Below are 144179 nucleotides of genomic sequence, written 5' to 3'. Positions count from 1 at the left end.
GATAAAAACAAATTTTTTGAACTGACATATTTAGGTATGTTAAGTACATCAATCAAAAATTGTTATAAACTCTTTTATACATTTATATTTAATTCAGCCGAAAGGCCAAATGAGCTTTTCTCATCTGAGCGTTCGTCGTTTTTTTGTATTTCGTCGTCGTCATTGTCGTCGTTTGTTAACGTTTACGCAAATCTTCTCCTCTAAAACTTGTTGGCAAACTTAACAAAACCTGGCCAAAACATCATTTATGTATCTAGTTTTTAAAAATGTGACCAATGACCCCGCCTGTCACACAAAATGGTTGACATGGATAAAAGTAAAACATTTAAAATCCGCAATAAATAAATTAAAAAAAATGGACAGGAGTAAAAATGTTTAAAAAATTGAAAACAACACGTTTAATAATTTCAATGCGTCCGAAGCGTATTATTGGATGTACCTTCATCAGGAACGCTCAAAGCCAAACATTTCAAATTCGAGGATGTATAAGTACCGAAACCGTGGAAGAGCTATATTACAAAAATACCTAAAATTGATAGCCAAATTCATGTAAATTCAACTTTGCCTGAGGGAGTTGACTTGAGTTTCTTAATAATTTCAAAATTTATAAATTGACAATTTTAGAAAAATTTGTTATATCATGTCAGTACATGTATCGAAGTACTGGCTACTGAGCTGATGATATCCTTGAGAACTGATAGTCCACCAGCAGAGGTGTTAACCGAATGATGTAAATCATTGAAAACAACACGTTTGAAAATTTCAATGCGTCCATGCTCTTCTCTTGATTTACCTTCATCAGGAACACTCAAAGCCAAACATTTGAAATCCGAGGATGTATAAGTACCGCAACCATTGAAGATAGATATAGACACCGACCAACAAGCTATAAAGGGCTCCAGAATTACTAGTACAAAACCATTCAAACGGGAAAACCAACGGTCTAATCTATATATAAAAAAACGAGAAACACGTATAAATTACATAAACAAACGACAACTACTGTACATCAGATTCCTGACTTAGGACAGGTGCAAACATTTGCAGCGGGATTAAACGTTTTAATGGATCCAAACCGTCTCCCTTTTTCTGAAACAATAGCATAACATCACAACATAGAAAAACACACATTAAAATAACAATTGGCAGGCTTAACTCAATCAAAAAACGTACATTAATACACTATAAACGAATAAATTCGATCTGCGATATCTGAATGCAAATGCACAGTTAATAAAATATTAGGGACAAACATTAAAGGCCAAAAAGCAAACATACAAGTCCAAACAAAGCCATGGCAAGTCACCACTGCAAAAGAGCTATATGAAAGAAATACATATCATTAATAGCCAAATTCATCTAAAGTCAAATGTTGAGCTCTAACTATTGTTTATTACAATTAAAACTGTCAGGTGACTTCTTATACGAGTTATTGCCCTAAAATGACAAATTATTCAATTTTGTATTTTTACCCTATTATCAAAAAAAATAACAAAAATCAGAACGTCAAAAAAATGACAAGACCAAAATCGAGAAGACTATTTTTTTTTAGAGTTATTACCCTGCATTGACGATTTTTACCATTATTTGTTTGTTTGGGTTTTTTTGCCTCCTAACTTAAAAAAATGTAATAGATAGATAAAAAAATCTTATTAACAAAAATAATTAGCAAGACTAACAAAATAAATCAACAAGACAAGATCTACAAAGAAGCCTTATGGTCGAAATCTAAAGTTGAATTAAAGTTATTGCCCGTTTAGAATATTTTTGTATTATTTTATTTTGTTTGCATTTTGTGACTTTTATCTTGAAAACGAAAACTCTAATATATAGATGGAAACTTTCGAAAGGAAAATTGTCAGCAGGAAAATATTTACAAAAATGACAACATGACTGAAATTGTCAATCAACTCTTAAAAGCGCTATGCATTTAATCATGATTTTTGCTACATTTAAAAAGTGGTCATATACATTTTTATTTTGTTGAAGATATAGTTGAGCGACACAGACTCATTAGAGCATCTAGTTTTTGTGTTTGTTTCTCAAATCATTACGTTTTAAATTCATTTAGATATGAATATGAGCCTCAGATTGATCAACATATACATTTTTTATAAATATTTTCGTTGCAGGTAAAAAGGAAGACAATACCTTATTATACATAATAATTACATGCGCTGTAACAGCTTTAATAATCATAATCTTCATAATACTTATCTGTGTCGTATGTTGCAAGAAGAAATCTAAAGCTCAACAAACAAAGCCGATTGATAATACATTGGAGGAGAGGCCACTTACCAGAGAAGTTAAATATAACGATTATTATACAAAATCAGACAACCAGACTTCACGGCCAGACAAAGCTGCAAAAATGATATTCAACATTGCTTTCTTTGAAAGTTTAAATAAAACGCCACCAAAATACACCTGGCAAAGACAGGAGCGAAAAATTATTCATTCAAACAATTCTGTAGTACCTACAGAAAGCATTGAACATGAAAAATCAAATCAAGTGAGAGACGATGGCAAATTTGAAACAAAAAAGAACCAAAATGATAACAATAATCAAAATGACAACACATGTATACCTGAAAAAATTGTGGAAACTGGGAATACTAAAATTGAGAATAAACCTATTTTATCAAAATCTGCTCCCTTGATATTAAATTCGGGAACCATTTCTGAGCAACCTAAGGGACAGACTACTGGTACGAGCAATCGTTTCGTTGATAACTCTCTAATAGTAACAATTCCAAATGGCGCAACAAGCAATTTTAAAAAATCTAAAGAAAGGAAGAGGTTTAGATATAATATCAAACAGTATATTCCTGAAAACAAAATAAGTCTACCAAAACTTAATCAGGAGCATTATGAACAAAGGATGAAAAACTTAAAGAATATTTATCATGCGCATTCAAAATATGGTCATAATGATCGAAACATAGCGAGAGCACGAACTCAGATCGACTTTGAAAAGCAACAAAGACCAACATCAGTTAGAGAAAACCCTTGTTAAGTTCAGCCGAAGAACAATAGTATTGAAATAATAAGCAATCAACAAGTAACTAAGGCAACAGTTTTGCGTACAATGCGTACCATGGGTGTTGATGAACTTCGAAACGAAAGTACACCTGGTCTTATACCTAGATCACAAGCATTTAGCATATTACAAATGAGAACAACAGTATGCGACGAAGATTTTGCTAAAAGTCGTCCTCATGTGCTACCTCCTTTGCGGAAAAATCAACGACATGAATCGCCTGACTTTCAAAATCTTTGTACGTCTTAACGATATGATAGTTTGAATACAGGTATAAACGTTAGCCTAAATTTGTAAGAAAACGAGTGCCGTGTAATCCTATAAAATGAATATATTAATATATTAACTTTTATGTGTTACTTTTTATATAATCTGTGGTATTACGTAATTGTTAACTGTTGTCACTACATTTTTTACATTGTTTTATTTAAAACTCTTATATGCAATTTGAAAAAAAGTGATTTTCCTTATGTGATTTTATGTACACCAAGTATGTGGTACGTTAATCTTGGTATGGTTTTATCGGATCATGCATTTCCATAGTGCACCTTTTTATTCCAATGTAAATATTACCGTACTCAGTCTCATTGTGTTTCGTAGGGTATACTGATATAAATATGAAAGACAGTTGAAAACAAAAGAATCTATGCATAAATTAAGTCTTGATCCCATTTGATTGTATCAACTCTTTACAGTTGACATGGCGATTGCATGAAGTGGTGTTTTTCTACTCTCCGCCGTTTTTATTGAAAACACAGTTAATAAGTTATGTGAGTTATGAGCTAGGTCTTAAAATAAAAACAATAGATGATCCAGAAACAACTCTGTCTGTTTTAATGACATTTATCTGATAAAAACTCTTTAATTGCCACAAACATTACAGTTATAAGATCATTCGAGTGGACCGAATTCCAGTACTCGTGTAAACAGGGGCCACTGGTCGGAATAGAAACCAATACCTGAAATACATTTTGACGGTATTATACTGAAACAGCTGATACAATGGACCCCAGGGAACAAGAAAGGTATGAGACACTAAAACAAATGTACGAATCAAAGTCTGTGTCCGAATGTTTTGCAAGTTTGCACCTTAAATTAGAGGGGGATGTTGAAACTCTGAGAACGGAGGTCAAGGTACTAAGGGACAATGTAGAAAACCTTGAATCTCACGCTAAACTCATGGAGGATAGTATAAAAGATGTCCATAACACACTCCTCCCTGATATTGAGGAAAAAATATCAACAGAAGAAAAGGAACGTCTAAAGCTGGAGTATTGGGGCCGAAAATGGAACCTGGTTATAAGTGGCGTGAGGGGATCCCCCTTGACCGAGATGCCTAAAGCGACTGATGTTTATGTCCGGGCCTTCTTTGAAAAAACTCTAGAGATACCAAAGGAGCGCATAGAAAAAATGCTATTCCAGGCCGTGCATAGGCTACCAGGAAAAGAGAGCGACAAGGAGAAGAGAAAGATCATTGTACGGTTTAATAGCCTAATAGATCGAGATGATGTTCTGGCTGCAGGAATGAAATTAAAACGTGGAAGTGGTTACAGTGTCGTTCCCGATGTGCCGCCGTCTGTTGCAAAACTTAGATTTAACCTTCTGAATGAAAGACGTGCACTGTCCTCATCTGAACAGAGGAACGTCCATCTAGTGTACATTAAAGATTATCCGTTTGTTATGCTGAAAAAAAAGAGATCATCATAGACTTTTTAGCTTACCTACTCGTGAAAAAAAAACCAATGACAACTTTTAACTGAATTAAACCAAGAATTGTAACAAAAACTCATTTGAACACTCATAGTATATCTTTTTAGTATTATTGTATGTTATAACTTTGTTTTTTGATGTTTTTTTGCCATTGTGTATTTTGAAACTCTCTCTAAATTCGGGTTTTTTTTCTATGTTGTTAATTGAGTGTCCCGGTCAATCTGCACATGGCTAATTTGCATATTAGGTATCCCAGGTAGACATGCGCAAACAAAACCGGATGTTTTGACTCGTGCAAGCTAATCAGACATAAACACTAATAGATTCATTACAGTAATATTGCCTACTCTAAACTAAATAAATACACAATATGTGCCTTTTGAGAGTAATTAGGCAAAAGGTAATCCAGTTACGTAACATGTTTGAACTTGTCCTATTGGTGAAAATAGTTTTATAAGTTTTAAGCGTGGTCACCGGCGGTAGATCATAAAATCCACATGTCAAGATACATATCACCACATGTTGCACTTTTTCTCTATTTCAAAGAGCCCTACATATAAGTAACATGTCACTAAAGAATATTTATAAAACCCTAGTATCTTTAAAAAAAACATGTCTACCTGAGAGACAAGTTACAAACAAATAGTTATCTGCTTTCCACAAAAAAAGGGGGCACCCCTGTCAAAAATAACAAATACTTCATTCAAACTTCCGAACCTTAATCAAACACTATTAAAATTAACTGGGAAATAGATTTTACACCATATTTAAGGTTAAAAAACTGTTCTTTTAGAGGCATGAAGAAAAGAGCCAAAAAAAAAAAATAATAATAATAATAAAGATTTAGACAACACTATATTTTGTTTACATAAATGGCTGGGGAAGAAGGAAACCCACTGTATCTTAGTTACTTAATTTATTTGATTTAAATTGTATTTGCTGCAATACCATGAAACGGGAGCTTTTTGGTAGTTATTGTTTAAATGGTTGGAAAAAAGCATTTTTATGTCACTTTCATTTCTCTCTATTTATTTGTACTTCATTTTTTTGTATTGCTCTGAATATGTTTATTGACTGTATAATTTTAGATCATTCATCCGTTACAATTGTAAGTGATATAAAATATGGGTAGTTTGAAAATTGGTTGCATAAATTGTAGAGGCCTGTCTTCTGATAAAATTAAAAGAAGAGATATATTTAGTAAATGTAGAGAAAACTATGATATGGTTTTCTTGGTAGATACTCACTGTAAAAAAGAACTTGAAAAGTATTGGCAAGCAGAATGGGGGTATAAAATAATATTTGGGTCGCATACCACGAGCAGTAGGGGCGTGGCTATCTTATTTAGAAGCACTTTTTCTTTTGAAATCTTTGGACAGAAAGTGGATCAAGACGGGAACTATGCAATTCTAGATATAAAAATTTTCAATCATAGAATGACAATAGCAGTAGTATATGGACCCAACGAGGACAAACCTGTTTTTTATGAAATACTCCAAAGAGATATTGAAAATTTTGGTAATACTTCAGTAATAGTGGGGGGTGATTGGAATTTACCACAAAATTATGATATGGATACTTTAAACTATTTGCACAAAAATAATCCTAAAGCCCAAAAAAAGGTTAATGAAATGATGTCAGAAATAGATTTGGTTGATGTTTATAGGGAATTATACCCAGAGAAAAAGAGGTTTTCCTGGAGAGGACCTAACAAGAAGCAGGCAAGACTGGACTACTTCCTTGTCTCATCTGATTTTCAACCACTGATAACCTCGTGTGATATTGGTGTTGCATATAGGTCTGATCACTCACCTGTATCTCTGTCCATTCAATTTAATACAAATGAAAAAGGCAAAGGGACGTGGAAATTTAACAATGCTTTATTATACGACAAAGAATTTATTGCTAATACTAAAACTTGTATTGCTGATTGTATTGATCAATATAAAATAGTTGATTCTGAAAATAGGGAAGAAATAGAATTTTCCATTTCAGACCAACTGTTTTGGGAAACATTAAAACTGATGATACGAGGAAAAACAATATCTTATTCATCTTTTAAAAAGAAAGAACGCAGTAGGGAAGAAGAAGAACTAGAAAGTCAATTGAACAATTTGAACAATAATGAAAATATCAATGATAAAAGGGAAGAAATTACACGTATTGAACTTCAGTTAAGGTCTTTAAGAGAATCTAGAATAAAAGGGGCAATAATGAGAGCAAAAGCAAAATGGCAAATTGAAGGAGAGAGAAGTACAAAATATTTCTGTAATCTAGAGAAAAGAAATTATATTGAAAAAGTAATTCAAAAATTAACTCTAGATAATGGTGAAACTATCACTGATCAAGCAAAAATTCGTGCGGAACAAAAGTTATATTATGAAAATCTATATTCATCTAAGAAAACAATTATAAATAATACACACAGAGCTAATTTCTTTTCTCTGGAAAACCCATTTATCAAAATTCTCTCTGATGAACAAAATATTAATTTAGAGGGGGAACTAAAAAGCTCAGAAATTCATAATGCATTAAAAAATATGAAAAATGGAAAATCTCCCGGTCTGGATGGTTTTACAACTGAGTTTTATAAAATTTTTTGGCACGACATTAATCCTTTCCTACTGCGTTCTTTCAAAGAAGCATTTCAAGGAGGTAAATTATCAATTTCACAAACACAAGGTGTTATTACCTGTCTACCCAAAGATGGTAAACCAAAACATTTTCTAAAAAATTGGCGACCTATCTCACTACTTAATGTAGACTATAAAATAGTATCAACATGTATTGCAAATAGAATTAAAAAAGTCCTAGATCACCTGATTAGTGAAACTCAAACTGGCTTTATGAAAGGCAGATATATTGGTGAGTGTACAAGACTTATATATGACCTCTTGAAAAAAGTAGATGAGGAAGATATTCCTGGCTTGCTTGTTTTGTTGGACTTTGAAAAAGCTTTCGACTCTCTTGAGTGGAACTTTATATGCGAAACCTTGAAATTTCTAGGTTTTGGTGACACAATAGTGAAATGGTTCACAACTCTTTACTACAACTCAAAAAGTTGCATTCAAAATAATGGCTATCTATCTGATTTTTTTGTAATAGAGAGGGGGGTACGACAAGGGGATCCGCTGTCTCCCTATCTTTTTATTTTATGTTTGGAACTGCTTAGTGCATCTATAAAATATGACAACAACATCAATGGTATAAAGATTAAAAATTCTGAATTTTTACTCAGTCAGTATGCTGATGATTCGACTTTGATCCTGGATGATAGTGAAGAATCTCTCAACAGTGCTCTAAATAAGATAGACTTGTTTTACTCATGCTCTGGTTTGAAGGCTAATTTTGAAAAAACCCAAGTTATATGGATTGGGGCAAAAAGGGGCTGTGGTGAGGAGCTAAACACAAATAAAACAATAATATGGAACCATTCAGGAAATTTCAAACTCCTAGGCATTCAATATTGTTTGTCAAAAGTTGATATATGTGTTGATAATTATTTAGAAAAAATTCAAAAAGTAAAAAATCTTTTAAGTGATTGGTCATTCAGAAATATTACTATATATGGGAAAATTGTAGTTGTGAAAACTCTCGCCCTACCAATTCTAATTCAATGTTTTACTGTTTTACCAGATCCATCCCCAGATATATTAAAGCAGTTACAAGCTATGCTATACAGATTTGTGTGGGATGGTAAAGGGGACAAAATTAAAAGAAATATACTTATCTCAAATTACGAGGATGGTGGGGTAAAAATGCCACATATTGAATCATTTATAAAATCACTTAAGTTATCCTGGGTTAAAAAAGTTTTAGACCCCACAAATTATTCCTCATGGAAAGTTCTATTGGCAGATCACCTTGAAATGAATGGTGGAGAAAATATGTGGCATCTATCAAAATCAGCACTCAATGAAATTAAAAAAGAATTTAACCCTTTTTGGCAAAATGTAATTTCATCATATGCCTCACTGTGTGAACCTCTGACCACAGCCCCAAGTGATATCTTGTCTCAACCATTGTTTTTAAATGAAAATATTATGATTGATGGAAAAACAGTTTTTTATAAAAGGTGGATACAGAATAATGTATTTTTCATAAATGATCTCATTAAGGAAAATGGAGAATTTTACAATTATGATGAATTTATTAGAAATCATAATATAAAAACAACTTTCTTAGAGTTCTATGGACTAATCTTGGCTCTTCCAAAGGAATGGAAGAATATAATTCATTCACAAGTATTTATCAAACTAAATACTGTCAGTCACAAAATTGTTACCGCCATAAAAACAGTTGATAAAGTATCAAAACATTTGTATAAATTTTTTCTAGAGAAAATAAAGGAAACCCCATCACGCATACAAGAGAAATGGAAAATAAAATTGGGAATAGATATTGTGGCCGAAGAATGGAATTATTTTTTTAGTCTTCCTTTACTTATAACTGAAGATCCCACATTAAGGGCATTTCAATACAGATTACTCCATAGAATTCTAGGAACAAATATTTTACTTATGAAGTGTAAATATAGTGAAACAGAACTGTGCACTTTTTGTACAGAAACTAAAGAAACATACATACACCTCTTTTTTGAATGTAGATACGTTCGAACATTCTGGCTTAATTTTTTTCAAAAGTTAGAAGATGTATGTAATGTAAGCTTTCTCCCAACCTTATCAAGTATAATCTTGGGTGTTAATTATCACATATTTAAAGATATTCTAAATACATGTATTCTGATATTGAAGAGATATGTTTACTTATGTAGAGTTAGATTTACAGTCCCATCTGTTGCTGAAGCAATTGAATGGCTTAACTATTATTATAGGGTTGACATGGTCTCTATGAGTTTGTGCTCTACCAGTAAAGCAAAAAGAATAAAAGAAAAATGGTCAAACATTAATAATATTATTAAAAAATAGAGCTCGATGCAGATGTATTCTGTATTCTGTTATTTGACTTTGTACAATGTATTTTATAATTTATAACAAGTATGGTAAACCATATGTTTAAGATTTATAGCAGAATAATTTGTGTGTACATCTTTATTTGTAGATGAGATTTGAAAATGATATGAAAATAATAAAATATATATTACAAAAAAAAAAAACTCTTTACAGTTGACATTATGTTTTGAATGCTCAATAGTGTTGGCATCTAGCATCACCGAAGATACATTAATCGTCAAAATGCGCTCTAATACAGTAATAATGGGGTTACCAGTTGCTTAGTACTGCGATATTTAAATGAAAGTTCCAATATTGTTTATTGAAATAACTTCAACGGAACAAATTGTTCTGCATCATATATGCATTTCGACAATAAATATATCTTCAAAAATGCTTTATACAATAAAAGAGGGGCAAAATATACCAGATGGACATTCAAACTCATAAATTGAAAATAAACTGACCTCGCCATGGCTAAAAAAGAAAAAGACAAACAGACAAACAGGGTGATCTTAGGTGCTCTAGAAAGGGTTACCAGACCCTGCTCCACAGGTGGCACCTATCGTGTTGTTCATGTTAGTATAAACCCGGTAAATAGTCGAATTTGGTAGGTCACATTCGTGAAAAGGGATTGTAGTTACGACATAAGAAACATATACGGTATTATCTGTGAAACGGATATTCAATAACCGTCAACCAACTCGTGATGGCGTCTGTAAAATTTAAGAAGGGATGATTTCAACTTCACCAATGGGAACTCTTGATTTGATAGCTTCATTGGGAGCAGCAACCCTCTATCAATATAATCATGATAGAAAATAAATGCCTTGGAATTTCGTATCAATTGGGAGATATATACTCCGTATGCAGGCGCTGTTGGAATGTTGCTACATAGAAATGGAAATTTCAATTGGGAAGCTTGAATCACATCTTTTGTCGTAAAGTTTTGTTTTCAACCGACCCTCATTGTCAATTTCTAGATGTAAGTCAACATTATAGGCATACTTAACTGTATCTGTTGTATCCTTTGTCCGTTCAACATAGTTACATAATTTTGAATTATTTAGTGAGAAAACACCATCTATTTAGTTGAAAGTAAAGTTCTTCTTTCCTTTCGCCCTAAGAAGTTCCTGTATGAAGTCAGCCTCATAGGAATAAAGATAAATGCCAGCAAGAAGAGGGGCACAGTTGGTTCCCTTGGGAATACCGATAGTTTGTTGAAAAACACGTCCTCTAAACGTAACAAGTATGTTGTCAATCAAGAATTCAAGCATCTTGTCAGTTTCAGAGAATTTTTTGTTTGAATCAGATTTATTTTTAGGTCGTAGGATTTATCCCTCCCTAAGACAAGATACATATATCTACGTTGATTGAACATTCTTTTTTATGAATCAAAGCAAAACCAACTTTTTCAATTTTTCTTTTAGTTTGAAATTGGGAATACTTGTATGAAATGTAGAAAAGTCAAATGTTTTAATACGATTGCAAGATGAAAGAGTCTTAGACTCTATGTACTCTAAAAAATCATTGGTTGTTTTTAGTATCCACCTCTGATTCCCGCCACCTCTTGAATAGGCAGTTTCACAAAAACTTTGAAGCCCGGCTTTGATTGCTGATAAACTTTATGTTAATAATTTATAAATAGGTTTCCTTGAGCACTTGGAAGATCACATAGAATTTCAATCCTGGTGTCTATGATGAGTTTATTTTCATGTGATTTGTCAATCCCACGTAATGATGCAAGTCAAATAAGAAAAAATCTTTATGCAATACACTATGATATCCACCCGAGGTCTAACTATGATAGATAAGTTTTTTTAATGACAAACATAACCTTATTTATTTCCAATAGATTATTAAATAAGAACTCTGTTTTGTGTTTGGTTCGTGTTGTTGATTTTGTTTTTGTTCACAATTCTTGGAAAGAGGAGTCTGTATTCTTTTTATTTGTAAAAATGTTAAAACTAAATATTAAATTTCCTGTCAATCATCAGAAAGTGTGTCGATGAGTATCACTATCGCCTCGTGTTTTCTGTCCATCCTAAGTTTGGTATTTGTTTCAGATATAAGATTGAATTATTTCACATTTTTTCTAGACTGATTGTCTTAGAACTTGTATTACTTGTTAAACACGATGTAGATCAAAGCTAGGCAATCGTTATAGTTGATCGTATAGTTGATATTTAACTATAAATAAGAAGATGTGGTATGATTGCCTATGAACCAACTACTCACAAGAGACAAAATGACACAGAAAGTAACAACTATTGATCACCGTACGGTCTTTAACAATGCACAAGGCCCATACCGCATAGTAAGCTATAAAAAGGCCCGCAATGACAAATGAAAACAATTCAAACGAAAAAAATAAGTGTCTAATTCATGTACAAAATAATGAACGAAACACTAATATGAAACGCAACAACAAACGACAACCACTGAATAACTGGCTCCTGTCTTGGGACTGGCACATACATAATGTGGCGGGTTTAAACATGTTCATGGGAGCACAACCCTTCCCTTATCCTTGGACAATGGGGCAACAGAACAATACACGAACTGTACATAACAATAACCAAACAACGCATATGTTCAACAGCAACAAACAACAACCACTCAATTACGGGCTCCTGACTTGGAACAGACACATACAGAACATGTTAGCAGGAGCTCAACCCTCCCCTTACCTTGGAAAGTGGTGTAATTGTACAACTGTACAACATAAAAACACACCATAAAATTCAGTTGAAAAAGGCTTAGCTCAACAGATGAATACAAATAGAAATACATCTATCAAAACACAGAGTGGACATGGCATGGTACTTGTATATCCAAATAATAAAGAGACACTTAGTACAGATCTGAAAGTACTCGTAGTTACTGACAGCTAGTTCAAAAGTACTAACAACTAATAAAAAAAATCATGCATCAAAGATTAGATCATTAATGAGTACACATCTAACATCCAATGGATTTAGTGTAAAGACGTCATGAACAGTCAGAGAAAGACATGACCTTTTGCAATGCCAAAATATAGGTATCGACATATTGTAGATCCATGAATATGCATATCTATATAACTATAATTTTTAGTATTTAGATTTTAATTTACTGATAAAGAAAAGTCATTAATAATATCAATTAAAACAATATTCAAAGATCTAATTACAGTGTTGAATTGGTAATCTTTTAAAATAAGTTTATTCAAAGGATTGATACGTTTACCAGGATCGTTTCTAAATTTCAGGACACGGTAAAAAACATTTCGTAAAAATGAGGATATGCTATTCCGTTTGAAATAAGTTTTCTACCGGTACAACCTAACTTCAAAACCGAATCTGCCTATCTATGAAAGAATTTCGTAAATGTTTTAAGTAATTTGTGGTCACGAAATCCCTGGATTAATAATTTACCAGTAATAGACAGATTATGTTCGTTAATATCAAAAACGTCACACCAGACACGTTCATAGCGAACGAATTGTGAAATATAAACACAGTAAGATGGTACCAAAGGAACATCACCATCCAAAAAGGGGAAATTAACAATAAGGAACGAAATCGTCCCTTTTGTCGTAAATTTTAATTTGAAGTATCCAGACTGAGTGTATAAAACCGAAATATATAAATCTAGGAAAAGACAGTTATTGCCGTTTACATTTGATTGATTTAAAGTAAGTTTCTTTTGGGTAAATGTCGGCAGTATAATTAGAAAATTCTTGATTATTTACCGAAATCATATCCACTAGATAACGGTAAGTGTTGTGGAATCAATTTAATGCAAATAAGACGGAACATTACAGAGTTTTGTCATAAACTGTGATTCATATTATAGTAAACAAAAAATAAAATTGAGAATGGAAATGGGGAATGTGCCAAAGAGACAACAACCCTACCATAGAAAAAAACAACAGCAGAAGGTCACCAACAGGTCTTCAATGTAGCGAGAAATTCCCGTCTGATATTAAAAAGTCTGCTATTAAAGGAACGCAGTTAGTGCCCATTGGAATACCTGCAATAACTTTGTTGCCGAAACGTTTATAAAATTATCAAGGAGAAAATTAACAGCTTCAATCGTCTCATCACACCTCCAGTAAGTATATTAAGCATAATTACCTTTCTCAATAGTGAAGAAGGATTTAAATGAGTTGCAGCAAATAAATTTGCATTCAGATTGACCAAACTACCATTTAATTAAATAGGAAAACTTTTGTTTGATAATCTTGTTAAAATGTAGTGTAAATAGTCGACAAGTCAAAACTGTCAACATCAAAAGCATGTAATTCATTTAAAATATCCAAAAATAGTTAACTCCACTTTTTTCATGTTTTTCATTACAATAGTTTATGATGATTATATATAAGTTGTGCTTGCGTCGAATGTGGGTGGTTGTTGACATCTTTTTTACGCTGAATTTGATAGTAAAATCAAATATTAGTGGCTTGGAGCCATGATACTGTTGTAAAGTATCTACATAAACTAAGTAAAGATGAATTTTTTTTATTTGCGCCAAACGCGCGTTTCGCCTACAAAAAGATGATGCTCGAATCAAATTAAGTTAAAAAGCACAATAAAGTCAAGTAAAATTATAAAGGTCAAATAAAGTAAACGTTAACATCCAGCTCATAGTTCTGGTTTTGTAAAAGCTGAACACATTCATATCACATAAACGTATAGCATTATCATTATTTACAACCTGCACACTTATGTAATAGTTGCTGCTATTTGAAGGCGTCGGCATTTTGAAAATTGAAATATTTAAAAAAAAAAAAAAAAAAAAAAAAAAAAAAAAGTTTTATCACTGATAAATGATAGTCTATTTGGGAATCCACAATGCAAATCTTTTAACTAAGGAGACACTATTGACTTGGATACTTCCATGGGAGGCTTCAATAATGGTACATTTTTCAGGTGCGGATCTATAAATTTGAAAAGGTTGAGCCTAGTCAGGGAACGACCATTTAATTTCAAAGGGGGTATGTTTTTTTCCTAAAAAAATATTCTGGTCCCCAATTTGATGGGGGCAATGATATTCTGCCCAAGCAGAGGACATAACAAAATATTCGGTATCCAGATTTTTCCCGTGCCTAATACTGTTAAAATTTTAACCAAAAAAGATTAATAGCGTTGAAAAAGTTTAAAAAAAGATGTTCGCACTTAGCGCGAAAACAAAATTCTCACATCGACAAAACAACCATACCCAACTTTTGAAGTTAAACGGTTGCTCCATTAGACAATGTTTGGACTGATGCTTGGATTTTTTTGGTATGAAGGAATAGTTCCGTATATGTTATTTGTGAATTTTTAAGGGATTGCACAACAATCAACTTTGATCAAATAAAAGAAGACAGATACGTCCAGTCAGAATGGGGCGTGTAAAGAGAGAGTCACGCTGTCTGCATGTTGTTTTTTTTTTTTTGCCATACACCATTGTTGCTCTCGAAAAACGCGGACTATGTAAAACGCTGAATTTTAAGTAAAGCATTCATCTACAGAACATTGAAAACTGAATATTTGAAAGTCAAGTAAATATAAGGTGATTGGCCATATCAAAATCCATCTATATTATATATATAGACTACTATGCTCGAGGCAGTTGAAACCTATGCTTTTTGTAATTTGTATGTAAACAACCTTTTTTGAATGATCAATTGTTGGTTGCCAGTGGCAAATATTTCATGCATGTTCAGGACGATGACAAATTAGCAATTATAAATACAACAGGGAGTTATTATGCTTGATATTTATATGATAAAGTTTTAGTTTAATTGAGGTCTTGAGCTGGCATGTCAGTCTGCTAGTAGTCCTTTGTTAACTAAGGTATCATTGTCATTTAGATTAGTTTCTTTTGTGTTCTATTCTGTCATAGAACTCGTACTTCTTAAAAGTTCGTTTTACTGTGCGTATTGCTGTGTTTAATTTTTTTCTGCATTAGCTAGAGGTATAGAAGAGGGGTTGAGATCTCACATAACATATTAACCCACACACACACACATACACACACACACACCCGCATGTGTGCGCCTGTACCAAGTCAGGAGCCTCTGGCCTTTTTAGTTTTGAATGATTTTAATTTTAGTTCATTCTTATATTTCAGAGTTAAGTATGACGCCCACAATCACTGAACTAGTACACATTTTTTTCTAGGGGCTGGCTGAGCACGCCTAGCACAACGTTTATTGCGACACCATAAATTCAGTATTCCGTCAGTATCAATTACGTCAATATATACACTGAAATAGGTCTTGAAAAATTATTAGACAGAAGGAAGAAGCATAAACTTACTACATTTTATAAAATAAAAAATGGATTTTCTCCAAGTTATATGATAGATTTATTAGAACCTTGTTTTCTCACACCGAATGATTACAATCTTAGGAGAGACTCTCAGAATTATACCATCCCAAAGTGCAGAACAGTTTCATATTATAAAAGTTTCATACCATCTGTTGTTAAACTCTGGAATGAATTAGATACTAATACTAAAAATGCTTTTTCGATTAACCAGTTCAAATCTGTACTTGATAGAATATATAAACCAGAAGTTCCTCCTAAATATTTTTGTTCAGGTATAAGAAAATTTAATATTATTCATTGTTAATTACGAAACGATGCAAGTAATTTAAATTCTCACTTGTTTCATGATTTTTTGACAGAAGAACCTTCCTGTCCTAAATGTTTATATAAATGTGAAGACAACCATCATTATTTTTTTGATTGTCCATCATACACTATTAACAGGATCACACTCCTTGATAAACTGTCTGCTTATGGAGTTGATATTGATTTAAACTTGATACTATTTGGTGATCAATCTATGAGTATTGAAGACAATGTGCAGATAGTTAAGGCTGTTAAATGAATATATAAAAAATTCAGAGAGATTTGTATAATGAAATGTATTTTATAGTCCAAAACCAAATTAACTTTTACTTCGTATGTCTGTATTTTATATTATATTAAGCTCTTAGACCCGAACCAGCTTAAAAAAAAATTAAAATTGAAACAAAGTATAATGAAACGACAGTACATTGAAATTAATATTATTAAAGCTAAAAAGCTAATAAATGCACCTTTATTTCTATATCATTCATATATTCAATTTGTATATCTTTAATTTCTTAAATCTATTTTTTTTTTCTTTTATTATTAACATTCTAAATTCTTTTTATATTATTATAATTCTTTAATGTATCAATATGGTTACTACTCGTTGTCGTTTTTCTTCAGGTGCAATAATTTAGTAAAAATAAGTACAAAAAAGTCATGATATCAAACATGTTGTTTTAAAAATGAGTTATTAAATTTATTATTTTAGATAGCTGACTGGAGAACATTTAATTTAATGTGAGACCTCTAAATCAATGTTGGAGTATATAACCTAAAATACTTAAACTTTTTTTTCATAATTTATTTTTTCATAATCTTTCTGAGTTAACATTTGAAGCATTTTAAAATAGTCATACTTTTGATCTGAGTTAACTATTTGAAATATCATTCCAGTCAGCTAAGAGGTATTTTTGAAAAAATAATTCTGTTTTGTCTTTATGTTTGTGTATGTGTTGCTTTGTTTGAATGTAATATATTGTACCTTGTTTTGTGGAGAGGGCTTACATAGGCTATGCCTGTTGCCCAATCCAATTCAATTTATTTGAATAAAATATTGTTTAAACTAATATACATGACTGTTTTTCACAAATACGACAAACAAGAACTATCTTTAAAAAAACAGATATCCGACGTATTTAAATTTGAGTATTATGTTTAAAACTATCATTTCGATAACCTTCAGAAGCACAAAGATACCATTTAAATAACGTTTTCTCTGTTTGTGTTCAGTATTCTCGGTCCTCGTATCTTTCTGTTTACATTCACCAAAACCCCGCGGAAATCTCAAATGAGTAGGTGCGTTCTAAAAGTCATGTCCGTTCGTACAACCAAGTTTTAAGTTACATTAAAAATTATATAATTGTCCCGAATAAACAGCAGTCACGGATGCAAAGAGCTATTGGAGAAACAATTATTTTGATAAAAATATAAATCTTTGTAAGATATTTATAGTTTTTCACTTGCTTTCCATCACGATATAATTAACGAGACGTTTCTTCAAACACAACCAAATCACCAACCATGACAGTATTATTTTGTCGAATCACAGAAAGGATTTTCGAGCATGCGTATTCTGTTGCCATAGTTAAGCGTCCTTAAGTTCAAAGGGCACAAACCGAAACTATACCGACTACGTCGGAAAAATACACGATTTTTGCAGTTTTCTATCTTTATTTCCGTTGTGGAAACATCGTGCGCAGCCAAGAAACAACAAAATAATTTAACAGAAGCTTTATTATGACTATTGACATAATCTCACCAAATATAAAGTTGTTCCTTGGTTACGCACATACTTTTGCAATCTAAAATATAATACTAAAAATAGGATGAAAACCAATGAAAATCACGAACTTTTACAAAATATGCAAATTAGGTCATGCTTTGTTGTCATGGTAACTTGTCCAATGTCAAATTTGTTTTGTACTCCTGAGTACCTTGAACCCTAATCAAGTTTTCAGTAATATAAGAATATGTATGATGTCTTTTAAATTTGCAGGAATTTTTTGGCCAAATAAGGGCCTAATTGCCCCTACGCCTTTAAAATAATCAAACTTCCAAAAAGCGAAATAATCAAATTGCAAGTTTAGTATAGTACTGTTAAAGTTACATGGACCAAGCAACATTTATTGTAGACAGTGTATGCTTTATTTCAAGTTCGATAAGGAAAACAATCTAATTATGATTGCTTAACACCCAGTGGCAAATATTTCATGCATGATAAAGATGCGAAGATATTGAGAAACTTAGGAAAAGTTGTGAATGATCTTAGATGAATTTGGTTGCCTAAATTCCTTGAGAAGATAAAACCGAAAGAGGCGAGTACACATGCGTCGGACAAACGTCATTTATGAATTGCAATAAAAGTTTGACATAAATTATCTGTTTTTGTTTTGCGATTGAACTAGGGTTGTCTTTCGTTCACCTAAAATTTGCTGGAATAAACAGTGATCAATTGAAACATAAGTGAGCTCGGTGATGCATTTCTCGACAAAAATGTGGAAAAGAAATAAAACTAAATTCGGTTATTGAATTTGGATACATGTACAGTAGTTTTAACAAGTTCTGAGTTTCTCTTTTTCAAACATCAGTGCCTTGCAATATGTAATCGTAGTTCATTTGATTGGATGTATGACAAGAAACTTAAACTACGTTAAAAAAAATAGGAAAATATTTTATAAGAATGTGTTAGTTAAGTAATTAATTAATAAATCAATAGAGTAATGTATTCTCGTTAATACGGTCTATTTCATAATATCTAAAGTATGTTACTTAATTCATGTAAACTATTCTAAAACTAAAAGATCCAATCAGGCATATAAAATATAATCTTTCCGGAATTTAAAGAACAAAGTAAACAACTTATTTTTACAGTCTGCATACTTATATTGTTTTCATTATTGTATATATATAACATTTAACCAACTATGTGTATATAAGCTGAATGTCTATACGGTGTGCTCATTTTTTTTTAATTTCATTTATTAAGATCATTTTTATTTATTTATTTTTAGTTTCGTTGACCATATTTGTTTTAATTTCCTTAAGTTTTAACACCATGTTATTTTTTTTTCGTTGTATGTCCTGTTGTTCTCTGTAAACCCCAACCAGACCCTCATAGCTACATGTATCGTTTTGAAAAAAAATATTCAGGTTAAGGATTTGAGGAATTTCAAATATTTTAAATGATCAAAGTGTTGAATTGCACAATGTAATAATTGACTGTTCTTTCTAAGAATTATTTATAAACTACAGATACTCATAACAAGCCGATTGTGTAAATGTGGACCATTGTGCACTAAATTTCATCTTCACAAGCCTGTATTTGCTATGGATAATATTCAATCTGAATAAATGCAATTTTAGATCTATAGTTTTTTTTTTATGGATGAATTATACGTGCGTTAGTCATTCTACCTTAAAAGCCTTTTCATTGTTTTCAAGTGTATCTAGAACTATATTTACCTTTTAATCAAATACAGAACGCAGAAATATGGAATCAATTTATTGAGTCTAAGTTTTTAAGTTAAAAACAGGTTAAATCATTGAAGTAGAGTAAATTATCTGATTTCACAGTGTAAACCAACGACAACTTAGGGAACAACTTGAAAATTTCGAAATTATTCCTATTTAAAAGAAGATAAAATTGAGAAAAGAAATGGGAAATGTATCAAAGAGACAACAACCAAACCAAAGAGCATAACACAGCACAAGGCCCGATGTTGAATTGTATTCTTTTAATTCGTTTGTTTCAATTATGGAACAGGTGAAAAAATTCATCAGAGAAGACAGGATTAATATTATGTGCGCCAGACGCGCATTTCGTCTTCAAAAGACTCTTCGGTGATGCTTCATCAAAAAAAGTTTTAAAAAACAAATACTACAGTCACGAGACGGCTACCAAATGACACAAAAACAACAGTTATTTCGAGGCCAGCATTTAAGAATAAAATGCTCCTTTTTGTAAATTCATTTGGGTATTAAAGTGTTGACCGAAGCACATTTTGTATGAAGCGCGGAAATTCTAGAAATGTGAGGACGGTCAACGCTTTTACAACCTGTGAAATTACAAAAAGAAGCGTTCAATACTTATAATTCATTTTTTTTAGCTAGGATCACAAACACACGTTATGCATCAGAAGGACGCGAAATTGCTGTCAGCCAATTAAAATAACGGTATAATAATGAAACATACAACTAATGTAAATATACGTTAATAAGAAACACATGTAGATATATGTAATATGTAGAGCACGTAATCATTTGAAAGAGTGATACACCATAGTCTATTCAATATTTGCTCTCATCGTCATCTTCTCCTAATGAAGAGCATATTTGGACATGACAAAATGCAACCACTGCTGATATTCATGAATCGGGACATTCAAGCTCATGCATATATTGTTAACTAGGTAATCAGGCTGTTGTAACATAGCTGTCGTCTTTTTCAATTGTTACCTCCAATTTGTGGTTGTCATTTTTACCTAAAAATCTAATTATTTGATGAGTAATTCAGCATCAGTAAGAAAGCAATTTTGTTGGGATTAATTACTAAGAGTTTGTTTATAAATTTGTTATTTATTATAGCTTAAAACTACACCTTCCGATGTAAGTTAAGAAATATAGCTCCTATGGTAATAGGACTTAAATCCAGAATAAAACAAATACCAATCTAATGAATTTTATATTGCAAACAAAAATAATAGTTCTAGAGCAGGATCTTATGAACGATTGTTTCCCTACTACATAAATCTTTTTCGAGATTTATTATCGTTTATAGTTTATACTTTAAATTATTCTATAGTGAGCAGTTGATATTTGATTTTTACTTTTATATATAGACATGCATGCATACTAATGGTATTTACTAAGATTGCAGTGACTGTGTGTTGGTAGTGCCGGAGAGAAAGTGTGAGTTTTAGTTAGTAGATTTTTTTCTTCTTTAATAACTATATTCTAATATAATAATGAATAAGAATTTTTTTTAAAATGGATAGTCTTGTATATAACGTTCAATGTTATATATATAATAACCTCAAAACCCATAGTCAGGTGGTGTTTGTAGGAGTATTTTTACATCCTTACTATTGAAAAACAAATAAAAGAGTTTACTAATGACTTTGGCAACAAATGACTTGGTTCTTAATCTTGTCTTGCTGGTCATTTGTGCTATAATTAACTGTGTCTATCTATCTTCAATAGTTTTCGAGATAATTGACGAAAAAAGTCGTTGAATCTAGAACAAGAACTACAATAAGGAGTCAGCTGACGATTTCAGACATATAAATTATTTTAAAAATGAGTTGCTGACAATTTTTGCTATTCAATGTTTTTATTTTTCTAGTATGAATTTGCCATATAGCACAAAATGGTAAAAGGCCTATCATGTTCTATATCTAGCCATGTCGGCCATGTTGGTTAGCAGGCAGGGTCATAGGCCATATTTATAAAGTAAATACATTAATGATAATTGTAGCAACGGTTTCTTTGTGAAATGCATCCTAGTTATTTCAGAGGCGAGGATTTTTGTACAAATTAACGGACGATAACATAAGCTGACAAGTACGGACGATAACATAAGCTGACAAGTACGGACAAAAACATAAGCTGACAAGTACGGACAAAAACGACGGACACCAAGATGAAGCGATGAGAAAAGCTGAATTGGCCCTAGCTACAAATCCGTTTAAAGAACTAATTCATGTCACCTACATTATAATATTGGTAATATTGGTAACTGTACTTAAGCTAGGCCTCACTATGACTTTGGTGTTACACAGTTGAACTCAAGAGCGAGGGTAATTAATGTTACTGTGAATAAAGCAAAAGATATCAGAAACGTTCGTTACATTCAATTTAGATAAACAGATATACGCCAATTGTGGAAAAGATCTTTAATAGGGGTTATATGTGCCAAACATTTGAACATGTCAACCAAACATAAGTAAAACATATTTTTTCCATAGTTCAAACATCCTTATTTCGTAACAGGTTAAACAATAGCAGATTATAAATATCTACCACCATTAACACAACAGATACATGTATGTAAACAACCTTTTGCTTTAGAATTACTTGCTGTAAAACTTAACATGTTGAGACTCATGGCTAGACTGACGCAACATACATGTATAGACTTTGAGGACCAAAAAAAAAAAAAAATTAAATACAGAAAACTCAATAATAAGCAAAACAATACCAAACCCTTAAATAGGGATAAAATTAGTTTTTACAACCATATATAGTCATCCATTAATTGATCCTCGATGTATTATATAATGTCTGACTAACTGATCGAATAAATTAAAATATTGGCATGAAAGGATCCCCTTATGTAACATAGTATGCAGGAGGCGGAAGTAATTTTGTCTGTTTTGTCAATAAACGTTCTCAGGAAAAACATTTTGAATATTAATTGGTAGTTCACAACAGGCAAACTTGTAAATACGTCATGAAAGTGTAACTACTGAAACAAGAGTTTTTATTGATTAGATTTGAATTTTATTTAAAACAAAAAATGAGAATAACACTTTACATAATGTTGTGCTTTCATAGTGCCTTTCTGAATTAACCTTCGTCAAGAGCACTCAAAACCACATATTGAAAAGCCATACATGTATAAGTATCGCAACCCACAAATACATCTTACTTCGAATGTGATATCTGGCACAGACATCGATAAATAACCAGAGTCGCGTAATTTGTTTTAGAAACAACACCCATTTAGATGAATAAAGCACTGACATGTTTTAATAACTTACCTAGATGCCTATAATTTTTCTAATGGTTTTGCAGTCCCGATTATTAATCTAGTCGTTGTCTATGTATCAATAAAGTAATACATGGTCATTACGCCAATGAAACAAATAGCATACCATAAACAATAAAACACGAAGAACCAACACACAGTCACAAGACATCTAATTAAAAAGTGGAAATGTTTTTATTCGTTTTTACGAATCTATCCGAGAAAATAGAATCATTTGAAAAAAAATGGTGAATTAGCTCAAGGTGTTTTTTAAGTTCAGCTCGATTACATACTAATTGATATCAATTAATGTGTTGATCACCGCAGATATCAGTTTGGAATACCATACATGTCCAATATAGATAAAACTTGTTATACTGCAACTAGTTGTGTTTATTTCCTAAATACAGCTATGTTTTGTGCAAAGTCAATGTATCATGGATCAATTTTTCTGCAATCAGAGGTTCATTAAGGGATGATAAGTTTGAAAATAAGTTTACAATTTAAATAGCTATCAAAGTATTAATTTAAGTTGCAGCATAAAAACAATATGAGGTCAACGTCAGAAAAATATATACTTTTTTGTATTCGTCACAAAACTAGGGAAGGGCTCGGTAAAACCTGGTCCTTCCCCAGTTTCTCAGCTTCATGCAAAAAAGTCTATATTTTTCTGACATTATTTTACCTAATATTGTATATGTATCATGCAACAGACAGGTACGGAAATAGATTGAAACTAAGAAAGATGGATACCAACCCTAGCGATATGAATCTTCATTAACCTGGTATTGATGGTACACTAATTGTACTGCTAATGTAAAGAAATCCTTATAGAGATTTAATGAATTTATGATATTTATAAGGCAAAGTCATCACTGAAGCTTTGATTTTGCAATTACTGAGTACTAATTGAAATAAACAACAAAACATTAGCGACACTGGATCATAAGGACGACATCATAGACATCATAGTAACATTGGGGTGCATCTAATTTCCTTGGGTTTGTAAAATGGGACTTTCGTCGGATGACTAGATTCTGGTGACCAAATCACAGAAAGCAATTTTTAATAAATGAACAGGACATACATGAGAATTAATTGAAGGTATAATTATTAAACTACCTTTGCCTAACTGATCAGTTTTTGAAAATTTAAGGTTGATAGAAACGTTATTGTCTGAAAAACTAAAATCATCTAACGACAAAGTGTGAGAATGTGCCAGTGATTTATTGACTACTAATTCCCCTATCCTGAAAAAACCAAAATACGCCAAACTAAACAACCCCGAAAACAATAAGGTCTCATATTGTGAGAGACATACAGATGGTAATAGTGAAATCAATTTATCTAAAATCTGTGGTGTAATTGGCAATCTTGAATCCACTCGTTTGTCAAGCCTTTCCATTCCAATTAACATTTTCTTAATTATAAAATTGTGAGTGTTATCAGTAATATTTAACATTTTACATTTAAAGGCTATACCAAAAATATAAGACTTGGCAGTAGACGGAGCATAACCTCGCACAGATAAATATGCTATAAAGTTACAGATAACATTAAGTGAGGGTGGCCAAACAATGGCATGTCCGTGTGAAGATCTAAATTGATCAAATGACCTGACAGCAGTTTCATAAGTGTCACTTGTGTTTGGTGAGATTGACGCCGTTAACAACTTGTTGGATTCAAATTTGAGATCACTTGAAGAAAAGACTGTGGGACCTTTTCTGGTTCTTGTAGCGCCTCTGGTGACATGCGACGAAACCGTGGCCACTGTTGACGAGAAATTGCATCCGCAATACAGTTTTTGTTTGATGTAATATGCATTGCTTTGAACTGAATATTATAAACCATAGCTTGTAAGACTAAAGGACGAAGAATATGCATTACCCTTCTTGATCTAGACGTTTTAGAATTCAGGATATGAACAAGTGCTTTATTGTCAACGTGTAATATAATTTTCTTATTCGCAAAGATCGCATACCACAAATGAAAGGCTAAAACAATAGGCAATAACTCTAAAAATGTAATGTCCTTTAATATATCGCAACCTAACCAATATGACGGCCAAGGAAAGAAAGCCCAATTAGGATGTAAATACGAAGCACATCCACCAAACGCACTCCCAGCACTATCAGTAAATAACTCCATATCAACATTTGATATCCAATCGGAATCGGGAAAATAAAATTTGCCATTAAAACAATCTAAAAATAACGACCACAACCTTATGTCTTCCTTAATTGACGCAGTGAGCCTTATATGGTGCCGAGGATTTGATATTCCTGACATTGCATCATAAAAACGTCTGTTGAATGCCCTACCCGTAGGGATCACTCTCGAACAAAAATTCAAAATGCCTGTAAAAGACTGGAGAACACGTAATGTTGTTCTTTTTTTGCCTAACAAATTTGAAATTATTGTTTTCAATTTCAGCAATTTCTCTTTGGGAATTTTTACAGACATTTCAATTGTATTAATTTCAAGCCCCAAAAAAGTAAGAACATGAGTTGGACCGACGGTCTTGTCATGTACCAAAGGAACTCCTAAACGATCACATAAACAATCAAATTCACTCATCAGGTTAAGGCAAGTTGAATCAGTCCCCGGGCCTGCAAACAAAAAATCATCTAAGTAGTGTATAACACTTTCCGATCCCGTTTTGTCCTTAAAGATACATTCTAGAAATGTTGAGAATTTCTCAAACGTTGCGCAAGACAGACTACAACCTTGAGGCAAACAGCGGTCCACGAAGTAAAAGTCCAAAAATTTTAAACCCAATAACTCGAAATCATCCGGGTTTACTGGTAAAAGCCTAAATGCCGAGCTGATATCTTTTTTTCCAATTAGGGCGAACTTTCCTTGGCTACCCACCATATCTAGTGCATGGTCAAATGGCGTATAAGTCACAGAACACAAGCCCTTATCAATATAATCATTTACGCTTAAACCGTGTGGGTATGATAAATGCTGTATAAGCCTCCAAGAACCATCCTTTTTAGGACATAAGCCAATCGGAGACAATCTTAGATTAAAAAGTGGCATATTGTGAAATGGACCAGCTATTCTTCCCAAATTAATTTCTTTCAATAATTTTTTTGCAACTTCAACTTCATTGCCAAAAACAGAAACTAGATTTCTACAATCAGTAGTCATCCTAGGTCCAGTATAATTTAGACGAAAACCTTCCAAAAATCCCAAATATAATTCTGAAGCAACTGTTTTATTACTATAATTTTCCAGAAACTTGCAAAGAACATCAAATTTAATTGGCGTATTAGCGATTGAATGAACCGTGGAAAGGTGGTCGCTGGAATCTGACAGCTGCCCTTGGATTAGCACTCGAGCCTCGTTGCGAACTGTTATTTGGTTATCCAGCAGCGAATCTAGGACCACGCCTAAAATTAAAATTTGTCTGAGCACCATATCGTGTACAGTTTACCGATGGGTGAATACCTGAACAACGTAAACAACTATGTGAATAATGACAGTTAGGCCTAGTACAGGATCCATTGTTATAATCATAACATTTATACGCATTAGTTACAGGGTTTGGATTAAGTTGTGTGCTATCATCATACATGAAGAGTAACCAAAGCTCTAAATCAACTGTTCCCCAGTTACAAGACGGCATTCTTATTTTTTTTAAACGGAATTGCTCGTCATACCTCTTCCAGCCTAAACCGGGAACCCTACTAGCTCCCAGTCGTATGTTACTCATGTATTTCAGAAGCCCTCTTGCCTCTCCCAAATGACTTGACAGGTAAATATCAATGAAAATCAGAAATGCATCAGTCCACTGACTAATACTATTAATCTTGACTGTTGATGCTTTTGGTTTAGATTGTAGAACACCATCTTTAATTATTAAAGTATTAGAATTATCATCAATAGGTACTGGGTTCGACAATAAACAACCCAGATCAATATATTCACCATTTAAGATTTTTTGTCTGATATTGCAAGAAACATTATTACCCAAATCATTGCTGATGCTAGCAATTTCATGTACAGAATTAACATTAGATTCAAAATTTTGAAATGTACCTTGTTCATTGATGGTTTGTGAATACGACTCTTCATTATTCGGTAAATCCACTGAACTGTTAAATGTGGTAGATGGTCCTGATGCATTAGATGTTGTAATTTGCGTCCGTGGCGGCACTACATCATGTTCTGTTTGAGACAGTGCAGCTGTCCTGTCATTATCAGTAACACGGGCTGTTCTCCTTCTTTTAACTCCTTTTCCCCTCGCGACAGTTTTTCCCCTAGGCATCACTAACCTTCCAATAAATAAACACAGTGTAAAATAAAAAATAGTTACCAATCCTAAAATATATGTTTAACTAAATATAAAAGTAAACATGAAATAAACAAAACGATATCTGTGACGGAAAAGAATTGATGATAAATCAATTAATCAAATGTCAATTTAAAGCATTTACTAAATATTTCTTAACGGAAGCATAGTTAAGTATAATTCTCTTAAATAATTTGCAACATCAAATAGCAATTAGGTGTACAATGTATAATTTTATTGTCTAGCCATATTAGATGACTCCCGGCGAGCATCGAATATTAAATATAAATTACATACCTCATAGGAAGTTGCCAAAATAATCTGCATAACAAAATGCAATTAGCGTGGATAGCATCAACAGTAGATGCCTCAATAAAAGACAAAGCAATAATGTGAATGAAACTAAAATTAAATTAAATTAAACATCATAATTCGTTATATAGACATATAATAAACATAAACAAATAAAATCGATTGAATGTATTAAAATTAATATCAAGTAATCATGTGTATAATAAATTAAATCAATAGTCTGACCTTAGATCAATATAAATCCTTGAAGATAGCGTTTATAGGGGGAGGGTTGAGATCTCACAAACATGTTTAACCCCGCCGCATTTTTGCACCTGTCCCAAGTCAGGAGCCTCTGGCCTTTGTTAGTCTTGTATTATTTTAATTTTAGTTTCTTGTGTACAATTTGGAAATTAGTATGGCGTTCATTATCACTGGACTAGTATATATTTTTTTAGGGGCCAGCTGAAGGACGCCTCCGGGTGCGGGAATTTCTCGCTACATTGAAGACCTGTTGGTGACCCTCTGCTGTTGTTTTTTATTTGGTCGGGTTGTTGTCTCTTTGACACATTCCCCATTTCCATTCTCAATTTTATTTGCAATATTTGTGATGAGAATGCAAGAGCAGTTAATTTATATGTAGTGTAATAAATTTAGACATGCGCGTCTGCTTTGACCTGCTAATGAACTATTGCTGGTCTTCCTCTGATAGCGCGATTTAATGGTCGAGCCCTTTAAATCGAATTATTTTTCTCGTCAGGGAATGAGAAATCACTAAATACCAGTATGTCTTTGGAAATTTATTTGGAAAAAATTGACGCAACTTGCCGTTATGGAAAAGTAAAAACAACAACCAATCCTTACTTAAGGATTCTTTATTTGCTACACCAATCGAGGGAGACGTCCTTACATTGGTAGCATTTAACTAGCACATGTCTTGTTATATGTTTCTAAATATACCCTTTTTTACAAGTATATCACTGTTTATAACAGACGACAAAAAGGTGAACAACCAGATAAAAATTTCTCAACAATTATATGATACCTATCAATTAATAATGTACATTTCAATGGGGACTATTATTTGCTTTTTTTTCATTTTCTTATTACATGTTCCTTCTGTTATGTGCTTTTATTTGTCTCTCAGCATATATATATTTCTTAGTAACTCAGTCAACGATGTTCGTCAAAGTTTCATATAATTACTCGCCAAAACGTAATACTAAAAATAAATTAAGGACAGAAAGTAGATATATATATATAATATTTATGTTATATGAATTTTAGGCGCAATTACTATATAAGTAAATAAAGGCAACAGTAGTATACCGCTGTTCAAAACTCATAAATCCATGGACAAAAAACTAAATCGGGGTAACAAACTAAAACCGAGGGAAACGCATTAAGTATAAGAGGAGAACAACGACATAACACTAAAATGTAACACACATAGACAAAATCCCACGAGACTAACAAATATAACATATATATATAACAGTAAGCCGCCTACCAATAAATATTTTACACAGGTCTTATTTGCAGCATATTTTCTCGGGAATCGACTCACAAAAGTAAAATACAAGAATTATACCACAACTTTAGAATTCACATACTGAAAACTTGTTACGGAAAAGGAGTGTGCATTGAGGATCTCATTTTTTAGCTCACCTGGCCCGTAGGGCCAAGTATGCTTTTCCTATCACTTGGCGTCCAGCGTCCGTCGTCCGTCGTCGTTAACTTTTACAAAAATCTTCTCCTCTGAAACTACTGGGCCAAATTAAACCAAACTTGGCCACAATCATCATTAGGGTATTTAGTTTAAGAAATGTGTCCGATGACCCGGCCAACAAACCAAGATGGCCGCCATGGCTAAAAATAGAACACAGGAGTAAAATGAAGTTTTTGGCTTTTAACTCAAAAAGCAAAGCATTTAGAGCAAATCTGACTGGGGTAAAATTGTTTATCAGGTATATATTTATCTATTTATAAATTTTCAGATGAATCAGACAACCCGTTGTTGGGTTGCTGTCCCTAAATTGGTAATTTTAAGGAAATTTTACTGTTTTTGGTTATTATCATAGATAGAGATAAACTATAAAAAGCAATAATGTTCAACAAAGTAAGATTTACAAATAAGTCAACATGACCAAAATGGTCAGTTGACCCCTTTAGGAGTTATTGCCCTTTATAGTCAATTTTCAACCATTTTTCGTAAATCTTAGTAATCTTTTACAAAAATCTTCTCCTCTGAAACTACTGGGCCAAATTAATCCAAACTTGACCACAATCATTATTGGGGTATCTAGTTTAAAAAATGTGTGGTGTGATCCTGCAAACCAACGAATATGGCCGAAATGGCTAAAATTAGAACATAGGGGTAAAATGTAGATTTGGGCTTATAACTCTTAAACCAAAGCATTTAGAGCATATCTGACATGGGGTAAAATAATCTTTTAGGTCAAGATTTATCTGCCCTGAAATTTTCAGACAAATCGGACAACCTGTTGTTGGGTTGCTGCCCCTGAATTAGTAATTTTAAGGAAATTTTGCAGTTTTTGCTTATTATCTTGAATATTATTATAGATACAGATAAACTGTAAATAGCAATAATGTTCAGCAAAGTAAGATCTACAAATAAGTTAACATGACCAAAATTGTCAGTTGACCAATTAAGGAGTTATTGCCCTATATAGTCAATTTTTAACCATTTTTCTAAAATTTTAGTATTCTTTAAAAAAGTTGTTTATCAGGTCAAAATCTATCTGCCCTAAAATTTTCCAGACAAAACAGACAACCTGTTGTTGGGTTGCTGCCCCAGAATTAGTAATTTAAGGAAATTTTGCAGTTTTTGGTTATAATTTTGAATATTATTATAGATAGAGATAAACTGAAAACAGCAATTATGTTCAGCAAAGTAAGATCTACAAATAAGTCAACATGACCAAAATTGTCAGTTTACCCCTTAAGAAGTTATTGCCTTTTTTAGTCATTTTTTAACAATTTTAATAAATTTTTAGAATATATTTTCCACTGTAATTACTGGGCCAAGTTCATTATAGATAGAGATAATTGTAGCAAGAAGAATGTCCAGTAAAGTAAGATCTACAAACACATCATGATCACCAAAACACAATTTTTTCATGAATTTATCTGTGTCCATTGTTTAATATGCACATAGACCAAGGTGAGCGACACAGGCTCTTGATAGCCTCTAGTATTTAAGATGGTAAGATTAATACATGGTCTTGTCTTAAAATTAAAATAGAATAGAAGCGTTAAATTGGAAAAAAAAATGCAAAGTTATACATAACGTATAGGAATAACAGCAAATGCTACAGTAATGGTAGTAATATATATAATAATCAACCAACGACACTATTTACCGAAAATCGACAGCATATCACATTGACGGTCATTTCTTCTATAAAAATAAGCTTAACACATGGACATAATGTTTATGGTGAGCACTACCTCAGGAATAGATTACCTTAGCTGATCTTGCAAACTTTTAAGGAATTTTGGTCCTCAATGCTCTTCAACTTCGTACTTTATTTGTCCTTTTATTTTATTTTTGGATTCGAGTGCACTAATGAGTCTTTTGTTGACGAAACGCGCGTCTGGCGTTATTAAAAAAAAACTAATTCTGGTTTATTTCCACCAAAAAATACTTGAAGTATCATACCATACCTACTTTATTTAAAGTGAGTTTATATCCTAATTCTGATCTCAATATACATGTATAAACATTACATATAGAACACATCACACACTTTGGACATGAATAAGAACTGTATAAATTAGAATACCTGTCACTTTGAATTTCAAATGAGTAAACCATAACAGGCAAGTTAACGAAAGTAGTTATATCAAACTCTAATTAAAAAGAAAACATACTATATCCATAGTGTTTTGCAAGGGATGCAAATATATTTATGATAAGAGGCAAAAACCATTTGCCACCCAGATAGTCAATTGTGAAGTTAAAATAAGATTTGCATGGCTGCTATCCTCTGAAATATATTTCAAATGTGGGGGAAAAATGGCCATCTTTGCCACACAAGGATTGATTAAATATTTTGACACGTATTAGTACTTCTAAAAGAAAGGAGAAAGAAAACAAAGGGACATTCAAAATCATAAGTCAAAAATACATGTCATGTCTAAAGAAATAAATGAACACAAAGTCTATGGAAGCGAATGAATTTACCGTAATGATTTATAAACTCTGTAAATTTACTCTTGAAACATAACAGGATTGTGTGTTTTGGATGCAAATAATACATAAGCAGCCAATGGTATAAATTATAAAACTCATTTTTATTATTTTTCGTAGTAAAACATCATTTTCATTTTCTCTTGAGGCACAATGAATCACAGAGATACTTCGTTCTCGGATTTTGTTAATTCACGGTTTCATTATCATTTTACATTGAATAAGAACATGATACTTATTGTGTGATGCACAAGTGAACTATCCCTTAAACAAAAAACCTTATTTTATATTATATTTATATCCAAACAGAACTGAATTTTAATGTACGTTTTGTTATGCGTTTACTTTTCTACATTGGCTAAAGGTATAGGGGGAGGGTTGAGATCTCATAAACATGTTTAACCCCGCCTCAATGTTGCAACTGTCCCAAGTTAGGAGCCTCTGGCCTTTGTTAGTCTTGTATGATTTTTTATTTAGTTTCTTGTGTATAATTCGGAATTTAGTATGACGTCCATTATCACTGTACTAGTATACATATTTTTTAAGGGGCCAGCTGAAGGACGCCTACAGACTTGGTACAGGACATTTAAATAAAAAATGGTGAGATGGTCCTGATAAACGATATCAGGAATTTTAATGTTTTAAAAGAACACATTTAGAATGACAAAAATACCTAGCTGCGAGGAAAAATCAAAACGAAATGTCTCAAACTAAATGGCAAAATGAAAAACCGACAAAGACGATTAGTGAACAAGTATACAAATTAGTCAATGTGTAAACTAACCAAGCGATTCGTTATTAGATCAACTAGATGGGAAAAAATGATTGAATCGAAAAAGAATATACCCAGTTATTCAACTTAAACCATACATGTAGGAGAAAGAAGCAAAGGCTAAAAAGATTAACAACGTCGATTGCGTTATGAAGTTATATATGTACTTTAAGCTGGGATCACACATTCACGATTTTTACTGCCAGCATTAACAGGACCATTCCCTATTAAAACTTCTAAAAATTCCGATAAAGATCCTATGTATAGTGACTGGAAATTGAAACCTTAATAAAATTGGAGAAATCATTTATCGAATCACGGCAACAATCAAATATTGTTCAGGAAGCGTCCAAATTCAGCCGGTTCTAGCTGAATTTGTCCCGATTGTCTCGTTCTAAATCCGCATGTCTTTCGCATGATACAAAAAGACCAAATTTGTCACGATAGCGTCCCGATTCTCTCTTTTTGTTATTCGACAGTGATCAGGCAGTGGGACCCTACAGTGAACTGACGCTGACAGAAGTTATCCGTTAGTTAGAAAGCTATCACCATATCCGGTATGATCAGGTACTTGCGAAACGCAATCCTATCACAGTCTGTTGTATCACATTGCACACGGCTTTATCTTGACTCAGTCGTATTGTGTTCTTTAATTGTCTTGACTCTGACGTGGGTATCATTGTCGAATTTCGTCGTTCACACATTGTATCTATTTGAGAACAGACAGCGCTAAGACACGAAAACTTAAAAGGTCGAAATACTATCCTCATTGATATGGAGTGTCCTAACATTGTCCGGACAAAGCCGTATACGTTCGTAACAAATTCCTACAGATTGTTAATGGTCTGAAGAGATTGGTCTAAAACCCTGACAGATAGATGCGTCCCGTAATTTGTCATTGCTGTTTTATTTTGCCGATTGAGAAAAGATTGCACGAGTGCGAACCATCTTTTCGACACATTTCGTAATATTAATACGAAATTCGGCAATAATACCAACGTCAGAGCTCAGACAATTACAGATCAGAATACGACTGAATCAGGAAAGAGTCGTATGCAATGCGGAACAGGAGAATGGGATAGAATTGTGTTCCGACAGTACCTGATCAGCCCGAATATGGCGGCAGTTTTCTCACGGATATTTTCAGTCAGCGTCAGTTCTTGTTCTGATCACTGTCTGATCTCTGCCACATCCCATTAGGTAAAGTCTGGACGCTGTTGGGACGGGTGGTCGTTTTGTACCATGCAAAATATACAAATCGAATTGAGAAAGGTATAATCGGGAAAAATTTCTGCTTGAAACGCCTGTATTTGGACGCTACCTGAACAATATCTAATTGTTGCCGTGATTTGATAAACGTTTTTACAAACTTAAGTTTAAGTTTCAATTTCAACCACGATCCACAAAATCTTGATCAGACTGTTGACAAATTTTAATCGTGAATGGTCCTGTCAAGAAAGGCAGTAAAAATCGTAAATCTGTCGTGGTGCTTGTCCGACCTCTCCGAACCATTCCCGGTCCATAGGAATATGTAAGAACGTATACTAGTCGCTGAGAGAATATTAAGACATTTAAGATCAATATTGAGGATATTAATTAGGACTTTTTAACTTATAGTGTCTTGTCTTGAAGAGCATTGAGGACCAAACATTAAAAAAAAAGATTTGCCAAATACATCTAAGGTAATCTATTCCTTAGGTAGAAAAGCCGTAGTATTTAAAAAAAGTTATATTTTTGTTAACAGTTAATTTATAATTATCCCCATCTCAATGATAATTCATGTCAACACAGAAGTGATGACTCCTGGGACGGTTATAATAAAAACTCTACCAGCAGTGGCATCGACCCAGTGATGTAAGTGGTTGTAAATTTGTGCTTACCTCTTTGACATCATGTCGGTTTAGTAGACAGACAGAATTAAATTTTCATTTAACAGTAACTTGTCATAGTCATTAGTATGCAAGTCACTTATAGTCCAATGAATCAACAACTCAACTGTTTTTCAAATAATTGTTATTTTAAATATAATTATATGTATATAACATTTTGCTGATGGAAATCTTTAGTTCATTTTTTAATTCAAAAATATTTGGAACGATTCTAATTTATGACAGTTAGCCATTATCCATTGTTTTGGATTATTTCATTGGTAAGTAAACTTATGAAAGAAATACTTAGAATTTATACTATACTTTTAGTGTACTGTTTGGTAAATTGCTTTGCGATATGGATTTAGTTTATTGATAAAAGTCAAGAAGGGAGAAGTGCACTAGTTGCTTAAATCCTTTAAGTATCAAAAAAATATTTAACTTCAAGGTAATTTCAAATAGGGAAAGTCAACAAAACTGACAACATCAAATGTTATCAACCAACTGAACAAGTAACATATTGACTTGGTACATGTATAGGTTTTTTCTTTAGTAAATGGTGAGTAAAAACCTAGGATTTTTTATTAGCTTAAACTCCCACTTGAATACCAGTTTGCTTCCTGATGATTAAAGAATATAATTTATGGTCATAAATAATTGAATACTTGAACCACTTAAAAATTAATATATTATTTCCCAACTTGTATATTCTCTAAAGAGAATTAATAAAAAAAAAATGTGGACCTGATTTAATAATTTACATAGGCATTTATCTCTTAATTAGTTTTATAATTAGTATATTAGAACCTTTTTTGTGGACTGATTCGGAATTTTTTACACAATATTTGTTTTATTATCACCTTTTCATATTTAGTCTTTGAAAGAGTAAAATCAAAAAACTTCCGAACGCCGAGGAACATTAAAGAAATGTGGGGAATTTTGATATTACTGATCATTTAAATTCTGATATGCGGCATAAATCCAGCAGAAATACAATGTCATTAAAGATTAAGGGTTCATCCCCAAGCTAGAATGCAAATAGAAGACGCTACGTATGGCATTGATATTTCCGTGTACAACTATTAACGATATAAAGATAGAAAGAATATACCAGAAGAAAATCAGTTATCTCGTTTCCATATTAACGGGTTTCTCATCTCATAATATAAGAAAACAAGAATGTGTCCTCAGTACACGAATGCCCCACTCGCACTATCATTTTCTATGTTCAGTGGACCGTGAAATTGGGGTAAAATCTCTAATTTGGCATTAAAATTAGAAAGATCATATCATAGGGAACATGTGTACCAAGTTTGAAGTCGATTGGACTTCAACTTCATCAAAAACTACCTCGACCAAAAACTTTAACCTGAAGCGGGACAGACGGACGAACGGACGAACGGACGAACGAACGAACGGACGGACGGACGGACGAACGGACGCACAGACCAGAAAACATAATGCCCCTCTACTATCGTAGGTGGGGCATAAAAATCAAATTTTCTGCTCTTTGGTCGGTTTTGTCTCCTTGATACATTCCCCATACCCATTCTTAAGTTTGTTATCTATACACATCTTCTGACTTCATGTCTGATGATTTTTCTGGAAGTTACAATCGGCCAACAATACACATGGTATCCTCTGACGTTGCGAAAATTAACAACTTAATTTTATAGGTTCACATTTTCCTGGATTATCATACGTATATACCAATAATGAATTTGTCTGATACAATACCAAAATTTTTCCAACAGAATGTTTCTAAATAAGATACAGGCATATTTTAATGTTACCAAAACAAATGCCTATGTTTGTTAACAATTTAATCCAGTATTAATAAAACCATTGTTTTTAAAGTCGGCAGCAGTTTCCCCATAGACACAGTTTATGTATAGATAGAACAGATGAACGTTAATAGATCGTGATTGTGAATTAATCTTTGTATTATATCATATACTGAATGTTTTGATGTAATTGCATTTTCATTTTTCTGTTTGCTGCAAAAGTAACCATAATTATGTGTTAAATTGTTCTATAAATTTCTATCATTACTAATATGCATTTGTGTATTTATGTATTTAGCTATTTCTTTTGTGTCCCTTTGATCGTTCAGGTCTTCCGCGTTATACGGTTTATTTCATACGGCTTTCATTTTGTATTTGCTTTGAACGTTCCTGATCAAGGAAAAACACGAAAAGTGTTTCATATGCATGATATTGATAGTGATACTTTTTTCATTCTATCTTCTACTATCAATTTCTAATAAAGGATACCATCAACGCTATTCAGCATTTTCTTTAAATTGTAAATCTTTCTTTGGTTCAACGTTCATTGTATCGGTTGTCGTATATTTTACAGTTCGTCGTATTGTTTAGCGCATATCGTTTCGTTCAGGCTATCTATAGCAAAGTCTTTTCAATTCTAATAAAATAATAAAAGTAAATATATAACGGTCCATAATTATTGTCTGAGGTACGTTAAAACCACCAAAAAATCTTGATATAAATAATTATGTAAATAAACACAAATGAACATGAATTGAATGACAAATCTTAATTGATTAATTAATCAGTTACATATATCAATTGTATGCATGATTCTTCATTAGCAAGACGTTCGACAGTACAGTAAATGTATTCGGAATGAGTCATTTTGGGATGGCGTTTCCTCGTACATGTACCTGTATACATGGTTGAAATTGCAACCATCCACTTTTCTGTATATATTCTTCTAAGAATTAATAGATGGTGTTTTTTTGTACATTATACGAGATGAAAAAATTGATAATCACATTTTGCATGAAGCAAAGTATGAATAAAAATTAAGAAAAAATAGCTTCCAATTCTAAAAATGAAATCGAAATTATATCATCACTTTGTGTCTTTGAAAGTAAATTGAGGCAGAACTTGTGCAACAGCACTTAGCGTTAAATGAATTGCAAATATGTTAATTTCAAAAGTAGATTATGTAGTTTATAAAATATTTATCAAATTTCTATTATACATTTTGTAGTATGCACGTTTGTTTTCAGGTAGTAATTAAGCGTTTCAAATTTCTATTAATTATTCATATGATTATATATTAGTGTATACATAATACTAGCAATCTTTTTCAAAATATTTTTTTTGTTGAAAAAACTATTTTTTAATAGACATGAACATATGGTGTTGAAAATTAGATAGATGATCCAAATAATTATGTTCTTCGATTGCTATTACACAAATTGAAAACATAATGACGAAACAATATGACTCATTTTTCATCCAAAAAAAATTCATTGTCTGTATAAATTAAAAAAATATTCTCTTTAACTGTAATGTAAGATTGTGGATGGATAATTCATGTATGCTGCTTATGGTTCAGTGGCAACTATTACATGTATATATACTCTTACGATAACATATCAATGTGATATGATTATACGGATGTATGTATGAAGATCTCAGTGGTCCACAAGAAGACTTACTCTAGGTACTCTTACTCAATGTTCCCCATTCTGTTAACAAAACCGACACGCTGAGTCGATACGCTAGCTACTCTTGCACAATATTCTGACCGATACATCTTTCCATTTCTCCAAAATGTCGCATGCTGAAGAAGAAGACTACTAAGAAAGTTACCGTTGTTTAGTTTTTTTTAATTTTGTCAAGGTCGAGAAATGCAACCTCCCGGCAGGAAGGGGATCACGCAATTAGGGTATCACCGATGCGGTTATTAAGTATAGAACGAATCCCTAGAACAAACTTTTATACTGTCCAGTTTTTTATGTTCCTCTCATTATTCGAAAGGGAGCTTGTCGATTCTCATTTTACTATTACTTTTTGTAAATTATGTTTTCGTTCTCTCATTCTGAACGAATTCATGTGAAAGTTGTATCAAAATATTTGCCACTGGTCGATAGTAATTTTATGCAATTATGTTCTCACAGAAGTTTCAGGATATGTTTATTATAACACTTCCAAAATTCGTCCATCCGAAACGCTATTCTGGATTTTTCCTCGTCAGCAACGCTCAAACCCGAACAGTTGGTAGCCAGGGATGTATGTATACGTTTAAACTTCCAGAGTTATTATAAGATGACCAAAAATGAATAGTTAAAATCAGCTGACGTCAATTAGCAGCACCTTACTACTACATAAGGTACTGAAAAAGGTTGGATGTCAGCATTACAAACCTAAACTGCTTATGGAATAATATTATCACTCACGCAAAAAACATAAAGATATTGAAACAGAATTATTATATATAGAATTATATTCGATACAAGGATGCTTCCAAACTTGCTGTGAGGTGAGGGGTTTTGTACATGCGAAGGCATCACTATGAATATAAATGAATAAAAACAATAAAAAAAAAACACTTATTCCGCTATTTTTTAATTTGTTTTGTGGTTTTGTCATCCGAAATGGTTATTGTGTGTCATCAATTACGGTATATAACTCATGGGTTCTAACAAACGATAAAACCTTTTCAGACTCACTAAAATAGTAAACACATTCTTATTTATAGGGCACTTGCTACGAGATACATAATTTTTTGTTCAATCATTAATGATTACGGCAGTGTATCCAAACCTAGAAGTTAAAAATCAACTTCTTTCAATTTATTAATAAACTCATCATGGATACCAGGATTAAAATTTTATATTTACGCCAGACGCGCGTTTCGTCTACAAAAGACTCATCAGTGACGCTGGAATCAAAAAATGTTAAAAAGGCCAAATAAATTACGAAAATTATGTTTTGTAGTATTCTGCTGGTGTACTGTGTCCTTTATAAGGGCCTTGATTTAATTCCCAAACACGGGTATATTATCCGTATTGCTTTGTCATACAAATGTAAAAACAAGTGTATGATATTGTCATTATTCGAGAAACGTTTTGGAACAGTATGGCTATGGATTGTTATATTTTGCTATGTTTTATATAGTGACATAATTTGATAAATGGCGTCAAATAGGTACGTACGTTTTATTTAAAGAAATTATCAAATATAGTTGGGGAAAATAAACCCTATGCATAATTAATGAGATGATTAAGCACGCAACACAATATTCGTTATCAAGTATGAACACTTCTGTTGTTTAAGTAAACATTCCAGTGATCATATTGTTAAGTTAATGAACATATCTTTGTTTTAAGCATCTTTAAAAATAGTTATAATTTTGTCAAAATCGTCCCTTTAAATAGCCTTGAATTAATCACTTACATTATTTCACAACGACTTCTATGTGTATTTGAAAATGCATTATTATTATCAATAATATTATCATAGATATAAAAATCCAATCAATTGCAATCTTCGTTGTAAAGTTTAATTGTCAAAGCATCAGCTTCTTCTGAGAATTTTATAGAAATGTAACTATGATGTTTCACAGCTAATTAACATTTACCGTTGCTTTGTTTAAAAACCCACATAGAATATATGAAAATATGAAAAATCCTACACGTTCAGGTAAATTGCTATCGATTCTAAGCTTCCGAAATTGATTTATATTACTGAACCTTCCACAGTTGAAGTCATTTAATACTTGATCGTGGTGCAAACATGCGCCAGTACCAAAGGAACGATAGTTATCAACAGAATCAGTAAAATATGGTTTATAAATAATAAAGCATTTTTACTTATGCTTGTTTCACTTGGATGGTATATTGCTTTGAAAAAAGTGTGAAATACATTATCTATCTATTAAGACTTGGTATCAGTGGAATTCCAAAAGTTTAAGGATACGCAGGGGATCTACTTAGGTAGTGACATGAACAAGTTTACCTTTGAACGAGGATGAAGTGTTGAACAAAATAGGATCTTTAATCATAGTCAAAAACAAAATGGAATATAAATAATGAAGTCTTACATTTACGTACTGATTGGAATATTATTGGTGTTGAAAGGTATGAAGAGAACATATAATTCGCTTTTTTTACAATTTCTCTTTCCTTAATCAATCTTCTTTTTTTACGTTTTTTCTTTCTCTGTTTATAAGACAATCAACACATTAATGTCGAAATGCAATTTACACTTATTTAGAGGCAAATCATTATATCATTATAGGTATTGTTTGCAAATTGCAAACCTTAGTATAATTTATGATATTTCAAGCATAATAGGTGCACAACGTTTCCATGCATATTATATCGTTAAGTTTGTCTACTGGTGACATGTTGGTATCTTTCTCTTTCTATGCTTAGAGTGTGTTATTCATATTTCGTCTCAACTGAGTACTGAAGTTCTGAAACTTTGTAGAATTAAAGACAAGCAAATTGAAATAGAATTCTAAAAAAGTATGGAAACCTGAGATAAAAGGAAGCAGTTCTTTTTTCATGAATGATGTATGAAGATATTAAATTAACTAAAAATTAGAATACCTTTTCTGTAGTAATTTACATAATATACATTTTCATTTTGTTTTAATAAAACATTAACCACGGTCGCTATTTTAGTACATACAAACACCAAAATGAAAAGGACGAATGTAAGAAAATGAACAATATGCATACCTCGAAGTATAAATGCTCATTTCCATTTGTTTATTAACATGGTTTTTTTTGTTTTTTTTTTTTTTTTTGTTTTTTTTTTTATTAAAAACTCGCAAAAAAGTTTACCGGCAAATATGACTCTTGTAAATAATATTATATTTTAAAGTCTTGCAAGTGTGGTAAATAATTTAATTTTTATCATTTAGTCTAATAAAATTTACTACAATGTATGTATGTACATTTTATCTCACTGCCTTACATTCCTTTTGTGGCTAATTTGTAAAGAATACGGAGAACATTTATTTATCAGCTATCGGTTGTGCTGATGAAGAAGGATTCCCCATGAACATGCTAATCTCACCATTTACATCACGTGCTTGACAACAGTCAAATGTTATAGTGTTATTCATCAGAACTGTCTGTTTTTAACCCATTAATTAGAAATGTCCCTTTGTTAATGCTCTATTTTGTCAATTTTAACACTTCACATATAAAATACTGAAACAAATCAAAACATTAGGGTAACTAAACGCCGATATTGAAAACAAATAAAAGTAATACCAATATACAGTGAGCGGAAACAAGGTTACATTTAATTCCAATCTTGTATTGTGATCAATTGGTACAATGTATAGAATTGGAATTATGGGGTTTGATACTGTTTATGGGAATTAATTGTTTATACATTTATTATTTGTTTAATTATTTTTAAGACCGGCATTAACGAAGAAGGGCACTTAATGAATTTCTATGCGAAATTATTTCGTCTTCTTTTAATTTGGTCTCGTTGCACCGACACGATTCCAGAAAATACCATAACAGATATCTGCTTTTATAGACGGTTTTGCATCATAATGCCACAGTTACTTGTTTGGAAAATAATTTTACCGAATTTTTAGCTTTTTTGTGATAATGTAAGGATGTAAAAGATTATATAGACATAAAATTACAAATAAAATTATCACTATTTACATAAGACATTTTCCATGATGTTGGTTTATCGTAAAGAATTTTTCTAAGATGTAAAACAGTCGTTTTTTTCCAATGGTTTTTAACAAAATCATAAATTGATATCAATTGTCTTAATTTTGAATAATGAATAACCTTATCGAGTGTGGTCAAGGACAATATATATTCTTTTTTATATCTGTTTTAGATGCTAGATTTTAGAATTTTGTAAAAATATGTATTTATCTTATTTGTTTTTCGGATTTAAAACATATTGTACAAAAAAGCAGATAACGTGTTAACACTTTTCTTTTGACATTCAGTTTGAAGTCTAGTGATAAAGTTTTCGACATTTAATTTCAAAAAGACAGTTAAAACAAATACTCCATTAACGGTACAATAAAGAGATAAAAGATACCAAAGGAATATTAATACTCATAAAACGTAACCTATCTTTCAACGATTTGGCAAAGAACAAACAAATACAACTAAAGAATGGGCCACACGAGCGACGCCAAAATCGTGAGTAATCTCAGGTGTTCCCGAAGGATACATGTGGCATCCGTCCTCTTGTTCGTGAAAGTACAAACCTAGTGATTACAATAATTCGGTAGTTCACATTTGCGTAAAAAAAGACGGAATTGCAGATGCATCTATTAAGTTATTTCATCAGGGCCAACTGAGCCGTAAAAGTGTGCGTACAAATCTTCGAAGAAATTATGTATGCCACATGGATCATGAAGTATATACTCAAAATACAGGCACTGCTGGAATGTTGATATATACATATATATAATAATGGAAATTTCACAATTGCTAAGCTGCAATCATAACTTTTGTTCTCAACCTACTATCATTGTCAATTTTACATATCTAAGTCCAAATAGGAGACACACTTTATTTCGACATAAATTGGATAGATGTGTTCAACGTGATAACAAAACTTTGAATAATCTAATGAAACTGGACTTCATCTGTATAGGTAACAATTCAGTTAAAAGACAATGTTTTCTTTTTTTCGCTCTTCATAAGAAGTATACTGTATGAAATTAGCCTAATGTGAATTAAGGAATAGATAGGCACCAAAAGACACTCAGCTGGTTCCTATAGGAATGCCAATTGTTTGTTGAAATACACATCATCCGAATGTGACGCATATGTTTTCATTCAATTTGATAATGTCATTGTGTCAGAAATCATATCTGATATTCTTCCTTAGTCATAATAACCTTCCATCATTACCGAACTGAACAAAGAAATAGCATGACGGGTGCCGTATACGGTGCAGGAAATGCTTACCCGTTCCGGAGCACCTGATTTGACTCCCGGTTTTTAGTGGAGTTCGTGTTGTCTCTTAATTATTATTTATAACTGTTGATGTAAATGTCCTTTGGTTTTTTGAGTCTTTGTTTACTCCTTGGTTTTGATTGATATTGTCTTCCAGATAATTTTATGTTTGATTCAGAGTGAATATTTTTACAAAAACAATTTTTCCTTCCATAGAAAAAAAATCAAGTAAGGTTAGCAAGTGATGTTGATACAAAAAGGAAACAATAAGAATATGCATTTATTTATATGACCATAAATTCTTAGAAAGTATATATATATTTATATAACATAAGTTCGTTCAGTGAAACTTGGTTTTAACTATAAAAGCAATTTGACAGATGACTGTATGGTTTGGCTTTCATGAATTGCAAGTCAAATTCATGCCTTTTTGCTAACATCTGAAAGTGAATAGGAGGTATTCGGGCTCATAACAAAACTACAATATAAATGAAATTAGATGCGGGATCGAGAATACTTCAATAAGACAGTAAGACAACTGTTTCGAAACCAACGACAGAAAAACAACGAGTTACCTTTTTGGAACAACTGTGAAAATTTTTAAAATCTTAAATAAAGGTTATACAAAATGACATTACATCAGTCTCTCAAATGAATTGTTTCGTTTTTATTTCAAATGCAACTTTTTACATCCGCAAAACTAATCGATATCAACAAAAATCCATTTTCGAACAAAAGAATTTTACAATTAGTTCCGAGAAAGAACTTAATGATTACGATTCAATGTACTTAGTCATATTTCAACTTTGATTGAACTTAGAATAAATTGCTGTTTAGTTAAAATATTGACAGTTTATCAATCCTGTTTCTTCAAATAGATTTTGAATCGGTTTAGTAGATTAAGAAATGTGTTTTAACTAATATAATCCAATATAAATTATAGCTCTCATTTTATGAGGCATGTACAATGTATGTTCACGTAGACCCACATTTGCATAACCTTCTTATTATCAATTACATAATTACTGTTTACCAATACTTTTATGTAAATGGACTAATGTTTGGTTCATTTTTCTTTTATCTTTCAAGTGTATTTCTCCCTAAAATCCTTCAGTTAACATTTATGTGTGCACATTTTTTTTTCTATCATGTCTTTTGCTTTTGTTTGAATTTTTTTTTCTGAAAAATGTTTCAAAAGACATTAGATAAGTATCATTCAACAACTTTAAATGAAACCCAAATTAAAACTGTAACATGTACCGTGCTGAAACAATCACAACCGATTTTTAATTTTAAAATCATTACCGGGAAAGTGTGTGATGCTATCAATGCTATTTTGTATGAAATAATAAAATAAATAAATGGTGAAGCATATAATTAAACGTAAAAAGTAAGATTCGTTCTTTAACAGAGAATTTGTTATATGATTTTGATATTGAAGAGGGACGAAAGATACCAAAGGGACAGTCAAACTCATAAATCTAAAACAAACTGACAACGCCATGGCTAAAAATGAAAAAGACAAACAAACAACAGCACACACGACACAACATAGAAAACTAAAAAATAAACAACACGAACCCCACCAAAAAACTAGGGGTGATCTCAGGTGCTCCGGAAGGTTAAGCAGATCCTGCTCCACATGCGGCACCCGTCGTGTTGCTTATGTGATAATAAATCCGGTAAATAGTCTAATTCGGTCACATTCAGGAAAGGGAAGGGGATTGTAGTTACGACGTAAGGAACAGATTGAATCGTTCATTTAATTCATGCTAAAACAGGATTTAGAATATCGGGTGTAAATGTTTCAGTAATAACTTTTCGAGAGTACATTTAAACTATTCGTCGCTTTTTTGATAACTAAATATTTATTCAGTCTCCAACTGTCATTTATGTTATGAAGTAATAGCTGTATATTATTGTATTTGGATAGTATTAATAATCTTATATGAAGTGGTAACCTTTTCACCTGATGATAATAATATTAAATATATGGAAGTAATGAACATGTATATAAAAATAGTCGTTATTTGTCTCTAACAATCACTTAAAATTCTTTCAATATGATTGTAAAGTTTTGAAGGTTACGAGAGACAGGCTGGTAGCAGCCAGTTCAAACTATGTACGTCACAGGTGACTCTGGTTTTAATATAAATTGACCAAACTTATTCAGAATGTGTATGATAAAACATAGGCAACCTGGCTTTAGGTATTCCACTAAGAAGCAAATTGTCTGCCCCTAACAATCAGTATGACACAAACGCTCTTGTATGAGATGGAACAGTAATAAAGACCACTACCCGCAAGTGTATGAGCTTAATGTTTGGTTTTTCACCCGTTGTAAATGTCTGTGCCATTTGATGACTTGCGGAGAGTTAACATTGGCAATCATACCTCATCTTTTTATTTTTATAAAGTCCACGAAATCAAATATTTACGAAAATATACGTTTTCCTCAATCCACAAAAACTAGCATCCACGAAAACAGATAAATCCATAGTACTTAATGTTTGTTAATTTTGAGTAAAGAGAAGTTTATATCAAAAGTGAAATATTTGTTTAAAACCATCAATTCTGTTTGCATTATAAACACTTCATAAAAACGTAACTCTCAAAACAGTGACACTGATTATTCGTACATGTATATTGGAGGAGAAATCAATGTGTATAGGCAATAAGTACATGTATACAGTTAACATTTATTATGATATACGTCATATTGTTTTCTCATATTTAGTCTTCATATTTTAGTGAAGCTACATTTTGGTAAAAATTAGAATGTTTATTGGTCACTGTTCATGATAATTAAAATTAGTCTGAAAGACAAGATATTTGTTCTTCAATCAAATCTTTTAAATTTTCATCATTATTAAGGCCTATTCTACGTTGAATAATAAGGAATCACAGATTGAAACTCTCGAATCCTACAAAATGCACTTGAGAACACCATCGCGTTGATCAGTCTTTAGTTTTCTTTGTTGTGTTTTACTGTTGTTTGACTAAATTTTTTTTCGTTTTAAGCCATGGCGTAGTCATTCCATTTTGTTTACACTCGCATTTACAAGCATGCATATTCGGATTGTGGTTTGCAAAAGTTCGAATCCAGAGAAATAGCATTGCAAATCCTCTATTGCGGTATATACGGTACATTGTACCTAAGCACTGTTGTGTATAATCGATACTGCTAGTTGGGAATGTGTAAAACAAAGGAGAGGAATTCAATTTGGAAGTTAAGCTTTCAGATCGTATTTATGTTTGTTGTTGTAAATGTATAACTTTGCAAAGAATATATAAGAAGAGAAATTAGGACAATTATTTCATGTAAATGTGCATGTAACTTGTTTGCTTCAATAGTATAGTTGACTTTTTTAAACCTCGCAATCAATCAAAATACAATGTGAACACGTTTGATTTTTTTATTTTTCTTCTCTAAGGAAGTGATTTATAATTACAAGCTATAGCCTCAGATGAATGTTTATATACATCGAAAAGAATTACAGTTGGAGACACCTTTCAAATGTTGGGCATTGATTTTAATTGTTTGACAAATAATTTTACATTTCATTTATTGTTTACCTATATCTTTAAATTGAAACTGATTTTCTGAAATTACATAAAGTCAGCCTGAAACAAATAAAGGGTTAGTTAATACACAATTAGTGTACCGATGATCTTTTGAAAAAATTTCTGATCGAACAATTATAGTTAATCCGGTGTTAATCAAAACAACAAGAACCTTTGTGGTGGCAATCTCTCTTTCAAACATAAGAATATAAAGATCATGTTTTTAAATAAACGATCCAAATAAAAAATATGTAAAAAAATATTTGAATTATTACTTTTAAAGCAACATACATTTCATGATTTATGAGAACCATTTGATCTTTTATATCTATTTTCAGACGTTAATTGTACCATCGACTTGATAGCTAATGCATACTTACAAAGATTCGTGTCACATGACTCTTATGATGGCACTGTACATTATCCAGAAGGGTAAGTTAGTGCAAATCTATTTTATAATAAACAATGGGATTTACTTAGAAAGAAGGAAAATGCATAAATCCATTGGTATTGATAGAAGGATGTATTAGAATAAACCATACAGTGTTAACAAAGTAATGAGTTGTTGGTAACAATAATCGTTTGTTTTTTCATGATATTGTGGATGAACTATCAAGACGGAAAAGATGCATCGGATAAGTTTAAAAAAAAAAGATAATATAAACGTGTAATAGACATGACAAGCCTTTTTTTACAGCCTTCATCCGATACACTCAAAACAAGAGGATTAAAAATCTATATAATATATAAGTCTCGCCCAAAATTTAGCATCACCTAAATGTTTTTGCATCTTTAGATTGTTTTATGATCAAATTTGATACGACTTTGTTTCCGTATAATTCGTTAATGTAGTGTTAATCGACAAATAAGAGTATCTCAAAAATAGGATTTTTAAAACTTCATACAACTTTTTTCAATGCACGTTTCATGCAATAGAATTTCAGGTGTGTTACGTCCTGTTTTGTCGGTTAATTTTTTTATAAGATAAATCTTGTATGTTCGAAGATGGACAGATGTAGGTTTACAATTGCACAGAAATAGCAAGTCATTGGTTGAATCTGCAAAGAATAGCAGGTTTGGTTTGTGTAAAGTGTCATTTTGAGGTTATTAAAGAGCAATAGAGATAGTACGATCGTTGCGAACGTTCTGATAGGCCATGTAATACATATGTAAGAGATGAAAAGGCCCATTGTCGTGTCCGTAGGACAGTCAAAAGACCATTGTTGACTCGTACTTATCGTCTAGATCGACATTAGTTTTCACCTGGTATCAGCAAGTGGCGATGAGTCTATTGGTCTGACGAAAGCAGATTCCTTCTACATCATATTGATTGGCACATGCGTGTATGGCGTCTTCAGAATACAGCATACATGGAATAGCACAACCTTGTAACTACAGAGTTTGGTTGTGGGAGTTTGACAGTTTGGGGATCGTTTTCATACGACTGCAAAATAGACCTGTATGTTCTGGATGGGACTATGACGGGCTTAAAATAACGCGATGGTCATCCGGGATATCGGTGTGCAGAATCTCACCAACCATGGCTGGGATGGTATTGGTTGAAAAACAACAACAGGGTTCCAGCTTGTCAGAATTAACATGAATTACGAGCAACCTTGATTAAAGAATGGCAAATAATTCTAGTTAGAACATTACGACACTTAGGCCGTGTTCACGTTGACCTAAAAAAGGTGTTGTGTTAGTGTAACTCACACGTAAACTAAACACAATTGCGTTCCCATTGATAAAACTCAATGTTTACATGTAGTTTAAATGATGTTTTATCTACACACAGTCGATAGTCAATGTAGGCCTTGTGTAGGTTAAGTGTACACAAAACTAGGCATTTAGGACATTAGTTTTACCGTGTATATATTTAAGGAGGAAACTATTTTTGAGTAAAATTGATATTTTTGATAATTATTAGTAAAGTTCTTTACAGAAATTGTTGTCTAAATTTTACAGTTTTTTTTTGTTTTTTTTTTAAATAACGTACTTCATTAACCCCTGATCAAGACTCAAAGCAGCATCATTGCCGAACCCATAAGGCAGCTACCAATTGATTTTCGGGGGGAGGCTATTATTATTGTTGAGTATAAAACATAAAGGCAAGGGGGTGGGGTGGTGAGCTATGGATTTTGTTTTGGAAACAAAAAATGTTTCCAGTTTTTGGCCCTGAAAAAAAAATTGTTTGTTTCACCCTCAGCTGCCACTATTTATAATGCTAAAATTGATTTTGACTTGTCACCAAAATTTGTTCTGAAAAAAATCAATAGCTCACGTCCCCCGTCCTCCGCTCCCCCTCCCCTCCACAAAAAATGAAGTAAATAGTTGCTGCCTAATTCATTTGAAAAGGTCTTCCCGAATCAACTTGACGTACACAGAAATATTCGCCACTGGTCTTTACTCAAACAACGATTCACGCATAAATGCATGACTAAAAAAAGTGTGAGGTAAATGATATGTTTGTCTAGTATATCAGATCCGTTAAATAACACTTAAAATAAATAAAAAAAACGTTACCCTATTCCTTTACTAAATACTCCTTGGAGAAGAAATACCATTTGAAACGAACAGAAAAGATAAAAATGTAGTGATCCCTAATATCTCAATCCTTTTTTTCGGCTGTAAGCACGCTGCTGCAGCTAACGTTTTCTAATGCGTAATCGAGACATCTCTAGTATATTCAAACTACTACAAATTATAAAAATGGCTTTTATAAAGTAGCAACCACTTAACTTAAAAAAGGGGGAGGGTTATTTTTTTTTTATCTGAGTCAGATTTTTTTCGCGCGTACGTTTTTATTCTTTTTTTTTTCGATGCTGGTGATCAAATTCTTTTTTTTTCAATATTTAACACTATAATGTATGGGGGAACTCTTGATTCATAATATTTTTTTTATCATCTGTATGACCATTTTTATTTTATCAAATTGGGGATCGGAATATCTCCATTCAACCCCCCCCCCCCCCCATCCCCAACCCCATTTTGAAGTCAAATGGTTGTTCCCTTATCGCTAGAAAAATTGTCCAAATATTTTGAATTTGGTTCTACGTAATGAACATTTAAATGACATATAGTTTACAAGTGGGAACATATCTTATGTACAGGTAGCTAAACACGGTGTATAGATGTGAACAAATGTAATGTGAAACCTGTGTACACTACACTAAAGTAATTGTAAACATGTTTACTCTACACGGCGTTTGGTGTGAACACGGCCTTAGTTTGGAGCATAAGACGACGTGTGGATGAACTTTTCCCGAAGCGCGGAGGTTACACTCGCTACTAACATAATTTGAACTTGAATGTATTCACAAATGGTCACAATTGAGTTAAGAAAAGAAAAGAATTTTGTGTATAGTGTAAAGCAAATTTGTCTAAAACTTCAGTTTAAGTTGAAACTTTATTTTGTCTTTTTTTGCCATTTTTTTTAACTTGAATGTATTCACAAATTGTCACAATTGAGTTAAGAAAAGAAAATAATTTTGTGTATAGTGTAAAGCAAATTTGTCAAAAATTTCAGTATAAGTTGAAACTTTATATTGTCTTTTTTTATCATTTGTCCAAAATGTAAAAGTCCCAAATTTAAATCATGAAAACGGTCAAAACTTTCACTTGGCAATTAACATTCTGTATGTTATCACAAGTTTGGTTAATTTTTTCGCTATTTCGATTATCTATGTTAACATTAAAATCATTTCTGACAAAATATCAGGTGTTGCTTAAATTGTGGCTAGGTGTAGTTAAGAGCGAACGTTTTTTTAGTTTCAAGTTCGATTTGTTTTATCTTTTATGGACGACAGAAAGATTTTCCATTATATATGAATATGAACTTGTAACTGTAATGTTCTTTTATGAACTAACCAATGTTTTATGTTATTTTAGCGGTTTTGTAATAGACATTTGAATATTTGCAAGTATATTGGTCCATTTTTATTACAATAAATAATGATTGTAATAAATAATGTTGTTAATAAATACTATGTTAATGATGACGCAGATGTCATTACCTCATACGCTTTCCCCGTTGTTAAGGAGTAGTTTCACAATTTAATATACATAATATATCTATGCACTTTTCCATATTTGCCTTGGTATCATCCCGAGACTCCAATATTAGCCCGAGACTTTAGGCGAGACCGATATGAGTCGATTGATGATACCAGTGCCAACATGGAAAATACATGCTTCAATATATTTATCACATATTTTATTTCTGCAGAAAAAATAGAAAAACGATTTAATTATACTATCTGATTAACCACAAAGGTTGAAATCTAAAGAGATTTATCACATTTTCCAATTTTTTTTCATTTGCTTCACAAAAATCTAGTGTTACATTTCCCTTTAATTTTTCTGATATAATAACGAAATTGGAAGCACTGTACATTGCCTTACTAATGAATATTTTGTTCATTGGACAGTTTTATATTTTTCGACTTTTATTATATTTTATGATAAATTTGAGTTTAAACGTCTGTACCGTTACCTTTGTTGACTAGTATATATATAAACACTGATTGATTGTATAATAAAAACAATAACATAATTGTGACGGTAGATCCTCCTAAAGATAGTCGAGGTAATAATTATAGGATTTCCCTTTTTGGTCACCTATGTCAGAAGGAATTGAGCTGTAATTATATATTAAGATATTACGATGGAGCTGTAGATTACATACTATACCGATGTCTTCCTCTATTGTAACAAGTTAAATTGATACAGATAATCTTAATGTACCATATTATGATCATATATATATATATATATATATATATATATATATATATATATAACAAGTTTAAAAGGGTACAACATCACCAAAAACACAATAAAAAGAACAATATGTTAGATATTTCGGATAACAGATATCCTTCCTCGGTAATTGCACCATGACAAATGAATCATGTCAATTCAAATTAAGACTCTTTCAAAATCTTGAAATCTATACAATTGGAACGAACGCTGGAACAATTTTTAAAATTTCCAAACACGGCGCAAGACTAGAAATATATGCCAAAATAAAAGAGTTATTTACGATGTGACCTGGCACAACTCTTAATTCCCAAAGGTGGTGATAGTTGAGATGTTAAACAACTGCGTGGAAATACAGTCCCAATAAAACAGTCCTGACAGATCTAAGCTGGCATAATAATTAAAATATGACAACGGTAGAAAAATTGCAACAGAGACTGCGTTTTTAAACATCCCAAAAATATAGCAATTCGATGATAAGAAAAATGAGTAATAATTTTTTACTAAGGTTAAGTAATAGAACGTGGCTGCGTATTTACACATCCCTGCCAACTGTAATTAAAACTAGTATAATTAAAAAATTCCTGAAAAGTGTAAGAATCCAGTACGGAAGCCGGAGTTACTGGACACAAGTGATGGCAGGAAATTAGTGATGGTAGGGAAAATAAGTGACTCTTATATGTTTTTTCGTTAATGCCCTCTGGGGAAACTGTCCTGAGCTTTCTTATCCAAAAACTTTCCCGAGCAAGTCTGTCTTTGACCAGTCCTCGTTGTGATCTATGATGGTGATGGTAAGTTTTTTAAGATCAGCTTGGGCGTACCTATGGGATCTTAAATGACGACTTACGGGGAGGTCGGGCTTGCAGGTGTAGTCACTACGATGACCATTCATGCGTTTGTTGAATGGCTGTTTTGTCTCGCCAACATACTGCATGCCACATCGACACTGAAGAATGTATACAACATTCTGGGTTTTGCAAGTTACATTTATTCAGTCATTTTATATATATATAAGAAAATTATTAAAAGATAATAACTGTTTCAATGCATCACTTTTTACTAGTACTTTCACTGCTTCCGCAGATCTTCAGGTAATGTGACTTGTATATAAATAAAACAATTGATTGACGTTAACAATAGTATATATATAGATTGACGTTAACAATAGTATATATATATATATATATATATATATATATATATATATATACAACTCGTCTAAACATCAACCCAACAATGTTAGATCTGTAAATTTGCTTTCACAAATTTTTGGTTCCTCCCTCGCCGGGATTCGAACCCATGCTACTGTGATATCGTGACACCAAATCGCCTGCACTGCAGCCGTCCCGCTAGACCACACGACCACCTGGGCTCTCAAAAAAAGAGCTTTCTCTGGCCGTGTGTTACCTTTCCTCGTCAGTTTTAATCTAGCGGCGTACTACAGTACATGATATATATATTTATATATATGAGTCTTGAAGTTTTTCCTGTTTGTGCAGTATTGTCAATTTTGATGATCCAATACCTATTAAGTTTACTGGTTGGTAGATTCTTATAGACTCTCTCTCTATATATATATATATGTGTATTTTTTTAATTGCAGTAATTATTCTCGAGACTGGTTGATAACCGGAGAAATAGCAAACTACACGATTACAATAGAATTCGAGGCATGTGTTATAGAGGCTGCCAAGAAAATATGTCTGTTTGATCACGTCTTTATTTACGATGGTGTGTTAACATTATAATTCTTTTTTGTGTACTTGTACATCTTCGGGTTTCAAATGTTTTGTTTTGAGCGTTCCTGATGAAGGTAAATCCAGAAAAGCGCTTCGGACGCAAAATATTATTAAAAATGTTGTTTTCAATTCTTTAAACTAACTGAAAATTACTCATAGGCAAGCAGTATCAGAAATCAAACCATACAAACAGAAAATAGTCTCATAAATGTGTAAATCACACGCCGTCTTACTTAAAATTATACAACTAAAAAATAAGAAAACTTCAGGACATTTTCCCATTGCGATACATACATGTTTGAACTCATATGTTCTTTTTAATCAATTTATAATGCAGAGCTAGAAACACTTTGAATATTTGATTGATGAAGTTGACTTTCTCGTTTGATCATTTTAAATTCCTGAATGATCGTTTAAAGATGTATGCAGTTTACAAATGTGTGTCTTCTGTGGGATGATGCATGTTGATGTTTAACCCACAAACCTGACCTAGCGCGAGAAGGTTTTCATATAATTTTTCTATTTTTGAATTCTTGAAAATTTTATTCAAATAATTCGCTAAGCTGTAGTCTGAAATTTAGCTGAACTAAAAATTGTGTCTTGGTAAACATGGTAAATTGTTTAATTGAATTTGCTTTAGAATAAGAATTTAGTAACTACGAGTACTCTTAGAAAGTTTCTTGTCGATTTTGCATTTAGATAGTTTTTGTGTTCTTATTGCATTATCGAACTAATTTTTATAGTTTGTTACTATATGGGGCATTTTCGCCACAGATCCATGTTGGTGGGAGGGTTGAGTGTTTATCCTTATCCATTTCTGTTGCTAGTCTTAAGCCAGGAAAATGTCATTCAGGTGTTATCGTTGTTCACTATCTGTCTTAATTTTTGTTTTGAATTAGACCGCTGATTTACATTTTTCTTTTGAAATCATTATTTTTCACATTTTGTCCTACTTAATATTTGGTAAAGTTTAGTTCTGGATGAGACCGTTCAATGTTCTATAATTTTTACTTCTTCGTCTTTTTTTTATGTGTCAGTTTGGTGGACTTTAAAAGTTCAATTGGATAATAGTCTCATTCGACGCTACACCACAAGTCCTATCTTCTTTATACAACTAATTATCTCTAGTATTTTTGCGTTTGGATTTTTAAAAAAATGGACCCTGAAAATTACATTCAATTGTACATCTTTGCACTGTTAACGACGTTAATGCTCAAAATGTTTCCGAAGTACAACAGCCAACATAGAGTTTAAGATTGCTCACTTTCACGTGAGCAGAGTAAGCTGGTTGGCATTTGTTAATGTCTGTTTGATATATTCAAAACGTTTCTGTTGATTTTTTTACATTGCTATATGTCGTCTTGTATTCTGTGTTGTGTTGTTTCTGTTTTAATTAAGTTTATCTCATAAATCTCCTTATTTTCAAATAAAAATAATTAATCAGATATATTTCAGGGTTGATATTTTTTTCAATTCTATTTCTGTTTTTATTTTTTCAATAGGCTCCAACTCAAGCGCAACTCTCCTCTTGCAAACGTGCTGTGGACTTCACAACCCTCCTCCATTCACATTGCAAAGTACAGATGGAACTATGTACGTTCTATTTACAACTGACGACACAATTGCAGCAGAAGGTTTTCGTGTTAGCTACATCCTACAAGGAGCACCAACAAGTACTGTTAGTAGTACAACTGTACAAGTCGCTGCAAGTATGTAAAAACGAATGAGTTTCTATAAAGCAATTGTAACAGTATTTACTGACAATAGTGTCTAAAATGACGTGTGTTCTTATCGGGACTTAATAAGAGAATAATTTATAAGACATGTTCGTTGTTTGTAATTAACTGTTTTAGGCATAATTCACTATGATTCAAACTAAGTTTATTGATGCAATCTATTATCATAATTACTAATTATCTGAGCTGACATATCTTAAATAAGGTGTTTTTAGCACATTTATCTTCTTGAAATTAAAATTATTATAAACGCTTTGTTATATATTTTTAGCTCAGCGGTAAGGCCAAGTAAGCTTTTGTCATCACTTTGCTTGCGATGTTCATCGTTATTCGTCTTCGTCTTGTCGTCGTCTGTGTCGTCGTTTATTAACTTTGACACCAATCTTATCATCTGAAATTTCTTGGCTAAATTTAACCAAACCTGTCCATAATTATCATTTAGGTACAAAAATGAATATAGTTTTTAAAATAAGACCGATAACCCGACCCCACCTGCTACACAAAACGGTTGGTATTGATAGAAATAAACATGTGAGTAAATGCATGTTTTGTCTATTATTTGGAAAAACTGCATTAAATAAAGAAATTCGGACAGTAGTAAATATGTTCATATGTTGAGCTTTTACTTTAGTCCGTTAAAATAAAAACTGTCAGGCGATTTTTATATGAGTTATTGTCCTTAAATGACGAATTTTCCATTTTATATTTTCCATTTTATCTCGAAAATAGCAAAATCATCAGCAAGAGCAGAACTTCAAATAAATCAACAAGACCAAAATCATCAGAAGACCGTTTGTAAGAGTTATCACCCTTAAATGACGTTTTTACCAACTTTTTGAATGTTTGTCTCATATCTTGAAAATTACAATAGATAGATAAAAAATCTAACTAACAAAATTCATCTTTAAGACTTATTGATCAACAAGACAATATTTACAAATAACCCTGGCTTATGGTTGAAATCTAAAGTTATCTCATTATTGCCCATTAATGATATTTTTTTTGCGTTTTGTGCCTTTTATCTTGAAAACGAAAACTATAATATATAGATAGAAACTTTAGAAAGCAAAATTGGCTGCAGGATAAAATTTACAAAAAAGTCAACATGACTGAAATTGTTAGTTACGTTTTAACGTTTTTAAGACCGTCTACTTTTTTTTTCAAATCATAACGTTTGGAATTCATTTAGATATGAATATGAGACTAGGATTTATCCACATGCAATATTCCTTGTTTACATATTTTTAAGTGTCATTTTCATAAACATTTTTGTTGCAGGTACACCAAAAGACAATACCTTATTATATATAATAATTGCATGCGCTGTAACAGCTTTACTTGTAATAATCATCTTAATACTCATCTGTGTCGTGTGCTGCAAGAAGAAATCTAAAACTAAGAAAACAAAACAAAAGGATCACAAAAAATTTGGACGATCAGCACCCAAACCTGTAGTTGTAACATCAGAGAGTGGTTCCGAGGCTGAGCTGGATGTAGACTCAGAATCGCCACGTGTAGTACAAACACAGCAAGATTCCCCACCTCCAGCGTATGCAACGGTTGTGAAAGAGCAAAATCAAAATACTATTGCCCAACAAAAAAGGGAAAATTCTAGGCAAAATCAGTCAGCTAAAAATAACAACGACAAAAAGAAAATTTCTGGAAAAAACAGTTATGTCGAGAAAGAAAATAGTATTAAAGTCGAAAAAGAAAACAATAATAAATTTCAAAAAGAAAATAGTAAAAAACAAACCAATGAATTAGACCAACCTACAAAGATAAAAGGAAAAGCTTCATCTGAATCTAAGATTAAAAAATCCACAAAAAAAGGGCAAATGTCTCAAGAAAAGGAAACATTTCCAACTGAAACTGAAACCGGAAAGAATCCGGTTCAACAAACTGAAAAAGAAGCCAAGTCAACAATAATATCAGATATTGATAATGAAAACGAACAAGCTAATACTAAATTAGAGGTAATAAATGAAAGGAATGTAAAAAATCAAATTAAAGACTTGGACACTTCACCCGATGAGAAGGATACCGAAACTATACACAATAAGAATATAGAAAGTACATCTAATAAAAAGGATATCGAAACAACACCCAATAAAAAGGATATCAAACCAAAACCCAATAAGAAGGATATCGAAACTACACCGAATAAAAATATAGAAAGTACATCTGATAAAAAGGATAATAAAACAACACCAAATAAGAAGAATATTGAAAAAATAACCGATAAGAAGGTTATAGAAACAGCACCCGATAAGAAGGATATCGAAACAACATCCGATAAGAAGGAGATAAAAACAACACCCGATAAGAAGGAGATAAAAACAACTCCCGATAAGAAGGATATCGAAACAACATCCGATAAGAAGGAGATAAAAACAACACCCGATAAGAAGATTATCGAAACAACACCAAATAAGAAGAATATTGAAACAATATCCGATAAGAAAGATATTAAAACAATACCCAATAAGAAAGATACCGAAACAATGCCCGATCAGAACGAAAAGGACAAAGAGGGAGGTAAAGTACAAAAAGGTAAAACAGAAAATAGAGTATTAGATAAACAACATGTTGATAAAGTAGAAAATGACCAACAAAATTCTGAAATATCGAAATCTGAGAAGACAATACATAAATCACATGAACATGGAATAATATATTCAGAGGCAAATACTAAGCCAGCTACAAAAACAGAACAAATGCGCGCTAAAGACAATAGACAAACTAAAAATACAATTTCCCCAATATCAAATAAACAAAATGAAGAAACTCTAAAAACGGACGAAAAGGAAGACAAAAAAGTAGAAACAAACACGAAAACGAATCAAAAAGATTTTCAATCAAACAAGACAAAAGACAAGGATAAAAATAACAATAGGGCAGAGGTACATAATAAAACATTAACATATTGTGAAAAACAAAGTGTATTGACAAAATCAGAATCACGTCACGATCTTTTTGAGAACGAAAACAGTTTCTTAATGGACAATGTACCTTCATCAAACAAGAGCCCGCAACACAACGACGATTCCATTCCAATGAATGATATGGCTATAGAATCTAAGGGCATACCGCATCAGTCGAATGTAACATCGATTGATAATTCATTGGAGGAGAAATTGGAAGATGATCAACCATATTTCCAAAAATCAAGCAATGAACAACGTGATATAAGATCAGGAAACAATGCTTCACGGCCAGACAAAGCTTCAAAAATGATATTTAACAATACCTTTTTTGAAAGTTTAAATAAAAAGCCACCAAAACAAACTAGGCGAAAACAAGAGCGAAAAGTGATTCATTCTAAAAATTCTGTAGTACCTTTAGAAAGCATCGAAAATGATATATCAGATCAAGTGAGCGAGGAAAGCAAAATGGAAACAAAAAAGAACCAAAGTGACAAAAATAATCAAAATGATGACAAACGTGTAATAAATCTTACACCTGAAAAATTGAAGGAATCTGGGGATAATGAAACTGAGAATAAACCTATTTTATCAAAATCGGCACCCTCAATATTAAATTTTGGAACCAGTTCTGAGCAAGCTAAAGGATCGACCAATAGTACGAGCGATCGTTTCGATGACAACTCTTCAATATTTACAATTTCAAGTGGCGCCACAAGCAATTTTAAAAAATCAAAAGAAAGGAAGAGGTTTAGTTTAAGCGTCAAACAGTATGTTCCTGAAAATAAAACAAGTCAACCAAAACTAAATGAGGAAAATTATGAAGAAAGGATTGAAAATTTAAAGAATATTTATCATTCACATTCGAAACATGGTCGTAATGATCGAAACATTGCTAGAGCGCGAACTCAAATCGACTTCGAAATGCACCATAAACCAACAGTTAAAGAAAATCCTTGGTTAGTTCAGCCTAAGAAAGATGGTTTTGAAATAAAAGGCAATCAACAAGTAACTAAGGCAACAGTTTTGCGTCGAATGCGTACTATGGGTGTTGAAGAACTTGAAGACGAAAGTATTCCGGACCGTATTCCTAGAACACAAGCCTTTGACATACTAAGGATGAGAACCACATTATGCGATGAAGATCTTGCTAAAAGTCGTCATCAGGTGCTTCCTCCTTTGCGGGGGATACCACGACAAGAACCTCCTGACCTTCCAAATCTTTGGAGGCCTTAGTGATATGATGGTTCGTAGACAGGTATAATAGTTAGCCTATATTTGCAAGAAAAAGATAGCAGTGTAATCCTGTAAAATGTATATCTTATATTTTTAAATGTGTTAATTTTTTTTATCAAATCTGTGATATTACGTAATTTTTAACTGTTGTAACTCTATTTGTACATTGTTCGAGTTTAAACTCTTATATGCAATTTGAATAAAGTGATTTTCCTTGTTAAGATTAAAAATTCCTAATATTTTAATGTACACACAAGGACGTCGGACATCATATTATGACATTAAGGGATGTGTGTTTTCTTCACAAAGTGCGCTTTTATACACTAAATTTATCTTACATAATGCTCGAGTCCAGAATATTTGAAAATACAAAACTTTATTTTTTTTTATTATTAAACTTATATTTAGAAATTCAAATTATTTAGAGGAACGAATCTCCTTCTGAAATTTATTATTTTCTGTTTTTCTATTTTATAGATTTTCAAATGTGTTGGTCTCGGTCGTCACTGCAGAGACATTAATTGTAAAAATACAGTAAACTTTGTACCGTTTAGCTTACTGCTACATGTTTATATAAGGAAACAGTATTTTGTTTCATGTTTTAGATATTATTTAAACATTTTAAGAATTTTGTTACTGAAAAAACTTGTCCCTTGTCAAGATATGAATGAATTATTATCTAGTGAAATAATTTGCATGTGGATGTACCAACTAAAATGTATCAGCAAAAGTCATAATTTTTTTAATAAATACAGACTGTTCTTCAGAAGCAAACCTCAAACAAATCTCAAAGAAATGAAAAAAATAAAAAAACTTTAAAAACCCAAGTAATGAATGTAAAAAAAAAAAGCGTATCGCAAAACACAATGATATCCAATAGAGATCTGATTATGATGGATGGGTGTTTTTTTTTTTTTTTTTATTACAAACATTATCATATCTATTTCTAATAGATTATTGAATGATGTTTTGGTTTTGTGTTCGTTTTTTTTTTCTCGTTGTTTTTTTTTTTCACAATTTTGTGAAAGAGGTTTGTATGTTCTTTTTTACCTGTAAACATTTTAACACTAAATTTCTTTTTTATAGTCAGAAACAGTGTCGATGAGTATCGCCGGCTACTAATGTTTTCTACCCATCCTAAATGTGGTGTTTCTGTCAGATGTTTACAACCTTTCTTTTGAAATAGTTCACAATTTTCCTAGACAGACAGGACATATAACTTGTAATACATGTTCAATACGATCTAGATGCTAGAGTAGTTGCTATATAAATAACGGCTAGTCTTGTTAACTTTCGATGACGTCTCAGAATATGAATCATTTCTAAAATGTATCATGTAAAGTAGCAAATATTTAACTTCAAAAGAGGAAGAGGGGTATGGTTAATGTCTGAGTCAGCAATATTTTTTTCGCGCCAAACACAAGTTTTTCAACGCTATCAATCGATTTTTTTTCTGCAATATTCAACTCTACAACATATGGGGATATCTCGATTCACAATAATGTTTTTGTCATCTGCTTGACCAAATTTGTTTTCTTCATCAAATTAGGGATCAGAATATTTTTTTGAAAAACAAATCCATACCCCTCCGGTTTTTTTTAAAGTTAAATTGTCGTTCCTTAAAGAAGGGCTAACGATATTATAACTTGCGCATACAAAAACTGTTATCCCAGTCATACATGCATATAAAGGTTCAAATGTGTGATGGAAGCATCATTACACTTGCAGGAATTGAAAAGATATTTACGGATTATCATTCACAACGCAACAAAAAAAATCTTATACCAGGCATCAGACCGTGTCTTTAAAAAGCGGTTACATAATATGGACTTTCATCATTGTTGAAGGCTGTGGAATGTTTTCTAGCTCTTCTAATTATTCACCTGCCTTCCTATTTGTCCCTTTAATGGCGTCCATTAACAAAGTATAATGATAACAAAATCGTTTAACATGTCGATTTTTTAATAAACAAATAGAAGCTTCTATTACTTTGTATGGAACCTATCAAATTTAATTGTTTCCATCCGAATAGGTATTTTGTCAAAAGTAACATTTTAAATGATTAATTTTAATCAACGTTAGAGATAATTGAAATTTTATCTTTTTCATCTCGAAAACTGAATAATTAGTTCAGTTTATAGCCTTACATTGACTTCTCTATACCGAAATTGATTTTGAAAATTTTAATGATAATAACGTGATTAATAACGATGCAGATTTATGAAGTTTTGATCGACTTGTCTGGTTTTTATGAACGTACGCATAATATTAAAATGAGGAAACAAGGTTTTATTTGCAAGGAGACTATTACGATGTATCAAATATACCCAAGGATAATGTTGATATAGAGATAGAGGGTTGCTACTTTCAAGTAAAGTTGTAAACAAAGACTTCTAAGTGGTAAATTTAAATTCATTCCTTCAAATAAATTAAAGACGCCATGCATCACGAGTTGGTTGACCGTTATTCTAATGGACGCAACATCAATCCTGTCCTCTTTTATTCGAATTTTATAAACTGAATTAGTCTTATCACTTGTTTGATCTTACATCAGCAACACGCGGGTTTCAATTGAAGGGCTGGATCTGCTTACCCTTCCCAAACTCATAAGAGCACCCCTAGTTTTGTTTTGAAGAGGAAAGTGTTGCTCTTGTTTTAGTTTTGGTGTTGTTATTTGTGGTTTTTAGTTTTTCAATTCTTTATTGTTATACCGGTATTAGTCTTAGCTATCCTTGTCATAAAATGTTCTTCAGTTTTGAAATTTCACATTCGGTCAGGTTTAATAGTTAGTAAATTTACATGATTAAACAAATTTGGTGTTTTAATAGGGCTAGATGGGAGTCTATTACCAATCTGCATTTTTGGTATAACTTATTACTCTTATTATTATTTTGTTCGCGTAGCACGATGGTTCATATGTGGAGCAAGATCTGCTAATACTGCAATCACTCCCGGTTTTTTGTTGGATTAGTTTCCTCGGTGTATAGTTTTCAATCTTGTGTACTGTGTAGTGTTGTTTGTATTTTGGTCGGGTTTGTCATGGCAATGCAAACTTATTTTTCAATTGATGAGGGTGAATATCCTTTTATGTCTTTCGCTTTTCTTCTGCAACTGGAAGTGTTTGTATGATTTTCAACATGGTGAACGTCTACAACGTTTACTAAGCATATAAGCCAATCTTTAACACCGAATTCGTCTTCAACTCTGGCCATTATTTTCGAAATTTATTGTACAATTAGGTATTTAAAACTGATTATTTCTATCACATAACATATATAAAAAAGAAGATGTGGTATGATTGCCAATGAGACAACTCTCCACAAGAGATCAAAATAACACAGAAATTAACAACTATAGGTCACCGTACGGCCTTAAACAATGTACAAAGCCCTTACCGCATAGTCAGCTACATGTATAAAAGGCCCCTAAATGACAATGTAAAACAATTCAAACGAGCAAACTAACTGCCTAGTGTAAGTACAAAAATTGAACGTAAAACAAATATGTAACACATACATTAACAAACGACAATCACTGAATTAAAGTCTCCTGACTTGAGACAGGAACATACAAACAGAATGTGGCGGGGTTAAACATGTAAGTGGGATCCCAACACTTCAAACCTGTGACAGTGGTATAACAGTACAACATAAGAAGGAACTATTAAATTCAGTTGAAAAAAACTTAACTCATCAGATGGACAAAAAATACAAGTGGACGTGGACGGATACATGTACATCCCAACAACAAAAAGACACTAGGTACAGATTTGAGAGTACAGTTAACTGACAGCTAGTTCAAAGCTTCTAACAACTAATAAAAAAAACATGCATCTAAGACTAAATTATCAATCCGTACACATCCAACATCCAATGGATTTCCTGTAAAGACGTCATAAACAGTCAGAGAAAATCATAGCCTTGTGCAATACCAAGATACAGGTATCGATAGATTGTAAATCCATGAATGTGTAGATGTATATAACATACCAGTAATATTTAGTTTGCTTTTAATTTATTGATAACATTATCAATAGTCATACCAATAAAAACAATATTCAATGATCGTTTAACAGTGTTGAATTGGTAACCTTTGAGAATAAATTTATTTAACGGATCGACGCGTTTTTAGCGCGTTTTTGACGTATTGAATTTTAAACCTAATGCCTTTTGTTATCTATTATTCATGTGTTTCTTAGCCTAATACGTTCTCCTATTTATTTATATTGTAGTCCTGTAATATTATGTTGTCATTTTAATGTTATATTTAACAATGCAATTAAAGTGCGAGGTTTGGCATGCTACAAAACCAGGTTCAACCCACCATTTTTTTTTATTTAAAAATGTCCTGTACCAAGTCAGACAAATGGCCATTGTTATATCATAGTTCGTTTCTGTGTGTGTAACATTTTTACGTTGTGTTTCCATTGTGTCGTTTGTTTTCTCCTACATTTGAGTGTGAATTCACATTACTATTAGACGTGTCACAGTACTTTTCTATCCCAAATTCATGTATTTGGTTTTGATGTTATATTTGTTTTTCTCATCGGATTTTGTCTAATGCTTAGTCCGTTGCTGTGTGTGTTAATTTTAATGTCTCGTCGTTGTTCTCCTCTTATATTTAATGCGTTTCCCTCAGTTTTAGTTTGTTACCCCGATTTTGTTTTTTGTCCATAGATTTACGAGTTTTGAACAGCGGTATACTACTGTTGCCTTTATTTACCAGTATCGTTTCTAAATTTTCGGGCACGGTTAACAACATTTCCGTAAAGATTAGGATGTGCTATCCCGTAAGAAATATGTTTTCTATAGGTACAACTAAACTCCAAAACCAAATCTTTATATCTGTGGAAAAATATAGTAAAGTTATATAAGTAACTATACCTCACAGAATATAAAGGTACGAGAGTTAACAATAGAAAAGTAACATATAACTCTAAAAATCAATGATTTACTTCGGACAAATACTTTCGAAACCACAAAGTTGTATCGTACATTTTTAAAATATTATCTGTTTAACATAGTTAATAGTATACATGCAAAGGTTAACAATTTAACAATGTAATTAGATCTTGGAATATTATTTTATCTATATAAATATTGATTTCATAATCAATAAATTAAAACCCAACTTAATAGCATTGTTATACACCTACATGTTTAAAATATGCAATGTCCTACAATCTGTCGATACCTTCATTTTGGCATCGCATAAGATTATGTTTTTCTCTGATCGTGAATGACGTCTTTAATGAAATCTTTTGGATGTTGGGTGTGGAGTGTTTGCCGTTTTTTTTTTTTTTTTTTTGGTGTATATCATATACCTTAATTTTATGTTTAAATCATATTGTCTGTTTTCCATTATTTATTGAGATAACTGGTTAAAATCATAAACTTTCAACATTTAGAGTTTTTTTCCGTACACACATTCGCAATGTCCCACATATTCCATAGCATAGATTTATTTACCGAAATCTACCTTTTTCACAGCTAATTTTTGTCATAGGACTTTTCAAAGTACAAAATAGAGTTTGTAAGATTATAATATCTTACGTCGTAACTACAATCCCCTTCCCTTTCATGAATGTGACCTACCGAATTAGACTATTTACCGGACTTGTTATAACATAAGCAACATGTGAAGCAGGATCTGCTTACCCTTCTGGAGCACCTAAGATCACCCCTAGTTTTTGGTGGGTTCGTGTTGCTTATTCTTTATTTTTCTATGTGTACTATCGTTTGTCTGTTTGTCTTTTTCATTTTTAGCAATGGCGTTGTCAGTTTATTTTCGATTTATGAGTTTGACTGTCCCTCTAGTATCTTTCGTCCCTCTTTTACGTAATATTATAAAGCAGTTGTCGAAGCCTAATGTCAAAAGTACAAAAATAGATGTCCTGCATTACTCTCAAAAACTTGTCAAACATTCCACCAAAAACAAAGTTTACTCAAACTGAATATTACAGATCAGTCATACTAAAATGCAAAAAATGGGCATAAATGCATGTACAAGTTTTAATAAATACTAGTATTCGCTCGTCTTGCATCATAAGGACTCAAAAATTTGGTCTCTAATAAGCATACATTTGTACACACATAAACCCTATCTACCTAGCTGATTCTGTACTTTCAACAACTATATATAATGTGTACTTCAAACTCATTTCCTATTTAGTGAGTTTAAAATCTATTTCTGAAAGATACTTTTTTTTTAAATCATTTTAAGTTTGATTAGTGCATAGATCTTTTTAATTTATTGGTCACTCAATTATTCATAACTTTTCTAAAACAGTGTATAAAGTTCTAAAGAAATTTAACATTAAGACGAGATATCACCTGTATCTTCAGAATATTAGCTGATGAATCGGCTTTTTGTACCAGTCTGTCGTACTTTCCATAGACAAGGACATACCCGTATGTGTCTACCAGAGAGTCTAGAATGATATGTTGATTGGACAAAGAAAAAATTCAAAATACTTTTTTGCTTCTACTGGTCTACATTAAAAGCTTTTTCAACCCTGCACATTGTCATTAGACTTTTAAAATTCACGTTGATAGTGCGTTTTATTTGAGTAAAACATAAACAAAATATGTTTTCGTCAATCAAAATAATGGATTTTTTAAACATTAATTTAATGTAATATTATCAAGTTATAATATTTAAGGTCCACGAAACATTTTCTCATTTACCTTAATGATTTTTGTATTTGATGAAACTTAAATACATGACATATGCACATTTATTTCAAATGATTATAAAAAAAAAAAACATGTAAGTGCGCAGTCGATAATAAATAACTTTTAAAAATTCAACATCATCCAGAGAAATCTGATAAATTCTATAACTTGTTCAAATTTTATGCACGTACCGCCTTTGTTTGACTACAATTTCTATTAAATAGATAAATAAATAATGTAAACTTTTATGAGTTAAAAGAACATTTATGTTACAACTATTTCCATTATTGTGTTGAAGACAACACGTTGCGCATTTAGAATGAGGAGCTCCCTTTTAAGCGATTGTCATTGACGTTATCATCAGTGACATGTTTGGTCTCGTCTGATTTAAATATTCCTAAACACATGAATATTTATGAACGGAAGAGAGTGTTTGGTTTGAATTATGTAGCAAATATTTGTCAGTGTAAATGACTACAACAGCAATCAAAGCAATATACTTAAGACAAATAATGGACTTACAGCTTTTAATCAATTATAACAAGTTTAATGATGTTTGTGTAAATATAAATAGCATTAATCCAAAGTTATAGTTCGACCTCCTTTAATAAAAATCAGACCGTGTTTCTCTCACTTTTGCAGGACATTTATGAATGAATATAATATTATGTTTACATAATTTTATTTATCAATTTAATTTATATTATAATCAAATACGTTATATTCACCACAGCTTCTAAACCCAGAATTCTTTATTTTGTTGGTCTAATAAACACTTTGTCATCAGGTTCCGATGGTTTACTTATATTTTCTATAATATAATTATACTAAATTATACCGTTGTAATACATGTGTAAGTCGTGGAATAAACGTGAATTTTTTAGCTTAAAATGACACATTTTATAATATTTCTCATGAAATAGATAGAAGAAAAACACCTGATTTTGATAGTCCTGTGTACGTACAAATGCACAGAAAAAATCGTTTTGAATAATATTAAAAAAACATGATAAGTAAATTAAGTTGGCGACTTAAAAAGGTTTTTTTTTCTCAAGTCATTCACTCAAAACTTCACATCTTAAAGTTCAATGCAAATAGATATAAGAGGATGTGGTTCTAGTGTCAATGAGACAACTCCCCATCCATGTCACAGTTTGTAAAACGTAAACCACTGTAGGTCAAAGTACGGCCTTCAAGTGCTTATACCAGAAAAAATAATCAATATATTAAAATTATACTTTGCTTACATTCTCGACCTTTGGTCCTTGTTGCATACCACATCTCCTAATGTGTATACCGTTAATACATTTCATTAGTCTCATCTAGATTTGCATTTGTACTGATATCTTGGACTCCAGTTGATTTATAAATCTACTGTAAATGTCATACTGCTGTTTCTATAGATGTTGATATTTATAAGTACTGCTATAGAATATTTTATTCTATTATAATAATTGATCAAAGGTTCGCGTAAGACCTTGCATGTAGTTGGTAATAACAATACATGTTGTTTAAAATATGTAAAGGAATTGTTTATAAACACCCTGCTTCTCTACTTTTGATCACCGTATGGAATTTTACAGCAAAATATGTTATTGATTTTACAACTATTGTGCATAACAACCTACAATAAAGTGAATTTTCTAATTAAGCCTAAAAAATATATTTCATAAAGAATTCCGTAGCTGGAATTAACATTTCTTTCCAACTGAACTGATGTCTCGGATTTCTATTGCAATTGTTCGGTGAATAAGTCTTAGATATCGATTGGAATAACTTTCTTTAAGTTACCAATAATGTGTATGTAATTAAAAGTTTTTTTGTCAATTAGAGGTTTTTAAGCAAAAAATGTTATCACCAGTTCATTCGGTCCCCGAAACTGACAAATTATAAAGTTGATTTAATAAAAACTTGTAAAACAACAAAACAAAAATAAATCAAAAGCTTAATTAGTTTTGCTCTACTAATGTCTTATGTTTTTATACAGAAATTCACGGCCGACACTCGGCTAACCGAGAGATTGGTCAGTTAATCTATATTGAGTATGCGGCTATATCGGCGGTTGGTCGGTTAATCGGGTTGGCTAAAGTCTGTTAATCGGGTGTTATCGAGAAAATCATTGAACGTTCAGCATGTTTCATTGTATAACTTTTTAAATATATTGTTATCATAAAAATTATTCATGTCTAACAAAACAATTCAATGTACTTAATGCAGTGGTGTAATTATTATTTTTCTAGCTTCAATGTACGATCTATAAAATGAAAAGGCGGGTTACTCATCAATAAATTTATACACATTTTACACACACATAAAGTACACAAAATGACACGTTGGTTGAATTTACTTGCATGCAATAATTTGAACATCGAAAAAAGACAGGCATTATGTTTGTTAACCATAATGATATCAATGTGTGAAAAATTTACACGAAAATCTGTATTTTGGTGACATAAATCAATCTTTAATTAAAACCTGGTCTGTTAATGGGTCGGATGTATAAAACCCGGTCTGTTAATTGGTCTGTTAAGAGTAATGAATGGCAATAAAGTATAATTGTATTGCTATATTGGGTGTGATCGAATCAAATGGGTAGGCTCAAGACGAGCGGCTAAAATATACGGAAACAGCACATGGACAATGAAACATAAAATATACGGAAACAACACATGAACAATGAACAATTAAGACAATGGAAAATGAAAATTGATAAAAATGGTTTCAAGAGGTGTAATATTGTAGTAATATTAATTTCATCCAAGAATGGTCGCATATATCATGTGGATTCTGTTTAATTGTCATGAATGCCACCAATTTGTCATCTACATTGGTAACCAGTATATAAATCAGAGATAAACGTCGTAATGTAACTCAACATCAGTAAGTAAAATGAATTTGGATGCTAAAATATAAAGAATAGAGAAAGAATAATGAGTAAGATAAATAAAATTGAAAAAAAAGTGACATAACAATTTAAATGGCACAGAAATAAACAACACCCCGATCCGGACCCTCTTGGTTTACACGAGAATCTGGGTGGAGACGCAGAATATAGAATAATAAATAAGAACAGTAGAGACTAATGCATTGCTAAAAAAAGAGAGAATAAATAATATTTTTTTAAGAATACAGACATGAAAACCCTGAGTGTTGAAACAGTAACAGATTGTGATGTACTCATATTGGTGACAAATGCTAGAAGTTTACATGTGTAGTACTCCTCTGCACTCTTGTAGAAAGGAACTAGAAATGGAATGAAATGAGTTAAAACTTAAGATAACCTTATGTAGCTGCATTTGCTCCATTCCATTTACTTCATTAGAATGATTTGTAAACAACATATGAATAAGTAATAGAAGAAAAGAATCAATTGAATGATTCTGACGAATTAGGATTAACATTCAGTGACAAACATAATGTGCATATGAGAACGACAACACGTTTTATGTACCCTGTGCTGTATTAGAAAGACACTTTCAGTCGGATTTGAGAACGTGCTACTCTGAACACACACAAAAAAGAGGCTGATTGAAAACGTTAATAATAAATGCATGCATATTCCAGCGGCAAATCCATAGATACATCCTTCCATAAAATGCAAAGAAAGTCAAAATAAAAATGCTCTTACTAGAAGTGGCACCGTATTCAGTGTCAATGTTTTTTACTCAAGAACATCTCATTCTTAATTTTTTCAATATGAAAATATAAAGGTAGCAAAACTATTATCGTGGCTAAATAACTCTTAACTGACACAATTTCAATTGTCCAACCCATTAACAGACTTTATTCCCATAATTTTCACTAAAACGTGATATTATTCACGTTATATTACAATTATGAAATATTTACTAATGTCAATTTATTTTTTTAGAACCAAAGTACTATTTTGTGTCCTTTAAATGATATAAAATTGTTTTTTTCGCCTTTTATTTTAAAAAAATTGCTATGCGTATAAGCATAAATAAAACATACTTGCGCGACGCCTTTTAGTTTTACTGAAAACTGTGCAGACTATGAAATGTTTTTACAGGTGGAAAATGTTCTATGATAGATATCATTTTGTCAGACACTTTTCTTTTTTTTATTTGGTTCTTATAATTTGCCAAAAATCTGTATATTAAGTAGAGATTAACATTAAATAGTGCGTTTTACTCTTAACAGACGTATAACCAACCCGATTAACAGACCAATCGCCCATATAGCCACATACTCAATATAGATTAACCGACCAAATCTCTCGGTTAGCCGAGTGTCGGCCGTGAAATTATGATGTCGCATGATTGCCTACAAGACAAAAATGAACTAAGTTCATCTAATATTTAACTTTATCGTCAAATTACCATAAGATAAGCGCTGTCAGCAATAAAACGTTGTAGTTTGCCTTTGTTTGTTTATTATATATATCGACTCGGGAGATGTTGAAATATTACCAATGAGAAAACTATTCACCAGAGACAACAGCATGCAGAATTAAACAACTATAGGTCACTATAAGGTCTTCAAAAATAGCATATACATTGTACCAATATAGTGAGCTATAAAAGACCCTGGTATGCTGGGTAAAAATAAAACACAAAAGAAAACCCTCAAAGCTTGATTAATGTGAAAACAAAGGAAAAACAAATGCGACACACAGCAACCAAAGACAGACACTGAATCACAGGTTCCTGACTTCGGACAAAGACGGTGTGTTGTTAATGGTTGTTTGGACGGATACAACATGTGGTGCACACCTAACCCTCAATGACTTGGACATTGATGTTAAAGATCAACATAAAAATAAAAGATGGTAGTTGATAATGATTAATGTCTCTCAGACAGAATAAACACTGCTTTTTAAATCTTATCATTGTAAGTGGGCAGGGTTTGTGTTGTCTTCATCAGTTTTTGTTGTTTTTTTTTTGGGGGGGGGGGGGGGTGGAGTTCGTTTTGCTTATTCTTTAGTTTTCTATGTTGTGTCATTAGAACTATTGTTTGTTTGTTTGTCTTTTTCGTTTTTAGCCATGGCGTTGTCAGTTTATTTTCGATTTATGAGTTTTGACTGTCCTTCTGGTATCTTTCGTCCCTCTTGTATAAGAGGACAATAAACCAAGTTACAACTAGAGTATTATAATCTTAATTTGTTTTTATATGTGCAAGTACAAATGATACTAACATAATAAGCCTAACGCAATCTTATAGAAAACGTATACAAGAAGAGGAGAATACCTATGATGCAAAAAATACTTAATCAAAAGAGTGACTTTTCAGATCATTTAGTAAAGTCTTACATGAGTTACATGTATTGATTAACTTTGGTTGCAATACATACAACTGCAAAAGCAGCGCAATAAAATTATCCGCCCATTAGAAATGACTAAACGAGCGAAACAGTTTGTACAAAGTTATCATCAGAAATATATAAACTGATCCGAGTGTGTGCCATCTATTCAATTTTATCTGTATTCTACAGGACAAACATCTTATCATCGTATTAAAATAAACTCATCATAGACACCAGGATTGAAATTGTGTAGGCCAGACACGCGTTTCGACTACAAACGTCTCAACAGTGAAGCTCGAATCAAACCAGCTAAAAATTCTAAATAAAGTACAAAATTGAAGAGTGCTGAAATTTTTTTGTCAAATACAACTATATAAGGTGTTTTGAGTCCAGTTTATAATTATGACAATTTAATATAATTTGTTATTCGTGTTAACAAAGAAGTACTGACTAAAAAAGACTGATTGTATGTATCACGCTCTTTTTCTTTTATCTGATTACAATTGTGATATATGAATTATATTTATTAATCATAGATTATACGTACAATGTATAACTGCTGATTACAGATGGTACACTGAATGACAGAAGAATATCTTAAAAATTAGATGTTGAAATCAAACAAACACAGCATGGCGGAATGTATTTTAAAATATTGTTTCAAATTAATCACCGTTAAATGGGTACAATTTGACATAAAGATTAAAAAGCAAGTACTACAGTATATAATTCTTTTTTTCAAAGTTAATCAATAATGGAACTAAATACCTTACTGGTCAGAAAGGATGTTGTAAGAATTTGTTAGGGTTGAGTAGTAAGTAAGAACCCAGTATACGAAGAAAGAAAAAAAATGATATGTCCGTTTTTAAGAACTACAAAAATAACCGTAACGTCGAACTTAAAATGTCTATAGAAAAATGTGTCGTATAATATTAATAGATTAAACGATATAATATACTGTTAAATACACCACATCTTTTTTTGATAATCAAAGTCTTTGAAAATGGTTGTCTTTAAAAAAAAAATTTAAAAAAAAGGTTGTCAAATTGTTCGATCTATAATTCTTTACTTTTTTTAAAACATAACCATAACTGTTTTGTAATGTAAGCATACTGTTAGTGTTTTTCCGATACTGTCACGCTTTATAAAAGTTTATACTTCTAAAACACAATTCTATCATATAAATGTTTAATTGATTTCTTCTATTCTTCTATGAGAAATCAGACCTGCATATCTGTACTGGTATTTACAATGGAATGTTCGGTATCATTGTTTGTTGACAATGAGCCAATCCCATTGAGTTCCTGGCAACATTTGTCTGAATTATTGAATCTGAACCTGAATAATTCAAATCTTTCAACGAGCCATTAATTAAGTTATCGTTTATTAGGTTCGAACTTTTTTCATGATTGAACAAGATTTTTTTCTAACCTTCATGTATTTTAAATAGTATCCATTCTAACGGATCTGTGTAAACCATTAGATGATAACGATTTTATTATTTTGAATAGAAATGCTGATTCATGATAAGGTTGTAAACCACGGAACAGTGTTCGGTACTGTCAAGTTTGAGAAACAGTATATACATACATTTAAAAAAAATAATATCGGGGTGAATGCATATCACTCAGAATTCAATGACTCATTAGAAAACTATCATTTTATCTATGTTATAGCGTCTTTATCTCTTTTCCTCGTACAGACAATTACTAGGAGGTCTTCAGTAAACATACAATGCATATACCTGACAACACTAGTCTTTAGTTTATAACTCATAGATAAATGCTAAATGTCATAGTATTATAGCAAAACACTATTAGAGGAAACAATTCAAATTCTTTTCATTAAAAGAGTTATATTATATACATTTTGACTTTGCACCAGTTACAGTCTAGGAATTATACTTCGGAAATATAGTACGTTCTTGTGTCTACAAGTCATTTGTTTTTGGACCCATCACCGAGTCTGACCAATCAAGGGCTTTAGCCATTTTGAAAAACGACGGATGTTGCTTGCCAAGCTTTCCTTTCCTGAACATGACGCCTGTTATTACTCCCTAATTTAGACTGCAAAACTTTCAACAAAAATGTTAGGTCAAACATTTAGTAATTTGAAACTGCAATGTGTTCAGCGCATACCATTAACATTGCTAATTGCAAAAAAAGGGTAAGCAGATCCTGCTCCACATGTGGCACCCGTCGCGTTGCTTATGAGATAACAAATCCGGTAAATAGTTTAATTCGGTAGGTCACATTTATGAAAGGGAAGGGGATTGTTGTTACGACGTTAGGAACATATCCGATATCATTTGTGAAACGGTTAACCAACTCGTGATGGCGTCCGTAAAATTTACGAAGAAATGATTCCAACTTCACCATTTCGAACTCTTGATTTAATAGCTTCATTGTGAACAACAACCCTCTATCAAGAAAATCATGATAGGAAATGCAAGCACGAGAATATCGTATCAATTGGATATATACACCGTATGCAGGTGCTGCTGGAATGTTGCTGCTTAGAAATGGAAAGTTCACAATTGGAAAGCTGAAATCATCTCTTTTGTCGTACAGTTTTGTTTTCTATCGACCCTCATTGTCACTTTCTAGATGAAATCAAGATATGAGGCCGACTTAACTCTATCTGTTGTATCCTTTATTTCTAGTTCAATGAGATATTTGTTTTTTTGGTTTTTTTTTGTTTTTTTTTTTAATTAATCAAAGTTTTATTGCACTTTTGCTGTTAACAATTTACTCAATCAACAGCTTCAATTAAGTATGCCTTAAATTAGTCATTGAATATTTAGGAAAAATATTCAATAAGTTCAATGGGATATATGCGTTCGACATAGTCACCAAATTGAATTATTTAGTGACAGAACATCATCTATATAGCGGAAAGTAGAGTTAATGGATTTTGCTAACTTCTTATCTTTCTTCCTAAGAAGTTCCTGTATGAAGTCAGCCTCATAGTAATAAAGAAACAAGTCGGCAAGAAGAGGGGCACAATTCGTTCCCATTGGAATGCCGATAGCCTGTTGAAAAACACGTCCTCCGAACGTAACAAATATGTTGTCAATCAAGAAATCAAGCATCTTGATAATGTCAGTTTCAGAGAATTTTTTGATTGAATCAGAGTGATCCTTTACAAAGTAGGATTTATCCCTTCCTAAGACTAGATACATTTGTACTTGTATCTTCGTTGGTCATTCTTTTTTATGAAACAAAGCAATACTAACTCTATCGATTTGTTTTTTAGTTTGGAATGTGGAATACTTGTATAAAGTGTAGAAAAGTCAAATGTTTTAATACTTTTACAAGATGAAAGAGAGTTAGATTGTAAGTACTCCAAAAGATCTTTGGACTTTTTAAGTATCCTCATCTGATGCACACCACCTCTAGAATAGGCAGTTTCACAATAACTTGGAAGCCCGTCTTTGATTGCTGATAAAATAGATGTTAATAATTTAGAAAGAGATTTCGTAGAGCACTTGGAAGACCGAGCAATATACCATTGTTTGTAAGGACATTTATGCAGTTTAGGAATCCAATACAGTGATGGGAGATCCAGTTCGTCATCTTTGGTTGAAATTCCAAAGGAACATAGAACAGACCTATGATTATCCAGGATTGCCTCTTTGGTAAGTGTCGAGAGGGTATATGTTGGGTTTCCATAAACTACATCAAATATTAAATTCAGAAAACAAAAACTCCAAACATAAAACTATTTAATTATCTGAAGGCTGCATAGAAAATAAGATATCATATATTTAATCAGCATTATATCATGTTACAAGTTCTCTGTTGACTTTCATTGTGTCGTATTTATAAATATATAATTGCTATATATTATTTACCTGTGACTTTAATGATTTTTGCAAATTAGTCCACCCATTCATGTAAATAAACTACTTTTCGGGGAATAATTTTATGTTATGTTTTGATATTGTTGACTTGTTAAGGTTTGTGTGCATAATTGTGTAGGTCTTTTTAGTGTTCTTTTGTCTTCATTGAGTAGCAAAGCGTATTCTTTATATACTTATTTTGTTTGTTTCTTGGATAATTTGATATTTTGCACTAGTAGCATACGTATATTTCAATTATAGAGTAGTATTATGTACATTTTATTATCAGTTGTATTATGGAACATTCAAAAAGTATAAATAACATAATACTAATTTGTAAGTATTTGTCACAGTTGTGTGCATTTACCCCGACATAGATTGTACAGTAGTAAAATACAGTTTGAGGCTTTTATGTGCGTTTTTTTTTCAGCCTTTTTTTAATCGATCTTTTAAGATTTTGTTTAAAAATTATCATGCTAACTAAAAGTTTGAAGGGTAAGTACATTTTTCCTTCAAATATAAAAACCTCCAACTCTGCTGATTTTTTTAAAATTTCGCCTGAATTACTGGCCAAAATGTTTAGCATTTAAACATTATTAATAACAATACTGTCCCAAATAAACGGGGTTATTTCATAAGAACATACGTCAGTTCATCTCTATTCAATAGTACAACAAAGGTGGAAAGCTATGCTACATTTGTCACAGAAATACGCATGATACAATCCTCGAGATACAATCAGAAACTCATTTCAACATATATGTACCTCTCGTAAATTTGAATAATTTAACACGTGCTTACGATATTTTCAAAGTTAACTTTACAATACTTAAATATAGATGCTTTATAAACTATACATAATACACATTGTCAAATTTTACCTCTTCCTCGATGGACATACGTATTGATTTTCTTAAGTATATAATACAAATGGACTTCAAATGGGTTTATTGATGTAATTTATTTAATAACTTTTATGAAAGACAAAGCGAGAAATTGATATAACCTGGCTGGATACCCCGGACTTTTTTACAAACTCTTCATCATTTCAACGTTGCTAGCTATAAGAGTTCAGTTCGATACAATCAACCAATCAAAGACTTATCTGAGATAGTTTTAAAGTTTTTACTGTTGCAGCTTTGATTAAAATTAATCAAATTAAGTTACATGTACTACACAAAAGTTAAAATGATAAAAGACGATCAATAATCTGTCGAAATAACCGAAGAACAAAAATGTATTTTGTTGGATTTGCTTTGCTTTTGTCACAAATAGGTAAGTTAATTGAATATGAAAATATATATACTTATAAAAAACCAAAGTTATGATATGACATGATACGTTATCTAGTTATATCATTGTATTTGTACCTCCTCGTCGATTTCTATCTTATATAATATGCATGTTATTTTAAAACACCAATTTTATAACTACATTGCACAAATATTTCATCAATTTTAGAAAAATCATATACAGTAATTGACTATTAGATCGACATTTTTTTTATTTTTGTATTTGTGTTGGTGCTTTGCTTTTGCCACATATCGATCTGAAGAGTCAGACCAATTTAAAAAGATCATAACAGCTTGTTCCTGTTTGGTGCTATTATATCGCTGACCCAAGTAAGGTGAGAATTTGGAGCTAGCAAACGTGATTAATCCTTGTGACAGTTTCAAGTCGGAAGTATGATGTTAAGGGAGTATAGTGTTCGTTGGTTTCTGTCAGTCATATTTTTTTCGTTTACTCTTAGTTTTAGACATAAATCAAGTCTAGTATTTCTTGTTTGAATTTCTAACATTTTGTCATCAAAACGTTTAAACTACCATGGTCTACATAAGGAAATGCCTTTTCAGTACGGTTATAGCTTAATGTTATCTTACTTTTTTATACCTGACTATACTGTACTGGTTTTGCTAATCATAGAAGGCCGTAAGACGAAGTATAGTTGCTAACATTACATCCACATCATTTTAGCAGACTGAGTGTTGGTAAATAGTTGTCTTATTTGCAATCATACCACTTCTCCCTATATTTACTTATACCTGTAAAAGTAAGAAAATAGTCCGTAAAAATGCCTTCATCTAACGTTATCAATCATTGGCGGAACGAGCGAAAAACAACTGTCATTTTCTTTATTTGTTACTGGCATTTTTCGAAGATAATGATTAGTAAAACCTTGTTTTATAGCTAGCTAAACCTCCCATTTGAATGACATTTAAATAGAATACATTCCCGAAATGTATAAAAACTTATTTTTCCCTAAAACAAATTATTGAACTCCTATTAACACTTTGAAAAATCGGGTAAAATTTTATGTTCACATCGGTACACGCTTATGTCAACAGATATGCAGACTGAGATGAAAAGAACAATGATATTGTTCTATTACTATAACGTTGTAAATATGGTAAATTCTTCGGCTGTTGTCTGCTTTATGGTCGGGCTGTTGTCGATTTGACACATTCCCCATTTTCTTTCACAATTTTAATTGATGTCGGAACCTTCTATAATTTACTATGCTGTATGTGTTTTGCTCATTGCTAACTAACAGTTGTTTGCGTGTACATCATGTTAGTCTAATGGATAGTTGTATCGTTGGTTAAAATTACACATCGCCGTATTTAATTATGCGAGTACACTGTTTGTGATTTTCTGTATATTGTGTGTGTCCACTGATCTAAAATAAGAGAGGAACGATTATAAGCTCAGTCTTATAATCGTTTACTTTTTTTAAATTGTTATTTGGATGGAGAGTTGTCTCATTGGCACTCACACCACATCTTCCTATATCTAATTAATCTTTTTTATTTTGTATTTTATATGCTCAGTTATTTGTCTATTAGCCTTTACATGTTATCCTTTGAAGATAAGTGATGTTGGGTTGCTGATTCATTGAAATTTACCGTAACTATATCTACTGAATACAATTAATTGATTATTTTATCATTTAAAATGAGCACAAGTTCATAAAAGACAACGATGTTCTATATATATAACTTAAACAAGTGTACTCTGTAAAAATCGTGCATAGAAATTAAACACTTGTGTTACGTGTTTAGATCTAAACGTGTTAAGGATTGTGTTTAATTTCTAAACACATCCTCAGTAAGCACATAATATCTAAACATGACTTGAATTTAAACACGTTTAAAAATGAAAGTGTACAGAAATTAAAGACATATTTCTAAGCATAATAACATGATTATAAACACAATCCTAAACACATTGTAGTTGACACGTTTAGACCTAAACATGTACAAAAAAGTCGCAAAAAGATGTGCTTAGAAATGTGTTTAGGATCTAAACACCATTTTTTTTTTTTTTTTGTGTATTTCAAAGATGTTTTATTATCTGCATTATTCTCCGCATTTGCAAACTGTTTGAAATGTAAAAGTGTTCATCATATTATAAATGTTAACTGATTTGTTTATATATTGATGTATATGGACAAACTGCTTAATAATACTATATTACTATGGTCATTAATAGTCAAGAAATCATAGCAGTAAATGAAAAGTGTACAACCTACAGTTACTTTTAAAACATTAAACTGTGATCAAAGTGAAGTTTTCGTAACACATTAACTTATGATATATATGTTACTATGGGTCTGGTTCAAGGATTCGTGATTTAGTGATGTTGGATTTAACACAGCGCTAAATAATGATACATACATTCATCGCAGTATAATTATCCTATCAACCCTATAAAATTGTTAACCTGCCCACAAAAGACCGTCCAATAAAAATATTAAAGTGTAACAATAATGTTAGAAAGAGGCTGAAAACATTATCTTATAACTTGTCATTAATGTTACATTAATGTTGAATAGAGAGTGCTTCTCAAACTGAATGTATTCACTTTTGTGAAAAGAAAAACAGTTTACTTTTATAGGACGTCAATATTTAAAATATAGAAATTAATATACACTTTTGACAAGACGTTAGTACACCAATATGAACTACAATCATGTACTGTGCATCTTTAATAAGGTTCTGTTTTTTCTTCAAATTGCGACAAACAGTTCATTTTGAGATATAACCATACTGGAAAAAACATATGACAATCCAACATTTCCATAAAAAATGTTTTCTTTTATGATTAATCTGATCCTATTTCCTATTCTACGGCATGAACATTTCTAGCTGCGAAAACGTATAGTTCTGTTGTCCTTTGAAATTCCGCATATCATCAATAGGACATTAAGAGCTACGTATTCGCAGCTAGAACATTTCACAACCTGTATTCAGTTTGGTTGTATATATTCTAGTGAATGTGGCTTACTGTTAATCTAATGTTTTGCGCTTTTTTACCTGTAAAACGATAGGACATTTGCGCTTTAAATACTATGGACATTTGCGCTTTAAATACTATGGACATTTGCGCTTTAAATTTTGATTCACCTGTATTAAATTGACTGGACATTTGCGCTTTTTACCTACAGTCGTCTACCTGTAATTTTAATGAGAAGTTATTATTATTTTAATAAATTTAACTTATATTTGTCATTAGTACGAGAAATGGTATAGAATTCTTCCCTTCCCACTAAAGTGGACAGTTTCGAATCCTCCTGCTATTTTTCTCTTTTTGAAGAGCAACAGTATGTAAAATACATTAGGATTCGTAATATTGATGAATAAGCACCCCTGTCAACTTTAAACTTAAACAAATATTACTTAAACTCTGCCAGGTCACACATGTCAGTCCAAAGCCCGGATTAAAGAAAAATAAATCAAATATTGCAAAAGCGCAAATGTCCTTTGTTAAAAGCGCAAATGTCCTTTTTTAAAAAGCGCAAATGTCCTATGATTTGAAGCGCAAGTGTCCATAATAATAAGCGCAAATGTCCTATGAAAAAGCGCAAACGTCCCACGCCGAATCTAATAGACTTTAATTTTGAATATTAGTAGTAACTAAACAATTAATGCTTTAATCAGCTTCTAATCTGTAACAGTTATTGTAGATATAATAATTCTTATTAAAGAATATTTTCTAATCATCTCACCTTTTATAGAAAATAAAAAAAGAAAAAAGAAACATTCTAACATTTTTAAACAGATAAGGCTCCAGACGTTTCATGCTAGCTAATTCAAGAAATATGGCTGTCTTATTATAAACTTTAATTTGATAATGACATGCCTCTCACATATACAAATACTATTCATTCATTTTGATTTTATCAAGAAACCTCGTGGAACCGGTTAAGAATGTTGTAATTTGAACCTATCATGAAACACAGTGGAACCGGTTAAGAGTATTATCTCTTTATTTTTTTTCTTTAGCGGCAGTACTTTTAATAGTTTTAGGTACCTCATGATTTGTCCTGTGGTCGGAAGAAGATACTGATCCTGCTTCCAAATAATGTGCCGTCTTTTATGTTTCTTGTTTAGATAAGTGACCATCATGTTGTTAGCTACAGGTTCTTTATACTACATTTACTGTTTTAACCCAACGATAGTGTTCGCTTTTCTATTTGGATCTTATGTTGTAAGTCTATTTGGATCTATTGCTGTTTGTAAATAAATCAATTTTTTCTCGAGGAGTCGGGCTCTGATGATTGGTGTAGTCTTGTGTACAATCTGTAATATTTGGTTGTGTTTTTTTTTTTTTATCAGTTTTATATATCATATACCAATATTTAAAAAAAGACAACATAAAATCATGTCATTTGCTGGTATGATACGGGTTATTTTCTTCTTATTTATTTTATGATAGTATGATACTAATTATCACCCCCTAAAAGGAGGAATGGTGCTAAATTTTCATATGATGAAGACACAATCTTTCAGTCAGATTAATTGGAGCTGGCATGATTGCTAATAGTCCTTAGTTAATTTATATATCAGTGTCATTTGTTTTGTTCCTTTTTTTTTAACTTATTCTGACATCGGGGAAGGGGGTTTGAGGCTTCACAAAACATGTTTAATTCCGCTGCATTTTTGCGCCTGTTCCAAGTGAGGAGCCTCTGGCCATTGTTGATGTCGTATGAGTTTTAATTTCAGATCATTTTTATGTTTTAAAGTTTAGTATATATGACGTCCATAATCACTGAAGTACATGTAGTACACACTTTTGTTATGGGGCCAGCTGAAACGCAGGTGTTGGATTTCTTTGCCTGTGTTAAACCCCTACTGGTGTTCTTCGGCTTCTTTCTGCTCTTTTGTCGGATTGTTGTCTCTTTGACAAATTCCACATTTCAATTCACAATTTTATTTCGTATAAAGATATACATGTACACTTTAAATTTCTAATGTCGATTTTTCTTTTTCGCTCTACATCTCTACTTAAATCTAAAGATTATAATCAACAGCCGATGACATATTATTCATTCATTTACTGGTTAACTTAAATAACTAATCGACCCGTTAATGTATGATGTAATTGCAGTATTTAAAATTAAGAGGATAGACAAAGTGCATAATCTAGTTGCAGTCCCGATAGAATGTTTTTTTTTTTTTTCATGAGTAATTGAAGGCACACAGACACGTATGATCAGATTTAGTTTGCTTTGCGCGTGTCATCAGTAAATTGCGTTGTCAATGTTTACAAATGACATAATCTTAAAAGAAAGAAATACAATTAATGATGATAAGTATAAATTAAATATACAGTTATATAATACAATTATGTTTTATTATAGCTTTTACTTTTATCACAAAAACAGTTGATTGATTCTAAATTTTGAAAGCAAACCGTTAATGGATTCATATAACCTCTTTTTATGTGTATATATCACAGACGTTTCCTAATCACCTCCTAACCAACAACTAGATTATTTCGTCATTTTAAGTGGGAAAAAATTTTAAATCACAAAAATACTGAACTGCGAGGAATATTTAAAACGGAAAATTTCTGATCAAATGGCAAAATCAAAAGCTCAAAGACATCAAACAAAGTGATAACAACCGTTATATTCCTGATTTGGTACAGACGTTTTCTTATGCAGACATACATGTAGGTCTAAATGCATGTAACTACTTTTGGTCAGTTGCATTTCTTAGATGTTTATTTTATATCTGCAATTGCAAACTTTATAAAACATTAAAGTATTCTACATATCTTCATTACCAAAAACATGTTGATACATGGGTTGGTATGGAACAAGAGAAATATTTGCTACTGGACGATAAGCAACCACCATTCAATCAATTCAAATTATGATTCAACATCACTGTTTTCAAAATCAAATTTGTTTAGCACTTTATGTTATTCATTCATGGACACATCGGTGACATCACGATTGTCCAGTTTGGTGGGGTTAAGTAGAAGATTCCGTACTAAAAAGCTAACAAAAAATATGCACCTTGTTAAGACTAAACTAGAGACTGAAGAGCCTGTGTCGCTTACCTTGGTCTATGTGCATATTAAACAAAGAACACAGATGAATTCATGACAAAATAGTGTTTTAGTGATGGTGATGTGTTTGTAGATCTTACTTTACTGAACATTCTTGCTACTTAAAATTTTCTCTTTCTATAATAAACTTGGCCTTTTAGTTATAGAGGAAAATATTTTGTAAAAATTTACAAAAATTTACAAAATTAATGAAAAGAATTGACTATAAAGGGCAATAACTCCTTATGGGGTCAACTGACCAATTTAGTCATGTTGACTTATTTGTAGATCATACTGTACAGAACATTATTGCTGTTTACAATTTATCCCTATCTATAATAGTATTTAAATTAATAACCAAAAACAGGAATTTTTCTTTAAAACTTACCCATTGGGAGCAGCAACCCAACAACCAATTGCCCAATAATTTATCTACAATTTTTACAGCAGATAGATATTGACTTGATAAACAAGTTGACACTGACAGATTTGCTCTAAATGCTTTGGTTTAAGAGTTATAAGCCAAAATCTACATTGTACCCCTATGTTCTATTTTTAGCCATGGCGACCATCTTGGTTTGTTACACGCCATTATTCCGACAGCCCATTAGTCCGACAGCCCATTGGTCCGACAACCCATTAATCTGACAACCCAATTGCCCGACAACCCATTGCTCCGACAACCCATTGCTCCGACAGCCTAATACTCCGACAACCCATAAGTCCGACACTTGTCAAGTCAAGTATCAGGGTATTAGGGTAAAATAAAATTTGTCTGTCTGTAAATATGTTTAAATATGTAATCACATATTTTAAAAAATAACTCCGTATATATAAAATAAGGCTTAGGTAGTTCGAATACTTTCTATATACTCAATTCGAAATCTGTATATAGAATAGAACAGAAAGAATATTTCATTTCCCAAATTAAAGGATCTATAAAGAGCATATAAATCAAGAACAACCAGTGATGGTGCGAGCTACTGATGATTCAAAAATTTCGCTGTTGAGTTATGAATCTGAAAAAGCATCACGCAGTATAGCTGACCTATATAAACCTTGAAACCAAATTTCAGAAATCATTGTATTGTAGTTTCTGAGAACAATGTGACGAACATTTTTAACTTGGCCGTCATGTGAAAAGTGTTCGGTAAACAGGAAGTTGTTGACAATGAATCTGAAAACGCATCAAACGATACAGCCGACTTCAATAAACCTTTCAGAAATCCTTGTATTGTAGTTCATGAAAAAAATGCAACGAAAATATTCATGGGACGGACTGATGAACTGACTGACTAACTGACGGACGGACGGTTGGACGGACGGACAGACAGAGGCAAAACAGTAAGCCCCGCTTTTTCGAAGCGGCGGTATAATGATTGGGTCAACATTAAGACTTTACAATACTAATATTATATAATTATTTTTATAGCAACATATATTAAGCCTCAGTCACAATCGGAGCCAAAACAAAACAAAATAGAAAAAAACCTCAACTAACACATTGATATCAAATAACAGTCCTTATCAAGACATGCACTATATAATTAAAAAGAACTAACAATATAATCATCATTATTCCCCCTTAATAGAAAAGTTTTCTTGTGTTATTAAACATCGAAAATTGATTTAACTTTTTAAAGTTCTGACATGTGTTAGATATATGCTAAAGGAGTTCCTCCCTCAAATTATTATGACGTGAGCATTCGATTGAAAAATTACGCTCATTCTCAAATTTATCAGCTGTACAATACGATTGTTTGAGTATCTGACATTTTCAATTCTTTATGTAATGGGTGAGCACCGATTCTTAATTAACATATGAAGTACCTTTCTTAAAATCAATGATATCTAAATAGTTTTCTTCTTGAACACAATCTTTAAATGAAAAATAAGTGTCAGGTTTAAAACACATTATGTACTAAGTTTTTACAATTATACAATTTGCCAAAGACACAAGCAGGACAAGAATGTCACACATTGTCTAAGATTTCTTACCAGTCAAACTGCGTTGACTGTATATTTCTATGTCATATACAGTCACTGACCAGATATCACTTTTCCTCATGACTATTTAAGTAGAAGACTCAGTTACCGAAATGTTCTTGTCCGTCATATTTGTCTTAATACGACCGCAAAACTTTTTTTGGGGATCTTATAATGGTATGATGTCGTCTGTGTCGAGGATAAGGACTGAGCCGTTGAAATAAGCATGTGTTTCAACTCCAATATAATGACACAAATATCCCGCATGGAAAGAATGATTGGAATCAAAACGGACAACCCCAAATATTAAAGAGAACAGGGTTGGTCTTTTTAGAGAAAATTTACCCATACACACAAGACAGATGCATTGTCGGAATAATGGGCTGTCGGAGTAATGGGCTGTCGGAATAATGGGCTGTCGGAGTAATGGGCTGTCGGAATAATGGTTGTCGGACTAATGGGATGTCACCGGTTGGTTGACTGGGTAACCGGACACATTTTTTAAACAAGATACCCAAATGATGATTGTGGCCAAGTTTTGTTAAATTTTCAGAGGAGAAGATTTTTGTAAAAGTTAACAACGACGGACGACGACGCCGGACGCCTGACGCCAAGTGATGAGAAAAGCCAAAGGGCCAAGTGATCTAATAAAATAAAGTCAGTCGAATGTTTAATTGAATTGTTAGAAAATTTACGACAAGGAGGATGAAAATAAAATAACGAACGTCATTCAGATCTCGTTACACGTTTTCTGTCAAATCCTAACCGTATTTGTCAACTTTGAAACAATGTATCAAAAACAAGAATGGTGCTGTATATTTTCTATGCATGTATGGATTTAGTAAACAATCTTAGATTTTCTTTCAGTTTTTAGTCTTTTTCAGTATACAAGAAAATAGCCATCCATTAAAAAAACTGAAAAAAAAATTTGTTAAAAAAAGACAGTCTCTATATAACTAAGTGAATTTATCGCTAAAATTGACGCTTTTTATTGAAATTACAAAGAATGGTGACTACAATCTTTATTTCTTATTCCGACGTAACTCGATTGAAAGTCCCTGTGTGCTAAAAATTATAGAAACCAGAAGATATTCCATTCCGTATCGTGTTACCATAATACCAGTAAAATAATATTGAATGCATAAAGTCAATCAATCGTACCAGTAAGAAAGATTTTCTTCCTTTAGAATTAATTGCATAACAGTGTGGTCGACAGTAAAACGTTTGTATGTTGTAACTTGTTTGTCAACGGCTATGATTTTATGCTCACCCAGTCTGTCAGAGGCCTTCCAGTGGGGATTGAAATATTCACTTGTTACACATTCCGATACATAAAATGAAACTTTCTTTTTACAAAGCTTGAAAGGAATTTGTTTTAAATATTTATTATAATCATCACATACAACCGTGTCATTTATAAGAATAATAATGTTCAGAGATGATATTATTTAATAATAATAAAAAAATAGGTTTATCCATTGTAAAAAAAACTTTTAAGTTGATGGGGTTAATTCACAAAATATCTCATTGATTAAGAGCACAACTACTTCTACGGTGTGATCATTTAAGAATGGCCTACTATTTATTCAATGCGTATACATGTGGGTTTTGTTTGTGAAGAGTTCTGGATAATTAAAAAATCATTTGATTTCTTTGTTTAATACCATAAAACGATTCATTCTTTCAGATATTTGTCACTTTGCCTTATCTTCAAGTCCAACACAATTTCTCACGTTTCTTACAAAACTTATATTCTTGTGATGTATTCTTTTGTTGAAAAAAAAATGTATAGATATAGATAGATATAGGAAGATGTGGTATGAGTGCCAAGAGACAACTCTCCTCCCAAGTAATAATTCATAAAAGTAAACCATTATAGGTCAAGGTACGACCTGCAACACGGAGCCTTGGCTCACACCGAACAGCAAGTTATAGAGGGCCCCAAAACTACTAGTGTAAAACCATTCAAACGGGAAAACCAACGAGAAACGAAAAACACATATGAACTACATAAACAGACGACATCATGCATTGTAACTTTTAAAGCCAATTAAGTAAAAAAAAATAATCTGAAAGAACGTGCGATATCATATTAGGAAAATTGATGGTCAAACCATAACAAAAAATCAAGTAAAGAATTTTAAGTATTCAACCTTTATAGCTTGCTGTTCGGTGTGAGCCAAGACTCCGTGTTGAAGGCCATTTTTATTTATTTTCAAATTACAAAGGTTATTCCTGATTATTATTTTTAAATATTTTATTTAGGCGTTTAGAACCTTTGGTGACCTCACAGATTAAATTTCTATGATAAGTACGTCGTGAGCAGTGGGCATTACAGACGAACGTTTACCTAATTTTCCCCAGTCAATGAATGGCCATAGCTACACTGTTATGAATTTCATTCTAACATCCATAACAATTTTGACAAAAAAACCTTCAGCCCACCAACAATAATGGTTCGATTTTGCAAAGTAGAAAATTTAAGAGGCAAGTTTATATTGGTATTAAAATACGAAACAAGATGGGATTTCAATTTTCAATTTCCCCTTTTAGATTGCCATGTTTCTCCTGTCGCTTCCTTTACACATTGCACAAAAAGAAAGAAGGGATATCATATGGGTGATCGATAATAATAAAGCCGGTTCAACAGGCAATAGTTTGTCCAAATCAACAACGACGAAATGACAAACAAAATAACAAATCTCTTCACCGAAAACCAAAGATTGAGCAACTCCATTAACTTGGGTTAACTCAAATGATCCGGAAGTGTGCTTAGTTTATGGTCCACATCAGATATTCATATTGTTGCCCATGCAATAATAAGACCAGTTACAAGTCACATTTAGACATAGGGAGGTTTTTAAGAATATGTGTAATGAAGCAAACGTTAATTTCACATTGCATTAACAGAAACACCTATTTCACAAGGTTATAGATACATGTACATCATGTACCACACAGATACCTGAATATTTCAAAAACAAATATAAACAGGCGATTAAAAAATTATTCTCTATCTCTAAATCCTCATTATTATGATATAACACATTTCATTTGTTAATATACTGTCGTAAATCTACGGAAGCGTATTAGGGACATGATACAGAAGCGTATTAGGGACATACATGTAGTAAAAATAAAATTGGCAGTGAAGTTTTTTTTCAAAGACGATATTTTGACATTTCAAATCTCGAAATTTTCACTATAACTTGAAATATTGACTTTTCAAATCTCGAAATTTTGACTTAAACTTGAAATTTTGTCATTCTAAAATCTTGAAATTTCGACTTTTTGAAAAGTCGAAATTTTGACTTTTTTAAAATTCGAACTTTAAACTCAAAATTTCGACTCTTTTAAAACTCGAAATTTCGACTTATTTCAAACTCAAAATTTCGACTCTTTTTTAAACTCGAATTAAACTCAAAATTCAGACTTTTTTTAACTCAAAATTTCGACTTTTTTTAAACTCAAAATTTCGACTTTTTTAAAACTCGAAATTTCGACTTTGAACTCAAAATTTCATCTTTTAAAATATCGAAATTTTTATTTTTAAAGTTAAATTTTGACCTTTGTAATCTAGAGAGTTTGTACGGAAGCGTATTAGGGATCAAATGTTTCATCCATATTAAACATTGGTGGTAAACTCTTTGAAGCTTCACACAATTGAAGACCAAAGGCCAGTAAGTTTGTAATATATTGATGTAATTTTATTCAACTCCATTTGTTACTGAAAAGTAAGGACATTTTGACAGTAAAAAACTACAGGAAAAGCCAATTCGCTATATGGTAAAACAAAATGAATATGACTACTTTCAAGCTATTTTTTTAAAAAGAAGGTCTATGGATACCCGTTTATACCGACTCTAATAGTGGAAAGCAACAGCTCCTTTTCATTTTGAGGTGGCCAAACAAAGTCATAGCATTGCACATTTGTTCGTACTTACATACAAGATGAGTTGTGTGAATGTACATTGAATAAAAAATATTCTCGACTATCAAATTTAGATTCATTTTTAAGGATGACTTTTGTACTAGTAACGTAAAATTTTAAAAGTCAAGAAAGTAAAATTGATACTTTAAGTTTAAAGAGCATCAGTTAAGGAACAAAATAAGCTAAAAATTACTATGTCCATATCGACTATAGTATCAACCAGAGGATCATTTAGGTCGAGCAATATAAAGGTCGATATGGAAAAGGACGTGTTATAATCTACTCAGCAACTATTCAACAAATGCATTTAAAACAAAGAAAAAATAATTAGTCTCTGGAAAGATACAAACATGACATTATTCGTTTTCTCCTGACACATTTCAGTATTATGAGCACGTCCTTGGTTGAATTTATTTCGCATTTATACTTTTAAAGTTATCTTAAATGCATGGAATACAATTCATTATATTTGATTAAGTGTAATGTTATCATATTCGATGTCTATAATAGGTAGCAAAAAAAAACAAATAGTATAATATAACTGTCAAATTGTCTTTAATAAAAAGGTAAGATATGAAAACTAATTCAGGTGAGCTTGACATGTGTTTTGTTAATTTATACGCTTCTTAGTACTTTAGATACATATGCATGTAAAGCAATAAGTTTGAATAAATAGTGATGATGCAATTTACTGTCAAGGAATATTAATCCCATATACATTACCAACCCGCTGGAGGTATTGAAAATTGAGCAGGTATATCCTAGTAAGATCGGCTGCTTCGTTTGATTAAACTATAAATACGTACTTAAATATAAGCAGTTGCTACTGTTACAATATATACGTATGGTAATTCTGGAGGAACTGGTCTAACGAAACTTTTTGATTGGTTTATACAAACGAATAATATACTTTATATGATACATATAATAATAACAACTAAGTTTTCTCAGTTTACGTCTCAGATTTAAATTCTGAAATAATTGTTTTTATCGTAACCGTTTCCTTATCTGTTATGCCCGGTAACGGAAGATTTGCACAAGGCATTGTAAAATATGCATATATCCTACAAGGTTGAGACACCATAATTTGCTTTGGTTCATTATCTTTTCATTTACAGAAGAAAATAAATGAATACATGATTTAAGTCACTTAATCAGATAAACGGCATCTTGAGTGTTGCGTAATTGTGTAATTTAAAAGGTACATGAAGAATCGTGCCACTTTAAAAATCGACTTTTTAAGACGAGATTATAGTATAAGACCATACGGAAACATTTACTCAGTTATTGAACAAATTATTAACTACTGCAAATGTAAATAACGTTAGAGAAATGCATTGTAACTGAAGATAAATAGTAAAGCTATTATATTTCAACACGATCAAATAATCCACAAAACTTAAGATGTCTGAGAGTGATAAAATAGGATGACAAATGCAGACAATGTGTGATACCAGCTAACGTTTATGCCCGCGTCACACTGTCCCGATTTTTACGCCGATGGCAACACGATTATGGAAATTTTCAAAATCGGGACTGATCGTATCCAGATCGGGCTATTCGTAATGCCATCTTTAACCATCGTAGAACCATCGGCAACTGTTTCTAGCCTTCGGGGACAACTTCGTGAAGGGTTATAAATTTTTTAACATGTTAAAAAATCCCCGAAGGTGCGTCCAATGTTGAGGGTTCGTATTGAGTTCGTATCACCATCCTCACCATCGTTATGTCACCGGGAATGCATCTTTGAACATCGTATTGCATTCGTGTTTCCATCGTTTCCATCGGACAGTTTTGACATTACGATGTCTACACGAATGAATCACGAAGCTACCCGAAGGTCTTACGATGGCAACACGACTCCGTGAATACCTCGTAATCCCATCGTGTTGCCATCGAATAAAAGCACGAAGGCGACAAGATGGAACTACGACGGCAATAAATCCAGCTAAATGTAAGTTAATTTTCGCGCTAAAATACATTTAAAGTGCTATGCGCGATATACACTGGTCAGTCTAATACGACAGTTAAGAACGAAGAAGAATCAGATTGTCTGCTATCAGTTAGGAGAGGCGTCGACGCTTGTTGTTCCGTCTTTTGGGGCTCTTGGTCCTGTTTATGAATTTCTTGTTCAGTTTCGATCGGACTTCCAGTTCTTTGTCTCTTTTTCTCTTTGCTATGGGTATCCGATTCCGAACTTCTATATCTATTTTTCTTTTGGTCTTGTACTTTCATGCTAGACTCATACCCCTTCCTCTTCCTCTTCCTTTACCTCTCCCTGATTTTGGTGGCATTATATGCAGGACTCAGAGTCAAGTTTTACCCTTCGAGCCCACGGTCTTCCGTCTTATGATTAAACCAGAAATTAAATGTACAGTATAATATATATTCAATATTGATCAAACTATTTAAAACGCGTGATGCCTTCCGCATATAATTTAAATGCATCGTAAGCTGTACACGACGTCTTTTAGACATCGTATGGCCATCGCGCTATCATCGTAATCAATCGTGTGGCCTTCGTGATCCATCGTGTAGGCTTCGGCTCAGATATGAAGCGTAAATACCCGTCTTCGGTTAACCTTCGTATGTCCATCTTTTGCTATCGTATATAAGTATGGCACCATCGTATAGACTTCGTTATTCATCGTACTTGCTCCGGTCACTTTTTGGTATTTTAAAGAGATCGGGACCAACTTAGTACGAACTTACAATTTTCGCATTCGGGTATCCATCGTATATAAAAATCGGGGCAGTGTGACGCGGGAATAATTAGACGACAATCGACGATCGAAGATTCATACACTTAGGGGTAAATATCTAGACCTACTCAAGTTTGGATATTTAAAACTGAATTGGAAAGATGGTCGCAAAAATCAATCTCGAGTCTGACTGACATAATGTAGAAATTTTGTCTTGAAATAAAAAATACAAACGATTGTGTAGATACTATTTTGTTCAAGAATGTGGAAATAGCATCTACGGTATTTTCATAATTGAAATACATTTGTGACTGATGTCTTCATGTGCATCTCATATTGCTACATGTGCACTTTTGTTAAAAAGAAATAAAAATAATGGCGGTAGCTATAAATAAATAAATAATCTTTATTTCAAGAGGATGATCCCTATAATAGTTAAAACTAATCTTCCTGAGAGTCCTCAAAATAATTATAACATATCTATAAGTACATACAGTATTATAAAGTTATATTATACACAATATACAATTGTATTTAAATAGTTATATAATAAAGATACAAGTGCAATGAACTATGTTCCTATGAAACTATAATACGAGATTTCAACACTATGAGTTTTTGTCAAAAACTAATGGTTTTTGCTCATCTAGTAATAGTTCAAAGAAACAATAATGTACTATTTCTCATCTATTTCTGCTGGCAGACAATATCTTAGTAGTACTATTAGTAAATGGTTAACACGGACCGAACTCAATCTAGTATGAAATTTTTTTAGCAAATCCAGCAGTACAAAATTGGGGAATGTTTCACAGTTAACAAAAACTATGATCTTTCTCCAACAGACATATAGGGATCAATTTCTAAAACTACCTTCTTGTACTGAAATACTCTATATCTCATAAAAAGAGGAGGCTGTATTTATCTACGCTGCTCGTTTAATAATAATAATAATAATAAAAAACAATCGAAGAAAGAGCTTATCTTCATGTACGTAACTTCGATTCTTACTTAAGTGTTTATGTCTCATTCAATTTTCTTTTTATATTGCGCTTTCAAAACTTAATTTATCACTATTACCAAATGGGAAATACATCATTGCATAGACTATACGAATCACACGATGACGTTATGTCGGTATTCTTCTTCTTATTTGTTCTCTCTTTTTATGGGGGGGGGGGGGGGATCCGTTTCCACTCAAAAAAAAATTTGTAGACCTAATTTTGTAGACCTAAAAACAAATCATAATATTTTGTCTAAGGTTATAGTTGTCTTTTTAACATTGTTTTCATATTGTGTTATAACTCGAATTTATTTGTTCAATGTACTTGTTATTTTAATATTTCTTTTTGATCGAGTTGAGCCATTTCACTTGATATTTTTAGTGTGTTTTTCTATGGTGTAATATTACACTTCTGTTTCATGTTAGGGTGAAGATTGGCACCTGTTGAAACATTTAAACCTGTTGCATTTGTTTGTACTTGTCCTAAGTCAGAAACTGTTGTTCAGTGGTTGTCGTTTGTTCATGTGATTCAAAAGTGTTTTTCGCTTTTCATTTTTTTTTTAATATAAATTAGACCGTTTGTTTTCCTGTTTGAATTTTTAATACTATTCATTTTAGGGCCCTTTATAGCTTGTTGGTCGATGTAAGCCAAGGCTCAATATAGAAGACCGTATTTGACATACCGGTATAATGGTTTACTTTATAAATTTAAACGGAGAGTTCAACTTGTCACATTGGACCTCATACCACATCTTCTTATTTCTTTGATTGAAAGATATTTTCAGTTAGTAGCGAATAGTTAAAAGTTATTTGGGTATATCTATTTTGTTCATAAGAAACGTGTATCCTTTGTATTTCTTATACAGAGTTAAGATATCTTTGTGTAAAACTATTCAGAAAAAAAAACCGACAATAAAAAAATTGAGAATATCGGATACTTAGTTGGTCCTATCATTCCTTTTATAAAGTAATTCTGAAACATTCAGGAATCACCCCCTTCCAGGATGTTACAAATTGGTATATAAAGGTTTCTTAAAAAACAATGTTGGCATTTTAGAACATTTGGATGGAAGATAAGAACTATCTACATTTACGTGCACAAGGTTACAAAGCAAGAGTAGTAAATTTCGGACTGAGGTACACAGTCCGGGAAATAAAATAATAAACGAACTCTATTTTAGTCAAACGAATTATAGATTTCATTAAACTAAAATACTTTTAATCGAGTAATTAAATTACAAATTTCTCAAAAAGTGAATTGAAGGAACGAAAAGAAAATCGTAAAAAAGTCACTTTTAGCCACGGTAGTACAAACGGATTGGCAGCATTTTTTTTTTAATTTGACAGAGGAATATTAGAAGGTCAATTCAATAACACAGATTAACAAGTCTTCAAGAAGTTTGTTTTGTTTTTGAAAACGTGCTTTCCTTTCTTAAAGTGTGTTTTAGTTCTAAATACACAAATACTTAACAGATATCCCGACGAAAGTAAAAATGTTATGACATAAATGGCTAAATTGGACTTATTATAAATCTGTTTTAACGTATCTCAAAAAGGTTATATATTCTATCATTATATTAAGATTCAAAACTCTCTGTATATCATAAATCGGCTACTTAAATAAGCTGCAATAAACTCTATCAATTCAGACTAACCACCCTTGGTGTAAAATTTGGATCAAAGACGTTGAATTGATATGACTGTCAGTATAAATATTATATCTATTATCACTAAGTATATTTAATATATAGGAGACAGACACTGTTCATAGATATGTAGAGTAGTTGTTATAATCTTTATCTCCTATTTTGTCGTTTGTCAATTTTCTATTAACTAACATGCCTTTCTGTTATCAATTTGATGTACTCTTAAGTAAGTTTGACATAATTTATGAACTACCAGATCAGAGGTTCAGATGAATACCAGTTTCTTATGTACATTCTTTAACTTTTTACTTGGAACTCTCATGAATGATGCGATACTTTAATATCTACCTAATTCTTTTATGAGAGTTTGCTATAGATAAGAATAATAAATTCCCACTTTTGGTGTTTTTTGGTTCAACATACGTTGCTGGGTATCGTACTTTCGTCTCCTTAACATTTAATTAAGGGATATATATAGTAATTATTATTTGATAACAGCAAATAGAAAATATTTTATGTATAGTCAAGACTAGAAGAAAAAAATCTCTAATGCATCTAATGGTTAAGTAATGGGTTCGGATGTACTGGTATAAAAGACAGGAAGTTTAAACCGTCTTAGGGGAATGATATTTGATCAGACATGCTAGCCATATATCTTTGAAACAGTAATTGTGATCATATGAAGAGAACAATTGACTTTCATGTAGCTTCCTCATGAATTCAAACGGACTCATTGACTTGTATATTTGATTTACTAGGGTGAGGGGTCGTATCCATTTGTACCATATATAGGGTTAAGTCCCAATTCAGGAGCCTGTAATTTAGTGGTTGTCGTTTGTTTATGTGTTAAATATTTGTTTTCGTTCATTTTTTTTTTTATATAAATAAGGCCGTTAGTTTTCTTGTATGAATTGTTTTACATTGTCATATCTGGGCCCTTTATAGCTGACTATGCGGTATGGGCTTTGCTCATTGTTTAAGGCCGTACGGTGACCTATAGTTGTAAATATCTGTGTCATTTTGGTCTCCTGTGGACAGTTGTCTCATTGGCCAAGTTCTACGACCAAGTTTACTTTGCAATGAATCTTCATTTTGAATATTATGTTTCATCAACTTTATGAGTCTAAATGAAAAATAAACATTATCAACGACACTATGATCATTTATACATACAGCCACTTTATCATTGAAATGCCACAAAACATAAAAACACCTTTTGGACAACAATCTGTTTCAACAACAACCATATTAAGAACTAATCATTCTTCTTTCAATAGATTGTGAAACTTAAACGATTACAATATACAAAGGCAAAAACCACTTGTATAGTGTTGGCTACAACCTTGATGTGATGTCATAGATTGAGTTTTTTATTTCTTAAATAAAACTTCAGTGAAAATGTACTTAGTGAGCGAATAACTGATAGTAAATGCATGATTTTTCTAATAAACCTTGGATTAATTTCATACAGAGATATATTTATTCAAAAAGATAGAAATATGTGTCCTTTTGTTAAAAATTATCGTTAAAAAGTATTTTACAACGAGAAGATGTCATTTAGCAAGGACATTTTACTTCTTAACGCCACGTGGGCTGTAATGTATTAATGGACATCAAATTGGTCCATATTCTCTTTTTAAATCGGTTAAATTCTAATTTAATTCTTCAATTGAATATCAATATTATATAGCAACTTATACTGTCATATATAATTGCCATTTTAGATTAAAGTGGGAAAATATTGATCCTTCAAATGCGATAATTGTTTATCTTGTTTCCATAATAAGTAATAAGTGCTTAATGCACTTAAGATTAAATAAGTGTAAATAAAAGTCGATAAAAAGCTTATTTAGCACGATATTTCTCTTCTTCAACTGCTTTTTACATACCAAAGACTTCATAATAAAGTTTATTTTCATGTGACTATAGCGAATTTTTTACCCATTTATTTTCAAGAGAAATAGTTTTTTGAGCTCTTAAAAGCAATGCCCAATAAGGAGAAATTTATAACAGATTTTCTTTGTTCTTTCTTTAATATGCACGTCTAGTATTTGTTTAATATTCCAAATTAAAACAGTCTTTCAATAAATTTATTATAACACCATTTACAAAACGCTGTTATAAATTAAATTACTTGATTAATGTTGACTTTTCTTAAAAAAGTAATAAAAAGTAAAACTTTTGATATTTGTGTTGCGTATTTGATGTAAATTGTGGATACCTTTCTTGTTTCGGGTTTCCACGCAACTACCCCTTACAACGACCACGAACCAGATCACCTGCTGGCTTAGAACAAAACACAAATCGCATTGTGATTACTTTAAAACGAAAAGATTATTCATTCTAGACTAATAAATTAGAACTATTTCGAACGTGCGCACTTGAATAGACTTTTATTGCGTAATTAGGAAGATCTTGTTTTGTATCGCTGATGTATTAGTTTAACTTTTACAAGAGCATTGTCATGAATTGTTATATATATCATATGATAAATGGATAATGACACTAATTGTTTTGTTTAATTTGAACATTTAGACATTTTTAAAAGTACAACACATTACAAACGAATATATAAAATGTGAAAAAAATGTTTCAATTTATATCTAAAGACCTACAGACTCAGCAGGAGTCTATTTCGCTTTGATTTTCAATAGATACAACTGGAACAAGAATAAACAAGAATACAAATAATGAAACACTATCTACACGATTTAGTTTGGTTTTTTTTTTTTAACTCAATATACAATGTATGTTAATTTCTAAATGACCATCTGTCTTTGCTTTTCAGTTAATTATAGAAGTTTCCTCCTTAAGATCTGACACTTTTCTAACATACCGTTATTCATTCGTCAAACTCAGAAAACTTTGAGTCGATGGAATCTTCTTACTTTTTTATGCAATTACAAATTAAACACTCTTAACTATGTTACCATGTTTTTGAATAAGCTGGCTAAGCTTCATATGGATATTTTTGTTGTTTTTGTATATTTTTTTTACATTATCTTGTCCGTGTTACTACGCCATATGATATGTGTTACTTCTCATACTTTTCGTTTTGTCTCTTCTGAAATAATCAATTGATTCTTGCTACAGACATAATCACCTTTCAGTACTAATTTTTAATTAATCGTTAAAAAAATGATGACAACTGCATAAGGTTAAATAGATTCATTAAATAGAGACGCTGGAATAATAAAAATAATAAGTTTAACATCTTCAAAGAAATTCAAATTTCTTTTTTCAAAGGTTATAGTTATTTAGATATATTATAGATTTATTTTTTTTTTTTATTTTCAAAGCTTTATAATTGACCCTTTTCTTTTTAAAACAAACCCGTTAATCTACGCGACGTCTTTTGCTTTTTGTTCCGTTCATAGATCATGAACTTTTCTATTACTTTTTAAGCCACACACAAAGAGTCACTGAGTTTACTTGCGGTTATTTATTGACACTGTAATTGCTTTTATTATAAAATCCAGTCTTAATTTCATACATAATACTGTATAATACATTTATGACGATTTTGTCAAATTGATTTTTCAGTGATGTTATGTAATTCCATTGATTTTGATTTTAATTAAAGGTGTTTTCTAATGTTATAAAATGACAATTTAAACATCTGAACGACAAAGACAAATAATTCTAAGTGTATACATCGACCATGTTACTCATGTTAAACAACGACGATGAAAACCCTGACCATCTCTGGCCCGGAAATAAACAATATACGACGCCCAAACAATCTATACTCCTACAGAAATTGTATTAAATTTAGCAGCGAATAAGGGCCCACAGTGGATATGTGTTAATAAATGAGTATAAAAAATGACCATTTGTGTAATCATTTAACAAGAATGACCATAAGTAATCTAAAAATAATTCTATAGTTCACCAAAAGGTACCTTTTACCTGATTGTCTTTTTGCCTGTTTAATTTAGCCATGGCGTTGTCAGTTTATTTTTGTCTGTTTGCCTGTTTTATTAAGCCATGGCGTTGTCAGTTTCTTTTTGTCTGTTTGCCTGTTTTTTTTAGCCATGGCGTGGTCAGTTTATTTTGGTCTGTTTGCCTGTTTTATTTAGCCATGGCGTTGTCAGTTTATTTTTGTCTGTTTGCCTGTTTTATTTAGCCATGACGTTGTCAGTTTATTTTTTGTCTGTTTGCCTGTTTTATTTAGCCATGGCGTTGTCAGTTTATTTTTGTCTGTTTCCCTTTTTTATTGGGCCATGGCGTTGTCAGCTTATTTTTTTCTGTTTGCCTGTTTTATTTAGCCATGGCGTTGTCAGTTTATTTTTGTCTGTTTCCCTTTTTTATTGGGCCATGGCGTTGTCAGTTTATTTTGGTCTGTTTGCCTGTTTTATTTAGCCATGGCGTTGTCAGTTTATTTTTGTCTGTTTCCCTTTTTTATTGGGCCATGGCGTTGTCAGTTTATTTTGGTCTGTTTGCCTGTTTTATTTAGCCATGGCGTTGTCAGTTTATTTTTGTCTGTTTGCCTGTTTTATTTTGCCATGACGTTGTCAGTTTATTTTTGTCTGTTTCCCTTTTTTATTGGGCCATGGCGTTGTCAGTTTATTTTTGTCTGTTTGCCTGTTTTATTTAGCCATGGCGTGGTCAGTTTATTTTTTTCTGTTTGCCTGTTTTATTTTGCCATGGCGTGGTCAGTTTATTTTTGTCTGTTTGCCTGTTTTATTTAGCCATGGCGTTGTCAGTTTATTTTTGTCTGTTTCCCTTTTTTATTTAGCCATGGCGTTGTCAGCTTATTTTTTCTGTTTGCCTGTTTTATTTAGCCATGGCGTTGTCAGTTTATTTTGTCTGTTTGCCTGTTTTATTAAGCCATGGCGTTGTCAGTTTTTTTTGGTCTGTTTGCCTGTTTTATTTAGCCATGGCGTTGTCAGTTTATTTTTGTCTGTTTGCCTGTTTTATTTAGCCATGACGTTGTCAGTTTATTTTTTGTCTGTTTGCCTGTTTTATTTAGCCATGGCGTTGTAAGTTTATTTTTGTCTGTTTCCCTTTTTTATTGGGCATGGCGTTGTCAGTTTATTTTTGTCTGTTTGCCTGTTTTATTTAGCCATGGCGTGGTCAGTTTATTTTTTTCTGTTTGCCTGTTTTATTAAGCCATGGCGTGGTCAGTTTATTTTTGTCTGTTTGCCTGCTTTATTTAGCCATGGCGTTGTCAGTTTATTTTGGTCTGTTTGCCTGTTTTATTTAGCCATGGCGTTGTCAGTTTATTTTTGTCTGTTTGTCTGTTTTATTTAGCCATGGCGTTGTCAGTTTATTTTTTATCTATGAGTTTGAATGTTCCTCTGTTATCTTTCGCCCCTCTTATTTAACAGTAGCGTCCCATGTGTGTTACCAAAGACATTATAGTGTATTATATTCTCTGGTGTTACTTCTAAAACTATTATCGAATAGTAAAATAAAAAATAATTTGACAAGACGCAGAAAACCAATGCAAAGAAACATGTCTTGTACAGCAGCATATACTTATATGTTCAGATTAGATTAAATTTCTGCACCAAACTTAAAGGAAAAGAGTCTGTAAGAAAGCTTATGACTCCCAGTACATCGTCCGATATATATTTTCACAATGTGATTGAAACAAAGGCATGAAAACGTCATGAAGGCAGTACCCCAACAACACAACCAAAAGTTATAATCGAAATATAGTCATTCAAAAGTCTATATCGACTTTGGAGCTACTAGTTTATGTATTGTTGCTAAATTATGTATTGTTATACAATGTTATATACGATCAAAACAGCTATTTTAACACAGCTTTTGTAAAAAAAATATCCTAATTGTTTTACCCAATAAATTCAAATTCATAAACATAAAAGAATGAAACATTGTTTTATCCCATTTGATCAGCAGTTTTGAAAAATGAATTGAAGATTCGATTCCAATACAGCAAGCATGAAATTCAATCGCCATCTAAAAGTAATATATAATAGACTTTTTTATAGTTTGGCATGTGATTTCATATTTGTTTAATGATCCAACTATATTCAAAGACTGATAAAAGGAAATGTGATTGTTTTATAGGAAATCAAATATTTTTATTGGCTTTCACATGCCTGTGTTGTTTAAATTTTAAATTATAATCAACAAATTGAATGTATTTATTTACATGAATAGTTAAATCATTGTAGTCAATTTTAACAAATTCTAAAATCGAATTTCCAGTATGCGGTGAAAAAATAACTCTTTACATAAAACTGCAAAATGGAAACTCTTAAAAATTCTAACGGCAAACCTTGAAATTTAGCTTAAAACTTTTTTTCATTCGACAAAAGGCCGATGATATTAGGTCCTCAATATTTAAGTTGTATGATAACATCAAAGTTCTGCTGATTTGAAATTCTGCACTGTTTTTAAACCCATTTCTATGGTTTTGACTATTTATTTTACATTAACCATACACTCTTGTCTTGTTCTTTTTAATTGAAAGTTTCATATACATTGTACCATTGCTTCGATACAAGCTTGGTTTACATAATATAAAAAAGAAGATGTGGTATGATTGCCAATGAGACAACTCTCCACATGAGATAATGTATTTTATTGCAAACTCAGTTTATCAGCCTTTTAATTGTATTAAAGTTAAAAATAGTTAGCCATTCTGTTAAGGACAAATAGTGTTAGATAAGTTGACTGTATACTGTCCTACATTTGAACTTAAAGTTATGCAGTTTATCAAATAAGGTTATTTAAAATTTCTTGCGTACTTCAATCAATAGTCCATTTACAAAATTTATATATTACATTTATATGTCATCAAATTTCGGTGAACTATAAAGATAATTTTTGCTTTATCCTTTTGTAGTCATTTCAAATTTGAATGATTCGATAGTCATAATGTATAAGAGTGTTGAATGTACCATTGTACTTAGTTATCTCTTTTTTCATATTTAAGCAGATGTTAAAGTGTAACAACAATAATATAATAATGCGTAAATAATGTTATTTAACAGGTGAAAAAGTCATAAAGTTTACAAGCAGTGTGAATTTGAAAAAAAATTAAAATCTTCAATTTGTTCATCTAATCGTGTTTGTCTTGCAACAGGTCACCGACCTTTAGCAGACTGCATGAGCGACACCTTTCCCAACACATAGGATATGTTCATGACATATTATGTCAGTTAATCTAAACGTCCTCAATCATACTAGATGGTGCAAAGTATATCTCGCGCAATAACACTTTAGAGGTTGTACCCAACACCAAGCTTTTTAAGCGTATAACTGCTAATCGGAAGGGGGCAGACTTATCAAAGTCTATGTCAAAATAACCACTTACATTTTATTGGACGAGGAAGAATTCAGGGAATATTTAATGGGACGAGGAAGAACTACGCCATCACGAGTTGGTTGACCGTTATGGAATTACCATTTCATAGATGATATCGGATATGTTCCTTATGTCGTAGCTACAGCACCCGTCCCTTTTCAAGAATGTGACCTACCGAATTGGACTATTTACCGGATTTGCAATTACATTAGTAACACGACGAGTGCACATGTGGAGCAGGTTCTGTTTACTCTTCCGGAGCACCCGAGATCACCCCCGGTTTTTGGTGGTGTTCGTGTTGCTTAAGTCTTTAGTATACTATGCTGTGTCTTGTGTACAATTATTTCGTCTGTTTGTCTTTTTATTTTTTGACCATGGCGTTGTCAGTTTATTTTCAATTTATGCATTTGACTGTCCTTCTGGTATCTTTCGTCCCGCTTTTATATCTATTTTTCTGCAATGGCATTGTCAGTATGTGCTCGACTTACTAGTTTGAATGTCTCTGTGGTATCTTTCGTTTATTATGTGAATACAATCTACTAGTACTGTGACCTTGCAACTTTCAAAATTATGTTTAATGAGGTAAAAGAAGTTTTAAAAAATTAGCCGCTCGAGATGAGCAGGAATAAAAGGTTTCCGTAGGACACCATATGGCCATATAGACGAAGAAGGTTAAGACACTTACATGTCTGTTAAAAATAGATAATAGTTATAAAAAGCACCAGGATTATAATTTTATACGACAGACGCGCGTTTCGTCTACAGAAGACTCATCAGTGACGCTCAGATTCAAATAATTAAAAAAACAAATAAATACAAAGTTGAAGAGCATTGAGGACCCAAACCATACCTTTCCATGGTCAATAATCTGCATGATCGTCATCAATATAACGATAAAATTAAATCATTTAATAATTGTAAAAAGCTATAAACAAAAGTTTGAAGTATTTTACATGCTAACAATTCTCAATTGATTAATTCAACATACCAATATATAACGTGACATTTATAAAGCATGTTGACGGGTCATTAATGATGAAAGTAATATTAAAATCAATTATAATTGAAATTTTATTCTTTACAAGAACGTAGTATCAAATTTTTTCTTTGAAAGGTTGAGCTTAATATAACACAACAATATTGTATTTCAATTAACACTACCATCTCCGTAAATGTTTTCAAATTTCAGTTCCTTAATGTACACTTGAGGCATTTTTATTGGTAAATGTTCAAATTCTGATGTATATATATAGGTTAAAGTATAAAATATTTCCCCTAGTATACAATGTTGAATGTTTGATTGTTTTAAGACTTATATAATATTTATATCTGTCACTAGACATTGATTAATCCCACTTGGTTAAGTCATATTGAGATATATTAATACAAACATTACATTTATCGCATACATGATAAAAAACTCTTTTTTCGGATGGAATATTGTTTTGATATTTCTCATTTTTAAAAAGTTAGTTTAACATTATATAGTAATATAAGATATGCATGTGACAGCTATTGAAATAAAATGGTAAAAAAGTGTTACCTATGGACCTGTGATATATGGATAGGTTAGTAAAGACGAATTATCAACAAATACACCATGCCTTTTTGTTTGTTTTCACATACGTTGTCAAAAAAATGGAATTTTATACGACTGTCATACAAGTGAGAGGTTTAGCTAGCTATACAATCAGGCTTAGCTACATTTTGTAGCTATAAAACCAGATTAAGCTAGCTATAAAACCAGGTTTTATCCAAAATTTTCTACATAAGAAAATATCTATAGTCAGGAGTATAGTAGTTATTATCATCCAGTTGATGTGTTTGATCTTTTGATTTGGGAATTTGGCTCAGGTATTTCCATTAATAATGTTCTTTGGAGTTCGGTATTTTCGTTATTTCACTTTTTACAGTAAGGGTCTTTGCGAGGAATGTTAATTGAGCGAGTGAAAATTCTTATATAGACTTGAATTCTTCTCACCTGCCTAAACATTATACATATGTTTCAGTACACAGAATATCAGTCGAGATACGACGGTGACGAAATATGAACGAAACTCATTTGATAAAAGTAAATACATAGACTCAACATCTGTTTGTTTCGAGCACCAATGAGTCGTGTGTAGTTATAACGCGACTGTCGTACCAAATTGTAAGTCTGCTATCTTTAGTGAGTTTAATTTTACCAACTAACACGTAGGATACTTCTATATGTTAAGGTTAAATATTATAAAACAATAATAAAAAAGGGGATAGGAAATGTGAAGGGAATTCAACTATTTAGAAAACCTTCGATAAACTTTAGATTGAAGAAGTTAATATACTTTTCGCGGTCTTAAATAGTAATTACATTTATATTTTTTTATTTTCAGTATGCTGCAACTGTATGATATCCCTGACAGCAACGCCATTGATTAACGTATTTACCTCACATCCGGGCTATGATGGGCATGTGCGTTATCCTGACGGGTATGCAATAAACATATATATTAAAGTTTAGTACTTTTAATTTGCAAAGGAGAAGGTTCACGAAAGGGTTTAAATTAGCCCTAAATGCTTGATGTTTTTTTTATAAATCGAGCCAAAAAATAAATAACTTCACATAGAAATACCTGTGATAATACTGTTAAGACCAAAATATATTTTTTCGAAACCTTCCTTTAAAATGTACGAAGCTCTGAAATAAACATTATCTATACTATTAAACGAGAAGACCTCATTTTGTGTGTTGCTTCTCTTCCTTCCACGTTAAATTAATCATCATGCCTCTGTGTTCTATGGGTAACATGCATAGTCACATTTGTCATCCATTCTTATGATTATTTAGATTGAGTTATTTTTGGAGAAAAAACGACAAAAAAGGAGTCCGGATGTTGATTCCGTCATCAGACTGACTTTTAGTCAAAGACAAGACTTCCGTTTTGAAACATGCACAAGTACAACCAATCGTATAATAGAAAACAAAAATGAAAAATAAATAAGCCAATCAGAGCGTTCTCCATATCATGATGTTTAGATCGCAAGAATTCACAACTATTATACCTCCTTAGAGAGGACAATTATTTTTCGCGTTTATCTACATGTAAACTACGATTATACTACTTTAATATATAGAGACTGTCTGTATTCTGTATACTGTTTTCTTTGAAATGATTACTACCAGTTGCATATATATATTAGAATAAGTAAAACATGTGAAAACAAGAATGTGTCCATAGTACACGGATGCCACATCGGCACTCGGGTTGATTGGACTTCAACTTCATCAAAAACTACCTTGACCAAAAACTTTAACCTGAAGCGGGACAAACGGGCGGACGAACGAACGAACGAACGCACGGGTGCACAGACTAGAAAACATAATGCCCATAAACGGGGCATAAAAAATTATTGTTGAAAGTGAAAGTAGTGATTTTGCAAAAATGAAAGTAGGGTGCAGATTAGAGGGATCAGACCCTTTTTCAGAACGTCGGGATCTGGAGTTTTAAAGCTCGGGATTGGGGCTAGGGGATTGATCCTTATGGGATCCGGAAATATATTTTTCGATTTCGGGATTTCGGGATATGAATTTCTTTAAATTCTGCATCTCGGGATTTCATGTTTTAAGCCCGGGATTTCGGGATCAGGACCCCTTCGAAAACCCCATTGAGTTAGCCTTAGTCATTTTATTCATTCATACAAGATTCATATTCAACCATGGCATGTTAATAAGGCTTTCAAAAGAAAATTACACTGATGGATTGTCCTAGAAGCATATTTTATTAGACTAATAATGGTCTATATATAAGCAGTTACATTCACTTCATGTTTGAAGCGGTGCAAATTTTTAATTTAATTTGACTTTTACCAAAAGATGCATTGTAGCAAAGGAGAAGAATAATTACATTTGATCTGAGGCCAGAAACACGAAAATAATTGACTATAACAGTAAGGAAAGAAATATCGAACTTTTGAAAAAGGGAGAGGGCTTTTGATACCTTTTATGAAATTTCCATCTTTTTCAAAAAATCATCCTACAACAGTTCACAACCTGTTATTAAATATATGCCAGCGATTTCGCGGGTGTGTTCTAGTATTTATTTAAAGGTAAATTTTGGTAAAAAAATAATACATATTAAGTTTGATCGTTTTGGCATAATTAACCTTGGTAGCCATCAACGATCTAAACAACTTTTAATTATAATGATGAATTTAGTTGGAAGCCAAGATTTTCCTAAAACTTTTAGGTATGAAAATTTCACTAAATCGTCATATTTTGACATATTTGAAAATATTAATATGTACGTTTATGAAAAGAACAGATTTATTTAGCATTAAGGCTTTTGAAATAGACCCATTCACGAACCAAATGGTGACCGTTTTGGTATTTTAAGATAAAGTTGATATTTTAGGCCAGTTTGTGCCATAGGTGAATTCGCATATCAAAACTTCAATTTGCGTTTCCTACATGTACTTGTGTAAAACAGATCATATGCAATTAATTGCAATTTTTGTTTGCAGGAACTATACTCAGGACTGGTATTTAACAACGAACTGGATCAATCACACCATAAAAATACACTTTGCTACTTGTTTCATAGAAAATTCTAAAGGAGTATGTTTGTTTGATTACCTTTACGTGTATGATGGTAAATATCTGTTACAGTATATGTACTTAGATTGTGTTGAAATTTTGTCACACAGTAAACTTCCTTTTTTTATTCAAAATGAATGGTACTATTGCTATAAATCAAAATGACAGCATTTTTTAATTTCTTTATCTGTTAGATAATTTATAAAGCAATACAAAAGGCAAACATCCGGATCCATGCACTCGATTTTAAGATAAATACATGCGTTTGACAATGAGGAAGTTTGAAGGGAATATGTATCTCTTGATTTGTCATTTAATATGTATGGGTAAATACTCCCATTTTTTTAACTGTAATTAAGGGGGGTATAAAATGCTACAGTGACGGTAAACAAAGATAGCTTTGAAAAGGAACAAAATGTAGTGGCTATTGATTTAGTTTTTACCGACAAGGGTCAGAATTTGGTGTGTTGTTCCTTTCAGTGATCTAGTATACATTATTGTTTACGGACCTGGTACAGGTAAAGTCCTATCCAACAAAAATTTCAAAAACAATTAAAGAAATAGGTTGGACTAATACAGATATGTTATATAAGTTTACATCTTTATAGAAAGGAACGCATCTAGAGAAAACAGTTTGCATGAATAGAACATTCACTAGGGAATTTTACGCTGCATTGAAGACCTATTGGTGACCTTCTGCTGTTGTCTGTTATATGGTCGGGTTGTTGTCTCTTTGAAACATTCCCCATTTCCATTCTCAATGTTACTTAATTTGAGTATTAGTATTTCAAGGCTGTTTATATAGGTAAAATAGTATTGTAAATTGTAACATGTCTTTTTCAGGGGCGAACTCCAGCAGTCCAGAATTGCTGAAAACATGTTGTGGAAAAGCACACAGTGCAACTTTAGAAAGTTCGACTGGAGAGATGTATATCTTCTTTGAGACAGATAATACGGTCGGAGATACAGGTTTTGAGATCGAATACTGGTCTAACGGTATAACAACTACAACTACGACAACAACGGTAGCTCCTACTACAGGTAAGTTTGTGGAATATGATGCATTATCTATACTTATAAGCATGGTAAATATATACAACATGTGATCGGGATTTTTACATAAATTTCAAAGTAAGCATGTGATCTTTTATATCTTTATGCATGATTTTTAACATATTGTTGTTCGGTTTTATTTTACATATACATTGTACTTATATTATATATTAACCTTAATAGATTAACTTTATTTAAGTTCAGTGGTGATATTAATAAATGCATGTGCCACAAATTGTGAAAAATCCAATTCTCTAAATGGATGTTGGAAAACCTCTTTTTAATAATTAAAGGTATTTGTACACCCATATTGGATGGGTACTTTTTCGTTTAATATATTAAACATTTATTAGTATATCATGAATGCAATGAAAAATAACATGATTATAAACCATGTAATTGACAAAACATAACGTTATTTTGGATGCCACTGGGACCTGGAGAAATTGCATAATTTTATAGTCTTAGGTCTATGGGAGACAACTCCTGATAGATTTTTATTAAAAATATATATATATTGTTTTCTTCAATTTTTTTCTAATATACTGATATTTTCTAAGAGTTTCTATGAATTCGTTCTCAACAAAGGAAGTGCAATAACTTAGATAAGTTTGAAGTAATAAACAAATCTTCAGATGTTATATATATATATATTAAATTAAATTTACATCTGAATTTTCAAGCGAGAAAATTGCTTTTCTCGACACCACCATATTTGTAAAAAACGGGGTCATGACAACTGATCTCCACACAAAGAAAACTGATACACACCAGTTCCTTTCTCCAAAAAGTTGTCATCCGAAACACTGCTCCAGGAGTATACCTTACAGTCAAGCCATCAGACTAAAGCGAATTTGCTCCTCGGAATCCAAATTTAACTATCGTTTCGGACAACTAAAAACACAGCTGAAATCAAGAGGATATAAAACCAAAAACATCACAGACGCTTTTGATAAAGCCCAAGAAAAAGATCGAGCTAGCCTCATGGAATACAAAGATAAGACGACCCGTGAAAAGAAATATTTCCATCACCTCCTGTTATTGTCTATCGCAGACCCAAAAATCTCAAAGACATACTTGTGACATCAAAAGTAAAGAAACAAGAAACTTCTAAATTTGGGTGTTACAAACAATGCGGTAGAAGCAATTGTAAGTGCTGTAAAGCCGCCAACACTGACCACTCTTTCAGCAGCACAGTAACAAAGCAGCGATACAACATCTATGTTACATCTAATAGTAGTGGGGGAAGTGGGCATTCTGGCGACCTTTTGCTAATGCAAACCCTATGGGAGTGAGGTTAACCTCCCAGAGTTAACCTCCCTAATAAATGACGTCAATTTAAGTATTACGACATTAATTAATTAAATTAATTACTTTAGATAAGGTCATTATTTATTGTAATTAATTACGTTTGTTTTTAATTACGGATAAGTATATATATATATATATTTTCTTTATAGTTGATGAAAATTCCCAACCTATAAATAGATACACAGGAAAAACCCATCTACGTGTGTATTTACAGATCATTATGGTATTATATGGCTCTGGTATTATTTATTCACCTACGGCTATTTATCTCTGATTATTAAATCAATATTGAATGCGTGTTTAAACTTGTCCAGTATTGTACGTAGTGACCTGTAACATGTTGATACGTGTCAATAAATCCGCCATATTGAATTAGTGTACAAAATGTCTTGTTGTCTTTTAAAATCATTAAATCGTTCTTATTAGTGGCACTACTTAGTATACAATATCTTAATAATTATGAGGATTTTTTTTTTTTAAAGTATTCATAATATAATTGCTAAATCAATGAAGGCGTGCGTTAACTTGTCTGTGTCATTATCAAGTTTAGACTTGTCAATAATCGGATTTAAATTTATAGTCGCCATGCTGAAAATATTATAAACATTGTCGCGTTATATGCAGTCTTTTGAAATAAGTAAATCATAATATTAATTGAATTGAATAGTATTATTCTTACAAAGATGACATTTATCCAGTAGTTCATTTAATTATGTTCGGCGATACAAACTGTTATATAAATACGTCTTTTGTTTTAAATCCAACTATCATTCCTCCGTTATAATCATATAATATATTGTATAAATGGAAAACTAATTTTATTATTTCCTCGATCATATTCACTTTTAAACTGAAATCCCTTTACTATAAAATGCCAAACTGATACACAAAACATTTCAACACTTTCTGTTGACCTCGATAACCTGATGTGATTAAGTACATGGGTGAATGACCATTAATGTAAACATGTCAAGTAATTCTTATCAAATAATCATTATTTCTGCTTTTTATTAGTCTGTACTTAAACTATATTCATTTTTGATAAACTTATTCATTAATAAATACTTTTATTTTAAATTATTTTTTATTACACATGTTACATCAGGAGCAGACTTCAGAAAATATAAATTTGCCTTGATAGCAAAGAAAAATACGTCTGATCGCTCCAACAGGTAAATTAGACTGAACTGATTATCGATCGAAAAAATTTGCAGGATTTGAAATTAACCAATCAGATTACGTAAATTACGGAATTTCCACAATTTATAAAATTTTTGCTATATAAACGCCGTGAATTGCGGGGATAGCACAGTCTTATCGATGACACTCTAAAGGTGAAATCAAGTTTACATTAGCAGTATCTTAAGGATTTAAAGGTTTGGTATGGCTAATAATTTGTCTATTTTAAACAATTTTTAACGTTTGATAGTAAAGGATTACATGATATAAATTAAAGTTTTCTTGATAATTTTGTTTTTTAAATTTCAAACTTATTTTACGAATAACAAATAAATGGACTAGACATATGCTACTATCAAAATAATGGGGGAAAAGGGGGGTGTTGTATTTTAATTTAGAGTTCTCGAAAGTTTGAAGTAGACTCCTGCATTGGTATGGTGTACTGACTTAGGGCAGTGTCATTTAGCTAACAATGGAGAGGAAGTGTCATGTGGCATGCCCCGCTATAGTCAGGAAGACCTCTCCGACCAAAACCTTTGCAGTCTTGCTTAACTGCGAGAGCAGCTCTGTTTCCAGTGATGGAAATGTTGACGGGCGGTGACTACTTTGGCGAGAGCCTTAGTCAAACATTCTTGAATATCAATCAGATCGTTATTCATATCAGTATCAAGACTGGGAACCCATACGGTCGGTAGACTGAGGAGTCGTTTTTCCGACCCGTGGGCGAGTACCAGTGGCGATAGGCTCCTTTGATATGAATAATAACTGGTTGACCCTATCATATTATAAAGAATAATAAAAATAAAAATAAAAATGCCTAAACAATATTGAGCACACTTTCACTTTTCAGGTCAAAAAGATGGAACCAGCATCGAAAAAAATAAAGATGGCAAAATCTCCAATAAAATGTGGTATATGTGGAAAATCTTTTTCACAAAAGCAAGGTTTATCTCGCCATAAAAGGACTGCTCACTCGAAAGAGAAACTTGAATGCAGATCATGTAGTATATCGTTTAATAGACGAGACAACTATTTACGTCACATGAAGAGACACGAATTCCAACAAATTGGAGGTGGTAGTACAGAAGCTAATACAGATAAGGAAAACGAGTCGGAACCTTGTAATTTCAAAGCTCTTAATGGGACCGTAGAAACACATATCTTCGAAGCAAAAGGATTGAATAAATTTGATCCGATGACATTTTTGAAGAGTCAGTATGACGATGTAAAAGAAATCATCAAATTTAAAATTAAAGAAAGGGGTGGTATAAAATGGTACTTATCAATGAAAGTGAAAATGAGCCGACGAAAAGGAGACGACGTAGAAACTGCAGAACCTCATTTTCGGGGGAGATGCCAGACCAGTTTAAAATTGGAGGATATCGATGCCGGATTAAAGGAATCTATCAAAAAGATGTATACATCTTTCATTGAATATCAGCGACAAGGAAGTAATTGGACAGTGGATAAAGTGATGAATTTGACCATACATATGGCACGCTACAGACCCTTAAAAGGCTCAAGTTATATTCCACTTCCAATCAAACTCAGATCTAAACATGCCATAGTCAATGTGAAAAACAAAGATAGCAAATGTTTTATGTGGTCGATTTTGGCAGCAATTTACCCAGCGAAACGTGACGGAGAGCGAGTTTGGAAATACAAAGAACACACTTCAAGCTTAAACTTTGATACCATCATGTTTCCTGTGAAATTAGCCGACATACCCAAGTTCGAAAAGCAGAACACAATATCTCTTAACGTGTTTGGATTCAACAAAGGCGAGATATTCCCGATACACATCTCGAAACATCAGTATGCACAACATGTTAATCTACTCATGATATCGGACAACAAGAAGTCACATTTCTGCTGGATAAAAGATCTTAATCGGTTGTTAGGTGACCAGCACACACATCACGGACGACATTTTTACTGCCCATACTGCTTGCACGGATTTACCAAAGAAAGAATATTAAGCAACCACTTACCATACTGCCAAACCCACGGACCACAGAAAATTGAACTCCCAACAGAAGAAAACAAGTGGTTACATTACAAAGATATTCGGAAACAACTTAAAGTACCATACATTATTTATGCAGATTTTGAATGTCTTCAAGAACCAATCATAGATAGCAACGAGTGTGATCAAAAAACGAAAAAGACTACGAAACATGTACCATGTGGCTTTGCATACAAAGTGGTAGGTCTTACACCTGAAACATCAAATGAACCAGTAGTTTATCGGGGTTCTGATGCTGCTGATAAATTTGTGGAGTGTATGGTACAAGAACAAGATAATATAGAACAGAAATTCAAGCATTGCGAACCAATGATCATGACTGGGAGTGATTGGCAATCCTTTAAGAAGGCAACCATTTGTCACATATGTAAAAAAGAACTAGCGGACAGTAGAGTACGAGATCATTGTCACGTGACCGGAAAATTTAGAGGAGCGGCTCATAATGACTGTAATATCAATTATAAGTTTACAGGTCGAATTCCAGTTGTTTTTCATAACCTTAGAGGATACGATAGTCATTTAATCATGCAAGCTATTGGAAAAGTTGAAGGGAAAAAGCTGAATTGTATCGCTAATAATATGGAAAAGTACATTTCCTTTTCATTAGGATGTATGGATTTTATAGACTCGCTACAGTTTATGTCTTCCTCATTACAAAAGCTCGTGGAAAACCTGGCAAAAGAAGGTTCGAGTAAATTTAGACATATGACAAGCCACTTTGGAGAAGAACAGATAAGTCTACTTCTACGAAAACAAGTATACCCATACGAATATTTTGTTTCCGAGGCAAAGTTTGTGGAAACTCAACTACCACCGATTGAAAATTTTTATAGTACACTATCGGGAGAAGGTATAACCACACTGGACTATGCGCATGCACAACAGGTATGGCAATTGTTCAACATACAGAATCTCGGACAGTACCACGATCTATACGTTCTATCAGATGTCCTTGCATTATCCGACGTTTTTGAAAATTTCAGGGAGATCTGTCTCAACTACTATGGACTGGATGCTGCACATTTCTATACCTCGCCCGGTTTAGCCTGGCAAGCTGCCTTGAAAATGACAGGTGTGAATTTAGAATTACTCACTGACGTAGATATGCATTTGTTTATAGAGAAAGGTTTAAGAGGGGGAATATCAACGATATCCCAGCGTCATGCTAAAGCTAACAATAAAGATGTTCCAAATTACAACGAAAATGAACCAAATAGCCATGTGATGTACTTAGATGCCAACAACTTATACGGATGGGCCATGTCTCAGGCTCTTCCTGTTAAAGACTTCAAATGGCTAGACGATTGTGAAATTGAAAACCTTCGTATAAATAACATTGCAGATGAGAATGAAAATGGTTATATACTAGAAGTTGACCTAGACTATCCAATGGAACTGCACGATGACCACAGCGAATATCCACTCGCTCCCGAAAAGTTGAAGGTTACGGATGAAATGTTATCGCCCTATGCGAAAAAGCTATTGGAAGATTTAGATTTAAAAGGAACGTCGACAGAAAAATTGATACCGAATTTATATCCAAAGGAAAAATACGTGGTACATTATAGAAATTTGAAACTCTACTTATCTCTTGGAATGAGACTTACCAAGATTCATAGGGTACTCGCGTTTGAACAACGACCCTGGCTAAAAAAATATATCGATTTTAACACAGAGAAAAGAAAACTTGCAAAGAATGAGTTTGAGAAGGACTTTTTTAAACTCATGAATAATGCAGTCTTTGGAAAGACAATGGAAAATTTAAGGAAAAGAACAGATATAAAGCTTTTGAGTGATCAGTCTAAAGCAAGAAAACTTATCAGCAAACCAACTTTCCATGCCTTCAAAATATTCAACGAAAACTTGGTGGCAGTTCACATGCTGAAACAACGGTTATACTTGAACAGACCCATTTACGTTGGCTTCGCTATACTCGATTTGTCAAAGACGCTAATGTATGACTTTCATTATAACTATATGAAGAACAAATATGGACCCAAGGCAAAACTTTTATTTACCGACACAGACTCATTATGCTACACCGTTAGCACTAATGATATATATCAGGATATGATGGAGGACAATCACTTGTTCGATACATCAGAATATGACCCAAATCATCCACTACATAGCACATTGAATAAGAAGGTGTTAGGAAAGATGAAGGATGAAACACATGGTATTCCCATACAGGAATTTGTCGGTCTCAAGTCTAAGATGTACTCATTGATATACGAGGAGAATAAACAGCTCTGCGAGAAGAAGACAGCAAAAGGCATAAAGAAGAGTGTGATCAAACATGATACAAGACATGAACATTATAAACAATGTCTGTTCAATAAAGAAATCCACATGTCTACCATGACACAGATCCGTTCATATGACCACAAGTTATATAATATATCCATCAACAAACTGGGCTTATCCCCTTATGATGACAAAAGATACTTACTAGATGATGGGATACAAAGTTTAGCCTATGGACATTGGAGAATATAATTAGGATGAAGGTCAATATTCTAATCACTTTGTTTCTATCATTTGACGGTAGAGGACGTGTTTTAAGAGCTCTCTAAGATGTCAGATACCTGTCCGGATTGTGGCACGGAATTTTCGAGAAAAGATGCTATGTTGAGACATTATAGGAAAAAACACAAAACAAATCAACCATATCCACCGAGCAGTCATGCGTATCCACCACCGCCACCACCACCACCACCACCACTTCCACCACCACCACCGCCGCCACCGCCGCCACCGCCGCCACCACCGCCACCACCACCACCGCCACCACCACCACCACCACCACCGCCGCCGCCACCACCACCACCACCGCCAAAGAATGTGATACTACATCATCCGTTCACTATGACGCTGGCTGGACCTACTGGTTCAGGTAAGACGTTTTGGATGAAAACATTATTGGAGAGAGCGCGGAGTATGATTACACCATCACCAGAGAGGATAATATGGTGTTATAAACGATGGCAGCCATTATTTAGTGAAATGCAACAGACCATTAAAAACATTTTGTTTGTTCAAGGTTTACCTGAAAATTTGAATGATGACTCATTCATAGACTCTAGATTTCCAAGTTTAATCATCCTAGACGATTTAATGAGAGACGTCACTAATAGTAAGGATGTGTGTGAACTCTTTGTGGAGGGTAGCCATCACAGGAACCTAAGTGTAGCTTGTATACTTCAAAATGCGTTCTCGAAGGGAAAGGAGAGTAGAACCATGAGCATCAATAGCCAGTATATAGTCCTATTCAAAAACCCACGTGATCAAGTTGGGCCAGCCATATTTGCTAGACAGATGTATCCTAATAATCCGAAGAAATTCATGAATAAGTACAAAGAAGGGACACAACGACCATATGGGAGTCTTTTCATTGATCTGAAACAGAATACACCGGAAGACGACAGACTAAAACTCAATATATTTGAAAGCAAGAACATGGTTGGTGGGGGTGTTTCTAAAGAGTATATTAGTAGAAAAGAACTAGAACCACTTCAGTTTGAAGAATCATTTCAAAGTGATCAGACGTATTTACCAGACGAGAAAGAAATCATGCCTTCATGTGATGATTGCGGTGTAGTCTTTGAAAGCGTTCCTGATTTAGCTAGACATATGAATAAGTGGTGCCCGGAAAATAATGATTTAAAAAGAAAAAGGGAAATTTGGGATGAAGACATACCCTCAAAGAAGCCTCGTGTAAACGAAATTGATATAGAAGGTGGAGAAGATATGGTTTTTATAAAATTAGCTGAACTTGCCAGAGAGGCAAATGCAGATATATGGGAAGAAAAAGTTGATAAATACATCGATGGTGACATGAACGAAGACCACGCCAGGAGTAAGGCTAATAGCAAGCTAAAAGCCGAGGATATGGATCAGTTGATATCCAGATATAGTAGTTTAATTGAGTATTTACTACAGTTACAAAATGGTAAACTACATGGTAAAGTCATGAATAAGATCACAGAGCTAGTTAACGATGACATGGATTACGAGAAAGCCATCAAACTAGCTATCAGGAAATATAAACCTCAGTTTGAAATTTATCTAGATGAAGTTATTGACGACGAGACTAACAATAGTTATGAAAGTGAAGATAATAACGATGATGATGATGACGAGGAAGAAGAAGGAGAGGAGGATGAAGATGATGAAATATGAACTGTACTAGTCACATATCGAATTAAGCAATACTATGTGAAATGGTTACATTGGTCAAACAAATTCAACTCTTGGATTCAAGCTCGCGATATTTGAGAGAGTTAACTATCCCGGAAAGACTAACTTCAAGTCTCGACAGTTTACACCCCTGCACGAAAGATAGCATACTGTTGGCCCTTTCGTGAGGTTAGAGATACTGTTGAGTGATAGACGACTCCCTATTTCTTTTATGTATAAATTAGTTAAAGTGATTTTGTTATATTGTAAAGGCACCATGTGGATTGTTCTCCGACCCATGTTTGTCTGAATTGACGGAGATATTAAATATTGTACATACTAATATTGTTATTATTATTACTAGTGTGGGTACCAAGAAGCCGAAACTATAAAAAAAAAAAAAAAAAAAAAAAAAAAAAAAGGATACAATCATACAAAAGCAGATTCAGAGTGGTTTATTCCTTGCTCAAATTGACATTAGCAAAACTTCGAATCGATACATATACAAACACACACACACACAACTACACACACATACCTGAAAAATGATAAGCATCTACATACGTTATTCAATGAAAACAATTAATTAATGTCAGAATACCTAAAAATGACGTCACTTATTAGGGAGGTTAACTCTGGGAGGTTAACCTCACTCCCATAGGGTTTGCATTAGCAAAAGGTCGCCAGAATGCCCACTTCCCCCACTACTTCTAATTGCAAAACGGAAAATAGTATTTATATTCTTACTTGTGGAACTTGCAAGCTGCAGTATGTTGGTGAAACAGAAACTACATTCAACACCAGACTTAACAATCACCGGTCGTTCTATACAAAAGGAGACACCTCTTAAGAACAGGACATACTTTTGATAATATCACCTTTCAAATAATTGAGGTAAATCAAAATTGGGACTCCGAAAGGAGAAAACAGAGAGAAAGGTTCTGGATGCATCAGCTACGTACTCTTGAACCTGATGGACTTAATGAGAGGGATGAAAAACAGTTCTACCCAAAACCAAAGGAATAAATCATGAATTTCATTCTATTTAACTAAAACAACTATTTGTTTAGATTTAAAAATTGTTATATACAATAAACGGCAAAAATATGTTGTATATACCCCATCAATCAATATATTAAACTTTTACACAAAAACGTCAAGCTACAAAGATATTTTTTGTCATGCATCCGATTTCACCTAGATAGATGCACACGCCCGATGAAGCTAATTTGTTTAGCGAAATATTGCGTGAATAATATATTAAATATAACAACTAATTTTATAACACTCATTAGTGTGTTAAAGTTACATTCTTAGACACTTATATAATTTAATTTAGTAACTGCATCAGTTTATTTACAAACTGATCCACACCTAGATAGATTGAATGTTGATTGTTGCTATTTTTAGACACTATATATGTATATACATGCATATACAATGTGTTATATATTGTTATAAGTGTTATTCAAAGAGAGACAACTTCACATATCTTAAACGTTACTAACAGATTCGTGAACTACCAAAAAATTGCAAAATACTACAATTGTAGAAAATAAATGTTTGTCGAGTAATAAATATTAATTTCTTAATCTTAAGCGTTTTTATCATAAAATAAATCAATGATTTATAATCAAACGTGTGGATAAATAAAGGCAACAGTAGTATAACGCTGTTAGTATAAATAATATACTAGTGCATTTTTATATCATGTCAAGACAGCATTAGTGCATGAATGTTGCAAGTACCAATTAGGAATTAGGACACTAAAAATATCTAAATTCTACACGATTTACACTATGTTAGTAGACTTATTTAGATTGGTTTTGTTCGAAATATGTGTATATAAGTATTTATGCATTTACCTACTAGAAATTAACACAGACACTACAACAATGCAGATTAGCACCGCAGGTAAAACAACAACAATGCAGATTAGCACCGCAGGTAAAACAACAACAATGCAGATTAGCAGCGCAGGTAAAACTACAAACAGCGCAAGCAGCAGCGCGACATCTGATAAATCTGGTTCATCTGGTATGTCAAAATAAAATGTTGTATTTGCTGATGCTTTTGCCCGTTTGTAATGTAGTGCAATGCTAGTTTTATTTGTAAGCTTGATCATCAACAAATAGTGAATAGAACACAACTTCGTTATTCCATTATCATTTATTTAATAACCCTGTGAACTATCGAAATATTCGATGTTCAAATTCAACAAATCAAAATAGACTAGCCAAAAAAAGAAACGATACCCAATTTTTTTACATAATAATTTTTATTTACAAAAATATATGTATTGGGACTAGCTGTATATTCGGAAAGGGTCATACGTGTGAAGGTTACTGCAGTTTGGTTTCTGTTTTACCGGAAAATAACGTCATTTTAGCGTATTTTTGAATTTTGAGCGGAACCATATTAAGGCCGTCCGAACACGGGTTTTACATTCAATGAGGGTGATTAAATATCCGGGCAATACAGGTAAACAAAAGGTGATTGAAGGTGACATCCAAAAAAGCCGGTTTCATATACATCGTCTACGCCAAAATGAGCGTTATAGAGCAGTGAGAATGGTACAAACAGGTATGCGCAATATTGACTACTTTGGTGTTTCAAAATTGACAAAAACAAGATTAATGAGTCGGTTAAGACAGACTGGGTCCTCTAATGACAGACAATTAGTGGAAGTCTAAGAGAAACTACGTTACGCCAAGATCGTCGAATACGATTCACTCATCTCATGAATCGTTTTTTCCAGCTACAATTACCGCAGGACAAACACCTGAGAGGCATTATCCAATGATATCCGCCCAAACTGTACTTATAGGCTGAAAGAGGCTGGTTTGCGTTCACGACGTCCAGTAATAGGAGCCATTCTAAAACAGCGCCATCGAACTGCACGCCTACGTTTGGCACATGCACGTTTATTTTGGAACCGTGTTAGGTGGCAAAACGTCATTTTTAGTGATGAGTCCAGATTTTGCTTACGTAGAAGTGATGGGAGAATGAGAGTGTACATACGCCAAAATGAACGTTATGCAGACGCTTTGGTTGTGGGGGTTTGATGGTTTGGGCAGGAATCAGGCATTGTGGACGCACTGACTTAAAGTTCATAAACAGAAGACTCACTGGATTTCGTTATCGTGACGAAATTCTTTTTTCAAATTGTACAACCATGCATCGCAATGCATGGAAATCGGCATATTTTCCAACAGGACAATGATAGGTGTCACGTGGCACGTGTATGCACACAATATATTGGGCAGAATAACATTGACATTCTTCCATGGCCAGTTTTGTCGCCAGATCTATCACCCATTGAACATTTATGGTATGAATTGACAAACGTGTACGCAGACGTCATCAGCCACCAGAGTCAGTCAACAAGCCACGAGCCGCCTTGATGGAAAAGTGGAATAATATTCTACAAGTATTTATTCAGCGTTTAATTGGATCAATGCGTCAGAGATTGACTGTTGTTATCAACGCAAGTGGTGGCCATACGCGATATTAACTTTTCAACTTTTGGATTTGACAACGACACCTTCAAACAGTCCGTGCAATAAGGAAAATGAATTGTTATCTGTTATCTTTGTTAATTTTGTATATTTTTATGTTATTGTTCCATGAAATACAAAACTCAAATAACATTGCTGAAAAATAAAATGAAAATTTTTGATAAAATCTGGGTATCGTTTCTTTCTGTGGCTTGCATATTTTTTACTGTAAAACACTAAACTAAATGAGTAAAATGAAAATGGATGGGCATCCCTTTTCCACCCACATTAAGATAAAAAGGAAGTTACATGTATATTAAATATGTGCATTAATATTGTATGTGTTTGATGATATATTTAATTATATATTAACTTAATTTCTAGATAGATTTTTTTTATTATTTGTAAATATAATGATTGTTTCATAGACACATTTCATACCATAAACATATATAATTAACACTTTTGAAATTGCAAATAAGTGAACAAACGCTTTCAATTAATTCAATATCAGAAATTAAATTATGTCTTGACTTTCAATTTAAGCTTTAAATGTACACTCCTCACACTTATATGCTTTTCACTCCTTACACTTATATGCTTGTCACTCTTTATACTTGTATGCTTGTAGACGCAAGTGTTATATCTACGATTACGTCCTCATCACATGAACCTAAAGTTTATACTGCCAGCACTATTTTAGATCAAAATATACAAACAACTACTGGCTATTTTTCACAAACATCAGATATATCCACAAGTCATGCCAGTGGAAGTAGTAAGGGAGAATCATTCAGTACTGAAACACAAACTAGTAACCAAAATGCTTATAGCAGCACTGCTTCAATAACCGCACCCTCTACCGCTACAAACAAAGAGACCATTGGTACGTGATAGTTTGTTTTATTTGTTACCGGAATAATTCAGTCCCTCCCCGTGTTTGACTTTCTAAAGCCACAATAGAGGGTAGCGGAGTATAAAAAAAAATTGATTCGGGTTACATGTACGTAAAATACATTTGTTGATAAATAGCCTCATTGCTGAACGTAATTTGAAACTCGACAATTTAATTGAAAAACAGTATAATACATGTTTTGATAATTCTTGTGATTTACACATTATGATAAATTTAATGATCGTATCTTTATATATTTTAGATTGTTGACAAAAACACTAGTAATTTGTTTAATTGTTAAAAAAATGTTTTTCGAATATTTCAGAAATTATAGGAAAAACGGAGACATTACTCATGCTTATTTATTTAATAGTTAATTTTTTCGAAAAAAACAAAAATACTGAACTCCGATGAAAATTCAAAACGGCAAGTCCCTAATCAAATGGCAAAATCAAAAGCTCAAACACTTTAAACAAATGGATAACAACTGTTAATATTTAACGCACATCAGTTATATCAGCAAATCATGCCAGTGGTACTATTACAGGAGAATCATTCAGTACTGAAACACAAAATCCAAATGCTTATAGCAGCACTACTTCAATAGACAGTTCCTCTACAGTCACAAACAAAGGGACTATTGGTACGTGATAGCTCGTTTTATTTGTTACCGGGATATTTCAGTCCCTCCCCGTGTTTGACTTTCTATAGCTACAGTAAAGCAGCGGATGTATTCTTCATTTTACGTGAAACGTAAACCTTTAATAATGCAAGAGGAAAACAATTAGTGTTCAATCAAAATCAAGATTTTTTTTCATATTGAAATACATGTATGATCTTTAATTTGTTTTCGATCGATTGAGGCCGTTTAGTTCAGGACAGTAGGGTTATGAATAAATCCTTATCACAGAACAGATATTCGTGTTAACTGACCAGACATTTTGAGTAATATCAATAAATCATTTAACGCAGAAGACAGTAACCAAACTTATCCATAAATACGCAAGTAAATCCAACAAGTAAAGCATACTAATAGCGTTTAAAATAAAACTAGCTATATATTTTCTTTATACGATTTATACTGCAGACCAGAACTCGCACAGCAGCGTAAGCGCTTTCACAGGCACCACAATTACTATTACACATCATAATAGTGCTTCATCAAACACCACAGCTTTTCCCTCCACAGTTTCAGATGATGGAAAGGGTAATATTTATGTTGCTTTTGTTGTTGTTGTTTTGTTACTATATGTCTTTTTTTCGTTTCTTTTGCAGTTTGTGCAGTCTTTTTTTAACCGAAATATGAAATTGAGGGATTTTTCTCCATTACGAATTAATTTTCGACATTTATGTTATTACAAATAATTATATGTATAAATCTTCTATTGAAGACTTTATCGATTGCCAATTTGAATTTTTTTTGTAATGCCTTTTTTCTGTTTCTTCATCAAGTTGTAGATGATCTTTTGTAACAAGTCCTGGTCCTAAAGTCTGCAATCGAGCCGTTTGAACTATATGTTTCCGAGCTTCATCATCGACATCACAACCACATACACTGCACGGTTAGTTATGATATACGACAGGTATTTTACCTCGTGCAGTGTGTGTTTTGGGTCAGCAAAACGAACGATGCACTACAATTGACCTTGATTTGCCAATTGATCATTCGCTGTTTAAGTTCCAAGAACACGGTTTAATAATTAGGAAATATACCTACATCGCATTCCCGTGTTTACACAATTTATTTGATATTACCAAAGATCCACCATAAACCAAACAATTTGAAACGAAAGGAATATTATTTGAGTAAACCTCAATTTCTAATATACCACCATGTTTTAATTATCCCAATACAACACAGGAAAGTAGAAGTTGCCCTGCATTTCTGCGAAATAAATCTAAAAGTAAAAGAGATTGAATTAACAGATGATAAGTAAACGAGGCAATTTATATAGGATCATTACTAAATGTAGTTTTGAAACGACCAATTATCCTACCTATCTGTATCAATTTTGAACATATCCGTGGTCTCCTATATGACATGCCCATGTAATCAAATCCATAAGAGTGATACAAATATTTTATTCATTAATTCAAAATATTAAATTGATTGCATGTATGATTATCTAAAGTGAAATACTACATGTACTAATCTTAAGCGTTTCTGGATCTTAAAATACATAGCTGATATTTAAGTGTATATAAATTATATACATGTATTTATGTAACTACATCATTATAACATGGACGTGTCAATTACTGTAATAATATGTATTTTTCTTTTTAAATATGAGGATATTTTAAAGTAAATTACCATATTTAAAATTTTCAAAATAAAAGTATTTTATATTAGTTTGGATTGACATGGGGACAATATTTTGGATTAAAGTATCAATTCATTTTACTATTAGATACTAGCACAGATAGCACTTACACTACAGCAATGCACATTAACAGCGTAGATACAACTACACACAGCGCAAGCAACAGCAATACATCTTATACAACTGGTACATCTTGTATGTCAAAATAAATGTTGTGCGTGATTTAGGTGATTTATTGGTCGTTTTGTCTTTTAGTGCAACTCTATGCTTTATTGTAAGATGGTATTCTATTTTCAATTATTCCGCTACCTTTGATATCTCTTTGAAATCCCAAAATATTTGATATCTAATGAAACTAACCAAACAACGCTCAAACAAATAAGTTAACTGATAATAAGCCATAGTGGATGGTTTGCATTCACCTTTTGAGTATAAGTATATGTTGTAATAGTTCGACTAACTAGATAGTCAAATGTGTTGTGTAAATTTTATGTCATACAACGAATTGATTTTGATAGGTTTTTTCTGTATTAAATCGATCAGATGAAATAAGACCGTAACAACTGATTTTTATAGTTTGTTCTTATGATTCAATGTTTACCACTGTCCCCAGTTATAGAGAGGTTTTGACGCTAGCAATCATTTTAACCCTGCGACTTCCATTAGTTTTTTTTCCTAAGTCATGAGCCTCTGATTCAGTGAGATTAGTTAATTGCTGTATACATTGGTTTTGCTCCATATATTGTTTTGTATAAGGCTGTTATTTTCTTGATTGAATTTGTTTACATTTGTCATTTCGGGGCATTATAAAGCATAGTATGGAGTTTGGGTTTTGTAAATGTTTGAAGGCCAAACGGTGACCAATATGTGTTTAACTTTAACGACATTTATGTCAATTGGTGAGTTGTCTCAATGGTAATCAAACCACAACATTGTCCATAGTTTTATATTTAATTTAAAAATACAAACGTGATGAAGATAATTTTTATACCATCAGACATTTATAACTTACATTATTTTAAATTATCAAATAAAATTCATAGCTATTGCATTGCATACTTGTTTGTGCGGAAAGCTTTAAAGTTTTCAAAATAATAAATCAAATTTGAACCTGACCTCTCAATTCGAGCTTTATATGCACACTCATCACACTTACCAGTTTCGTAGACGCAAGTAAAAATCTACAACTTATTTCTAATCACATTATAATAAAGGTTTTACTGTCGGCAACACTTTAGATCAAACATTCAAACACATACTAGAAATATTTTAAAAACATCGGATATATCAATAAGTCATCCTTACCTAGAGGATATACAACCTTGAAATGCTGAACATATTTTGCAACTCGAAACATGAATTAGGAACATGAACATATATATTTTGATAATTGTTGTGGTATACATATTTATGTATACACGTACTTTGACCTTTAATAGTTTACTTTTATAAATTGTGACTTGGATGGAAGGTTATCTCATTGGTACTCATAACACATCACCTTATATCTATGTATTTAATATTTTCATTTTGTGATATTACAGGATGTTTACAAATAAACCGGCATTTAGTCATTTCAATTAACTTCTTCATACACCATTTCCATTTGTAAATTCAACCTATAAAGCATAGCTTGCACTTTTGAATAACACGCTCTTTATATTTCCTTCGTTTGATTTCTACTGCAGACGAGAACTCACCTAGCAGCGCAAGCGCTTTTGCAAGCACCACTATTGCACAACCTTACAACGCTCTACTAAATACCACAACTTCTCCCTCCATAGTTTCAGATGCTGGAAATGGTAAAATTGATGTTGCTTTTGGTGTTGTTGATTCATGTTACTTTTTATCTTCTTTGGCGTTCTTGAATTTTGTATTTGACTTACTTGTATATATATCTCTCTCTCCAGTTCCAGATAATATTTTGTACCTAGAACTTTTACTTAAGGGGGCTCGCGGGTCTAAATGATTTTTTTTATTTAATATAGGATTTCTCTATATTTTTCTATAAGTGAACTTTATCTTATGCTTAATAGAAAAATGAAATAAAAAAATGGGGTCACCGTTCATTTACGCTCACAATCTGCCTTCGAAAGAAGCATACATTTTTTGTTAATGTCCTTTTTTCTGTTGAACTAATAAGAGAAATAGCGGTAATATCGAAATAAAAAAAGAACTAAATTACAGAAATCGCTAAAATTTTACAATCATTTAGTTTATGTACAGCTTATTCGAAAACAACAATAAAAAATATAGGTCACCGATGAGTTAACAAAGATATTTCAATTTTAATGCCAAAAAATTGCATTTTTGCACCAAAGGGAGATAATTTGGAGCTTTTTCAATGATATCTACATTTTAAAAGTCCGCTGGGGCCAACACGAATTGATTTTTTAGAATGATTTTTGTACCATATGATAAAGTAACAACTTCTTAAGGTAATAAATAAAATTTGTAATGAAAAATTAATGTTCAATTTTTTTCTGAAAATCTTATACCCACGAGCCTCCTTAACTCGGCAAATCGTGTTATTTGAACTAACTCATCATTAACATAACAACCACATACCATGCACAGGTGGTTACAGGTATAGTACCCCGTTCAAAGTGTGTTTTAGGGTCAAAAGAAAGAACGATGCACAACAATTAACATTTATTTGCCACATTGGTAGTCCATTATATATTGGTTCCAATGAGACTACTGCCTATTCAAAGTTATACTCAAATCGTCATTTATCTTATAACAGTTCAGATCAACAGTAAGTCCAAACATTTGAGAAAAATAATCTAAACATTAATTGATTTAATCTTAATTTCTTATATATCTTATTTTCATCATCTAAATTTTATACAGAAAGGTAAAAGCTATCATCTTAATTATGTAAACAAAATGGTGTGGATCTTTGTGTCTTCTAACGAAATCTAAATTTTATACAGAAAGGTAAAAGCTATCATCTAAATTATGTAAAGAAATAGTGTGGCTCTTTGTGTCTTCTAACGAAATTCAAAAGTAAATTTGGTTTAATTAACAATTGTTTTGCGATCATGATCACAAGAAAACACTGCGTTAAGTATGGACAGACTGGAAAAACTGTTTTTATGTAATTCATATTAGATCATAACTTGAAACGACTTTCAGTGTCGTTGATTTTTCTCCGGATGTAAACAGCTATTGAATATAAAATTGAGAATGGAAATGGGGAATGTGTCAAAGAGACAACAACCCAACCATAGAAAAAACAACAGCAGAAGGTCACCAACAGGTCTTCAATGAAGCGAGAAATTCCCGCACCCGGAGGCGTCCTTCAGCTGGTCCCTAAACAAATATATACTAGTTCAGTGATAATGAACGCCATACTAATTTCCAAATTGTACACAAGAAACTAAAATTAAAAATAATACAAGACTAACAAAGGCCAGAGGCTCCTGACTTGGGACAGGCGCAAAAATGCGGCGGGGTTAAACATGTTTGTGAGATCTCAACCCTCCCCCTATACCTCTAGCCAATGTAGAAAAGTAAATGCATAACAATACGAACATTTAAAATTCATTTCAAGAGAGGTCCGAGTCTGATGTCAGAAGATGTAACCAAAGAAAATAAACAAAATGACAATAATACATAAATAACAACAGACTACTAGCAGTTAACTGACATGCCAGCTCCAGACTTCAATTAAACTGATTGAAAGATTATGATTTCATCATATGATTATCAGGCACAATCCTTCCCGTTAGGGGTTTAGTATCATACTAATATGTCTTCCATAGTCACAAATTATTATAACGTTTGTTCCTCAACAAATTTAGAATTGCAATATGTTTTTAATGTAATCATTTACCGCAAATTTTAATTGAATTTTCTTAAAATTGTTGAACACAGGCTTATCAATTGCAAACTTGCGATAATGTAACTGAAAGTGCAGGTACAAAGTCAGGGGTTTGGATTTTTGTCATTTCACTGTTTCTCGCTTATGTCAATAGATTTGGATTTTTATACTTCATTTCAAGTCTTGACGTTTTACATATATGTTTCAGTTTGTAACCCGGATTTTTTTTCTCATTCGATTTATGAATTACGAACAGCGGTATACTACAGTTGCCTTTATTTCTTTACCCTTTTGAGCACCAGTTATCACAGCGGATTATGGTGAAGTTCGTGTTGCCCAGTCTTGAGTTGTTTACACAGTGTTTTGTAAACTGTTGCTAGTCTCTTCGTCGTTATCTTAGTTTGATTTTGCCATAATATTGCCAGTCTGATATTAATTTTTATTCTTCTTATGGTATCTTGCGCTCGTAGTTTGGTGCACATAAATGTAAGTTTTTAAAATGTGTAAAATATCATGAAACTCGTAGTACTTTCCACTCTACTTTTTTTTTTTATTTTTAACATCAATTTTATCATTATATGTAATTATTTATGTGTTGATGTGATATGACAAGTTTTCTTGTGAAACCCCCTTTATGAATGATAGAGATGTCAGGAGAGGTTAAAAAAAAACATAGTTTTAGGACATTCGATACAGTTTTGATCCATAATAAAATTTGATGAAAATTTGCATATAGGCTATTGTTCTACCTTACTTAATCAAAAATGTAATAAAAAATATACCATCAGCAAGATCATGTGCTACATTTGTACTGTCTGAGTAAAACTGAGGTTGAAATTTCAGATATTTTCTCAATATTCAGATTTGAGAACGTATTCTTCTTTTTGACAGATATCCATAACGTTTTTGTTTTAAAATATAAACACAAGCTGTTTTTCTTAACTTATTTGTAATTTCTGTTTATTTAAATACTGTATAAAGTTGTACATTTTATTTTTACAAATAACTCATATCTATCATATGTTTGTGAAGACACTATTGACTTTTTCATGAAAATTGGTACACATAATCTTTATATGTAATCATACCAAATGTCATGATAAAACAGAGGGGTCCATGAACTTGACAAGTTATATCAGTTTGGAAGAAAAAATCAGTAAAAAAATAACAATTTACGTTAGCAACGTCATTAACTCTACTGTTATTGTCTTGTATCCCTTAGGTGGGTCCACTGGATAAAAGTTCCATCCAATTTGAAGTTAAATTAACGAGTGATTCTTTATTACAATATGGTTACTCATGTTATTGCTTTTTGAATTTTATTCCTTTTTCGACTGCCATGTTTTCCCTCCATGATTTGTTTTATCATCTGATACCTTTTTGTTTTATATAATGACACTGACAAATAAACAATCAAACTTTTGAAATCTCGAAATAAGGCTCATCATGCATAGTGTATGTTTATTTTCAGATAACAGTCGTTACATCATCATAGCTTGCGTGGTTACAGGCCTGTTAGTGATAATTGTAGCTGTTCTCATAGTGGTAATGGTCATGAAGAAAAATAAAGCAGCTACATATCCTCGACCATTCTTAGTTGATGACGGAAAACCTATACAGCCAGACTCAAGGAATACCAAATTTAAAAATGGTCAGAAGAAAATGGCATTTCCTGCTCCACCACCTACACCACCACTGCATACGATTATGCCACAGACAGAAACCAATTTATTTGATTTAGAACTTCCTGAAAAGGGACGTGCAAATCGTTTACCCCCATTGTATAGTTCAATCGCCACATCAAACACAAATTGAGATTATCTAAAGATTTATATGATTTTTTTTTCCGGAATACATTATGAATGCATCTCGTCAAAAGTTAATATGTTCGATTTTATTTTATTCAAAACACATACGTTATTCGATTATTAAACGTAACAACGGTCTAAGCATTTCTGTGAAAACAATTAAATTCAATTGATTGCTTGTTCTCAAAATGAAGGCTCGAAATTCTAGTTAGCTAATGTTAAAAGTTGTTTTTGATATATATATATAGTCGAGCAATCATTGTGGACTTTGTGTCCGTCTCACTTTGAGATAGGTAAACATGACGCAAAAAACGGAATGTTGTTTTAACATTAAAAGCTAGATTAAACAAATTATTTTCCATTTGAAAATGTGTACTGAAACCTCTCATCATCTTTAAATTCCAAGCTGCCAAATTATATATTTAAAACAGCCACACTTTGTTTTACATAATATGTACATGTCACATGACAATAAAAACCGAAAACTTCAAAAATGTAAGGTAGGGGAGTTAACTCTTGACGAGGTCCATTACATAGAGATTTTTTAGGGCTTTCAAACACCAGCATTACTCGTAGAAGAACTTGTGAATTCTTATATTTACTGAACATATTTTACTTCACTGAACTAACTACTAAACATATAAACTCTGTTTTTTTTCTCATTTCTGCATTTTTATTTAAAAGTGTAATGCTTTTTGAAACTGATTTTGAAGCGAATTTTCAAAATACAAGTAGTTATTAAAAGACGAAAACTATAAAGCAGTTGTAGTTGTGTTTAAAACTTGTTTATTTGGAAATAAACCGCTTTGTGTTTTCTGTATAAAAATAATGCAATAATTAAAAAGATGTATATTAATCAATATATATATATATGTATACTAGATTTAATTAATCAATTTTAACCTATTTTACGTAAATTGTTGAAAACTCGAATGCTTCTATGTAACTGCTATAGTGCAGCCAATCTGGCATAAATTTGACCCCCACCTTGAAGAAGTTGCAACAGAAGATTTTTAGGTTTTAAAATCTAGCATTATACCCCAAATATACACAGAAAAAAGTCCAACAATTTCTATGGAAAACTAAAATATCATATTTTACATGAATTTTAAGAAAATCAACCAAAAACTACCAAAAAAGATTTATTTTTGCAGAGTTATCTCCCTTTCCAATGTTAATGTCCATAGAAAATTAAAAATGCTGATTTTGTGTTTTCCTGAAGTTAGATTTTATGGGACTTTTTTCTTGGTATATATGGGGCTGAATGCTATAGCTTAGAACTAATATATTGTCTGTTGCAATTAGTTTGAAGTTCAAACTTAATTTGACTGGACTTTTAAAGATTAAGACATGAATGGGCAACATTTCTGTAAAATTTCAATGTAAAATGATAATGTAGCTTTTGTTAGTAGTTTCAAAGTTTTTGTTTTTTTTGTTTTTTTACCATTTAAGATTAGTTGGTTCGATTCACACAAACTTTGATTTTACTATGAACATACTTATGATTCTTACCACTTAAATGTAAAAGGATTTTATTCAAGTATTCTTGTATTATCTTACGCATATGGATTCACATTGCAGTGTTACAATGTGTGAGGAGACTCATTTTGAATTGTTTATCAGGTTTTGATAATTATTTTTATACGTTTGTTTGTTAAATAGTGAGGAATTTTACATATCAACTTTTCTTTTATCATCTATACATGTAAACATTGTGTTTTTATGTAATTGTATTTTTATTTTATTTGACCGGTTACTGAAAGACAAGTATATGAAATAATTGATATCCTAGCACATGGTTTTGTTTTTTAATACACTAATCAGATTCTCATGTAAATAATTCTTTTATTTGTTTGTTTATATTTTACAGTTTTTAATATTATACTATTGTGTTTTTAATTATGGAAATATATATAAGAGCTAGCTTCTCCCGCAAAAAGGTTAAAGTGAGATTTTTAGTTTACTGATTTGAAAGTTTAAAATTTTAAACAGCTTATCACTACAAAGTGTTGTTTGAAAGTCTTTTAACTGAAGGCTACTGATAATGAAATTTGAATAAATGAATAATCATATACTGGGACTGTTTTTGATAGAGGCTGTTATCTACATCTTATTTCATTGATAGTCACACAATTACAAAGGAAGCAATAATAAGATGAAACCGTGACTCAAATCGAATTGACTTTTTTAAAATATAGACCCTAATGATCATAAGATATTCAGTTTTTCACATTTGAGTAATAATCAATTAATTTGGCCAAAGTCGAACACAGGGAGCATTTGTTATCAATTATCAACTTTATATGTTAGTTTAAAAGCTATCAACAAAATTGTTCAAACTAATTAGCTAATTAATAAAGAAAATTGATTTAAAAGACAATATTTTTTTCATGTGTTCTTGAAGGGTAAGCAGATCCTGCTCCACATGTTGCACCCGTCGTGTTGCTCATGTTTTTACACACCCGGTAGAAAGTCTTTAGTTCGGTAGGTCACATTCGCATATATTGTCACATATACATCAGAAGTAAAGGCAATACTATTCATTTTACTACTATGGTCAGATTTTTGGCTGATACTTTCCATCATGCAAATACATGTTTTACTCCAATATGTTCAAATAATGTCAATATAATTAATAGTTCAAACGAAATTACAGTTAGATTTGTAATGTGCTTCTGTTAAATATATACATGTACGTGTTCTATATTTATACATAAATACTTTAACGTCCACAATGGTCTTTTTTATTTGAATTTGTTTACTTAGTTCACAATTTTTAGTAAAAGTAGTAAAGTCAGGCTAAGGTGAGGTTCTAGAATTTGTGTCAGATGTTCGGACTCCTTCGTTTACTTCAATACGATACAAGGTAAAATATTGTGCACCATAACACTTATTTATCTTTACAAATTAGACTTAATAGCTCATAAAGGGGCATCTGCCAACATTAAGTATATTCTTGATTTCTTTTCTTTTGATTTGAGACCCAAAAAATACTTGTGCAAAAAAAGTTAAAGACCGAGTCACCCTTTTCCCCCTACATTTTAAAAATTAAATATATCGAACAGCAGCTTCATGACTAACCATTTTTTTAAATTTAGTTTGTTCCTAAACTAATGCTCTTATGACTTATAGTAACAATTTTAAATTCTTGATTATTTTTTAATTTCGCTTATTAAAGTACATCTTTAAAAAACTAAATGGAAAAAAAATCTACAGTTAATTTAGCATATTTTATATTAAACCATAATGTTTTAAAATACCTGTATATTAAATTGGTATCACTCCCAGATATGACTACTTCTGACTCGTACATTTTGACTACATAAATTAAAACAAAAAAAAGAGAAATCATTAAAAAAAAAAAACGTAGCAAATAAAGCAACGATAGTACGGTAATGTCAAATACTTCCTTTTTAGTAGTCTGAATATAACGGACGAATAATCAAAATCATCAGTAGAAAAACACCATGGACAAAAATTAAAATTATAAAGTGTTATCAATTCAAAGCGTTTTTCTAGATTTATCGTAAGGAACGCTGACACCCAAGGAGTTGACAGTCAAAATGTATAAATACCAAAGTACGATACCGGAAGCTATTTGACAAAAAAGACATTATATAACAGTTATCTCCTTGGTAATCATACAACCTCTCCTTTTTTATTTTGATTCAAGATGGAACAATACTAGATATGTTGAAGCAATCCGAAACATTGTACAGTACAAGTTGTCACTATTGAACAATGTAATAGTTTACAGAACATCAAATTGATATTATTGATAAGTAACTTCGCATGGCATTTTCTTAATTGTACTAAACTATGCCAAAACAAATGTATGTGGCTCTAATTACTACGCACATCAATATTGCAGTGAATGAACTTGCATTAATATAGCTTACAAATAAAAATTAACTCTGGCCTTGCCACGCCTATTCATTATTAAGCTCGAACGGATAATCACCAAGAAACCTTATCAATTCTAGGTGCACTGCTTTAAGTTATCTGAAATATTTTAACATTAAAACAATATAAGATATTGTTAATTGGCGAATTGGAATTGATAAAAAAAAACAATAGTACTTTATTTTATATATCCTCCTGTTTAAGTCATTGTATTCGATAATGATATCACTACTGTCTTGATAAAACAAATTTGTTTTAAATTTTGATCAGAAAAGGATACATAACAAAACAGGAAAAATAATTGGAGTCGCCTCAGACTTTTAATATGCATTCAATGTCCTGCAAAACATATGTAGAAAAAAAAATCACAAAATGTCGCACTCCAAGGAGAATTAAAAATTGAAAGTTCCTTATCAAATTGCATACTTAAACGCCCAAACACATCAAACAAATGAATAACAACTGTCATATTTGTGATTTGGTACAGGCATTTACTTATGTAGAAAATGGTGGATATAACCTGTTTATAAGCTAACTAAACCTCTCACCTGTATGACAATCGCATAAAATTCCATTATATTGACAACGATGTGTAAACAAACCAAACATCTACAATGTAAAAATGTCAACAAATTGGGATACACAGTCAACACTGTGTTATACTCTTACTCATTATAACAAGAAACTAATATATAACAGTAAAAAGAAGCAATATAGACAAAGCACATAAGCAAAAATGAAAGGTAAGATTACAAAAAATGGGCGTTAAGTCGTTCAATTGAAAATATATCGAATGTCTCTGTTTTATTGTGCGGGATGTATTAATCCATGTTATAAAACGGTTTATGAACAATTATAGATCGCCCAATAGTCATTGCCAATGAGAAAAATGTGAAACAGCTCAAAAGACTATATCAAATTGCGTAAAACAGAAATCGAGTAAGATAAACTAGTCAGAGACAAACATCGGCTTACAGGCTTCTGATTTTTCATAGGAACACAAAAGAATATGGCGGGTTAAACATGCAGAAACCTTATCTTAACTCAAAGAACTGTCATAGATCAACATGAAACCGAACTTAAAACTATTTGGAGTGGTTAAAGATGCTTCGAGCGAGTTTTGAAGTCAATTTGAACTGAATACATCCACTTTATATCAACTTCATCGGCCTCCGAAAAATACACAGAACTACGTCTGGTGGTGGTTCAAATACTGTCATGCAATAAGACGGTTTTACATTTTGCATTGAGAAGTAAATATATGGGAAGCACGTCTTGAAAACGAGCAATATCGTACTTCATCGGTGCACCATGTGGAGAAGGATCTGCTTATACTTCCGGAGCACCTGAGATCACCACAGTTTTTGTGGGGTTCGTGTTACGCAAACAAATTATTTGTGTACTATTTTTTTTTTTTGTCATTTGCTTTTTTTGCCATGGCGTTGTATGTTTATTTTCGACATATGAGTTTGAATGTCCCTCTGGTATCTTTCGTCTCTCTTTTAAAAATAAATTATAACTTTGATATGTTAGTTAATGATGCAGTTGTAATTTTTCCAATTAAGTAAGTAGAAAATTTCTTACTACCAACGATTCTCTATATCAAAACTTGTTTACCGATACGGAACGTAAATGCCATGAAAACAATGTAGAGTATGTTGAATGTTTCGTATCAATATTTCCATCTCCCTTTTATCAATCATTATTTATAAGCGATATTGACTTACCACCAATTTGAAATGTTTAATACATCTAGGGTGCGTGAACAATATCGTTTATAGCACCAAAGTTTATGTCCGGTATTTTAAAATAAGTGATGTGATAATTCAGCTGGTTTTCGAAAAAAAAACGTTTAGCAGAATTAATCGTCTTTCTGTTTTTTAACTCTCGGTATGTGTTCTCTGTCAAGACGACTTATACGACAGGTAGTTGATTGACTGCGCCATTGATATATTTTATCTTTGATGTTTCGGTAATATGATAAATTTGAGGATTGAAAATAATGGTGCAAAATAAAATGTTTAGGGGAGTATTTGTTGCTCAGTATTAGTTTTCTGTAACATGTTTTGTTTCTTCCGTATTTACATAAAATCCTCCATTCATGTTGCGTTTAAGTTTATACACTTTTAACGCCATTTATTACTACCTCAAAATGTAAAATGTTCAGATTATGACAGTAATGGAATGTAATTAATTCGTATGGTTTTCAAAATGTCATTCTTTTGTTGTACGCTGAAATACTTTCCTAGTTAAGGCATGATTCATTTTAAATTTCTATTCGGAAACTTTGTTTTTCAAAAGGCATTTCTTTTGAGCTTATAGTAAAAACTTTTTTTTCTTTTAAGATAATATTTCAAACATTTTAAGGATTTCCCTCCACATCTATTGAACGTTGTCTTTTTTTTTTTTTCAAAATTTAATTCTTGTCAGATGTGAAGATGCTAGTTTTCGGTTAAAGCAAACCTGTTCATAAAAAGGGTGTTTATTGTTCGGTGAATCGTAATCTGCTGCAAGGAATCTTTGCACGTCACAAATAAATCAGTTAAAACAGTATCACAATAGAAACATATGGCTATATGTAGTCATGGGTATCGATTTCAGATGTTAAATCCTGATAAGGATTTGGAATATAAGCTCCAATTTCTTTAGTAGATGTTTCTGACAACGAGGAGCCAGATCCGTCAGAAAACCCAATGACATAGTTGTATTCATGTAAATCCCTAACTGGAATCATGGGCTGATATGGATTCAAATATCCAGATTCCCTTGATATTGTTTCTGACCCCGATGAATGTGTAGATAGATAGTCTTGAGTATCTACATGGTGATCAAGTGATTGGTTCATGTTTATATTGCTACATTTTCTACCTTGCACGTCTGAGCTTGATGTAATGGATACGTGATCACTTGTAGCAAACCCATTTGCGGTTGGTGTCTGTAAAGATACTGATTTAATGTCATTGATGTTATTTGTATTTGAATCTTCATCAGCAGGTTGATATGGAGTTAGATAACCGTTGTTATCTGGCTGAACATAACCTTCATTCGGGTCGCTCTCTGAGCTAAAGTTGCTATCCATAACGTTTTCAAATTCATTTATCATATTCAGTTCATCAATTACGTCATACACCCCTTCAATGTCCTCTAGTGGTATTTCCGGTAATGGGTTTTCTTGTATATTTCTCCTTCTTCTTTTGCTAGTCTGGTATTTTTTTAAATTGCCATAAACTTTTCGGTATCGTTGCTGGCATGCTGTACATAGTAATATAAAGAGTACAAGTACAGCTGCACATAATGAATAAATTACAATTTCCCTTTCGAGTAAACCTGTAATATAAAACATTCCAATCTAGTTAATTCTTAAAATGACAATCATAATGATATATGTTTATCTTATTGACTTCTAATAAAAAATGTTCTCATCCTATTGGACGTTTGGCATGTGATTACGCTTTCACTAAGACTAATATGTAGTGAGATCGTTCTTTTTTCTTGACTTTTTCAATTGTTCTACACCTGATAAGCTAGATCTAACCAAAAAGTTCATTTTACAGTTTAAAACCTCGTTTTGTAAGCAGAATTTTAATAAATCGGCTGATTAGAGTTGAGGCCGTTAGTTTTCTCGTTAGAATTGTTTCACATTTTTCATTTTGGAGCCTTTTAAAGCTGACAATGCGGTATGGATTTTGCTCATTACTGAATGCATGACGGTGACCTATAATTGTTATTACTTGTGTAATATTGATCTCTTGTGGATAGTCTCATCGGCAAAAAAAAACACATCTTCTTTTTTTATATTAACCTTGTTTGACTACCAAACGATGAATTAGTCCAATTCCAACTATTCTAAATCTGATTTACACTTACACCCAGTTATAAGCTCGTTATCGATTAATTTTGTCTGCTGAAATTTATTTGAAATTTGATAGACATATAGACCTTGAACTAAGGTACAAATACTAAAACCAAAAATAGAATAATGGACAAAATATCATACTTTTCAAAGTTAAGAGGAACTTCCTAACTGCGTAATAATAATTTTCAATAACGAGAGTTCGGTATTCAATGTAATAGAATATAAAAGTGTTGAACCTGGGTAAACCGAACCGTGGATAAATTTCCGATTATAATTAGATCGAAATTCGAAATGCACAAGGTCCAGTGCACAGAGAGAAGGATTAGGGTTGACTAAAAATTAATAAAACTTTATTTCAGCTAGCAAAAAATCTGAATGTGTCTTTGGTGAGCTTGTTATTCAGTCGTTTTCGTTTGTTGCTGTATATCAAATTTTTCGTTCATTACTTTGTTAACAATCATGCCATTAGTTTTCCCGTATAGAATGTTTAACTTTGTTATTTCTGGGTGTTCTATAGCTGACTGTATGGATTTCAATCATTGTTGAAGGTCGTACGGTGACCTATGTTCTAGATTTCCATGTCAGTTGGTCTCATATAGAAAGGTATTTTATTTGCAATCATACCACGCCGTATTATTTTGATATGCATAGATCATCAGAAGTGCAAATTCACATCAATAAAAAAGTCTGAAACGAGTATAGGTCATTTCCTACGGAAGGAAGTACATTCATTTTACGCAATGAGTGCTATCAAATGAATAAGCCAATCATTATATATATTTTTTAAATTTGTATTAAGTTTCTACTTGCGAAGATAAATACAATAATAAAAAAAAACATGTTACTGCATTATATTGTAGAGTAGAGAACGGAAACATGTAATGTGTCAAAGAAACAAAGACTCGACCAAAACGCAGAAAACAGTCCAATTTCAACAATGACTTTCATCGCAACTTCACAATTCCTCATACAGCGTATCCCTTAACGTTTGCTTACCCTTTTTAGTAAACATAGACGTCGTTGTTCCTTTTTTTTCAAAACCACTACTTGTATAGATTGTTGAATGTATGTTGTCATCCTCTACTCCATTTTCCGTGTGGATTTCAGCTGTAAACCATAAAGATTCTGATGTAAAGGCTGCTGTTATTGTCGATACGGTAGAAGGTAATGATACTGCACAAAAAAGGAACAATATACTAGTATATTTATACAGGAATATATAAGGATTAGTGCAACGATACTGACAATTGATAAATACGTAAACAGAAAAACCTAAAAAAAACCTGTAATATGTTGTAACAGCAAATGGAGTTCTTACGTCTATAATCAAATAACTCAATATTAAATGTGGTTGAATTACATTCATCCATATCCATAAAACACATTTTGAATTTTGACTCAATGATTCTTAAACTGAAAAAAAGCAAGCAAAATTCACACTGAAATTATTTGAGAAAAAAAACCCATTGATATTGACGTCAAAAATGTTTATAATTGTCAGCAGTTATTTGTACCTTCGCAAATTATTTGCCATTAAAGCGTATGCTTTATCATTGCTTATCGTTCGTTAATTAATATATAAATATATTACCTGGTTCTGTTGAAATGTTAATTAAACCTTGTATGCAACCTGTTTTATGATCACATCTAAAAACAAAAGCGGTTTAAAATTTCATTTTTAAAACTTGAATTCCTAATTTCGTTATTTAATTAGTTCATATGAAATTCAATTATTTAAAAAAGTAAGTATTTGGGATGATTTCCGATGAGAAAACTATTTTCCTTAGTTAAAATAGTCTATTGTCGACTGTCTGAACTACTCTGTTTCCTAAAAAAGAAGAAAACTGGGGCTATTATAAGAACAAAGTTCACAACCTAATTTAAAGTTCCTCTATCTGCTCGAGAAAATGAAATCTGGTTGACTGGTGAGTTCGACTCGTTTTGTATATTCTGCCTGAATTGGCCAAGTGAGCTTTTCATATCACTTGATGTCCGTCGTTCGTCGTCGACCAATCTTTGTTTATGACCGTTACTAATTTTGATCAGTCGGATATTTTTGTTTTGTCATATAGCTCTTAAAATCTATAGATTTTATACATCCGATTTGAACGTTCCTAATGAAGGAAAATCCAGAAAAGCGCTTCGGACGGAAAAAAAATGAAATTGTAGTTTTAGTACAAGGCCAATACCTCTGATTGTGGATTATTAGTCCCGAGTTTGTCATTAGCTCAGTAGTTTAGACATAATTGAAAGCAAACTTTTGACAATAAATGTTGAGGCTACGGTTTAACTCCCTCAGGCATAGATAAATTTACCTATATTTTAGGTACTTGTTTTTGTCCTGTAGCTCTTCAAATTTGTCGTTTCTTGAACATCATAGGATTTCGAATATTCGACTTTGAGCGTTCCTAATCAAGTAAATTCAGAAAAGTATTTCGGACGCATGGAAAAATGCAACGTGTCGCATTTTGTATGTGTAGAGAGCACAGTAATCCTTGTTTCTTCATGACGTCCGTATATTTGAATCGCATGATTTCAACTTTTTTTGTTTCGAATTCATGAAAGATCATTTCAAAAGTTGAGACAAATATGTTGTTATAGAAAGAGACATGTCAGTGCATCATACTTTTAAAAGCTTTGACTTTCTGTTTTTTTTCTGATTTTCTTAAAAGCTGAGCAAGCACGATTGGTTTGAAGATAAGTTGAAGTTTTCTTTTTTTAATAAAAGTATTTACCAAACACCTTATTTGTGAAGTTTCGTATATTATTTTAATGGTTTTCAAGAAGCAATTATTATTATTTACCGTTGATTGTCTAAGCATCTGCATTTGTAACCACATTTTCGTCCGTATCTACCGATTTCACAAGGCTTGCAGGAAGAACCATCAATGGCTTCAAATCCATTCAAACATTCTATATTTTTTTTTAAATAAGTGTTACTTATTTCAATGGCATTACAATATATTAATTGCAAAACATTTTGATTATAGTAATATTATTAAAACCATTAATAAATCAGAAGCACTGCTTAATTTAAACCGTTTCTATTTGTTGATCTTGTTGGATTCATAATCATTAATCTATTTTTGTTCCAGCAATACACTTTTGATGTCTTTCAATTTTTCGACATAGGGTAATACTAGGCGAGACGTGTTTTGTTGTGCACGTTCAACCAGGTGAACCCCACCATAATGAGAATTAGAATTAGAGTCCTTGTTTTCAAATCTCATTAATCAATTAGGGAGATACAAATCTAGCTATTAAAAAAAATGGACTACAAATGGAATAAATAAAGGCAACAGTAGTATACCTATTTTTAAAAGTTATAAATCGATTGAGAGAAAACAAATCTGGTTACCAAACTAAAACCGAGGAAAACACATCAACTATAACACATAATCGAAACAACAGAAATACTTAAGTGCAGCAAAAAACGAAACGACAATGTGACATACACAGAAAAGAACTATAAGATGAAAACTGCCATTTTCCTAACTTGGTACAGGGCATTTTCAAAAACGAATTCATGGATTGAACCTTGTTCTGTTGTCAGGTTGGTTGTGTCATGTTGTTCATTTAGCAACGGCCATGCAAATCTATCTGTTATTATTAACAGTATACTAATCAATAACGTTAGAGACAATAAGGCATATATTTTTTGATTGAGTTGAGATGATATTAACCCACCAAACACAGCAAGTGTCTTGAAAATATTATACGTTTCAAATTACAAATGAATTGACAATAAATAATGTTTTATTACAAATAGTGTGATTGCGGAAGGTGCAGTTTGACTATAGAAAACTGATCTGGGAATTTCTAAATATGGTCTTTCGTGATTAATGAAGAGATATATGCATATCAAAACAGTATTTAAATCAAGGAGATAGTATCTGTTGCTAGACTTTATCATGTCGTCGTGGAAAGAGCATGAAAAAAAAACAAAAACAAAAATATTAAACTCCAAGAAAAATAAAAAAAAGCGGAATATAAAATCAGAAGGCAGGAGCGGTATGAACGCCAATGTGACAGCACTCTGTGAGAGACCAAAGTGCCAATATTGACTAAAGTCACCATCGGCCTTCAACAATGATAAAAAAATTATAACACATTGTGAGCTATACGGGGACCCTAAATGAAATTTTAACAGGAAACCTAATAGCCTAAATTAGGATCAAACTATATGCAACAACTTTAATTTGACATACAGAAACAAACAACAATTACTGAATTACATGCTTCAGATTTGGGACAGCCACATATAGAATGTTGCGGTTTAAACATGTTTGCAAACGGCAGGATCTCTTCCTTGGCTATTAACTCTTTAGGATGCCAAGGTGTTTAGTCATAAAAGAGGGACGAATGATACCAGAGGGACAGTCAAACTCATAAATCGAAATAAACTGACAACGTCATGGCTAAAAATGAAAAGGACAAGCAGACAAACAAAAGTAAACATAGAAAACTGAAGATAAACAACATGAACCCCACTATAAACTAGAGGTGATCTAAGGTGCTGCAGAAGGGTAAGCAGATCCTGCTCCACATGTGGCACCCGTCGTGTTAACCCGTAATAACATACCCATCTGGACTATACCTTGTTGGAATGATGAACATTATCAGTCAGTGTATACGAATTTGATGTATGTTTATTTTTAAAATAACAGGTATATACACTCTTTGTAATAATTAAATACAGATTTTTGGTGGAAACTATTAACAAAAACGATAAAAATAAGAAGATGTTTTATGAATGTTACAGTGAGGGCATTACCCATTAGATATCATAAACTGATTTAAAAGCTAACATCTTTACCAACTTTAGCATTCAAACTCTTATTAATATGAAGAAAATAGCTAAGTTGGGTCGAATAATCAAATTAAGACGAATGTTGTGGATGTAGCTACTTGTAATAGCTTGAAACATTTATCTGCTTTTTGCCAAACTTCAAAATGACCAGAAAAAGACGAAATCCTTGAAATCAGTGCTTTAACTATGCATACTTCGGACACATGGCGCTAAAATTTCAAACAGACTAAAAGACTGCAAAACTTAATGACTCAACATTGATAGAGAAACTATATAGAACGCATATAGGCATTTCATAGGTTGAAAATATTGACATCTTTGAAATGTTTCCGAATATTGATATTTATAAATACGTTTGTGACATTTTGACTCAGTGTGACATTGGCCTGACGGATGATAACCAGTAAGATAACATTGAATTTCTGACTGCAGAGTAGTTTTGCATTGCTAATAAATGACAAATAACTATTTCAAATGCTGTTCCCGTTCGGTTTGTGAATATGAATAAAATTTACAATACTAGTAATGAGTAATTAATACCAGCATTTATAAGTTTGAAAGGCTATATCATTGTGTTCACGATCTAGACATCTTTCATTTTGCCATTTTATTGGGGACTTTCCTTTATGAATTTCCCTAGGTGGTCAGTATTTGTTTGAGTTTACGTTTTTTTTTCTTACTTATTTTACATCATAATTAAATGTAAAAATATACTGTTCGGTGTTTTAAAAAAAATAAATATCAAGATAAAAAAAAAAATACACACCAACACAGGTACCCCTAATCAACTCATGATTATCACAACAAAACCATATTATCTGCCCAGATCTGAAATGGAAAAATAATCAACCTATTATTTGAAGGGTAATACATGGATATTTAATGATGTGTAGAAAACATACACGAATTTTGTATCTGTTATTTCAAGTTCGACGTGATATATACGTCCATTATAGTCACGAAACATGAAAACGATAAGTGAGCGGATATCATCTGTTATAGAACAACTCGATAAGAAGTTATACCCCAGTTCTATAGTTATCCTTCATAGTTTCTATTTCTGAAACATGATTAACTTGAATAAATAAACTGTAACTAATGGATTTGACCATAGGGTTGGCGAGCGAGGTAAGGAATTCCCCTTGCTTCTTCATCCCGAATACACAGTCCTGTGTTTTTTTTCATAACAATAAAACTTGTTTTTCTACATAGCATGCACAAAAGAAATTAATAATAGTGTTCTTTACAATTTTCCATACTTAAAAAGACATATTTCAGGAAATTCCAATAGCGAAAAAAAAATTTTGGCATCTATTTTGAATATAAAAAATATCATTTAAGTGCTCTTTTGCTTGAATCGAAAACGTTTAATCCCATATTGCAACGTCTCTTAAAGAACATAGTGTCAAGAACTTTAAATAAAAATACAAAATTTTCATTTGGACTAAGTCTTATTTGTATGATAAATGTAAAAACAAATTGAGAATGCAAACAGGGAATATGTCAAATGGACAATAGCCAGAGGCCACGAATGAGTCCTCAACGCAGCGAGAAAATCCCTCAAACTGAGGTGATCCTCGGCTGGCCCACAAATAAAAATGTATACTAGTTAAATAAAAATGAACGTCACACTAACCTTGAAATCATTTATATGAATTTAAATTAAAAAATATATGCCAGAGGCTCCTGACTTAGGACAGACACACAAATGAGGCGGAGTTAAACATGTTTGTGAGATCTCAACCCTCCCCTGTACCTCTAGCCAATGTAGAATTAAGAAATACATGCAATGTATCTATTAGAACAGTAAAACTCAGTTAAAAAGAAGTCCGAGTACAATGTCAGAATGCGTAACCAAAGAAACTAAGTAATACATGATACATAAATTAACAAAGGACTACTAGCAGTTACTGACATGCCAGCTCCAGACCTTTATTATACTGATTGGAAGATTATGTCTTCATCATTAACAAATCTAGTACAATTCCTCTCGTTAGGAGTTTAGCGTCATACCATCATAGAATGTATGAGAAGAACGTAAACGGTATCATGCCAACAACTTGTTCTAGAATAAATTTATTTCTGATGCAAACACTCTATGATTGAATCAATATAGAGTAGTAAATGCTTGATTGTAAGTCAGTTCGGCAGAATAAATCTCCGTAGTATAACTCGATTAATGCATTCCCTCTCCAAGTCCGATTGTCTTCAACGCGACGTAGCTTGCCATTGTAGATCGACGAAATATAACGACTGATTTTTCGGGTAAGTGTACATACTGAAATCGTCGTTCTTGAATGCCAATATACAATCTACATATCTAACAGAGTTATAAAGTTTTCGAATCAGATGTTGTTTTGATGGGTCTTTACTGATTTAAGCCATTAAATGTATCTCATAAAAAACAGAAACAGGTCCGCAATAAGTGTTGCACTGTTAGTCCTTATGTGAATTCCGACAACCTGACGATGTACGGAATCTCTATTGCATACAAAAACGTTATGTAATAAAAATCAGTTAGTTTGAATGTTGGTGAATTGATGATTTCCTTTTGTAGAACCTATATGTAAAATTTACGTCGAAAAATAATGATATTGCTACCAGTCTTATCAGTCGGGACAATGAAAAATCCTTGACGAGTTCTTTTAGCTTTAATATGTTTAAATTTGATACGAGAAATTGAGCTATTATGGTTGTTATAAGTAGTAAAATAATCTTCAAAATGTTAAATAAGTAGATCCACTGTGTTTATAACCGAATTATAAATCAAATAATACGATTCCTTGTCTGCCTTTTTTCGTTTTAATTATCAGATAATTGAAAACAAAAAAAATATACAAGCAACCCAAAATCTTTCAAATAGCAAAATTGAATATAAGGCTACGTTTTTCATTCATTTTAACACTTTTTTACGAAAAATTTGTATCTGCAGTTGCTTTTTCTAACTTTATCATCCTACCTCATTCTGTATTTAATTATCCTAATTGCGTGATACTTGAACATATAAGAAATTACCTCGATGAATTTCTCTATGTCTAGTTATCAATAAAACGAAAATCGCTTCCGTTTTATTGATTAGCAGACATAGGGGGATTTCCATACAATTGAAATGTTTTAAATGCATGATATGTTTAATAATCTACTTCAGACGTCGACGTTTAATATTAAAACAATATTTAAGACAACATTAATAAACTGATTTTCGAATCAATTGAGGCAGTACAATTCTAAAACTGGTGGAATCACTTTAGCTAAAATACCAACAAGTCTTTAGTGTCGACAAGATAAGAGTCTCGTGCTAAATATGCATTACCTACAATACGACACAACACTCCACTACTATACACGTATGACACAATCCTTATCACATCTGACGACTTCTCTAGCATCTAAGATCAAAGACAATGAACATAATCTAAATGTGAATCGAGAGAGAGACGCATCGTATATCATTGCACTAAATTTTCATGGTTGTGCCAGTTCAATTGTTTGTCTTCAAAACTATGTACGAAAAATTTATGGGTCAGGAGGACATAGACGATTAGTACAAATATCATGAATATAGCATTCTGTGTACCAACCCCTTCAATTTAATATTAGCCATCCCAATATAGACTCATTTGTTATAGTTTTGAATAAGTTATATTATACCTATACAGAGTTTCTAAATTTCAGAATGGGTCATGTTTTTGAAGAAAGAATCTAGACGATATATCGGCAACACGGCGACGAACAATATGAAGACTAAATACACTTTTGGTCGATTGCAAATACGTAAAGACCCTACCAGAACGAAACAATCTAACTAATCAAAACTTGGTGGGACGCATATAGATTTGTATGAACAACTATCAAAGACAGACAGTTTTGGTACAACCGTAATATTTAAAAAACATCGTAAGTTTTCCGCGGAAACCAATGCCTTGCCTACTTTTGTAGTTAGTCGAAGCTCAACGAAAATGGGTAGACACTATCTGTTGAATGTAACAAGGTTCTGTCCCAGTTCTGTAAAGATTTAGGATGGTTTTAAAAATTTCATAAATATTTTAAAACTTCAACTGCAGACTGTTTTATGTAAGTTGGAAGAAACCCGATGTGTTCATTTACAAGTACATG

General features: G+C 32.1%; 3 protein-coding genes and 1 long non-coding RNA gene across 5 annotated transcripts; 2 read left to right on the top strand and 2 right to left on the bottom strand.

The window, feature by feature from the left end:
* Positions 1 to 26425: 26425 nt before the first annotated feature.
* LOC143042908 (uncharacterized) lies at positions 26426 to 27907 on the bottom strand. Its single transcript, XM_076215417.1, has 2 exons — positions 27653 to 27907; positions 26426 to 27338 (listed from the first exon to the last, which is right to left on the bottom strand). Exons 1-2 carry the CDS (start codon positions 27655 to 27657, stop codon positions 26426 to 26428), a joined length of 918 nt encoding a protein of 305 aa, XP_076071532.1. The 5' UTR covers positions 27658 to 27907.
* A 12108-nt stretch (positions 27908 to 40015) lies between these two features.
* Positions 40016 to 59380, top strand: LOC143085416 (uncharacterized). The gene is made up of 5 exons (XM_076261745.1): positions 40016 to 40389; positions 47112 to 47205; positions 53135 to 53262; positions 54773 to 54979; positions 56285 to 59380. The coding sequence occupies exons 1-5, from the start codon at positions 40341 to 40343 to the stop codon at positions 59161 to 59163; spliced, it is 3357 nt and encodes a 1118-aa protein (XP_076117860.1). The 5' UTR covers positions 40016 to 40340; the 3' UTR covers positions 59164 to 59380.
* A 16456-nt stretch (positions 59381 to 75836) lies between these two features.
* LOC143085417 (uncharacterized) lies at positions 75837 to 130521 on the top strand. Of its 2 annotated transcripts, XM_076261748.1 has the most exons (12): positions 75837 to 76216; positions 103196 to 103292; positions 105324 to 105451; positions 106240 to 106437; positions 117017 to 117058; positions 117092 to 117181; positions 119273 to 119527; positions 120084 to 120179; positions 120624 to 120743; positions 121948 to 122046; positions 123549 to 123662; positions 127158 to 130521. In XM_076261748.1, the coding sequence occupies exons 1-12, from the start codon at positions 76177 to 76179 to the stop codon at positions 127499 to 127501; spliced, it is 1623 nt and encodes a 540-aa protein (XP_076117863.1). In that variant the 5' UTR covers positions 75837 to 76176; the 3' UTR covers positions 127502 to 130521. The 2 variants fall into 2 exon arrangements, with proteins under 2 accessions (XP_076117863.1, XP_076117862.1); XM_076261747.1 differs by having other exon boundaries at positions 117017 to 117181.
* A 3082-nt stretch (positions 130522 to 133603) lies between these two features.
* LOC143043203 (uncharacterized) lies at positions 133604 to 140892 on the bottom strand. The gene is made up of 5 exons (XR_012968252.1): positions 140830 to 140892; positions 138058 to 138166; positions 136845 to 136900; positions 136250 to 136426; positions 133604 to 134724 (listed from the first exon to the last, which is right to left on the bottom strand). It is a non-coding gene; the product is annotated as an uncharacterized LOC143043203 (long non-coding RNA).
* Between the last annotated feature and the right edge of the window lie 3287 nt (positions 140893 to 144179).

The sequence above is a fragment of the Mytilus galloprovincialis genome, chromosome 8 (assembly GCF_965363235.1).
Source record: "Mytilus galloprovincialis chromosome 8, xbMytGall1.hap1.1, whole genome shotgun sequence".
Lineage (NCBI taxonomy): Eukaryota > Metazoa > Mollusca > Bivalvia > Mytilida > Mytilidae > Mytilus > Mytilus galloprovincialis.
The sequence above is the reverse complement of the archived record's forward strand: the minus strand, read 5'-3'. Positions and strand labels throughout refer to the sequence as shown.

Excerpts from the sequence above, each read along its gene's own strand:
- LOC143085416 (XM_076261745.1), top strand. The coding sequence starts at position 40,341 with ATGAAGTCTTACATTTACGTACTGATTGGAATATTATTGGTGTTGAAA. Across the intron at positions 40,390-47,111 it reads AATATTATTGGTGTTGAAAG|ACGTTAATTGTACCATCGAC; the intron begins GTATGAAGAGAA and ends ATCTATTTTCAG. Across the intron at positions 47,206-53,134 it reads ACTGTACATTATCCAGAAGG|TAATTATTCTCGAGACTGGT; the intron begins GTAAGTTAGTGC and ends TTTTAATTGCAG.
- LOC143085417 (XM_076261747.1), top strand. The coding sequence starts at position 76,177 with ATGTATTTTGTTGGATTTGCTTTGCTTTTGTCACAAATAG. Across the intron at positions 76,217-103,195 it reads TTTGCTTTTGTCACAAATAG|TATGCTGCAACTGTATGATA; the intron begins GTAAGTTAATTG and ends TTTTATTTTCAG. Across the intron at positions 120,744-121,947 it reads AGTTTCAGATGATGGAAAGG|ATACTAGCACAGATAGCACT; the intron begins GTAATATTTATG and ends TTTTACTATTAG.